The sequence below is a fragment of the Myiozetetes cayanensis genome, unplaced genomic scaffold, assembly GCF_022539395.1.
Source record: "Myiozetetes cayanensis isolate MyiCay16 unplaced genomic scaffold, myiCay2020 scf10, whole genome shotgun sequence".
Lineage (NCBI taxonomy): Eukaryota > Metazoa > Chordata > Aves > Passeriformes > Tyrannidae > Myiozetetes > Myiozetetes cayanensis.
In genome coordinates this window covers 168,484-295,518 of record NW_026086605.1, presented here as the reverse complement: position 1 = coordinate 295,518, position 127,035 = coordinate 168,484, and the positions used below count along the sequence as shown (strand labels likewise).

The following is a 127,035-nucleotide window of genomic DNA, read 5'->3' as shown; positions in this document are numbered from 1 at the left end:
GTGCTGTGGCAGGTGGCAGTAATGTGGGGATTACCAAGCACGGATGGGTTAATACTGAGTCCATTAACTCTTGGTAGCCTGGGATGGGAGACCAACAAAAATACATCTTGCAATAATACTGGTGGGTAACTTTTTCATTCTTGATTAATGTAAGAGTTAATCTCCTGGTGAACTCCTACATTAAGTTTCTGGTGAGTTTTGCACCACAAAACAGGTAGGACTTGAATTCAGCTCTTTCCACAGCTAGAACAGTGTATTCAGTATAGAACAACTTCCTTCTGTATTCAGGATTATTTCAGGTCCAGATCCCAACAGGATTCAGTTGAGGTGTTACCTTTCACTCATACGTGAACCATAATTTTTAAAGATATAGGAGAAACTTTTCCTCTGGAGTAAAGTGTTCTATAACTGACAAATAAAAGATCAGCTGAAATACTGGACACTGGAATGTTGACTAGATGATTGCTAGTTAATATAATACTACTTGGTCTATGTTGTTATGTAATAAATATTCAGATCCATGCATATCTGTGCAGAGTGTGCTTTGAGAGAGGGAAAGAGGGAACAGTGCAGGCAGCACCATGTTTTCATGGGTTATCCTGCAAACCAGTGTGCTGAAAAGAGTCAACAGTAGGATTTTCTAAAATTACACAGAAAGAAGAGATATCCTTTACTGGAAGGAAATAACTTTCCAGCCTTACATGGCCCCATGTTTTTTATGGGGAGTATAAAATTTTATGAAGAGAAGTTTGGAAATCTCTCAGGTGGAGAACTTTTAACCTGTATCGCAGAGATGCATTGGAGAAGGCTGCAGAGAAAGCATAAGGTTTTGAAGCCTTCAAGTACATGACACCATTTAGCCAGTACTTAATACTGGAGCATGATCCCACAGCCCCATTTACCACCAATTCTAGCTGACTCTATTTGGCAGCATAAGGCCTTTGGGGTCAGGGTGCTCAGTTTTGCCCTTTCAGTCTCATGAGTAAGGAAGCATTTCAAACCTTGAGCTTCAGAAAGAATTTAAGAAACGCACAAGAGAGCCAACTTTTAAATGAACTGGAAAGATTTTATGAGGACAGAAGATCAACAACTGACCAGGACTCCAACTGTGAAAGAAAATGTGAGAAACAAGCACCTCTTCTAGTGTGAAATTGGTCTAATTCTTGGGGCCTTTAGAGTGGCAGTATCAAACAACTGGCCAATATTGTGTACACTTTCTGCCATCCACATAGCAACAAGTCCATTACCACACTCTGTGAAGCAGTCAAATTTGCCACAGGTTTGTTTAACCCCTCATTTCAAAGTGGAGATGGAAATTTTTTCCCCTCATTGAGAGCTGAATGTGTCCTTCTCAACGCACTTGGAAACCAGTCTTAGCATGCACCTCAGTGCTACTCACAGGTAACTCTGCAGAAAAGAACTCCTACAGTCAGGAGCTGCATGGAGTTGGGTTACAGATGCACCTGATCTTAAAGGGGGTTTAAAAGAAAGGTGGGGACAGACTTTTTCATAGTGCTGGTACAGCTGGTACAGCAAGGACTAATGGTTTTAAAATAAAAGATTCAAACCAGATGTAATGAATAAGTTTTTTACAGTGACAGTGGTCAAACATTGCACAGGTTGCCCAGAGAGATGGTGATGACTCGTCCCTGCAAACATTCAAGGTCAGGTTGGATGAGGCTTTGATCAACCTGGTCTCATGGGAAGTGTTCCTGCCTATTGCATGGGGGTTGGACTAGATGGCCTTTAAAGAGCCCCTTAACCCAAACCAGCCTATGGTTCTACAACTGTAGGGCAGTGGGTGTATTGGTGGGCAGGTAAATACAGCTGTATCTTGAAAGAGGCACCTACAACCCAGGTCCAAGCAAGCTGCTAAGTTGCTGATCATCAATATGGGGTGAAGGCTGGCACACTGCTTCAGATATTTAGACATCAGATAGATTTGCCTGGTTTCATTTAGAATATCTGATAATGTATTTTTAAAGTTTGAGGGATTTCTAGGTATGATTAATGAAACAAACTGGAACTCTGTCAAACCTAGACATGAACTATGCCTCACAGATCTATCATGCCTTTTCATCTTGCCCTGCTTTGCACTGTCACCTGAAGGAATAGGTGTCACTGGGTCTGGTTGCTGGCTCTGTCAGCACTTCCAGTCTGTTCTTGTGTTGTTAAGACTTCAAACAAATTCAACTGCATATACCTTGATAGCAAAAAATGCAGTATGTAGGATAACTCCTTGCCCTTGAGCAGGAACTCCTTCAACACCAGCTGCTTTTACTGTTTCAACATCATGCAAGAGGAGCACTTTGTGTGTGTGTGCGCTCTGGTGAGTGATTGTGTCTCTCTCTGGTGGGCAAGGCAGGTAACACTGCTCCTCAGTTAATGAGATAGAACTGTGTGGTTTGTTAAATCACTGCTCCGATGCCCTTACCAACACCAGTTCCTATCAGATCCCCCTTCACAAAGCAATATTGATCATCTTTCGGAAGGGAGGAATCTCCACAATGATATTGTTGAAGAAAGGAGGAACATTTTGTCAAGAAGAGGTATTTCAAGTAAAATAGCCCTCTAAGGAGCATTCACTTTCAAATCAGTAATGTACAAGTATAGCTAACTCACAAAACAGCAGCCAGTTATATATGCAGATTTCAATGAGGCTTTGAGGAGAAACAATGGGGCTGTTTTTAAGGGTGGTTGGCCTGTTGAAGTGCATTTCTCTGAATAGATACAATGCTGTAGTGCTGAATGGATTCAATAGTGCTGTCTCAAACATGGCCAGGAGTGTCTAGAAGTGGGTGGAGGTAGAAAGAGCTAGTGGGACTCTTCTCATGGTTGACTCAGGCTGCCTCCTCCAATCCTTTCTTTGCCCTGGCAGGGACCGCAGTTTCCTTCCCCTTTCCCTCTGTGACAAGCATCCTTCTCTGCACGAACATTCCCCATCTGGAAATAATGGAATGAAATTTAAAACAATGTGGGCCTAAAAAATTAAAGCATAACTTGTCTGAACAAGATGTTTGGGTTACAGAAGACTCTCCTAAGGGAAGTGAGTAATATCTTGGCCCCTTGGCTGTTTGAAACTGGGAAGGAAAAATACATGCACAGATAGAATATACTGTAGGAATCAATCTGGCCTTGGCCTCTGTAAGGAAAACAAGTGACCTTAATGATCTATTCTCTCTCTAGAGCACTCACACAGAAAGCTGTGCTTGTTCCAATTCAGCTGTGTGCCCAGCACACAACACAATGGACCTCACTCCTCGGGAAGCTCTAAGTGCCACTGCAACACAAATAAACAAGTTCTGCACAAGATGGTGAGGGCACCAGCAGCCTACAAAAAGCAGCTCTTGGGGGCCACATGAAGACTTGGAGTGGGGGGTTGTGTGGCAGGAGCATTTACATAAGGAAATTCACTTCTCTGATTGAAGGATACACTTCAATTCAGAATGCATGCCTCCTTTTGGCCATTATGAATTTCACACACACTCTCCTGTATATGTCAAAATAGAAACACAATGACTGCAAGCTTATGGGTGACACCACTGAACAATGACATAAAATACAAGATATGAGACAGAAATATATAAATAGTTGCAGGCCACGATCTGCTCTCACTGTTTATGTGCTGCTCTATTAATACTAACGGGAGTTAAGTGCAGAGAATAAAGTGACAGCTATCGCCCCTCAGCTCTGCCAGCACTTCTTAAGTACTGCTGTGGTCCAGCCAGCACCTCTTGGTGCTGCACACAGCTGCCTTGATCACTGTTCCAAAGGTACCACTGGACCCCAGGAACACCGCATTCCATCTGCTCTGACATCAAAGGTTCTTGTCTTCAGTCTCACTATGTCCCATTGTAACACGAAAGCAAGAACAACAACAACAATACTATAATCTTAGTGTTCTTATGTCTTTTTTAGGATAGTTTTTCTTTGGCATCATTTTGAAACTGGTGCTAAAAATTGGATTTGAGTGTCCTGGAAAATGTCTTTGAAATTTTTCAGCTGAGAAAGCCACAGGCAATATATATGGCATAGGACTACCATGGTAGTATGATGTCCCAGCCATCTCATTGTTTGGAGTTTTCTGGGGCAGTTGGATTTTTTTTTTTCCTTTTAGTGACATCCATTACCTCTCTGGGTTCTGAGAAGGGAATTCCAAACCCTGCAGGAACAGCCTGCAATAGTCTGCAATAGAGAGCATAGTCTGCTCTCTACACAGTAGAAGAAATTATAATGATCCATTGAGCTGGCTAGTTCTCAGGATGTGTCAGTCTCTCTTCACCAAACTTTTGAAAGCCAGGCAGCTAAAACACTCCCAGTGGCAGAGAGATGATATTCAGCTAACCTCTTCTTCTAACTACTTCTCTGTTTCTAGCCCACATTTTCCAAACAATTTTCCAATGTGTATTAAAATATATTTTTAAAATACAGCTCACCTAAACTTCACTCCAGCCTCCACTGTTGGCAGGAGAAAGTTTCTATTAACTTCAGATGCACTGAGTCAGGCCAAGAGGAAGAAGTTACCATGTGAACTACTTGAAGTTTTATTCCTCCTAAGGTTGAAACACATAAACATGTGTTCACACATGCATAAAAGAAGTATCCTTTGCTCTGTCTGCTCCACCTTAAAGATATCCCAAAGATATTTTGCACGCTGGGGTATCCTTGCTCCGCTGTAAGTAGCAATGCAAACACACAGCTGCAGTGTGGGGTGGAGGTTGCCCTGCTGGTGATGTGCCATGCTGCTCCCAGCTCAGCCCCACTCCATCACTGTCCTTGCCACCTTACAGAGCCCAGATTTTCATGCACAAGCAATCAGGCACACCTGTGGGCTTGGGACACAGTGCAGACACCACTCCTTAAGGGGATCCCAGGGACTTCAAAGGAGGTTGTTGTTGAGACAAGGCAGTTACTGCAAAATGAAAACTACAACCAGACCTGAAAGGTAGGCTTGCTTCTAATCCACAATTTAAGTGGAGTTATTTCTCCCTCTTGCCCCTGCTGTGATGCCCACTATGCAGGCTTACTTAGGCTTGGCTCTAGAAGCAGAACTTGAAGCTTACTGTGCCTTTTGAAAGGAAGTATCAGAGGGCTTGTTATATCTCTTTATTAATAGGTTTTCACTAATCCTCTATTCAATGATGTCCATTATGAGATTATACAGCTAAAATTAAGTTAGTACATGCAGTATGTCTACAATGAATTCGATAATTGTGTGTTTCTAAAGAAAAAAATTGTTCAATAATTATGTCTCAGATCAGTAACTGGCATCACAGTCTTTGTTGACTGAGAAATATTGCTGAAGTGTGGAAGCTTTTCTCTGCCTGTATGAGTTAAACCCCCAAATCGAGATGGTTCTGCTCTCTTAGAAGAAATGTTAAGAAGTGTTAGTAGCATGCATAGGGTGCAAACGTGCATTTTGAGGAGGAGTTAAAAGCCCGAGGCTGGCAGCAATGACAAGTATGGTGGCAGGAGCTATTCTCAGAGAAGAGATGTATTAGCAGTTACATTCAAAGTTTATTTCTATCAATGGGATTTGATAGATGGCAGCAAGCCAGGATGGCCAAGCAGCCTAAGGCACTGCCTTCAGGGTGCAGTCTCCCTTGGAGTCCAGTTCTGACAGGTTCTTTCTGGACAAGGGGATCAAATGGACCCTCGGGCAGTTTGCTGATGACACCAAGTCGTGTGGGAATGTTGATCTGTTGGAGGGAAGGAAGGCTCCATCTGGGCAGGCTGAAATGATGGGTGAAAGTCAACTGTGTGAGAGTCAACAAGGCCAAGTTGTGCCTTTGAGTCCCAACACCCCCTGCAGCGCTGCAGGCTGGGGACAGAGTGGCTGGAAAGTGGCCCAACAGAAAGGACCTGTGGGTGTTGATTGACAGCAACTGAACATGTGCCAGCATCTGCCCAGGTGGGCGAGGGAGCCAAGGGCATCATGGCCTGGATCAGGAATAGCGTGGCCAGCAGGAGCGGAGCAATGACCACCCCCTGTACTGGGCTCTGGGGAGGCCACACCTTGAATCCTATGCTCAGTTTTGGGGCTCTCACTACAGGAAGGGCATTGAGGGGCTGGAGTGTGTCCAGAGAAGGGCAGTGGAGCTGGAAAGGTTCTGTAGCATAAGTCTTACGAGGCACAGCTGAAAGAGCTGGAGGTTGAGCCTGGAGAAAAGCGGCCTCAGGGGAGCCCTTTATTCAGCACAGCTGTGTGAAACGAGGCTGTAGCCAGGGCGGGGTGGGTCTCTTTGCCCAGGTAACAGAGGGCAGGACCAGAGGCAACAGCTTCAAGTTGCACCTGGGAGGTTTAGACTGGATGTTGGGGAAGGAGTTGTCAAGCACTGGAACAGACTGCCCAGAGAAGTTGTGAGGTCACCAATTCTGGAGGGATTTAACTGCTGTATAGATGTGGCACTTAAGGACTTGGTGGACTTGGAAGAGCTGGGTGGATGTTTGGACTCGATGACCTTAACTGTCTTTCCCAATCTAAGTGATTCTATGTTTATATATAACCTCTCTGAAACAAGGTTTACTTGTTCAATACACATCTAGAATGGTACTGCCCAGAAGCTGCATGTATCATCAAGAAAACCAATCTGAATTACCTTTTCCTGGGAAGTTTCCTGGACCTGATATATTTTTTGGCAGAAGAGGAGGAGGAAAGGAGCTTGGTTAGCTAAATTTTTATGAGGAAACGCATTTATATGATGCTGAACTTACCTTAGTTTACTTTGTATCCAGGGCCAATTATCAGGCTTGAGGGGTACAAAAGTCTTCCATGCTTAAGATATGAGATGAAAATAGCATGCCTAGTGTATTCTTCCTACCTGATCATTATATAGGTAGCTAAAATCTGGCTACAAGTGCTCGTATGAGGAGCTTCCAGGAGAGGCAGAAGTTTAGCAGAAAAACACACAGCTAAGTACAAAAGGGAAGGTAATCTTTCCAAGAAAAGTCAGTACACCCTAGTTCAAATAGTTGCATACTGTGCTGAGCAAGTAAATTTTAAGAGCTTTACAGGACACTTGTTTCTAACTAAAACAGCTTTTTGTTTTTAAAATATCTCCCCTGTTTTCTCAAGTTTTCTGAAGTTATACCCCCTCCTCTCAGCTGGCTGGTCCTGCTCTGCCTACCTTTACTGCTTTCAAAACAATTCGCCTGTCTGGGGGCTGGCTTACTGAAACCCATGGTCATATCTGCAGCCCTTACTCAAGCAAAACTCGTACTGACCTAACCACACTTCACAGAAATAAGGTCTGCAGAGCCTGGCCTTCCCTCACAGCCAGAGCAATACAGCTGGTTAAAAGGGGATTCACTGAAGGAGCTGCTGCAAAGAAGCCAACAATGAGAACTTCCATCCCTCTGTCTTTATAGTGAGTGAAACTCTGCCCTCATCAAAGTCAGAGACATAATTGACTTTCACTTACTGAACCAGAAATTTCACATTGTAAATAGATTTGATATGATCTCTGCAGATGCCTGGAAGAGCTGCAAGACCATCACAAATGATTTCCCACTTCAAACATGATATATTGAGTTGACTCATGCCACTCACACTAGCTGTGTTCCTTTACAAATCCAATCTTTCCATCTAGTCTAGTCTCTGGCGTGTATATCAGACCTGAATGGGTCTGGATTATATTTTCTATTCCTCCTTTTATCCTGGCATTAACTCCATGAGGAAAGGATGACTTTGATAAATGCTTGCACTTTCAAAGCTGGGCATTCTGATGCAATATCATCTATAATTTTCTCAGTTAAATTCTCCCACATAACATTTTGCATTAATTTTCGATTTTGTGTTGGCAGTGGATGGGATGCAGGGCACCACAAGCTGGCTAAAGAGTCCCTTTCAGAGAGAAAGTCCCCTTGAAACGGAGGGTAAGGTGTTCCCTCCCAAACTCATGCAGCTCTTTGGCCAGCGAGCGAGCCCCCTGTAAAGCAGGGAAGAGCAGGCAAGGAAAGAGGGGAGTGGATCAGACAGGCAGCTGCCTGGCAGGGCAGGTCTGCATGTCCTGATTGATATTTCCTTTTCACTCAGCTCCTGGGTGATACCTGCTTTATGCAAAGATCAACACTTTTCTGTGGATGAATTTTACAATTCCTGCAATAAAATAAAAATAATTTTAAAACCCTATCACTCCAAATTATGTGAGATTTAAATAAAAACTAACCACTTAGTACTTTCAGGTCTATATTTTAGGGATATAGGAAATGGGAATCATTCTGTTCAGTAAGCAGCAGCTGCCTGGACTCTGTGTTTAACCCCATCAGTGTGCTGGTCTGGCAGTGCACTGAGACGGCACATCAAGGCAAGCCTATGAAATTACCGAATCTTAACTTTTATAGCCATAAAGTGTCAGAAAGTGATTTGTGGTTCTAGAATTGCTCTAAATATTCTTTATTGTTGTCCTACCACTCCACAATCTGGAGCAATTCAAAGCATTGCAAGTAGCTGGTGCTCCCAGTTTTCTTCCTTATGATTGTACCAACTCAATGAGATGTCATTGCATCGTATTTAATAGTAATAGTGAACACTAAATTCTTTGCCACGTGCAGTATCTGTAGTGACATTCATGCAATAGCCATTCTGAATTTGAAAAAAAAAAAAGGCAAATTCTTTCTTTCGCATATCCATGAAAAGACAGATGTATAAAATCCTTTTATTTTATATTGCTGGCTGTAAACAGGCCCAGCCTTCACAATCATACAGAGAGACAGAGAAGAGGAGGATAAACAGCAGTGATGGATGACTCTGTTTGTAGAAAACTAACCAGGGGGAGTACCAGGAAAACAACTAGGAAAAAATCCATTATGAAAATATTTTACATTCTGTCAGCTTTTGCCTTTGTCAGAGAAGAAGTAAAAAGGCAGGAGAGCATGATATTAAGATGCCACTACCTAATAATTTCTTGATAATTGCCCTTCAAGAGCAAATGACAATGAAATGAGTAAGGTAGAGCTTTCACCCACTCTATCCTGATTTAGGCAGTATGCTTTGGTACACACTTCCTTTGAGTAAACAGTACCTATAGTTATACAGGATCTATTCTCCCATTGATGTGCCAGGGATTTATGTAGGTGAGTCCCATTAATGTTAATGGAAGTTATGTGTGTAATTCCCCTTTTTCAGCAATGAGAGAATAGACCTTTATGTTTCTAAAGTAATTACAGCCTTAGCCCTGGCTAGGCTGTTCTCCCCACCCTCCCCCCTTTGATAACTTCCTCGCTTCCCTCCCCAGCATTGACTCTAGGAGAAAAAAAAGGGAAAAATTCCTCCATTCAGAAAGGAAAATTGGAGAAATAGCTGAAAGGTGAAACAAATGTAACTAGATCCACTCATTGTGTGAAGGAAATGCAAATACAGGAAGCCAATCCACATCCGCTACCTTTGCTGTGCTTTTGGGGACAGATGCAGATTAATTTTCCTTAAATCATGTATTCACTGTTTTCTGGTCATGTGGGTTACTTAGAAAGAACAAGGGTGGGTTTTTTGGCATTTCACTGTTAAGCAGTTTTAGAAAAACTACACGTTTTGATACTGCCAGACTTTTGCAGAAAAAGGTAAATTGAATGTAGATTTTGGAGAAGGAATTAACTGGTTCACAAAAACCACTGTTATCAGCTGAGTCTGAGCTGGGGGATGGTACATTCCATGTGAGAGTTTAAGCACTCTGGAGTTTTGTAACGCCTCCTTTAGGAAGTTTCTTAGCCCTGGTTTCAATGCCAGCACGCTTTGGAGGCTGTGCTGTACAGAGTTTGAACACGTTTATGTTCTCGTCCTCATTTTGTAACAGATTATCTCTGAAAGTCATGTGCCAGCTTTTATACTACATCTCTCCATTTCTGAAATGCAGATACCAGTGTTTTCCATTTAGAGGAGGACAATGGAGGTCTGCCTCGTTGATGCATCAGGGGTGTGCAGAGAATGCCAGTAATATTTATTTGCTTGATCATTCTGGGCATTTCTGACAATAAAATCATGAGGGTAATATTCTACGTCCTTCTTAAGAGATCAGGTTAGTTTTGCAGCTCTCCTGACTCTGTTTTGATCTCTGCCATTGCTCTCCAGAGCTGCCCCAAAGCCCCATCACGAGGGATGGGGCGCAGTGGGGGTCCCTGAGTAGGTGGCTCAGGGTGAAGGAGGACTCTCAAAGCTTTGAGCTTGCTGATTCTCTGCCTGCAGGTCACGGTGTGCCTTTCCTCCCCCCAGCACAGCAGTTGGCACCACACACACCACGGCCCCTCCCTCTCGGCCGCCTGGCTTTGCCCGGTGCTGACATTCACAAAAAAGAGGAACAAGAACGTTTTGTGCACCCTGAAAATGTTCTGCCCTCCACAAATCTGTTCTGCCTGTGCCTTCAGCCGGCCTCACTGCCACAGCTACATTTAGAGTGAGCAGCACTCTTTGGGAGCTGATTTAAGCAGGTGTGAGTGTGGTTGTGTTTTGCACCAATGTCTCTGAAAAGCTACAAGCACAAATTCAAAGGCAAAACCTACAACTTCAGAAATTCCAGGAGGCTATGTGGCAGGCAGCTCAAAGTTTCATGGATGCAAGAACAGGGGCAAAGAATCCCTCTGCATGCTCTGACTCCTTTTTTTCCCTTTCATTTAAATTGTTCACTTCATGGTTTTTTCCCCATTTGCTGCAAAATTCAAGGGGGACAGACGCTACCCAGCAGGATCAGGCCCCCATTTAGGAATCCTTCTATTTTACTAATCTCCTGCAAAAAGGAGTTGTATGCTCTTGTGGTTCTTTGCCACCTGGCAGGGATAACAGAAAATATCCAACAGTTTCTTATAGGCTCACCCAGAGTTTAATACCCCTCCTGCCACACCAGGGGAAGAAAGGAAGAGTGGGTGGAAACTTTTTTAAAGTATCAAATCAGTCAAAATGCTGATTTATTTTCTTAAAAGCTTGGTGGAGATTAACCCCTGTGACATTTACAACACACATACATTAACTGGATTGAAATACCACTGGAGCTGTAAATGTGAGGGGGAGTGGAGGGAAATGATTGGAATGGGAAGAAAAAAAAGTTCAACATATTCACTATACACTCCCCTCCCCAAAGAGGCTGGAGTGGTTTTCAGAGGCTACTTCTCTCCCTGTTATTTTTTTAAGTGCAGCAATACTATGTAGGAAGCACAGATTCACACACACCAGCAGCAGCTCATAAGCATGGCTTCATCTGAAAGCTCTTTTTCTGAGCAGTCCAGTGAAAAACAAGAACCATTTGATGCTCTAGAGCAGTTACTTTTCACTCCCCTTGAAAATAAATGCTATTTTTTATTTTTCTAATGGTCTGCTGTGGTTTTCAGGGAGAGCCCTTGCTCTGAGGTAAACTTTGTCCTCTGCTCTGACCTCATGCAGTGCCAGAGAAGGTTGCAGAGTTTGGGGGAGACACAGTGGGTTTTGCAGCAGGATTTCTTGGGTTAGCTTGTTTAGTCTCTTCTGCTGTCTCAGTTCATGCAACTTCAGGGCTGTTCTACAATAAGGATTGTGTGGATGACCCTGGAACAAGCCCTACTCACCTTACTCATGTGTATAATCAGCTCAGTTCAGGAGACAGAGCAGGATTCACCTGCAGATGACTCAGAGACTGAGGTCTAGGTCTACAGAACTGATTCTGCTTTTTTGAATGATTTTATTAAAACTCCTCAAATATGCTACCTTTTCCACCAGCAGATGCTCTGTGTTTGCAAAGCAGCTCCTCCAGCACATCTTAGGAGGTGCACATGAAAACACAACGCCACTAACCAAAAACCTGGCTCCTTGAGTCCCTTTGAGTTCTTTCCTGCCTTTCCTTTCATTGCCAAGAAGTAAATTGAAACAGAAATAAACCCACGAAACATCCAAAATTGTTACAATACACCTGCTGCTTTAAAGAAGACAAATATATTTTGAGAAAAGAAATGTTACAGGCCTTTTTACTCTGCATTGATGTTTTGACATTTCCCTACATTTAATTTTTCAGCTTCCAAGGGAAACATTTTTCCAGCTTGGTCATCTACTTTTCCATCCATATCTTAAGTTGCTTTTGTGGTGCCACCTTGTTTCTGAGATATACCTTAGCAAAACATTGTTAAGCAGCAGAAAATCCAGTGTCAGAGACAGTTTACTTTTATCATGATGAGAGCAGTGAATCAGCCACTGAAATATTGAGATAACTGCACAAGATTAAATTCTGCTAGCTATCCTTACTTAATTTGACATTAAAAATACACTAATTTTTTTTTTATATGAGTCTGGAAAATGCTGATTTGCAATCCTTGGATCACCAGAAGTACTTCAGGAGATCAACGGGAGAATGTAGAACTTTTTGCTGTTCTCTCCAGAAGGATATTCCAAATTTCTTAGATGCTTTGTATTTGGAGGGTTGGGTTGTTTGTTTTGCAGTAATTGTGCAAGAATGGTGTCTTTGTCTTACCTTCCATCTCTAACCATGGGTCCCTGTTCTTTGAGCAGAAAATCTCTGCTGATTAAGGGATCTAACATTTCATATGCCTCTTTTTTTTTTTTCTTGCATTGCAAATGCTCATTAAAAAGTACATCTGAGTAGTTCTTTGGTGAAAGAATTGCTACTGTAGCTTCCTTTCTGTGTACACTGATGTGCTATGGAAGCTTTTATTACTGGATTTTTGCATTCAACACCTTGAAACATTTCCATGAAAAGAATCTCCTAAGTGTTTTGCCCTTGCCTAGAGCAGTGTCTAATGAAAAATATTCACTATGAGCAAATGCAGAGGTGAAAATCTACCAAATATATTCTATCTAAAAACTTGCATTGAGCAAGATTATAATAATACACACACACTGTATATGTCTCTAGTTTATCAGGCTGTGGGAGGCAAACTCCTTTGACCTATGAAGTTGATCTGTGAACTGTGTCAAAAAATTCAAAACCTCACAGTTGAGGTTTGTGCATTCTATTAGCATAATTTACCACCCAAGCTGTAAATGTACACTTTGCACAGTGGCATGCTGAACAGATAGCATTTTACAACTTCCTAAGGGGAAGTGTTTATATCTAACATTTCTTGTGTACATTTGATTATAAGTTTGCCCTAATAGCTGCCTTTTTTTCTCTTTTCCTGTCCTTCCCGTAATTCCCCCCCACACACACACACATATACCCTGCCCTGGTTGCTCTGGAAGTGCCTAATAAAAAATATCTTCTCTACTTCAAGTCCTGGATGTTTATTTATTCCACATAATGGACCAGAGAATCTGTAGGGAAACTTAACTTCTGCCTGGATTTACCCACCTCCTCCCAAGAATGACAGAAGGGATGTGAGACCCTTGGCTTGCATTTGGGTTTCTTCAGCTCCCCAAAACAGAGTTTGTGCATTGGCAATAACAAAATGGAAGAAGGATCCAAACCTGAAGGTGAAATATAAGCAGATCTTGGCGCTTTTTTTGTTTTGTTTTGTTTTGTAGTTTTTGCATGTGTGTATAAAGGGTGTTCGTAGGGCTTACTTCACGGTTACTAAAGCTTTGTATGACCAGTTCAGAATCAGTAAGATGATGTGTGCCATCCCCCCCTCTGCCATAACCCCTCTGGCTACACCCTCCCTCCCTTCTTTTTTTTTTTTTTTTTTTTTAATTCCTGAAATTAAAATGTGTTGGAATGCTCAGTGCTGCTTTTCACTCTCTTTTCAATGGGCCCTTTAGTTTTTCACACCAAGGTGTCCTTTGGGGTGCCAGGTCAGGCTACCAAAACAGCTTCTAGGAGGGGATTAGGACCAATTAACATCTTTGTACACAAAAGCCACTGGCAGCTGAACAGGCGGCCTGGTGGCCTGCTCGGGAGCTGCATTTTAAATAGGGGCCTTCTGTACTTGAGCTCAAGTGGGAAGAGGCGGAGAAAGTTTTTATTTATAATTGAAAATGCTGCTCCTGGATAAAGTCTAATGAAAGGCAGAGTGGTGTTCAAAAGTATCTAACAAATACCAGTTGAATATTGGCCTTTATTGTATGATTTCCATCAAGGATAGCATAACAATATAGTCATTTCTCCTACATATTGAGATGAAGTGATTTTTCTTGTAGAAGAAAACAGCTTCATCCACACATTTCATTGGCCCTTCTGGTTTTCATTTCATGTTCTAATTCAGCTTTCCATTGAAAACGCCTGGTAGGATGGCTACTCAGGAGTGATATGTGCCCATAAATCTCTTTTTGAAGGGAATTCTGCTCTTCATCTACCTGATCCACCACAGCTCAAGCACAAGCGGAAAAAAAAAAAAAAAGACAATTTAAGTACATGCATCAGGATTGGGGGGGAGGAAATCCTACAAGGGAATCACTGTGTTTCATATGAGTAAATTTGCATTTATAACCCTTGGGTTTGTGCAAAGAGGGAAAAAATAGCGAGCTTCAAGTCTGAAGTGCTGAATTCAGATGAGTCAGATCCTCAGCAAAGGTAATGGCCTTAACAGTTTGGCCCTGGGTGTTTTGCACCTGATTTAATATCTTCACTTCTGGTTTGTTTTGTTTTCAGTGCATATCACTTCTAAGTCATCACTCTTGCAGTCTGATCAGGCATTAAAGCAAAGGGAAAGGGAAAGAAATATATGGTGTGTGAATTACTATTGTACAAAACCCAGCAATTTACAAGGACTTGTAAGTGGGAGTTGTGTGAGTTCCCAGCGATGCTATAAGGCTTGTAATGAAACTGATTTCTGTATTTTGAGGATGAGCCATTTTCAAACACAATATTTCTAATCACTGCATAAACATTCCTTCTTCCCCTTTCATAATAGTAATTACAGGGCAGTTTTGTATATTTTTGTCACTTGGATAGAAAAGTAATTTCTAGAAGTTTTCTAACTATGTGTTTGATAGGGAAAAGAATCATGATAGGAAATAATAGCACAAATGTAATAAGTCCACCAGGCAAGCCAGTACTGACATCCTGATCCATATGATTTCAAATGAAGGAATTACAAGGTGGAAGGATGGTGCTCATAAATTTCCAAGAGGCTTGCAACCGACTGGCTGGAAGTAAATCAGAGGGAGATCAGAAGTTTGGTCAGCCTGTGCTGGCTTAGCCACACTGGTGCTAGATGTGGTCTGCTAGAAGAGCACTGGGTGCCATTTGCTACAGTGTTTATTCATCTATTTTTGGTAAGCAACAAAAATATGGATTTCTCTTTGGGTTGACATGAATAGAAAAACCCTAATCACGATCATTTTCAGCCTCCTGGTTTATACAAATGAAGGGATTCCACTTAGCGCGTTGTTCCGCAGCAAACATTAATACACTCGCTATGTGTGGCTTTGCTCCTTTCTACCCCCTCTTTAGTTTCAGATACTGTATTGTATTTCTTCCGACATGTTGATTCTACCTAATGTTAAATGGTAATTGGCAGTAGTATAGGTGGGGAGAGAAACATTGTTATATTTTGTTCATTTTTCACACTTCAGCAGTTATTCCTTTCTCTCCCTGGCTGTACGCTTATTAGTGTATGAAATGCAGGTGTGTGGGAAATGGCAAGCACACATTGACAGGTTATTTTGTTGGCCACTGCCTAATTAGTAGCATAGTGGATGCACCCTGCTAAGCTTTAGTGTGGTGCAGTAGAGCTGGTCTGTTCTAATTTCCTCACAGCTTTGATATTCAGCAAGAGATTGACGGTTAGCACAAAGAGCCAAAGCACGACGGAGGCCTGCAGAAACAATGGCCCTTCTTGCTTGTAGACACCACAGATGTGAGAGAAAGCTGACTAAAAACAATTGGCCGACACTGTCTAATTGTCTCCAATGTCAGCATCATTAATGTTTTCCCATGTAAAAAGTAAAAGGCCAAGGTTGTATCCTCCCTTTATTTTGAGTCACATGATTATGTAACTTACTGAGATTCAGATTAAGTGTTAATTGTATTTGTGCAATAAAGAAACTGAAGCTACCTTGAATTTAATGAATGTGTACTTAATTAATTTTGACAGCCTTTATCTTTATTACCTATTGAATAATCACAATCAGAATTAATAACATTTATAGGCAATTAAAATTACAGCCTATTTAATGATAATATATGTTTACATCTTTTACTGAGATACAAATTATGAATACTTATTAGCAAAGAAGTTGTTTCCCTGCCAGGAGGGTTTCTTGTCTGTGTTAACAGCAACAAACAACAATAATCAGTTCAATGTGTAATAGTGCCTTTCACATCAGACAATCTCCCAAAGCGCTGCACAAGGGCACATGAGAAAAGGCTTTGCAGAATTTAAAGGTAATCACCAAATGGCAAAAATTGTAGTGTGCCTGGAACAAATGCTTCAAAATTACACACGATAAGACAAGGCCAACAGTATCTGAACAGTTTCAGAGCTTTGTTTTCTTCCAGAAAAAATAATGAGAATAAAAAGAGTCCATTAAGGATGCAACATCAAACTCCTTGCTGACCCAGTAATACCAGACCAAAGATTCAGTAGCTACAAGCCAGAATATCTCCACTGCTACCAGCACGGCTAAAAGCCTTTTGGCACTGAGATCTTACACAGAAATCCTAATTCCCTGGTACTACAGAGGGAGAACAGACACAGCACTGATTCTATCAGTGCCCACAAGAGCAGCCAGCTTGATGTGAAATAGAGTAAATCATAGAAATAAAGCTGCTTTGGAATGGTGAATCCTCCCTGCCATGGTGCAAGAGTAGTAGGGTCATTGCAAATTAAAAGACAAAGGACAGGGGTTGTTCAAAGAAGGAAGAAGGTTCAGGCCGGAGGTTTGGCAGGTATAACTTAAAACACCAAATGCATAAGAGAGAACCAACTGGGGCACGTGCCCACAGAGCTACTGCAGAGTCTGCATGCACTCCTACTGTATCCATCTGCAAAAGACATTTTTCTCTTTGAATGTTTATTTTCTTAACATCTCTCCCTTCCAGAGGACAGCAAGTCTTTGTCCCACTATGCAGCCACTGTCCTCAAAGAGATGCTCAACTTCCACTAAACACTGGGACTTTGCATAACCCAGTTCAAGAAAGAACTGGGTCTGACACACGTGACCTATGAGAAATAACCAGCTATCTGACAGGGCCTGAAGACGTGGTAATGTGGTAATGCCCATGAAGCCAGGATTCAAAACATACATGTCCAGACTGGCATGCTCAGCATGAGCTTTGCCCTCCCAATCCTTCGTCTCTCAACCCCTCTCTAGGTTTTGCAGGGCAATGCATCTTTGTCTCTCACTCCTGGCCCCAGTTCATCAGGCACAGCCACTTGGAAAACATGTCACCAAAGTCACACTGAGTGCCTAAAATCTCACTGTAGGAGAGAGCAGGGAGGCTGGGTGATAGCTGGGGGAACAGGGCCATCTTTCTGCTCTGTATATTCAAAGGTGTCTCACCTACCCCATCACATGGCTCGTTGTTGCAATTTCCTAATTGGAGAGCTCTCCTAAAACTGATTCAAAAGGAAGAGCAGTAGGGGTATGCAGCTTCCTCCCTCCTACTTCTAACAAGAAAGACTTACTCCTCCCTACTGACCATATAGCAGTATAATCATGAAAAATTGTCTGTGATAAAAGCACAGTGTCAGACTCTCCAATTTGTTTGTGTTTGTTCCAGACACTGTGAAGCCAAGCTGTCTAATGACTCAGGATGGCCACCACAGGGGACAGAGGTATGGAAAAGCGGATAGTGGGATTCCAGGTGAATTTACTGCTGCTGTGTGGACTTAGACAACCTTGAAGACAAGGTGACCATCAACAAAATGGAGGGAAGGTGCTCCTTTTTTGGTGAGGAGAGGACAACTGGCATTTTTGGGTAAGCCTCCAAGGTAACATTAAGGACAGGTTGTTGCAGGGATTGCTCCCAGAAGGTAGTAGGTCTTGTGAAAACATGCAGTTTGGTTCTTCTAGTATCCTAACAGGATTTGCAGTCCCAAACATCCTCGCAGACTCCCATGTCTCAACCCCAATGCCCAATACATAGCCTTGGTTTACACTAACTGAAAAAACAAAGAAAGCCCAAACCCATCCTTCCCCCCACCAAAGCACACTAGTGAGCTGCAAAACAGCCTTTGTGCAATTTCAGGTATTTTGAAAGTTAAAAAGGATCCCCCAAAATGCCTTATTTCTGTCTGAAGCCCCAGTGTGCTCACAAAATACCAAGAGCCACCTCCAGGGCAGTGCAAACACAGCCATTCAAGAGGACCTAGCCCTGAGCAGCAAGCATATAAGCCAGGGTGAGTCTGTTGACCCTGGGTTCAGTGATTTCTTCCTGGACTTCTTTATTTATCAGCACAGATACAGCCTTTGTAGCACCTTCTGAATAGGCAACCATTAGAAACCAGTAAAAAGTGAATAAACTGGCTTAGAACAGCAGCACCCTGTATTCCAAATAATCTCACCCCTGTCTACCTTGTGAAAAGAATGGAAAATTTCTGAAAAAGGTAAAAAAGAAGAGTATGAGTAGTCTGAGACAAGGAAGCAGAGGGAAAAGGTAAAGAAGAAGATCTGGAAGTGGGAAAGAGTCACAATATTCTCAAATGGTTGTGTTCATCAGCTGAGGAACATCAGGCTAAAATGCAAACAAGCATGTAAAAGGGGAAATTAGTACTCCTTACAAGTGTGTTGGGAAGAGCCCTGAGGGAGAAAAGCTGTAAGGTAAGGTTGGTGCTATGAATAGGTTTTAGATGCTATATAACCTCTCCTTTAGCACCTAAGCAGCCTTACAGTCAGTGTAAGTGTGAGTAGTGTCTACTGGTCCTAAAAGGGAGCTTGATAAGTCTGTGAGAGGTTCTGTGTGAGATGATGCGTTGGCTGCTGTCCTGGGTGTTCTCTGTTCCCAGAGCAGAAAAAGCTCATGCCAAATGTGGCTGTGTGCAAAGAGCTTTGGTGTGTGAGAAAAAGGAGCCATCCTGACTTCAGAATCTGGATTGTAAGGGTAAACTAAGGATTGGAGAGGTAAAAACTGACTGCAGGAATTCAGTTCTCTGAAGAAATGTGTGCTGACATTCACACCGCTTAAATAAAGTAGTACATTTGAAGGGCTCTTACCAACCATTGAAAAAGGAGTCTTATGAGTGACTTCAAGGTAAGATTTCTGCCAACTCCCCTCTTGCACAGGGAGACAGCAAATAACTAGTTACTGCTGGGCATTGACAGAACAAATAAACAATACATCACTTTATAATAGCTATTGTGCATGAAATCATTATGTTATCTTATAAAATCAATCTCTATATATTGTTATGTTATTTGTTAAGCTGTGGAGTGCATAAACAGTAGTTTCACAACCCTTATTGCCTGCTACATTCTCATTTATTCAAATGCAAGATCCACCACTCTAAACCCATAATTCATCAACTTCATTACACTTAAGACATTGACTTCTCTTTTCCATGAGACATAAGGAAGTGAATCACTCATCCTTCATGCAGCTGTGTGCTCTTACAGCAGCTTCTCTCTCCTTAGAAAAGTGTACTTTGTTGTATTTAAGATAATTGAGAGCTTAAAGCCAGGTTCCTTCAATCTAGGGTTGAACCTAGATTGAACCTAGTTAACCTCTCTGCACTGCAAAGCAGATGCTAGTAGGCTGTGCTGCTCCTGGACCTACTCAGAAAATGCAGAAGAGGAGCAGGTGCTGCCTGTAGCAGCAAGGGATCAGGGAGTCCAGGGCATGTTCAGCTACTCATGGAATGACAGCCAAAGGTGAGACTTTGGGGACTATTCTACAGCTGCTTACGTTCAGGGATTTGGGTTTTTTTACCCATTCTAAAGGTGCTGACGTTCAGTCCGAGCCAAGCAGTTAATTTTCAGTTATTGGCTGTATGACTGCTTCTCTCTACACTTTCTCTGCGCTCCAGCAGTGTAATGTATTGTAGGGGGAGCATGCCTGGAAGCAAATATACAGTATCCAGAGGAGCTGAGACCATGCCCTTGCATCAGTCAGTAAGTGAATACAAGAGTCCCACTGAATAGATAAAGTTTTTGTATAGGCCAGTGATGAGAGATGGAACTTGTCATGGGCCAGAAGTATTTGCCCATGTGAGGAGGTGCCTTGCTGTCCAGCCAGGGAATATCTCCAGTCCTCCCTGATGCTGTCAACACACCTCCCTACACATGAAACAAGGATTTACCAGGACCTGCAGCACAAATGCACTGGTTCATGCACAACACTGGGCAATAGCTTACTGGGGAGAGCTGCACAACATTACTAGCCCAGGCACAACATTTGTTCTTGCTGCAAAGACACTTCAAATATGAAAGCAAAGGATGCAGACTTAAAAAAATCCTTTTCTCAGATACCACATATCTTGGAAGCCGTGCTTCCTCTAATTGTGGTTTACATTAATAAATATGAGGTGTCAGCTTGGTTTTCCCCAATTAATTTCTTGGCAAAGGATAAAATACAGGGCTTTGCAACTTCCAGGACATTTTCTCTTCCTTGAGATGTCCGAGTAAGGAATATGTTACTGACTGACTTGTTTGAAGTTCTGCTCGTATAAACTGCCCCTGTATTCCTCAAAGATGTTCAGTGGCTGCACAGCACATCCTGTTACACCATACCTGACAACAAAATGACAGGGGGTGGGGCACAGGGAAAAAAAATAATGCATAAATCACATTAAAAAAAAATCACAGGTTTTGTCTGAAGTGTACAGCTATAGGTGCAAGACATCTTGAAGAAATCTTGTAGGAGTGTCTTCACCATCTGCATTGGGAGGCTCTGATCTCTAGATGTTGCTACATGATACAGCAACTAGGACCTTCTCCACCTACTAAATTCTAACGTTCTCCTTAAAAACCATTAGGAGTTTTCCAATGTACAGATTACACCAAATTTTCCACCAAAAGTACAGACTTTAGGCTAAGTTACAAAATCCTCTGCAAGTACTGCCCTTACCTTTTTTAATGCCTATTTTGTCTTTTCTTAGTGTTCTGAGTTTTCATCTGAATGCATTTTGTTTAGCTTAATAAAAGGAAGTTTGAATAAATGGCCCTGTTTCATCCATTGCTGTGGTACCCATCAGGGAGACCAATAAATGAAACAAATCTTACTAGAAATAAGGAGGCTAAGAAAAAAAAAAAAAGTGGGTGAGTTTTGTAGTTTCATTCACTCAGATAATGGTAGCCTGCAGTAAAGGAGGCAAGAACAACAGTATCAACGTGTAATCCATTATGAACCAAGGTGTTAGCTTTGTCGCATGCTCTTGTTTTCGTTTTTTAAGACTTCCCAGTGGCTTTTAGTACTTTACATTTTCATTAAGGATTTTAAAAGCACAGATCTTTACTTACATTTAAAATACTTCCCCAGTGCTGGGATGAAGCACACACAGTCACTTGCTAATGGATTTCTGAATGCCATTTTCATTATAATATTTTTATAAGACCCCTCTCTTCCTCTAGTATTACATTTGCTTTTGTAAAATTGTTGAGGCTGCTCATCATGTACTTTAGGTCCTTTAAATATTGTTCCTGTTTATCATTATGGGAGAGATTGGTGTTTTATTTATAAAAGAATAAAGGCACAATCCAGTTTGTATTTGGCAGCTAAGTGAGTTTATGCAGGACCTCAGTTTATCCCCAGGATGGATTAGGCCAGCCTCCTTCAGCATGGATCAGTCATGCAGTTAAGTTTGAACTATATACACATAATATTGACTGAAGCATTAGTCAATGCAATCTTTATATTTGTGAGTGTCCAGGGATTCCATAATGCCATGAAAGTAAACTTGTCTGCATAAGGTAAGTGGTGGGTGTTTAGGGCAGCTGAAGTATTGACAGTTCCGCTGTGTGGTCTGTCCACGAGCAAAAGGAGGAGGAAGCACTGCAGTGTCCCTGCCCACACAGAGACAACTGCTAAGAGGTGGCTCCTGCTCAGAGCAGGTGCTGATGGCTGAACAGCTGCTAAGACACAGTTGTATCAGTTAAGGCATTTTTGGGTCACTTCGTGTCCCCAGGTGGGAAGGTCCCACACTCAGATGACTCTGCTAGTCTACAGACCTGAAGATGCCCTTTATCTAATCAATCAGCCCACTGACCTGACTTCATTCCAGCAAGATTCCCTGACCCCAAAAGCTCTTCCTGAGGCTGCTTTGCTCTAGCCTCTTTAGGCAGCTCTGCAGATCATGGAATGAGGGCTGAGAGCCCCAAACTCTCTGATCCACACAATGGCCAGGAGGTGTGAACAACTCCTCCACTACTGCTGGTGATACTTGACTTCTTGGTGGCTCCTCTAAGGTGTCCACTAACCCTCTCTTCACTTGAAAATATAGTGTTAGATTCTCTCCTGACCTAGATCAAAACCAAGTGGGAAGGCAATCAATCTGGTAGTAACACTAATATTTCAACAGCAGGCTCTCTATCACTGTCCTCTATTGCAGTCACCTTTCTTGATTTAATTTCATGGAAGGTAGAGCTGACTTTTGTTCCCTGGATATAGTTCTCCAAGTTTATGTCAATAGAGATGCACTTGTACCTTAAGTAAGGATAATCTAAAATGAATGTGGTTCCTGGTTGCCCAGAACACTGAGCAAACCTATGAAGAATGGATGCTGTAAATATCAGTAATGTTAAGATGCAGAGGGTTATTACAGAGCTTTTGCAATGTATTTTTACTAGGGTTTTTTCAGTCATTTCTGCCCCAGTATGTCAACAAGCTGACTTAGTGGCTCGGGATTTGCTCCAATGGGTAGAAGTCAAGGAAAGAAAAACATTTCTTGAGCTTGATGAGAGTTATATTCTGCCTTAATGCATCTTTTAGCTGACCTGTCAGAAATATTTCAGACCTATATATCCTGAAAATCTTCTTTCAGTTCATCTGTGATATTTGTGCTGATAGCTTTCCTCTCTTGGACCAATGTTAACAATGCTTTGTAGAATTCCTGCATAGCTAAAAGCAGATGCTACTCTTACGAGGGTGATGAGTCCCACATGTTGAATGTGCCAAAGCAAGGACAAAAGGGCCAGAGTCATGAGCTCAAGGTCTGCTGACAGGCAGAAGGAAATGGAAAAACAGTCACAGAGGCTGTCTAATGACAGCACTGGCAGAGCTTCCTTTCTACCAGTGTCTGCATTGTCTATTGAAGCTGATTATTTTGGGGGGGCGAATGAGAGTGGAGAGGTTTAACTGGTCTACTCTCCCCAGCAGGTTTTTTGGCAGGTAGCATGAGTTTGGCAGGGTTCACCTGGAGCTGGTCAGCTGCCACTGCAGTGCAAACTGACTGACTCCAACCCTGAGCAACTCCAGGTATGGAATTGCCGCCGTAGCCCCAAAGGGTGGGCAGTGGGCATTATGAGAAGAGAGAGACTGGAACCTGAAGGGACCTGGGAAACACCTGATCAGTGCAATGTTTTCCATTGGCTGAGCAGGTGAAAGAAATGAAGAGGGCAGAAAGGCAGGGGGAGACAAAGTACACACCAGAAGGCTGATTCTTCCTATGTTAAATATTGTCCACCTCACTGAACTCTCATTCCTATCGTGATTTGACCTAGTTTTTTTGGGTTTTGATATTCCCACATACACACATTCCCTCCTTCATACGTTTCTGTCCAACTTGTATAACTTGACTGTTTGCAGACAGCTTGAACTCAGTGTAGTTCCACTGAGGAAGCTGGCTTCCTCCCAGACATCAGTGAACTGGAAAGCAACAGGCATTTTGAAGATATTTTTCTCCTGTGCTCTTGATGGTATGATGATTTTCTGATGTTTGACAAAAGCCAGTTGGTTCTTAACCTGGAACTCAAGGCTGAGACATGTTTCAAAAGCATGACTGAGATAATAACTGTCCAGATCAGAGGCAAAGACAGTAGAACATTAGAAACAGCAGAGCTAGAAAATTTATATTTACATTTATATTTACTGAAAGTGTGGCTGGCTTTTAGTAGCTCTAGATATGCAGGAACATGTTCTGGTGAGACTCCATAAGACAGGAAATTGAAATTCAAACTGTTCATATTTAGATTGCCAGGTTAGACTGGATCAAGATTTATTTGTTAATACAAATAGCTTCTGGAAAGAGACAGAAAGGTGTCAGCAGTGACAAACTGTATAAGTGACTTGTAGGTGGAACAATTTACAGTGGTTTTTACCTGCAGTCCATTGTCTTTCACCAGAAAGAATAGGGATTAAGTCACCATCGGTGCATGCCAAGGACTTCATGAGATCTGGATGGGCCTGTGACTCGTTACTGACTCTGATGCTTACACCAGAGCCAGGACTGGAGGAGATCTCATAGACCTGCAGTGCCAGCTCTCCCCAGACAGGCAGCAATTCTCACCTCTGCAAGCTGCCTTCATTTTCAGACTCTTTCTGCCAATGGATTTGGTTAGAGGATCGCCCTTACTTCCATAAAATATAGCTGGTTCCTTTATAGAAGTGAAGTGGTTATTCATAAATGATAGGGCAGAACAAACTGTTCATGCAAGCTTGGTAAGCTGGACCTTATCCCACGCAGTACACAATTGCTTGTGATTTTACTAACCACACCAGAATGCCTTCTTTACCAGTTTTATTAAGCACATGCTAGTTAAACAGACACCACTCTTGAGGTACTGTAAGAAGCAAAAAGGGAAAAGCATTTTTTTGCCAAGTATTTGTTCCAAAGAAATCTGCTGTTCAGTACAGACTGTCTGTTCTTGGCCCTTCTGCTGCCTCCAGAGTGGCTCAGAGGTATGTGGATGTGTGTGGTGGAGGGAAAAGTGATTTCTTCAAATGCTGGTGTGGCCGTAGGTCGGTTCACTCAGTGGGAGGACCCAGGGCCAGGATGGAAGGGTTCCTGCGACAATTTTGCTACAAAGCTGTTCTATACCTATTTCAACAGCTCTCTCTTGGAGCTGGTGGTGTTGCATAAACTGTAGGGATTAATCTCCTGTCTCACATGAGCAGTGCCATAGGTATAGGTGACCTAATTTCAATAGCAGCAGAGAGCAAAATGAATCCATAACTTCCCCTCTCTGGAGGGGATGCAGCTGCTCAGACCTGTAGCTGCAATCCTGTCCTGAGATAGGAATGGGTGTTACAGCAGCCTGGTTAATAGAGGGGTTAGTGCCCCCTTCACAGCATTCCCTTTCTCTTCCTTCATCCTGCACCTGCAGCCATAATTCCTGCTCCAGCAAAGAACTGTCAAGATTAGAACCTTTGTTTAGGGCACTCATACCCAAATTATTTCTTTGAAAAGTGCAGTACCTAACATGCCATCTTCAAAAGGGTAGTTGTTTTGTGTTTGTCTTATAATATATCACCTAGAGGTATTTCCTAAGTAATAGCAAATTAAAACCTAGGGGGAGGAGGGACAGAAGGCAGGTGGGGATAGTCTAGAGCTTCTCCCCAACATGAGTGATCATCAAGGATGAATTTTTCAGAGCCGGAGGGGCTTGGTAGCCAGAGGAGGGGGCTAACAGCAGTTTGGACACCCCACCAGAGGTGATAGAGATGCTTTACCAGTTAGCTCCATCATCAGCTGTGGTGCCAGGGAGGAATCTGATGTTTGGAAATAATGAGATCCACTCCAGCTGGGCAATGGCTCCCAGTATTACAGACTCCATAGACCCTCTTTGACCTCCTGATCACCTGTTTTCCCAGTGATTATCCCCTCCACTTTCCATACTCTCCTCTGTAAGCAACTCTCGCTTCCATCCACTCCATTTCCTCCCTCCTACCACCACCTCAGTGCATGCCATCTCCCCTTGCCGTATTCCCTCTCATCCTCCCGAGGCAAAGCAGCAGTCAGTGTCTATCTCCAGGCTGACCCAGCTCAGGCAGAGGCCATGCTCTCCAGGATGCCCCTGACCCACCTTTCCCAGTGTTCTGCTTTGGCAAAACCAAACTGTGTGGCCAAGAAGTCTCCTGGCCACAACAGAGATCCTTGGCTGGGTTTTTTGTTGCTGCCACAAGGTGGTGAGGTGCTACAGCTTCCCAATCAAGCAGTAATAACTTGTTTTGGTGTGGTTTTCGTTTAGGACTGTGGATTTTTCCTTAAGGTACCAAAATCAATATCAGTGTAACTGTTGAAACTATTCCAAAATTTGGGTTTAGCCAGAAACATACCATTGAATTCTTTAGTCCATATCATTATATTTTTGGCAATTCTATACACAAAACTAAACCAGTGACATGTATGTGACACTGCTTTGAAGTTAGCATGAAACCTTTTACAGTTCTGATTCTCATGCATTTGTGTATAAATAAATAACAGGTCTGGATCTTCTAAGGGACTATCCAAAACTTAGTTGATTGTAGTTTTGGGGTTTTTTAAATTATACTGTGGTCCTTTAACTGAGGACAGCCTTCTGCAAAGACATAGTCACGTATACCACTCATTAGCCAAACCTTTTTCAGAGCCCGTAGCCTTTGGCATTACATATGAGATCATTCACTGAATGGTTTAAAAACTGGTTTTAGTCAATTTTAAGTGGCATTTAGCATCAGCACAGCCCATTGGTGTCAACACCTTGGGGTTGAGGCCTTAAATGAAAACAACCAAAGAAAGAAACACCGTCTCCTCAGTTTCTTTATTTGAAGTGTAAAATTTTTGAGATCAAAGCTAACCTATTTTGTGTGAACTCTTCTACAGTATTCCAGCTCAGGAATGCAGAAGCAGGATTATTATTTTATTTTTTGCAAGTATCTCAGCTGGATTTCTGCACGTTTTCTCTAAGTGGTTATCCTGCAGAACAGTCTGATCTCCCGCTCTGGCACCTTTAATGCTGTGTCGAGTGCTGCTGTACCCAGACTGATTCAGAGCTTAACATTCCCTTTGCCTGTGGAGGTGGGGGAGTGGCAGAAAAGGCATCCCCAGGGAGCCATGGTGTGAGTGGTGCAGTGAGCTGCAGAGGCAGCACTGCCTGTGACCACCAGCCATCCTGGTGGGCTGTGTGCCACTGAGTGCACAGTGACACGCACAGGGGGTGTTGGCTGAACGTGTAGTCCCCAGAGTGCACTCACTCTATCTTCCCAGAGATGAAATACAGGCTTGGAAATGCTGCTTGGGTCACACTTTGCATATGCATTTTCTCTAAGTGTTTTCATCTTATCAGGAGATGGTTGGTATAGCCAATGCAAATTACACATCCATCTTCCTGCAGCAGCAGCAGGAGAAAATAATAGAGGAAGGGATTGGGTGCTTGCTTCGGCTTCTAATGCAAAGTGTCAGTGGCTACCATAGCAATGTGAAGCAGATTTTAATATTTCTCATTGCTTAGCAGATAATCAACAATGGTAAACACTGATGTTTCACATATTAGGCAGCATGGGGAACTGATGAAAGTAGGGGATGGAGACACCTTAGACAATGGCACCTTAAAGCTCTGCTGTAAACATCGAGCTAGATGCTCCAAGTCACAAGCCTTACATAGGTAAGAGCTTTTCTGTCCCTGCAGAGCAGGGATGTGGCTCAGAGGCCAGAGTTGCAAGGCTGAATGAGAGAGTGAAGTCAAAAGTATCCAGCACAAATCAGATCACAAGCATCTCATTCAGGGTTCCTCAGCAGAATGTGTTTGTTTGGTGGGCAATAACACAAGATGGCTATGCTGAAGGCTGCAGTGGCACTGCCACATTGTTCACATGAATGGCTTGCAAAATTCCTTGCCTCCTTTCTACCTTTTATCCTTGGGAGTCGTGTTCTCAACAAACCTTTTCTTTTATAAATGTTCATTATTATCTAAATTGCTTTTTGTCTTTCAGTTATAACTGCCTCTTCTTGTAGGCGGTGTTCACAGGAACTTCTTCCAGGGAGAGAAAATTATGAGTAACCCTTTGTTTGCCTTTCCATCTTCCCTTGATTTTAATAGGACATGAAAGGCAAAAATCTGAGACATCTGTTGTTTCTTTCAGCCATTTCCACAGAGACATTAGATAGCATTTCAAGCACTCAACTGACAAAACAATTCACCTTGTGAGAACATTCTGATTTATTAGATTGTTGCATTGAACTAGTTTTGTACAATGTAGGAAATAATTTTTTTTCTCTGAGACTTCCTCCATTTTTGCATAAAAGCAGTATTTTCTCAGTTTTATGGTATGTTATTATATATGAGCAATGATATGATTGATATTTGGAATGTGAAGGAAGTTAGTTAAAAATAATGCAACTAAGCTGACAAATAATTGTCTGATCATACCCAGAAATGTGGCTAATGCAAGATTTGCCATGTACTTTAATTAACAAGCTTTAATGTAGAAACAGAATACAAATCAAAAGCACTGGCAGGGTGAGAATATCATATATATTACTTCTCATGAAAGAAATAGTGGTGATATATACCAGTTCTGGTGATAGAAATAGAATATATTCTCATCAAAGAAATAGAGTAAACTTCATTTTTTTTAAATAGGGTGAACTGAGAATAATTTTAAACTCAAGGTGGTTACTGAAAACCAATGTGGCAAGCAGGATTTTACCCCGGATGTTCACTCTTAGGAGTTCTTGCATGACCTTTTTGGATAGGGATGACACAGTGGAGTGTCCTGTTGGCCAAAAGGCTTTGCGGGGGCAGTCCATGGTGGGTATGCTGTTCTGTGAGGTCCTTCTCCATCTTCACTCTCTGTGATTCTTGGTTTCAGACTTGAGTGGGAACTTGCAACTTTCTAAAAGGCCACTTAACACTGAGAAACTACAGGCCAAACCCCAGCTCCAGCTGACCCCTGCAGTGAGCTCATTCAGGTGGCTGAAATTACAGAAATGAGTTGTCCTGCACAGGCTCCAAGAGCATGGAGTCCTCTTAAATTTTAACAAACATTTTGGGCCAAGTTAAGTACCAGTAAAACTCCACTGAGAACAGTTTTTTCTCTCTCCAAAAGAGCCCTTTATGAGCTTCTCAAATTTTCTGTTTCAAGATTCATTACACAATTTCTTTCTCTCTGTTTATTGCGTGGTCAGTAACAGTGCTTGTGTGAGCTGTAGAAGCTGGCCTGTGGTGCAGCAAATCAGCAAAATGAAGTGTTGCAAGGGTTGTATTTCTTTGCTACCTGATGATGTACAGTTGGGCAAGTGGCAGAAGGTTTGTCTGATATTTTTACAGAAATTAATTTAATTACCCCTCAGTCCCTTTACTTCTGCCTTGTTGAAGAAAAGCTGGTTAACCTGGTGAGAATCCTTATGGCAACTTCAAGCTTTGTCTCTGTCCCTAAATTCTTACAAAGAACCCAATTTTCTGTTGATGTGAATTGACAGAGTTCCACAGCACACAATAATGCCATGGTGATTTTCATCAGCAAAATACCTGGCATAATTATCTTAGTGTAGCCAGTGTGGTCAAGTGGTGTAACGTAATCCAACACCATCTAAAGAATGCATGTGACAGCTTTGTTTTGCAAGAAGGGAGTAGAAAGGCTTGTTGCAAGGAGAGTCCAAATGCCTTTTAATTCAGGGAACTAGCATCTGACCCTAATTACGTGGTAAAATGGAGGTAATGCAAGCACCAGAAAAGGGACAAGTCTGCAACGGGAACAAAAGCATCAACTGCTGTTGAGCTGTATGCAAAGTTCAACCGAGAGGGAGAGAGACAGACAGACAAAGTGGCTCCAGTTGCACATAAATACCAGATGGAAAGGGTGTTGAGGAAAACAGGGCAACAGGTTATTTTTCATAAGCTGCAAAATTGCTTAATATAAGTGAAATGACTTGCCCTTTCTGTAGAAATTAATTATAAAAGCAACTTCGTAGAGCAGCATAATAAAGATGTAGGCAAAATAACGAGTGGCGCTGAATTCAAAAGCTATGCATAATGAATGGTCTATTAACATGCTTATGATCAGCACCAAGTGACCCTGACTGTTGTGTAGTAACATATTTAAGTTTCGAACTAACTGATTTTATTATTTAGTTTGACATGATGTTAGCTGTTTATCAAAGAACAAGGACTGCAATAGCACTGCGAGCTCCAGGAACAATTTACCAAGGAATAACTTTTTGTATTCAGTGACACTTCATCAACATCCAGTGGGTTATTTCTTAAGATTTCTCCCAACATAAACATCCGCCCTCATCAAAATCTGATTATGTCCATGTTTCACAATGAAATTATGAGAACAGAGATACTTGATCCTACATGGCTAAGATTAACTTTTTTCACCCAATCTGATAGATCATCCCTTCCTCCTAGGGAAAAAGAGGGATTCTTTGCTATTGACATTTATCGTCACATAACGCACTGTAATTGTAGGGACCGTTGGGAATAAATGCTGTTACTGTATTTGCAGATGAGTAATATGCAGACCAGATGCCTGTTAATAGGTAGCTTATGAAATTAGCAGGGTGTTGAGAAGACCATGCGGAGTCACTTCTTTTGTAGTGGGGAAGGTCAGATTCTTTTTTAAGCAGATATATTCACATGCAGTATTATCAGCTCGTCTTTCCTCTGTACAACACCATAGCAGAGACAGCATCTGACCTCAGGTATCAGTGGAGGAAGAGTGTCTTTCACAAACTGGTTGATGTTGGAAGGAACACATGGGGGGTTATCTTGTCCAACTCCCCTGCTCAAGCAGGGCCACCTAGAGCCGATTGTCTGTGACCATGTCCAGATGACTTTTGAGTATCCTCAAGGACGGAGACTCCACAACCTCTCTAGGCAACCTGTGCCAGTGTTTGGTCACTGTCACAGTGAAAAAGTGTTTCCTGATGTTCAGAGGGAATCTCCTGTGTTCCATTTTGTGCCTCTTGCCTCTTTTCCTGTCACTGGCCACCACTGGAAGGAGCCTGACTCCATCATCTTTGCAACCTCCCGTCAGATATTTGTACACACTGATGAGTTCGCCCCCAAACCTTCTCTTTTCCTGACAACAGTGCCAGCTCTCCCAGTTTTCACTCAAGTGCAAGCTACTGCAGTTTCTTAATTGCCTCAAAGGCCCTTTCCTGAAGTCTCTCTTTTACAGGTAAAGAAAAATACTAAAACACTTAAGAATCAATAATTAATTGATACAAATAATTGTGCAAAAATTTCCATCTGAAATGAAGGAAATTGATTTGGGAATTGTAAGAGAGACTGCAAACTCTTGAGCTACAGAGCTATTACTGAAGAGCTACCGTAGAAATTAAGTTTTTAATGATTCAGGTCACAGATGTAACATCTACAGCAAAAAATGTATTAAAATGGCTTTACAGAAGTGTTGTAGTGGCTCAGTCAGCAGCTTATTGCTTCCCTCAAACTGGACAAAATAATTCCCAGATACTCTGAGTGAATCCAGTAATGCACTTTCTAAGAAGAAACAGGACACAATAATGTTTCTTGCAAGGACATTCCCATACAAACCTTCTTCTTCTCTGCTCTGAGAGCCCAGTTATCCAAATTGCTGCAGAATAAAGCAGAGAAGCACACAGAAGCCACTGAAACAACTGGTGAGACTCAGTCTCCCCAGTGATACTGGTGAAATGGAGTCCACCACCTCAGGAAAGGGGTCTGGAAAGTGACTCAATTTCTAGCTCTGGAGAAGTGTGATATTTGTCTCTGAGAGGCTGGGAAGCACAGGAGATCTCATATTTTTCTGCTAGGAACATAGTGAGTCACCAGTGAGCTATTTGTTACCTCTAAATATGTGTCCTTGCAGGTGTTGGCAGGTGTTCACATCTCAGTGGGTGAAATCCATCACCTGTCTGTGCTTGCAGATAGAGGAAGCACCTCTTTCTACCAAATTTCACGAGGTGAGCATCCATAAAGAACAATGAACTGCTATGAAGGGTGAGTAGGTATAATTTGCCTTATTATATTTTGTAGTTGCAAATTTCATATCCAGGATTGTTAATTATGGTATAATTAGAGCATATAAAAATGCCCTGCTAAATACTTATCTTCCTCTGATTTATCCCCCAGTCAATTTGTGCCTTTTTTCTGTGCAGATAGACGTGTTTGCCATCTTAGATGGAGATAACTGGCAAAGATCATGTCAGTGGCTCTAATCATATGGTTAAGTTTTTCAAATGAATCCATATTATCTGAGGGTTTTTTATTTCTAATCATACTTGTATTCCAGTTTGAATGTGTGCTGATTAGTTGGTTGTCATCTTACAGAGACAAGAAGTGCTTATGTTTACCCTGATATATTATTCAGCACTGATTAATTTGATGGAAAAATATACATTACCTCAGCAAGATAAGCTGCTTAGTCTTATTCATCGTGTTAATTAGATGCTCAAATAGCTATTGCCATATTTATTTTTTTATTTTATTAATAGTTGTTTATCTGTGCAGTGATTATGTAGTTTATTCTTCCTTGTCCTCTCACCCCCCACAAAATATGTCTGCTCTTAAAGTGGTAAACATATGGCAGTAGTCATGCCCTGAGGGTACCTTCAGCCTGTAGTCACAGTTGTTTCCACCAGGTAGCTCTTTCAACAGGAGGCTGATGAATCCTCCAGGAATATGCACATTTTAGTATGGATAACAACTACATCAAATTTCTGATTGTAGTACCTATTTGATAATGTACCAGAATCTTTACTTCTGTATGTACAGTTATGTGTGTTGTTATGTTAAATGGCTAATTTGTAGATTAAGTTCAAAATTTATTGACTCTAGATGATCTCAGGAAAAAATCATTCATAAACAGGATAATTGTTTCAAATTTTATGATTCAAAATTTCAAAATTCAAAAATTCTATGATTCCATAAATTCCTAGCTCTTCACTCTAGATTCTATGAATTTAAGAATTATGAGACTAATCACTAACACTTGCTTCAGTTTGTCAATCTGTGATATTTTCAACTTGCCAAGTCCACCATTTGAGTACTCATCAAAGTCCCATTCAAGAGGAGAATCATGAAGAAAAATTGCAGAAATGATATGCAATGTAGTTATTAGTAATATTCTGCACAGGTACAACAGCCTGAGTAACACAAAAATGTTGGGAACTCATTTTCCGCTTCACCCATTATTCAGAACAACGGGAGGTGTCCAACATCTCACTAAGATCTATCCCAAGGCAAGTCAAAGAAAGATAATCCTCTTGGTATTTTTTTCTCTTTCATTTTTTTTGCATAATTATCCTATTTTATACAATTGTTGGCTATGGCGTCACTGAGAACACCAGCCAGGTTCTCATCCATTGTAGCTATGAGCTGGCAGAACCTAAAGGTATGACGAATCAGTTTGAAAGTTGGTCTCCAAAAGGACATGGATTATCCATGACATGTCATGTCCAGTAGAAAGTGACTCCATCCTTGATTTTTTTCCCCAACACTGATACTGACTGTGTATCAAATCACAATGTGGACATTATATTACATAAAAATAGGTACTACAAACTAACTGTCATTTAAAATAACCCTGAACTGAATTAATGATCCAGAGAAACATTTCTGGGGATATTAAATCCTTAGAGTATAGAGGAATCCATTAGCAAATTTAGTAACAGAGTTATCCAGTAATAGAGTTCTCAGACATCTTCTTAGAAAAAGACAAGCAACAGTTGATTAATATCGTAATATTATTAGTATAATAATAAATAATAATGTTGTGGTACCCATCCTAATACTGCAACCAAAAGGGTCTGCAATGAGGAGATCCTTGTTTTAAATGCTGACTTTTCAAGGTACTGTATCTGGATGCAGGTCTAAGTGAATAAAAACAAGAAGAAAAATTAAGAAGCAGCAATATAGAAGTTATGGAAGTGAATTTTTTTGACACAGAGATAATACTTTAACTTGAATAAACAAATAAAATAGTGTAAGAATTGACTTACTGTCCCTGCAGATATCAAAGAGATTTTATGGCCTGTTCTGGCTGAACACCACAGACAGAACATTGTTGAAGGACGAAAATGTCCGGTGTCTTGACATGGTGCAGGGATAAGCAACCTACAGTGCCTCTTTTGCAAATCCTGCTATGACCCTGCATGAAAGAAATTGGTTTGGAAACGAGGGGGAATGATATCAGCAGGGGGAAGAGGGGCTTGGAATTAGACCTGTGGCTGAAGGGAAGCCAGCAGGCAGTCCAAGAAAGGACACTAAAAAGTAAAACACTGACAAAACTGCTCTGCCTTAAAGTGGGGGCCATTCAAAACTGAGGTCATCCCAGAACTCTAAGGACCTAAATAGGACCTCTGTGTTCCTTCAAATGGAGGTAAGTTACTGATGTGTGACTCTATTTGTAGCTTTTACTTTCAGCTTCTGGTTACAGACACAGATTCTGATTGACTCTCTTCCACTAGGCTGAAAAACCCTCAAGTACTGAGGATTTTCTCCTGTCAGATTACCATAACCAAATAATTTGTTCTCTTTTTGCTCAGTTAAAAAGATCAAGGGTTTAAGGTCTCTAATTGCAAAGAACTCTCCTCAAGCTCTAGGTCTTTTTTTTTTTTTCTCTTATGCTTTCTCCATAGATTTTTCTGTACCATTTTTTTGAGAACTGGACACAGTAAATTTATTTTGGTCTTGTCAATAATATAGAAGAAATTTTTTCCTTGCTGTCAGCATACTCCCATTCTTTTCCTGCAGTACCTTACTGGTAGTACTTACATAATTACTTTGCCTCCCACTTCCTCTGCAGAGCCTTCATTTTCCAAGGTCATTTCCCATTCTTTGCACATGACTAGGAGCATGAATTTATAACTTTGCATTTGGTGTAGTTAAAGGTGTTTTGTGCTGATTAGTTCAAAATAAGCTGACTAGCTTATGAACTTGCCTGCGAGGCCTCCTCTGTCTTACACGGGCATACCACACTTCTGAGACACCAGTATAGCTCACATGGATCTCCTGGCTTCTTTCCAGGATGGTGTACATGTCATTAACTACCTCTAGATGCTGTAAAGCATCCATATGGAATGTCTTCATGTTTTAAATGTTTACTACGTCAAAATGGGGAAACTAGGGGATGCAGTGTGGGAGAAAGGAGGCAACTGAGCAACACTTTGTAGAGAGGTCTTTTCCCTTTCATTCTCAGGTATTTCTAACTAATATTGCCAGGTCTGTGGCAATTCTGTGTGTTCTGACCTGCCTGCCATGGTGATCAATGGCTGTTTGCCAAAGAAGGAGGAGGGAGGCACACGAACTGTACCTTTGCCCATGCAAATCCGAAGATAGCTGCTGCTCAGCTGACTGTGACTAAAACTCAGCAAAAAGCAGAAGCACAACCAGCCTCTGCAGTGTCAGTCTTGGAATAAGCTGGGTAAGGTAATCAATTTAATACAGAGGTTATCATTGGATCCCCTCCTTTTTCAGAACAGAGATCATCAGAGAACAGCAGAGAGAAGTGTGGTTTTTTTGAAAAGAACATAGCAGGTTCCTGTCAAAGCCCTTCACCCTCATGTTGTTCCAAAGTTGCCATTAAGTGCTGGACACTGACATATAGTTGTTTCCCTTGGATCTTCACAAACAGTAACGCAACCTTCCAACGATTTAAAAAAAAAAAAACCTTTTAGCTTTCTTTGTACCAGGGCACTCAAACAGCACTTTTATATCCCCATCACTCCTCTGGGCTGTGCAGGGATCCTTATTGTAAAGTTGCTCTATGGAAGTCATGCAAAAGGGCTTATTAAAAATGCAGCACCACACCAGCAGCTGTGTGGGGAGTGGAGCAGGATGGCTTCGTCCTAAATCACGGGGGACTGGCTGTGGGAGACCCTGCCTGGGGTCTGGAAGGAAGGCAGTTGTGGCCTCTGCTGACCATGCCAGATGGGTTATGGGGACACGTGTCTCTGTGGGCTAGGGGGCCCTTTGGATTTTTCCTCCTATCTGCAGAGGGATCTGGACAGGCTGGATTGATGGGCCAAGACCAACAGCAGGAGGTTCACCAAGTGCCAGGTCCTACACTTTGGCCACAACAGCCCCGTGCGGTGCTGCTGGCTGGGCACAGAGTGGCTGGAGAGCTGCTCAGTGGAAAAGGACATGGGGGTGCTGGTTGACAGTAGCTGAACATGTGCCAGCATGTTCCCAGGTGGGCAAGAAGGCCAAGGGCATCTGGCCTGTATCAGGAATAGTGTGGTCAGCAGGACCAGGGCAGTGATTGTGCCTCTATTCCCAGCACTGGTGAGGCCGCATCTCGAGTGCTGTGCTCAGGTCTGCGCTCCTCACTGCAAGAAGGACATCGAGGTGCTGCAGTGAGTTCAGGGAAGGGCAGTGGAGCTGGGGAAGGGTCTGGAGCACAAGTCCTGTGAGGAGCAGCTGAGGGAGCTGGGGAGGCTCAGCATGGAGAAAAGGACGCTCTCTGCAATTCCCTGACAGGAGGGTTTAGCCACGTGGGGGTCAGGCTCTGCTCCCAGGGAACAAGGGACAGGATGGGAGGAAACCACCTCAGGCTGTGCCAGGCGAAGTTTAGTTTGCACATTAGGAGGAATTTCTCCACAGATTAGATAGTGGATATTAGATTGGTGATTAGACATTGGATTGGGCTACCCAGGGAGATGGTGGAGTCACCATAAATGGAGGTGTTTAAGCAAAGCCCGGACGTGGCATCAGTGCCATGGGCTGGGTGACGTGGTGGTGTTCGGTCACAGGCTGGACTCGATGGCCTCAGAAGTCTCGTCCACCCGAAAGGATTCCGCGACTCCGCTCACGGCCAGCGTGACGGTGCCGGTGCCGGCTCAGGGCGGGCGCTCGGAGCGCTCCGTGCCCGCCGCGCCCCGCCCGCCGGCGCTGCCCGCGGAGCCGCCGCGCCCGCACCGCGCCCGCACCGCACCCGCACATGCTCACTGGGGCGCCGCGGGAGGCTGGGCATGTGCAGAGCGGAGCGGGCCGGGCCGCCCGCCGCGCCCCGGGGCTGCGGCCGCGCTGCCAGGTGAGGCCGCGCTGCCAGGCGGGGAGGGGCGCAGCGCAGCGGGGCAGCCGCCGGCCCGCAGCGGCGGTGGCTGCAGCGGGGCAGGATGAACAGCTCCGACGAGGAGAAGCAGCTGGAGCGCCTCGCCATCCTGAAGGACCAAGGTAGGGAAGGGCGGCGCCGCCGCCTCCGGCGCTGGAGAGCGCGGCTCCCCCCGCGGGCCGGGCTGGGGCTCGGCCGGTGGGAGCGCGGCCGCCGCGGGGCGAGGGGAACGGGGTGGGCGCGGCCTGGGCGTTCCAGAGCCCCCCTTCCCCGGCCTCTTTCTCTGCTCATGCAGAGGGACATAGTAAAAGCGGTGAGAAAATAAATCGGGGCGGTGGAAGGTGTTGGCTCTTCCCCGTGTGAGCGCCTGCCGCGGTGGCCGCAGGTGAAGATGGGCTGGGCTCGATGACCTCGGAGGTCCTGTCTGGTCTCTCTGGGGCAGCGGTGGTGTGAGCGCGGGCGTCGCGGGTCGATGGCGAGAGGCCGAGGCGCTGCAGCACATGGTAGCCGTGCAGGGCGCTCCCCGTGCAGGGCGCTCCCCGTGCAGGGCGCTCCCCGTGCAGGGCGCTCCCCGTGCAGTGTCTCCGTGCCACCGGTGCACGGCAAACACCTGGGGCTGCTCCCCGCTGAGCCCGGATCCCCGCCTTGCCATCCCCCTGGGGAGCTGAGCCTCAGAGCGGGGAGGGCCAGGCTGTGCCTGACCTGGCGTCGTGTCCCACCTCCCGCCCAGCGCTGCGGGACCCGATACCAGCCCAGCCCGTGCAACACCTACCATCCCACCGCCCATCAGTGAGCACACTTCCCGCTCAGAGCTCAGTTTCTGTAGAGTGTTTGTAACTCCAGTGTAAATGAAAGGAAATGCCTGTCCTGGACTGGTTTGGTGCCGTGTGAGAGTCAATTCCGATTTTGGAAATTGATTTTTTTTGTAGAAAAGTCCAGTACCTTAGCATGGTGGATGTTCAGCTTCATGAGCGCATGGTTTGACGCAGAAACTAAACCACTGTAATCTTTAATCTTATGTAAGAAGAGGCGTGGAAAAGAGTGTGGATGTTTATAAAGCAGCCCATTTTTTAACTCTGTTGGTTGGTCTATATCCCTCAACCAGGTTGATCCAGCAAAGTTTCTGCCTTAGTTAATCGTGTAGGCAATGTTTGAAGATGCAGCTTTACCGGCCATTTAAATCCTTGACATCTGCTTGTGAGTGTGCATCAAGTGTTTGGTGCCTCCTGTCTCACAGCTTCGTGTGCAGTAGGTGTGAAGTAGCCACGCTGTAATTCTCTGCTGGTAATTCCCACAACTGAGTTCTCCCGGTCTCCCGTGAGCCTGGGAGGAGCTGTTTGGAAAAGACACATTGGACAAAGTTATGTAAAAGAGTGAAATTACGGCAATGTGATTAGTACTCATTTTTCCCTTCATTCTGACCATAAATGTGCTTGACCACCTTTATTGTATAGCAGAAGCCTTTCCTAACCAAATTTCATCTGAATATTTATGATCTGTTTATGACTTGCTCTCGTGCTTACATTTTGATTGTTGCACACTCAGCATTGGAAATCCATGATTACCAGCTGCACAGGTTAGATTCTGCCTTGGAAGGATTCAGTGGGTGTAAAATGACAATCTCATAGCTGTGTGTTTTGATAATTTGGGACCAAAAAATAAGGCTAAAAATCTGCATTTTTTTACTGACAGACTGCTTCCCTCCAGTACTGTTGCCTCCGGTGGAGTTGTCTGTGTCAAGAGGATACTTGTTAAAATGACTATAGTCAGTTGCAAAAACAATAAGTTTGGGTTATTCTTTAAAGAAAACCAAGCCTCTTGAAATTGATTAGAGTGGGGCTTTAGTTCTGCTGTATGAGTCTTCTGCTTGAGGATGTTGGGTATCCTTTAATCTCTAATGAAATTTTACGGGACTGTAGGAATTAGTTCAAGGGAAAGTTACTGTAACTTGAGGACTGTCTGTCTCAGATCCACTTGAGCTGTTGAAATAGAAACTGTACTTGGCAAACCCAGTCTTTTAAGGTGCTGTTCTTGGTGGTTGTTGTTGTTCATCCCTAAACGTAGGAGTTGTAGTAGTGTCCTCTCCATTCTTACTGATAACAAAACAAGATTATTTGGGATACTGCCAACTTGCCTCAAGTAAGTTTAGGGTGGTCTGTTAAACAGATGCAGCATGAAAAGAGGAGGTGAGAAAGTCTCTTCATTTTCCTCTATATTGATTCCAGATGAAGATAACAGTATTATTTTTGAAATAAATATGGTTGGTGGAATGATCTGCTCTCTCTGAATATTTGGGGTAATGAGTGCTTACTGTATTGCATTTAGAGTGGTGTATGGCTTCAGATTACTACAGCATTATGGTCTGTAGACAGATTTTTGAAAAATACAAATTGATTTGGAGGAGTTTCAGAGAACATTCATTCAGTAGCCCTTGTTTGGTTTCTCTTTCAGGATGTGTTTTTCTAGTCTTGAGAAACCTGCCTGACACCAGGTAAATGAACTGTCTGAGAAGTGGTGCAAAAGGCAGAGGGGAAAGCAAATAGCAGTGTGCGTGGCTGACTGCTGTCACATCTCAACTGCTTCTTATACGTTTCCTAAACCGGGTCAGTGGATTGAACCTGAGGCAGTGTTTTGTAGCCGCCTGCTCAGTTCTCAGTGGCAGCTGTGAAGATGTCTGGGGCTTGGGCAAATTCACTTGGCTGTTTGGCAGAGTTCTGAATGGCAGCAAGGACACCAAAGCTCTGTGTGCAAGATACGCTTATCTTTCACCATGCTGAATTTTCCAAGTCCTGTGCGTTAGGCTCAGATACCTGATACTGATCATTCTTCAGCTTCCTCCATTTCCAAGTTTAAGATGATCACCACAATGAAACACGATCTCTATGTTGATATTTAGGACTTAAAAGTGTTGTTTGAGTTTTAATTCTCAAATAGTTTTCTGAGATGGCTTGGTTTAATAAAGCAGAGCCACTATAAATGTTACTATTGCCTGGCTCTAAGTGATATTTCCAGTGATGCACACTTCTATTTAACTGACCCTTATTATTCCTGTGGGTAAGACTTAAAACAAAACCAAATCAACTGGGCAAAATCTTGTGTTATTAGTGGTTATTTGTAGAACCTGAGGAGTTGTAGCAAACTTGACTAACAGCTGAATCATAACAGTAGTTGATTACCTGCCTGAAAGATTGCCTTGTTTGCCTTTGGTTTTATTGGCACTGTAGGTACTTTGCCCTTAAAGACAGAGTTACCTGCCAGTGTAGTTGCTTTTCTGTTCACTTGAAAACAGGAGTCAGCAACCAAAATACCTGGAGCTATAAACTAGGTAAAATTACACTTCAGCACTATCACAGTCACATTTCTGGTCATTTTGCTACATGACAGTGGTTAACAACTGTTGATAACTACATATATACTAAACAAGTTTATATTGCCTGGATTTTCTTTTTAAGTCTGAAAGGTCTAGTCTTGCTCTGTGTTTACTGATTGGATTTGAAGTGTGCTGATTTCCAGTCTCTAGTCCCAAGCATTGTGACTCTGTATGTGGGGTTTTTTGAGTGGTTTTTTTTTTGGTTTTAATTAAGATCTGTTTGATCTTAAAACTTTTTTTAGAATGTCAGAATCTTTGAATAAGGGAATATCATATATCTTCTGAGGAACAGAGCAGACTGACAATCTGACAGCAATATTTCATAGTAGTACTATTTAGGAATATACTATTGACAAGCTCTTAATGTGACTTGGTAAATTTATTCTTCTTTGTGGCAGGTGGGTAATTTTTATGGCCAGAGGAATTTCTTAGGACACCTTGTTGGCTGCTGTGTTCCTCTCTGTAGTCATCTGCTCTGCAGATTTTTTTTCCCCTGGGTACCTGTCTGTATATGTTCATACACGGCAGCCTTTGTTCCCCAGCAGAACCCTTGCCTGAGTGTTTTCTTTGTATATTACTGTTGAATGTTTTTCCCGCTTCAGTTTCTTGTCTTGAACCATGTCTGTTTTTCAGAAACTTGATGTGAACTTAGGCAGTTGGGTTTTATCAGGCAATGGTGTGTTTAGTTTTCCTGTCCAGTTTCCAGGAAGCTGTAAGACTGCAGGTTGCAAATTTGGGGTCTCATTAAATTTGTTTGTACACATTTTCCTGCATTTGAGTAAAACCAAAGCATATGGGAACACCGATGCAGGGTCTGACTGACAGTAGTTGTACTTAACGTTATCTTTGTGTGTTTACACAGGTGATTTTTATTTGTTTATTTTTAAGAGCTGTTTGGTAGTCGAGCCTTGTAGCTTTCAGCTAGTGATATGTGAGCAAAAGCTTGGTTTGTCCACGTAAGCTTTAGGCCTAATAATAGGTTTATATACCTGAGTCAAGGTCCGGAGTCACTGTAAAGTAAGGACTAATAACACCATCACGTAGATTCACCTGTACAGACAGAGGAGTTACAAATACTGCCCAGGCATCAATTTGAAGTAGTTTGCACATGACTGGTGCTGTATCACGTTCTGTTGAAATAGAAATCACCTGGACAAAAGGGCTCTTTGAACCTAAAATGGGGAACAAGAGAAAAATTCATCCCTTTTGGCTTTTGTTTATCGTCTTGACAGCACTTCACAGGTCTTGTGCGTACTCTGCTTCTAGGGAGACCTGTATGAGAGAGTTTGTACAACACACTTGGCCTGATTCTTCCTGCTCCAGGTCCGCTGGGAGGAGGAATGTGGTGGCAGCAATTCCATTAAAGCTTCTGGTTCTGGCAGGGGTAATGATGTCTCTAATGATACATCCAAAAAGCCAGGTGTTAGTTTATTTCTACCAGCAAAAAATGACCTAATTAGAATAGCTTGTTTCATCTGGAGCAGAGGACTTCTTGCACTGTAAGCTCTTTGTCCTGCCTCTGCCAGTAAACACATGCCTGGTCCATAGTCTAGAAGTAGTGGAATGACACTTGCTTCCTTTGACAGCTCTACTTACTTTTTGATTAAATAAGTAGGTTTGAAATGCTGAAGTGGCATTATTTGTTGATTTGGCATGGAAGGGCTCTCAGTCTACTCAAAGGCCACCCAGATTTGCAACATGAATGCTAAGATATATGCATGTAGCATTTTTAAAGTTTTTGTTGTGTTTATTTTTTGTTTATTTTTTTTTCTTTAATTTCTGTTTTTTAATATACAGCTTTGGAAATGGGGTTGATTAAGTTTTCAATAAAGATTTGGAAGAGTCTCACCACCTCACTCTGAAAATGGAGAAGTCTTTTCTGTTGTTAACTATGAATTATAGTCATTATATACTTTTACCCTTATGACCTTGTTTTACTAATAAGTGCTTTTTAGCCCTAGTAAGTATCTAATACATAACACATCTAATTTAGATAGTGCTTGTCTTTTGGTAGCAAATCCAGGTTCATAGACACAGGTTCACAAATAAAAATCAAAAGACGAAGTTTTAATTAAAGCTTCTGCATACAAAGTTGCCTTCTTAATTTAGTGCAGATAAAGTGCGTTGATATTGTTCACCAGACAGTCTCCTCTGACCAGCTGAGCTGTGGAGTGAGAAGTTGGTGAATAAGTGTGGTTGTTGTTGTTGTGAAGGAACATGCTGTGTTCTCTCATGCTGGCTATTTTGGGTTTTATTGTTTTACAGTAAGAAAGAGCAGGGTTGGCTGGGAATATGTTTTGGGTGGGTTAAGTGCTGTAGCCCAAAATATTTGGTATTTTTTTCCTTTTCCTAGCTCTCCTCTCTCCTTAGTCTTGAAGTTGTAGTGTTGCCCTCATACTGCATAAAGATAGCCTGAAGCAGAAAAAAAGCGATTTGTGTCCTGATAAATTGTATATAATATAAATAATATAATATAAATAGTGCTGTATGTCAGGAGTAATTCTACTAAGGATAAAGTTCATGTCAGACAGCGACAGTATCCCAAGAGATCTCTGATATGTATTTGTTACAGTTATTCAGGATTCACTGGGGGCTAATGAGTACAACATGGGCATTTTACTACCAGTATATGCTACAATATTGATTCTTTAAGAAAAAAATATATAAAATTGGAATTTTAGTAGCATCTTTAGAGAAGTATCTTCACTTGTTTGTTTCATTCACCACAAGTGTGAAGAGATGTCTTTATTCCAGGATAAATTATATAGAATATAATCTGAATGAGTCAGGATGACATGTAAGAAGTTTTCAATCGCTCAGGCGAAGAAGTTGTCATGTATATTGTGTGAGTGCCTTCATAGATTAAGGAGGAAGAATAATCCTGTCTCTTGGAGAAAGTTTAGGGAAGTCCTTGTACAACAGGATTTATTGCTTGTCAATCTATAAATGAGTGGTAATGATACCTCCTAATCTAACAAAGAGGGTTTTTAAGGCTAAATAGTCTGTATGAGATTTAGAACATGTGAGCTGTTGCCTTGTACTCCTCCAGTTACTAACTGTTCTAGGTAGTTCTAGAACAAAGAGATGATTGTTTCCTTTATGCACTCTAGTGCTTCAGTGAAGGTTATATATACTCTTGACTTTTTTTTTAGATGGCCTCAAAACTTCATTGTACATTAAACACTTGAAAAACTTCATATCAGAACTTCCAAATAACCCCTCCACAATGTTAAAAAAATAAAATCCACCAACTTTCAACTTCTGCCTTTGCAGAGAATCTGATCCGCAGCAGATGGGTTCTGTATGGTTATCATCCAGGATGAACAATCTGATTTTAAGATATCAGATCCTTACTATGCATTAGCTATATTCAAGGAAGAACTAAAGTTTTGCAGTGACAGTGGGCACGGTAAAAAGGCACTGGAGAAAGTGTGTGAGTGCAGCATGAAATGGCTGGTGAGTTTCTGTTTGCATTCCATGACAGACCTGCCGTGGATCATAGTGAGAGAGGGAAGGGCTGCCCTGAACACAGTTTAATTCCCAGTCTCACCCAGGTGAGCCCTTACTGGGGATTTTTGGACTGTTATGTAAGTATTGTTTCTGGTAGCTTGTTTTTGTATCCATGAGCCTTAGGGGCTCATGATTCAGAGTCCTCTGTTCAGGGAGTATGTGAAGAGAGCGGTCAAAGGTGGAGCATCTGCCTGTTGTGTTTTTTCTTCTGCTTCTTGAGTATGGGAGGCAGATTTGGGTAGATAAGTGGGGGCAAGTAAAGGGATGGGTAGGAGACCTTGGTTTTACTGGTGCAGGGATGCAGGGCACGATTTTAAGAAACCTGATTTTGTTTGTTCCACTCTTTAGATTTACCTTTTTACTTGCATGAGCAGGAGTGAGGATTTTTTCCATCTCTTTGATTTAACAGTTTTCTTGTGAGTTTGCATGTGGACTTCACTTTAAGTTTTTTTATTTAACTTTTTTTTCTTGGAGAGTCCTGGATATATTTCTGCATTGGTTGGTCACAGCAGAGCTGAGATTCTGGCTAAGAGATTTTCACCATTCCTTTATTTCCCTTTCTAGCTAATACAGTCAGCAGGACCGTGCCATGACCCCATTGCTTGTCAGGGCACACAAGGAGCAGAATCCTGTTTTGAGTTGCTAGCCAGAAGCTAATTCTGCTGCGTGTATCCCAGACTTCATCTCTAAAATGATGTGATCTTGAAGAAGAGAGAAATTCGGATAATTTGAGGTTTTTACCTCTGAGGTACTTGTGTGCTGCTGTATGCTGAAGGCAAGCACAATAGTGATGCTGTGGATCTCACTTTCAGGAGTGAGTTGAATTAATTTTATTTCAGCAGATTTTGAAATGCTGGGGAGGGGGAAGAAGGCTGTCACAGCAGTGTAAAGTGTGACTTTGTAAGAGCTTCTTGTTTGAAGAAGTTTAACTGTCTAAAGCTAGAAAGGGCTAGTAGGTTTTCAGGTGGCTGAGTATGTGTTCATGTCTTCAGATGTAGGGTAAGACATGTCAAGAGGAAACTAACATCTCTGATGCTAGCAAGTGAAAGCTATCTATTCAAACCCTTTTTCCAGTTTAAGTTAGCTTGAAATAAAACCTGTATGCTAGGATAGCTTCTACTAGGTACAGGGCAAAATTTGAGGCAATGCTGAGGGACTGCAATAAGATCCATAGTGATGTCAACAGTCCCTTCATTCCACTTTTGCAGTATGTCTTGAAGACTGACCAGTGTTCTTTTGTAGCAAGATTTGTTTCTCTAAGTTTGGAAGCGTATTCAGCTTTTTCTAGTGACAATAAAATTTCTGTGGTCTCAAAGGCCAAGCAGCCCACGTGAGACACACTGAAAGAAGAATGGAATTGGGAAGTTGAGGCAGTGATGGCACATCCCTGAGGCAGTAAAATGGAAGGTTTAGGAGGGGCACACAAAAATATGCAGTAAACAGGAAGTTTAATTGGTAGTTGATAGATTGTTTCTGCACATTATTTACTGGTTTGAAACAATGGCCTTCAGAATCCTGGAGGTTGATCCCTTTCCTGCTGATCCCTGCAGCTGAGTGTGATCTTGGGCAAATCATACAATCTTTTCTTGTCTCCACTGCTGAGTTTAAAGATTAAAACTATCTTTCATAGGACTCTTGTTGGAAGAAAACATTAATAAATAAATACAGGAAGGTGCTCAGCTACTGTGGGAGTACTTATGTATTGCATTAATCATGCTTTCTGGCATTGATCTGTAACCTGAGCCTATGTGGGATTAAAATGGTATATTCACCTTGTAATTTTTGAACTCAATCAATGAGATTGTTTAACTCTACATTGATCAAAAATTGATTGTTTTGGGAGCTACCATATTTTTCAGACACTTTCTACTTGCTTCACTTCTAGAAGGATATCCAATTCATAAGCCATTAATAGGCTGTTAATGAAGTTTATGACCCATGTTTTTTACGAAGTCTGTGTAAGCACACAGAAGATTTCTCAATTTAATGAAATGGAGGGCTAATTTGGGAAGAGGTGCTGCTATATTAACTCTTTTTTTTTTTTTTTTTCTTCTATAGCTGTTGGTGAATATGAAGAGCTTAGAGCTGAAAATAAGAAAACAAAAGAAGAGGTTTGTATATATAACATTTATTCATTTAATACTAAAATGCTAAATACCAGAGTACCTTGTTGACTATGTCAGGTTGTTGTCTACTTTTTTGAGTTCACTGATACGTACTAGTAATAAGAATTCCTTGTACCTGTATGTTTTAAGGAGCAATAAGTGCAACTATTCTGGCTGTCCCACTCCAGAAAAGTTTGTTTAAATATATTTTAAGTGATTGCTGCCCTACCCACTTTACCTGTGATTACGGTGAGTGCAGACCAACACGTGTTTAGATAAAATTGTTTCTCTTGGATATAAATCTTGTTTTATTATGACTTGCACAAGGGACTTACTGAAAAGGAAAATAGAACAACTTCCCTTACCCACCCCTTCTGAAGATTCAGAATGTAGGAATATGATTTCTAAAGGTATTTAAAATCTTCCCTTTCCCATTCCTCCTTCAAATCTCACCCAGTTTTTAATAGGAGAATGGGATGTCTTAATTTGCAGAATGGTACTGCAGCATAAAATGGATTCTCAGGATATCACTCATCTTTCTATGACATCTATGTGCCTGCCCAACTTGAAAAGAAGCTTTGAATGTGTGGCCTGAACTTATTACTTTAGTGCAAGCTTCATTTTTTTATGTTCAGAGATACTGGAGTAAGAAATAATGCCTGCTTCCTAGATTGCTCATTGTGTTGAACTGTCTTTCTAATACTAAAGTTAAGCACATTTGGTAAGGTATCTCTTTGGTAAGGGATCTCATTTGATGTACCTGCTTCCTGAGAGGAAGCCATTGGGAACAGAGGACTCTGAGAGAGGTGTGATGGCAGTGCTGCATGGCATAAATCCATGGCAGTGTGCGAAAGGTTTTTTTGCAGGTAACCTTCTGAAAGGAACTGTGGTCACTGAGAGCCTCTTACCAGTTCTAAGTAGGGAGGAATGCAGAGGAGTGCTACAGTGTATTTTAAACAAAATTCTCCTTTCTCCAGTGTTAGTGAGCTGAAGATACAAGAAACCTTTAGTTTTCAAATCCCTGTTAGCTGCCAAGGCATGTAGGTTTAATTTTGCTTTTTTGAAGTCATTTTGGAAGGGTCATTTTTAGTCCAGTTATAAATGGTGCAATTCGAGGCTGTATTGAGAAGACCTTGTCCTTAACTACTTTCTCATTTCTAAAAAAAAACTTGAAACTTCCCTTCAGTTATGATAGAGCAGCAATTCTGTGTATTTCCACTGAGGTCAGCACGCTGTGCTTCACTCCCTCCTGTCCACTGACCTCCTTGTCGTCTTCATTTGGCTTCTTGCTGCATTCCTGTTACGCTGTTCTACACCAGTCTCAGATAGCCTGGGAAATCTGTCCTCTATTTTCACTATTCAGAAGAAGTGCTTAGAAGAAAAGAATAAATCTGAGGTAGACCAAGATTCCATCTAGCCCAGAATCCTTTCTCTGGCAGCAGTGAACAGGGAGGCATGTGAGAGCATGTTTAATACCTCGGCAGATTTCTCTTCTAATTTCCAAACCATTTGTAGCCTGGAGGCTTCCTCATCTGCCTGTGATTTCAGTGTTCTGCCCTCCATTGCTCTCTTCCTTTAGTTTGTCCCGTGCTGGTTGTTGGCTTTCATCATACATGAGCAGTGCCACGCCAGCACTGTCCTGCCGCATGGAATAGGCTCCCCAGCCTTGCCCTGAACCTGAGCCATGCTGACTTTGGTGTTCCTTCAGCAAAGTTTTGTTTACCTTGTGGAGTGGGGAATGAGGAGACTTTCCTTCAGCTGCATTTTAGATTTTTTTTTTTTTTCAAGGGAAATTTCAATGAAATGTTTTGTGTCCAAGATTGAGATGGAACGAGATGTTCTGGGGTTGTTTTTTCCATTCTGCTCGTCTTTCTTCCTTGCTTCTCTCTCTCACGTGACTTCTTTCCTACAGCTACATATCTCTCACCACTCCTGTGTGTTTTGTCTGGAGGCTGGTATGAAGTTTTCAGAATACTTGCATAACAACTGAAAATCCTCCAACCCTGATCATGTGTTTAACTGATTTGCTCAACTGGGGATGTAATCCCCATGTGCCCGGGCCAGAAGGCTTTTCAGTTGTTGGGCAGGTGTTCTCGATCCAAGAATCTTCATCTCTCAAATTGCATGCTTGTGTAAGCACTCCTGGTTAATTGTTTAGGTACTCGGACTCAAGTAGTTAAATGTGAGGCCCTAAGTGCATTTCTTCCCCACCCAAAAAGAATCTACCGGTAACAGAGTTTATGGTTATGTTTGCTTACAGTAACAATGCTGGGAGAAGCTATTTCTTGTGTTATTGCAGGCAGGGTAATCCTGAAAGCTCATTAACATCTCTAACTTTGTATCTTCGTTTATGCTTTGCACCATGGAACCTGCTGCTGGAAGAAGTGTAGCCCAGACTATCTCTGCCTGTGGGTCTGGGAAGTTGTGGGTGACTCCTGTTTCAGTTTCTATCACTGTCTTTCAGTGTGAATGTAAGCAACTGGCTCCCTTTGTATCAGGACAAAGAGAAGAGAAATTAATGTTTGTAGAAGGTGACTTGCAAACTATTTGTGGAAAGTACCACACAGGAGTTAGATAGCTGTCTGTGTGTATGTGCTTTTGACAAAGTTGGTGGGAGATTTTTCTAAGTCACTGCTACACTTGTATGGCTTTGAGAGATGAGCTGTGCCTGCAGAAATTATCCTGGTTTCTGTTAGTCACGTGGAACTTGGTGGATAATGGGCAGCTAACTTAAGATAAAATTTTAATTTTTGAAAATCTGTGCTCTTTGTTTTGTATTTTTTCTTAAGATTAGAAAGTAAGTTGACTTTTATGTAGGTTACTTTGTTCAAAGCACTGCTACTTTAAAAGGATGCTAATAAGCATGAAAATTCAGGAGCAGAATGTAAGATCTTTGATCCATGGTGTCTCTTCCTGATTGCCTTGAGAAACTGCCAATGTGAAGACCACTGGTTGGGTCTCTGACAACATTGCCACAGACATCTTTTTCATTAACATTTTTAAATACTTCCAGAAACTGAAGCAAAAATTATATTGGCAGATTATGTCTCTTAGGTCATCTTTTTTATTGAAGTTGCCATTTACTGAATACGCATACCAGTCCCCCAAAAATAGATAACTAATGTTTAGTTGCACACAGATATGGGTAACTTAATATGCAGTTCTGACATACTCAGAGTCAGATCATGAATAAATATTTGACTACTTGCTAATCAGACAGAAATGACTCTGAATGCTGGTTTTGACAGTGTTTTGTCAGGCTGCCAATAGGGGGGAAAAAAAGCAAGACAGCTATCCAAAACAGTAGGTGTAATACTGTATCTCTGATACAACGTTCCTGATGTTTGCTCTTTTAAAGCACACGTATAGAGTGGATTATATGTTTTGTCACCAAATGGGAATGGGAAAGGGATTCTGCCTTGATGACATGCTCATTGTTTCTGTAAGTAGAGTATAGCAAATGTCATTGGATACTTTTGAGCACTGTATCAAACTCGTAATTTTAGAACAAGCATTAAATCTGCATAAATTTCACAATCTGTGTAAATGGGAAAGAATTGTGTCTTGTGTTGCTTAGCAATGGCTTAATTGCCTATATGATTACTACGTGAACTTCTTGCATCTTAAGATCTGGACTGAACAATCTCCTTCTTGTTTTTACCCTTTGAAGGCCTTTTACTGAAGTCAGTAGGAGCTTATGTGCAAAATAGTTGGCAAAAAAGAAGCCTGTTAGTAAAGAATAGACAAGAAACCCAGGCCTCCCTGGAATTAGTGACAAAGATTCATAAGGCTGGTGGGAGTGGGTGTGTGGAGACGATGTGTCCACAGGCTTCCAGCTGGTTGGGTGCATCAGCTTCCCATCCTCACGCTCCCGTGTCAGGCTGCCATGATGAGGTGGTGCTGTCCTGGTGCTGTGCTCGCCCCCAGTACAGACCGAGGTAATGTACTGCCACCTGTCTATATAAACAGGATCTGCTTTGAACACTGACCTTTGACACGTACAAATTTAGTTGTAATTAGTCAGCATGTCAGTTCTCTGTGCTAGAAAATAAGGTACTGCCTCGTAGCTTTGGTACCTTGAAGGCAAAAATCTGAAATGGAGCCAGTTCGACAAATCCTTTGAACTTGTGCCTGCGAAGCTGAACAATTGTATGGAGTTATTCACAGAATGAATGGCTATTGGATTTGTTTTTAAAAATACAGATGCAATGTCTCTTAATTGCTAAAAGATTGTCATTGAAACCTGAAGTTAGTTCAGGACTGGAATATTTTTGGTTTCCTTTGGGTTTTTTTAAGTGGGATAATGGTAATATAAGTATTAGATTAAAAATAAACTAAATAATATTGAACAAATGCTTATTTTCCTTTGCAGAGAAGTTGGAACTCTTAACAAAATGAAGTTTAAAACAGAAAATTGACAGAAAAATCCAGGAGTTACAGGATTTTTTATTTTTATTAGAGAGTACTCTTGAGTATGGAGCTATCCCTTAATACTGACAAGGGGAAACTTAGTTAATACATGAAAGCTGTTTCTCTTCAGCAGTTGCATGTGCTTGAATGTGAAAAGTGGACAGTAGATTTTATAGTAATGTTATGCTCTTTGCCTTTTATTATTTAGGATTACTCATACTTTTATCGATTGACAATTGTACTGTATATGCTTCAGTTTTCTCTTTTGATAAATGAGGTGATTGTGAACTTTGAAGGTTTCTGTGCAGGTTTTTGAGAAGAGCTCACACCTCTAAATTTTGGTATTTTTAAACTTGTCTGTTTTAAAGGTAAGATCAATTTATTTTAGAGAGTGATATGGTTTTTTATTATGAAACTTAATTTACAGGCTTTTTTTTTTGCGTAACCTTCTAGTTTGAAAGAGTACAAGTAGATAAAGCCAATCTTAACTTCTTCTAATTATTAGGAGATAAGCTTTGGGGTTTTGTGGGTTTTTTTTTTTGAAGGACCTGTAATAGCTCTGCTTGCATGGCTCTGATTGCAAGACTGAAGGCAAAGTGCTTTCCATTGATCATTTCAGCGAGGGCAGCAATCTCGCACTCTCCTTTTCTTCCTCCTCTTTCATTCCGAGGCACAGTAGCAGCAAAAGGAAAATATTGAGAAAGCTGCAACTGGGAGCAGGAATTGCTCTACAGAGACCCAAACCTGGAGACCCTGATTGTGCAGAGAAATGTCACAGTTACAAGGAGAACAGTCAGCTTGCCGTGGTCCAAATGGAGCTCTCTCTGCAAATAGCACTTGAGGTGAAGTGGAATAGGTCATTTAACTTCCCCTTTCACTGCACAGGGAAAGCTCTTGCTGGAGGATTTTAAAAGGAGTTTTTCCTGTCATTGGGATAGGGAGTGTACTAAGTCCTCCACATCAAGGTTTCTGTCAGTAGGAAAGTCTTACTGACTGCCATAGGCAACAGATCAGATCCTTAAAATGCTAATCTTCCTGGTTTCTAAACTGAGCTTTAATTAAAGGTATTTGCTCACTTAATGTGCAGTGGGCTGAAAGCTTGTAGCATGCAGAAAAATCCGTGGGTGAAGTATGCCAGTGTGTCCAGTGTTTCTTCTGTAAAATATGAAGAGGCAGCATCTCACGCCAACCCCCCTCTTGCAGCAGAATTGTGCTCTGCAGGAACAATCAGAAATACTTTCCGCATCTTGCACTGCCTTCTGTTCTTAGACTTCACTTCTGCCAGTAAGGTAACACAAATTTTTGCTGAGGAAACTGAGAGGGAGGGCAGTGAGCAGCAGGACTCATGCACAGATTTCCCTTCCCCACCTCTCCCGTGGGGATTCTCTGAGCAGCGTCTTTGTTAACAGGGCCTCATGAAACGGTGAGTCCTTGTCCAGCACCGCTTGCTCAGCCCATCCTGCTCCTTCTGCAGCTCTGCCTTGTCTCTCAGACCTTCCAGTAGCTGGTGACTGACCTGTCCCCCTACTCAGCCTCTGTCCTTTGCCTCATCACCCCAGTGCCATGAGAAGAGTTTGGTTGCCGAGTGCAGCCCCTTTTACTCCCACAGGTAGCCATCAGCTCTGTGGAGGCTGCTTCTGCGGTGACACAGTGGCATCCTTGCCTTGCCCAAGAGCAGATCCTTTTTTGGGCCTCAGCCAAAGTCGTCCAGAGCCAATAGAAGGGTTCTGTTGAATTTGACTGCCTTTGAATTGGGCTCTCTCCCCTCTTGTTACTTAACAGCAAGCTCCTTTTCCTGTAAACTCAAAGTGGCTCCTCATGTGGAAAAACTGAAAATCGAGCAAAATCATTTCCGGCTTTTTTTTCTTCCCGGTTCTGTTTCAGTAACCAGTATCCTTGTAATTGGAGTTGCACTGGAAGGAGCTCAGTCACACAGATCTCTTCCATAAGTTAACTCCTGGCGTTGCGTTGATTTATTGCTGTGAGCATGCACAGCTGCATGGGAGGAAGGATGTCTGGTATGCCGTGTGTGTAAGACACGTTGTGTGCCAGTCATACTTCTCCTTGGGTCATGTGTTTTTCACACTGTGGTTAATCGCTGACTGTCCCTCTTGTGAAGGTTACTCATTTCTTTGAGTTCTTTAATTTACTTATTGAAGGGTTTTTCTTAGAGAAGTCTATTTAACGTCTGTTTTATTCTTTCTCCTTGAAAACTTTCCATCGTAAAATCACTGATTGCAGCCCTGTGCAGTGTTAACATTAACCCTAAAATTAATAAAATTGAGGTGGTGGGAAATCCTTAAAGCATAAAAATTAGTGTCTTCCCCTCTACAAGGCTGAAACTTTGCTCATAATGTTATGAAAATAAGCTTTGAGGTTTTCCTTGCACATGGTAGGTAGAGAAATGTAGGCCTCTTTTCTGAGTCTATCTGTATTAAAGAAACTAGACTTAAAGCATATTTTTGACATGCAAGATATTGCTTTAACTGTTGGTGTAATGTGGATGACTGTTTTTATCAGTTTTGGATAATGTGTCTCTCCTAAAATATCTTCAGAGTAGCTCTGATTTGGAACCTAAAATAAAGTACAACTTGCCAGTTTGGTTAGGAATTTTTTATGCATAATTTCCATTGATCTTACATGACTGAGAGGAAAGAGGAATGATGCTTAGATAGGCTTCTGTACCTTATTGTGCAGGCAATTGATCTTTGTTGATTTTGTGTGTTGTGACTGACTGCTAATTAAATAACTGGGATCAGTGTTTTATTTCAATTTTCTCTTCTCCTACAGTGTGACAAAATCAAGCAAGAACGAGATGAGGCTGTCAAAAAACTGGAGGAGTTTCAGAAAAGTAAGCTGATGATGTTAGTGGGATTTTCTCAATGTAGACAGTTGTGAACATGCTTTCTCTACAGTAGTGTTAATGCTGAGATTCGGGTCCACTTTGCTGTTTCTCCTTCAAGGCTGTGTTTTAAGGAGCTATTCCAGTGAGACTTTGGCCGTTCTCAGACTAACTGCTGTTACAGCATTTGTACTGGAACACAGGTAGTCATCTCAAGGTGCATAGTGGTGAAAATACAGGGGTACAGGTATGGCTCTATTACACCTCCATCCTCCATGTGACTTTTGGAATGATACATGCTTGGAGTGAATGGAATTTGATCCTGTTGCTAAAATTTATAATAATAATAATGGCAATTTTTTTCATGAAGGAGTAAAAGTACATTAAGCACAGACACACTAGTAAAGGTTTTTAGGAGGAACTGCTCTCTCCTGATAGTTTTTAGAGCAAGGCGTATCTTGTCTAGGCTGTGAGAACATCAGTATTCAGTTTTACTTTTATGGTAATGGTTCTGTTGAAACCGTATGGTGTCTGGAGGCAACAAAGCACATCTAATGGGAGTGGAAGTATCCTAGTGGAATAGCTCCTTAGAAGAGACAATTACAATAGGATTGTGGTCTGTTAGGTCTGGTTTGTGCCAGTACGGTGAACTGCACGATGAAGCATCAGAAATGTGGATGAAGTTCATGCAGAAGAAGGAAATCACATGGTCTGTACTTTTGTGTGATTGTGTTAATAGAGGAATTTGCTCACTTCTATTTTATAATAGTTCATATGTTACAATTATGGAAGATAATCTAAAATCAACAGGAATTATCTACTGCCTTAAATGATCTTAGATAATTGTTCTGTGAAGCAAGAATGTTCTCTAAGAAGTATAATTTCTCTGGAAAAATCTGCTGTCTGTTTTGTTTTTGTTACAATATGAGGAATACTGGAGTGTGGCAGAAAATGTCAAGCAGTTAAGACTTCAAATTTGAAGTAATATTTGATGATGTAAGATTTTATAGGTTTCTTTTATCTTCCTTTCACATTTTTAAAGGACATACCTTGTAAACATAGTGATAAAATGCCAGGAATATTAGGATTTTAAAGCAATAATAGAGCCCATTATTTAAACGACAATATAAAAGGCAATTATATTGATGAAGAGCTACATTGGCTTTGTGTCTGTGAATAAACTTGGCCTGTACTCAGCTTCTATTTGTTCTCCTGGCATAAACACATATTGTGTGTGATTCCAGTTTAATGGGGCCCCGTTTGTATGCCAAGCAGCTGCATTTTAGGCCCTATTGCGTGATTTCATAGCTCTCTGAAAATTGGTTCTATTGAGCACAAGAGATAGAAGGTGGTGGTGGGGGGGAAAGCTTCAACACACAATCATTTCTTTTCAATTGGAGCCAGCAAGGTTGATGACAACATGACCATTGTGTTATAATGATAAGACCACTAAGGATCTGTACCTCTCATCAAGGCTTTCACACAACAGCAGATACAATTTAATTCACTGCTCTGTCAGCAGTGCTGATACCATTATGCCGTCTGTCTCCACAGTTATAATCACTGTCCTCCGAGAAATGCAGTTGAAATGATCTTGAGCAGTCAAAGAAACTCTCAATTAAGGCTGCCACTTCCAATGTGTCAGATTGTGTCTTATGCACTTGGTACAATTTTCACTTCCAATCCTGTTTATTTACAATGTCTACCAGTAATTACGCTTAACATGTCATTTAGTGAGGGTGCCCCTGCCAAGGAGATTGTTGGGTGCTGCAGTACCATTGAGTGGGAGTTTCCCGCAGTCAATGCCATCAGCGGCTTTTAGTCCCTGATGGGATGCAGTAGTAATGTTGATAATGCAAGTATCGTGCTCATCAAGTCATAATTAGATGCCACTCAAATGTGCCACTTGTAATAACAGTGTTGATTCATGTTTTCTCGGTGACTGCAACTACTAATTAGTTAAGTGGTTTTTGGTTGGCCTGCATTTGCTGTGGATTATTATTACCTCTGAAAAAAACTGTCAAGGTTAGAGATGTTTCAGGCCACTTAGTGCTGCTTTATGAATATTAATATTGACATAATAAGAACTTTAGACAGACTTAGGAAATAATATATTTTTTGTATTTAATTTGGAAAGACTTTTTCCCCTGAGTTAATCATAATTGCAGGTTAATTAAGTTTAAATGAACCAAGAGTAATCCCTAGTTCTGCCATGTGAGCCCAGTCCTTGTTTCCTAACTTCAGCCTTGCTTGAGGCCATTAGATTCCTGTCTGTGAAATGGGAGCAAGTCTGTATCTTCACTGTTCCCTCATCCAGCCCAAAGCATCTCATTGCTCCAAGTTATCAGAGGTAGGTAGAAAAAGATCAGAATAGATATGGACATGTACTATCTGAAACTTTTCCTCTCTCAAATTAAATGTAGCAGCTGGTATGACACACTTGGAGCAGATATATTCTCCAAAGTCAGGAAAAATGGAAATAAAAAGAAAGAAGTGTGGTTGCTCTGCTGTTAGAAGACTTCAGGTGAATAAAGTTTTTGGACCAAGATTTCTTATACTCTGCCCTGCTTTTTTTTTTTTTTTTTGTATCTGCTCATATTTTGTAGAACCTGTTGCTTTCATGCATTTACTTAGCAAATCAATATGTTGCTAGTTTCCTGTAATAATGAAACTTTAATAATGAAAACTTTAGCTGATACTAGTATAAAGCTATATAAATAGCACTTCTTAATGGCCTGCTTTTTCTATCCCGAAGTCCTGTTTTGTTGTCATTAAGATGATTTCTGTCTTATCAAAGAGGACTTAAATATCCCTTTTCAGTATTTCTGCAAAACTCTTGGAAAAGAGCAAGGGGGATTTTCTCCCCAGTGGTATAAAATCACTGTGTTTTAAAGCTTATCTTGATGAAAATTAAAGGAAGTACTACTAAAGTAATCTGTATTCACACTGTATTCTTCCAGCCTTGTTCCTGCTCCAAAGTATTGCTCAACTGCAAATATTCCTTTCTGTGCATTGAAATCCTGGCACTGGGCTGAGAAGGAATCTGTGCCATTCAATGACTTCAAGAATTAGGGTCCAGGCTGTTGGCTGGGATGGATGGGGGTGCCAGGAGCCAAGGGGTAATTGCATCAATTAGAAAGGTGCTAGCCTGGGAAATGGAAAACTATTCCTGGGTTTTCTGCTTTGCTCTCCTGTGCAACTTTAGCTTGTCCCTTAGGAAAAGGCTTTCAACACTAGCCAAGTACCTTCATACTGCTGGAAGTGGAATTGCAAGCTAAGCACGTTTGTATTTCTAAATTTCCTCTAACTCATGTTGGTATCCTGTGTAAGAAAATAAGATTTATTCCATAACCTTTTGGTCACTCTAAGAATATTGCCTGGTTTTGACAGACTGATATGTACCCACTGCTGTAATGGGGATTCCATCAGTGCAGATGTATCTCTTGCTTCTGCAGCTGTGACGTCAAATGTGATAGCAGAGCTGTGTATTTCAGACGTAGTCAGACAGCTGGGTCTTGGCGCTGGCCTCAGGGACAATTGTGTGTGTGGGTGTGGTGGAATCTGTGTTGTGGACAGTGAAGGTAGGTGGTGAATTTTAGGGTGCTTATTTTAGGGCATGCTCAAGCACAGAGAGACTTCAAATAAGAAACAGTTCAGACATAACAGCCATACAGTAACTTGGGTTGTTCAGCTGTGGTTGTAAAAAAAACGGGCAGTGCAGGCAGTGTTGAGTTTCCATCAGGACTGCATCCATCCGGCTGCTGCAGGTAGCTTTGAACCTGATGGAGCAGAATGAGATGAAGAAGCTGTGCTGTGGCAATGATCTGACTTCACTGGAGCACATGCAGTGAGATGCTGTGAATACAGAGGCTTCAGTCACTTAACTCCTTTCTCCACTGGCTACTAAACCTGCTTTGTGTACCGTGTGTTTGGCGAGTGTGATGATGTGACACCATACAAACATGAACACCGGAAAGTAAAAAGAACCTTTGTAACACACCTGAGTTAACCTGGCAGTTTAAAAATACTGAGGTTCCAATCTTCTGAAAATGGTATTGATACCAAATTTTTGAGAGAATTCTGATGGCAATCCTAAGGGACAGTCCTAAAGGTCTCACTCTGATTCCTCAAATGTTAGTGGAAAAATGATGATGAATGAGAAGGGTCAGGGAGGCTCCTGCTGGCCTTCTGCTTCCAGAAGTTTATACTCAGTTGCCCCTCTAATGCTACAAACACGGCTTGAGAGAGTTACTTAAAGACACTAAGCAAATATTCAGTGCTCAGAACTGTTCCTATCTTTGGAGATTATCTAGAAATGTACTTCCCTGTATTTGAAATGCTTACATAGAAGGTTAGCAGAAAATGATGTACTGTTTCTGATCATGGGAAGCATTTGTCAAACATAGGAAAATACTGACTAATTTTTGAACTCTTCCCTTAGTTTCTCACATGGTTATTGAGGAAGTAAACTGTATTCAGAACCATCTTGAAATTGAAAAGACGTGCCGTGAAAGTGCTGAGGCTTTGGCTTCTAAGGTGAGATCATGGTTATGTTGTTATACCTGATCTATTTTTATTTATTTTAAACTTGAGATTGTGTGCATGTCCCTTATAAGTTTTTTTTTTAATCTTGTGGATCTGTGAAATAGTTTTGAAGTGGCAAAAAACTAAAAGCTGCATGCGAGATGCAAAATACAATTCCTGCCTTTAAAGAAAAAAAATACCTGTTCTAATTTAGTTTCTGTTTTCATGGACTAGCATCCTGATACCTAGTTTTCATATGCTTTTAGGTTAAATGGAAAATAAGTTTTAGAACTCTCCTGTGTGAAATATAAAACAATAATGAGCATTTCAATGTCTAAATCAAATGGAAAAAGTCAACCACTGCATTACATTTCAGGTGATTGTTTATGAAAGCAAAGCGAGGGCAGGGGAAAGGTGACCTCCACTGCTCTGTTGATTGCGTCTAGTCTGATGAATTTAGCAAGTGTGTAATTTTCTATATTCCATCTCATCAGAAGTGCATTATTATTAAAGAATGTTTTTATCTCTCTTATATATTTTTGGTTGTGTAAAATGCATCTGAGCCACTTCATCAGAAAATGGATTACAGCAATTTTGAACCAAATTTCATTAGCAATGCTGACTGCTTTTTTTTGTTTCCCCCCCCCCCGCCCCTCCCCATTCCTGCCCAAAGTACACCCTTAGATATGGTAAAAATCACACCAGCAAGAAATCACTTTAATTTAGATGCATTAGCAATGTACTTTCTGGAGGTATTTACTTAATTGTTTGCATAATGACACTATATTAGAATTCATAAGATAGACAATCAGCATATAAGTAAGAAAATGAACGCATTTATGCAACTTTCATTCTTCTCTGCACTTTTCCTGTAATGCATGTACAAGGGCAGTTCAAAGACTTGCTTTACCCCATGGGGCTCTTTTTTCAAAGCTGATGTGTTTATTGCAGTGAGCTGAGTAAACCATCTGAGGTCCCTCACACCACTCTTCCCACTTGCTCAGTTTCATTCTTTGGGAATGAGATGAAGAAGTTCTTGAGTAAATCTCCTGTAGTTGAGGGGCTGAGGAAAAGGAGGATCAAAGATAATTGCTTAGATAAAAATTCGGGGCCAAAAAAGCTGTTCAGTGTATGTTTTCTTTAAAGGTGTGTTTTGGACTTCTGAGGTCCGTGTTGACTTGGACACATAGTATGTATTAATAGAAAATTGAGTCTCCTTCTTAGACCTGAACACAGGGAATGCTTGGCTGGTGGGTGAGCAGTGACCCCAACACACTCCTGAATGCCCCCATGTTAAACTTGCAGGGAGCTGCTGCTGTGGGGTGTCTGGATGCAGGAGGGTGAAAGAAATGAGAGTGAAACATTTGCAGCAATCCTTGTTCAGTGGTCCCTGGCACAGAATCTCTTCTGTATCATCTACCAGCCAGTCATGTGCTTAAGCACCCAACCCAGAGTTGGTTTAACTTTTGGTCTGACCCAAAAAGAATTGCCTTATGACTCTCATCTTAAGCTTGTTGACTCTCCAGTAATGACTGGAAAGAATTTTGAGGTAATTCTGTTGCGACTGGAAGTAAATTAGTTACAATGTTTGTAGTTTATAAGCAAAATAGGCTATAGGAGAAGGTAAGAATTTTTATTTAACCAATTGATGCAGCTGGGAAAACTAGGTAAGCTTTTAGGATCTCAAAATTCTTCAGAAATCTTCTTCAGCTCGTTCACTCTCTTGATGCTGGTACGTGCTTAAGGGTGAGAAGGTGAATCAGCTATCACAAAGCATGTGTAGCATTAAATAAGCTTGATAGGTGATTTGATTGGTTTGAACCTACACAGAGTATTTATTAAATGGAAGTACCAGAGAGGAAAGAAGGGCATGAATAAAGCATCATGTTCAACTCAAGCCTATCTGAGGGCAAAAGGTGGACAAGCATCCCATCTTTAGACCATTTTAATTTTGAATGGAATTCAAAATTCATCTAATGTTATTTTGTCGTCTTTGTTTGATAAACCTTTTAATGATAGAGGAAAAAAACCCAAAACCGTTGACTTTTTTTTTTACTTGCACAGCTTAAACACAGGCTAACTTCTTACTGTTTGTCCTTCTTAACTTTCAGCTGAACAAAGAAAATAAGACCTTGAAAAGAATTAGTATGATTTATATGGCAAAACTGGGCCCAGAAATTATCACTGAAGAGATTAACATTGATGAGGACGAATCATCCACAGATACGGAAACCAACTCTGGATCATGCGGTTCTGTGCATTGTCAGCAGCAAATAAAAGGTGAGCATTGTTGCTGATCCTACACCACCGTACAAGGCAGAGGTTGTCTGAAGAACAGCAGGTTGGATTGTACCAGAGATGGGCTGGTTCCGAATGACACTTCTGAAAGTGGTCAGAATCAAAGGATTTCCAGGACTGACTGTAGGAACGTGGTGGGCTGGTAGTGATGCTGTGTAACGTACCTGGGGGATGTGCAGCCTGCAGAGTAAGTTACAGTGCAGTAGGAAAATGACATCGACAGCTAACAGAGTTCAGTGTTACTGAGTCAGTAGAAGAAGTATTTCCTAAGACACTTAGGAAATTTAGCAGAAGGACAGGGTCACTTTCCTATTGCTTCCACTGCTATGTCACTATTTCAAAGCTTGTAATACAGGACTCTTTGTTGCTGTATCCATTATGCACTTTTGCATGCATAAACTTCATTCATATTCCAGAGCTATTGCCAAACAAGCAGCTTAAAAAGGGACTGTTGTACTGGGTAAAACAGGAAAGCTTGAGAACATGGAAATATATTAATAACAACAATCTGTCCTTTGTTTCAGAAATACCTAGTTCTTTTTTGAAAGCCAGCTTGTATTTCTGGAATCCAAAATTAGCCTTCCTTTCTAGTCCCTTTGATGAAATCGTGGTGATTCTGTTGTGTCATAGTAAAAAAGGGGAGTGCCCACTTTCTGGATTTAGTGACAAGAGAGATTAGGTGTTTCACTTCAAAAAAAAAAAAAAAAAAAAGCTTTCATATTTTTTCTTATTACAAGTTACAGGAGCAACTGATGTTTAAGTACAGCTTTTCTGAACTTTCAACCTGACCTTCTTAATTGTTTTCTATTTAAGTGCAGTGGCCACAGTAAAGTGGTACAAAGTATCACTGAGAAAAAAAGACCGAGTATTGTAAAAATGCTTTTAAAACAGTCCCACCCAAGAAATGAGGTATCACAGTCTCCTTCTCTAATAAGCTGGTTTCCATCCTACAGATGTAGGAAAGCGACAGCGAATGGTGTGATCCACACCATGCAACTCCATCTGAACTGAAAATAAGACTCTGGGGTCCCTCCTGTCCTTACTGGAGAAAGATGTCAAGAATACATTTAAAGAAAGCAAAGACTGGCTGCAGATCAGAGGAGGACACTGTTAGGAGGGTAGCAGTCAAATTAGAGAAATATTTTAGAAAGGCTCTGATGTATCTGCTTTTTGTCTTAATGAAGAATTCACTGAAGAATGAAAAGTGGCGTGTTGGGGATTTTGGAAGTCCTTCTCACCATTCAGTAAAGTATTGGATGTTTCTTGGAGTGATTCTTTCCCTCCCACTGCTTTTCTGTAAGGATACACAAATAAGGTAGTAAAGTCTGAGGCTCTTTGTAGGATATGGATGTGCTTTCTTCTCTAGATGATGAGGTTGATATATGTGTTGTAAAACCAGATTTAATACAGGTACCATAAATTTCAGTGAGACTTTTTTCCTCATTAATTTTGCTGGAAAACACAAATCCATAAGCCAGACTATTTAGTTCCAGAATCTTCTGGGAAAACAGGTCTTGTTATTTACTCTAGAAAGTGTATGCCTTTAATGTAGAGGACAGTAAGTCTGAGGCTCCTGAGTTGTGACGGGGGGATGCTGGTATAGAATCGATGTTGTCAAGATGTAAGACCAAACAGAATGACATCTGGGATGTCATCATCATCTGCAATTGATTAGCCACAATTTTCTCAACTTGTGCCTGGTATTCAGTGATCAGCAGTGCTGTGAAATACTGGAAACAGGTGGGCAGTGAGAGCACTTACTGAAAGCTAATATATATCAATAAATTTTTTTTTTCCTGGTGTTTTCATGTTAACCTAAACCTTGATATATTATGTATGCAAACTGATCTCCTGTTAAGAAGTGATTATAATAAAATGTTTTATTCCATTGTGAATTTAATTTATTTCTTATTTTAATAATTAAGGAATAAAAAATCTGAGGGGAAAATTACAAGCATTAGCTCTTCCATCAGTAAAGGTTTATTCTGACTCTGCTCACATAATGTTACAAAGACTATAAATTGGCAGCTGTTCAGGACAATTTCTTCAGTGAAAACCTCCCAAGTATTAACTGCCTGTTGTTTTGTTTATTTCCCTGGTGACAAGAACTCATGATCCAAAAAGAATTAAAGTGCATTAATTTGTTTTAAAGGACGCCTCTTAAAAATTGCTTTCTTCTGCCTCCATAGCAGAGTCTCTGTGATGTGACAGTCTCCTGAGTAGGACTGGGGACACTCTGTGGTGGCAGGATTGGCCCCATTATAGCAAGAAGTGAATCATTCAGGATGCATATAAGGACTGCAATACTGAACAAGGCAGCTTACCTCAACAGAGTAAATCTGAAACTGTGGCCCTGTTATAGATCTGTTACTTGACACTTGTGCAAAAAAATTATTGAGGATGTACCTTGATTATAATTGATGCTTGATATGCAGTTTAGGTGTTTCATACTCAACTGTACTCACATGGCTGTGACATTTCCTTTGTTATTGTTTTTCAAATAAAATATATTTTTCATTTGCTTCCTCAAACTGCAGAACTGCGAGATCAAATCGTGTCTGTTCATGAGGAAAAGAAGACCTTAGCCATTGAACTGGAAAACCTGAGGTGCAAACTTGTAGAAGTAATTGAAGAAGTATGTATTGTGCCATGGAAGGCGAGACCATGTTAGCGTGTAGTCGGTACTTTTTGTATCTAATTTTGCTAAAAATGGTCAGTTGTGAAGTTAATTGAGTACTGTCTAATCACACGTCCTGCCAGCCTTTCCCTGTGATGGATCACTCGGGGCATGTGCCTACAAAGAGCCTTCTACGTCAGAGCCCAGTCTGCCTCTGCTGCTGGCACATGACTTTTCATCATCTGTTTGATCTATTCAAATGCCCATATTATAACTGTCACCACCCCTTCCTGACAGCTCATCACAGCCTGCAGGGTTTTTTTGGATTTCCTTAAATCTGTAGGTGTGCAAGGAATACTTTTATAGGACACGAAGCTTAATCACTGGTGCTACTTCATTGAGCAAATCCTTAAGTTTAGCCATTGGCAGTGCCCTGTCATGGTAATTAGACCAGCAAATTGGCTTTTTGAGTTCATTCCTTGTTGAAAACTGGCTAAGCCATGTACTGATGCAAATCAGGACTTAGTGGCTCTTCCTGTCTATGCAAGACTTGTATTCATAAAGACACAGCTGACAGGTCTTGGACAATAAACAGAGCACAGGAAAAAAAGCCAAAACAGCAGTCTGACTATATTGAAATGCAAAAAGTCAAGGGCAAGCTAGTAACTTCAACCAGGTGCCTGGTCCTGAAAGGTTCCAAAGATACTTGCAGCTGTGACTGGAACGTGCCATGGGAGGACTGGTTCATAACCCTTTTATGACATCTGCTATGACATCTCTAAGGTGGAGGAAAAATGCTTTCCATCCCACTGGGAACCCTAGCATCAAGCCAAACCTAAGAAACACAATTGCTGAAAGCAAAATACTGCTTGCATTATATATGTGCTATGTGCCTTATACCACTGGTTAAAATGCCCTTATTTTCTATGTGTTCTTTCTACTTTTCTAGGTGAATAAACTGAAAGAAGAAAAGGCTGTTTTGACAACTGAAGTTGATAAGCAACAAAAACTGTTGGAGAAATGTAACAGAGGTGTGTGGTCTCAGCAGGTTCTCTAACAGTTTGCTGCATCCTTTGCAGAAGCTTCAGAGCTTTAATGTTGTGGTATGAAGAGCAGGTTACAGAACAGTGACTGTGGTCCAGATCTGACACTCACCCTTGTTGCTGCAGGCGCTGCATAAACACATGGGCTGTTCTAGCCTCTCCATACTCCAGGAAAATGTGACAATTTAAATAGCAGGTGTTACATGAGAATAGGAAAATTTTTTTCTGTGTGGCACAAGATGCAAACTAAGACAGGAGGGCAGTCCTTCACAGGAGTGGAGTTTGAACCTCAATGTCCTGTTTTACTAAAACATTATATCAGTTTTCCTTTTAGTTGGGACACAGCTAGTCATTTTGAATATCTAAAGGCTTGGGAGCGACTTGGTTTATGTTCAGAGGATGATGAGAAAAAGGTGCTAGAGTGCTAGAATGTGGGAAATAAGATTTCCAAGTTATGGAAGAAAATTGGGAACTTTCCTTTCCTGGAAAGAGAAGAGAGGTAACCCAGGGTAGTGGAAGTCTAGAAAGAGATATGGCTCAGAAAAGAAAAGCTTTTGCTTAATGAAGACGAGTGCTTCTACATGAGCAATGGTTGACCCCAAAGAAATATAGGGAGGAGGGGAATGTTTTTGTGCCTTGGATTACTGTGCTCTTTTCTCTTGTTTGTTATTTAGCCTTGTGAAATTAAAAATTATTTGGCTAAAAGTGTTATTGGCTGTTTCACATTTTCCTGAAATGGAGGACAATGAGTCTGGCCAAGATCTATTAGGGCATATCCTGTAAGCTTCCACCAAGTGTCCATCTCTTCCATGTGTCCACATTGCTTAAGCTTTTGACAGGCAATATTTGAAGACTCTTCTAACAACAGACTTCGGATACATTGATGAAACACGTCAGCTTGAAGATTTTGATGGGTTGGTGTGGCAGATTAAAAATTTCTGAAATGTTTTCTTTTTTCTAAGCATGATCTGGGGAACAACCCGTAGTTTCAAATTTGCCTGTTTTCCAGGAAGGAAGAAGAAAGGTCTAGGTCCTAATGCACTGGCAACATAAAGCTAGACGTTTTTGTATGCTTGACCAGAGTAGCTCATTCAGTACCTACTGTATCTTGTGTCTGTGGGGCACTGTGTTGGAGCTGTGTACTCAGTGCATTTCAGGCAGAGTCAGTGAAGGTATCTTAAGCTTTTCTAAGTATTTGGGTTGTTTATTGTGTATGGTGCTTATCTCCAAAAAAACCTGTTTACAACTGTGTTAGAAATCCAGTGTCATCCCCTTGCAAACTAGTCTTCAGCCAATAAGAGCTAGAGATTACCAAGATATGGCAAGTGATCACTGAGACATGTTAACAATAAACAGTTGAGTGCTTTCAGATGATTCTTGCTGTCCTGGACTGCAGCCTGTTCAGAATGGTTTGGGAAGCATGTCCATGATTAGCTTTAGGCACCCAGAGAGTCTCGCTTTTGTGAGCACAGTTTAAATACAGCAACACAAAATTGCACTGCTTTCTTCTTGAGGCTCCTTTAAATCTCTGTTTTAAAGGGGCACATCAAGCCTCACTCAAACCAGGTAAACAAATACAGATGCCTCAAAGGTAATGCAACCTTTGATAGATTCAGCAAAGCTCTCTTGAGGCTTTGATTGCTTAGACCCAAAGAGGCAAAATATGTTCTGTGCTACCTTATGTCTGTTACTGGAGGTTTTAAGTCTGAGTAGAGGAGTAATGCTCCATTCAGAAGATCAGTAATTGTGCATATATATGAGGTTTAGAGCAAGTAGGACAAATATGCAAAGCAGGCTCTATACAGAAAGGTAAAACTGGGTTACACTGTCAGTCAAGGATTTATGATACTAGGGAATAACAGCTTATCAATCAAACACTTATCAAACACTAGTTCTTCTTTTGACCCATTCCACTTTTATTTCTGATCTTGTTTTATTATAAACAGTGTCTGTGATGGCAGTAGAGGAATATGAAGAGCTCCATATAAACTTTGAACTGGAAAAGAACCTGCGGAAGAAAGCAGAGTCGTTTGCACAAGAGGTGAGGAGTTGAGAAAAAGGGATCTTGTAAAATTAAGACATTGCAGCTGGGCAAGAACTTACCACCTTGGATGACTTGATTCCAATTCACCTATTGCACTCTTATGCAATCCCACATCCTACGTAGCTAACATCTTTACTTAATCTGTAAAACGAGTTTACTGTTTCAAGAGCATTTATAGAGCATTTCAGAATTATTCATGCAGTCTTACCTGTGTCACTTTATAAGGCGAGGCTTGTAACAGGCTTAGCACTAACATTTTGGTGTGGTGCTTGGATCTGGGAGGAGTTAGCTGCCTTTCTGGTGATACAATTTGAACCACTGTGTTGTTCCTGAAAAGTATGTAAACTCATAAAAAAGTGCTGCAGAAATACAATATTAATTGAGTTTTGTGCAAGTTTGGCTGCTGTTTAACATGTACCTTTCAAATAACCTATTGCAGGGAGCATTCAAGCTGAAAAAAAAAAATCGTTTCCGTGTTCTAGAAAAGGTATAAACTCCCAAAGAGGAAAATGAGTTACTCGGTAGCGTTATGAAATGACTGGTGGCTGTTTTGTTGGCTTGTGACTGGCAATGTTTGCCTTAGAAAATGTTAACAAACACTTTCATTCTGTTGAAAGTGAAGCCCTCTAAAATCATGAGTTTGGTTTAGGTTGGATTGTGGTTTTTTCTTGTTTTGTTTGTACTCTGGATTTTAAAAGCTCTGCACTTGGGTTTTACTTTCAAGGTTTTCTATCCCAAGCTGTGCATCAATATTTTCTTTAATAAAAACTGGGCTTCCTAAGTAATCGTTTTTCAGGGAGCTCAAGTTTAAAGAAAGCCATTGTATATCAAAATTGCTTGAGTCATCAGTAATGAAGTATTGTAAAGGGAAACGTGATATCTGATATGAAGTGGATTTGAGATTTTGAAACCATGGCTGCCAGCAAGCAGGTATTTAGCCTTCAGGAAGTTAGCTTTGAGTAGAGAGCTCTTTTGCTTTTTATCTTTGCTGCTGCTCTTTCTCAAAAAAAAAAAAAAAAGGGCAGCTAAAAAGTGTCTTTAATAACTCCTGTACAGCTCACTGCATTCAGTCATTTTAAGCAAGGGCATATATGCATTTTGAATCTGTATAGAAAACAGGGAACAGACTTAGTGTGTTCTGTTAATCTTCTGGGTTTTGCTGGGTATTTTGAGTGTTTTGGATAACAGAATAATATTGCAACATTTTAAACAGAACAAATTTTGGAGAATTTGAGATAGAACGTAAGTAAATTTGACGATCTGGAAGCCTGGGGTGAGGAAATCGACCCAGATGTTGCTTGCACTTGCTCTCTGTCCCTGACTGTGCTGTGTAAAAAGGTTGGAGAACTTTGCAGCATTTAAGAAAACATATTTCTAGGCATGTACATTTAGCTTGCATTATTTATTACAGTATCAGTCCTACATCTGCTGTTGTTTTACTTTGTCTTCTTAATTCTGTGCTTCTGATCGTTAACTGACAAGAGAAGATTGTACATATAGGTCTTACATCTCTCAGAAATGAGTATAAATATGTAGTTAAGCTGGTTTTCAGATAAAAGTATGATCTGATACTTGAGGGCAGAATGTTGCTTCTGTTTAGATTCATAACTGTAATGTTCAGGTACCTACTCATTTTGAACAATTATATTGAAAGTACTTTTTGTAATTGAGTAACAAACTAACAGGCAAGAAGTTAAGTACAAGTCCAAAGAAATACCGATTATTTGCAAACAAGTACTTCTTGGATTTTGTGATTATTTAGTTGTCTCTTTTGAGAATATGGGCCCCTCTTGTTGCAGACTATCACTGTAGCTGCTCACTTGAAGCTTTTCATTCCATGAAGTTCTCCCATTCAAAATGGAGTCACTACAACAGTGAACTTCAGGCCTGCATTAGTCTTCCCTTTTTGTGCCTGCTTGTCTTCCTTCGGTATCCCGCTGTTCAGAAGGATTTTTAGAAAGTTTTTTGAAATACAGAAGCATATGACAAGAAAGGCATTGCTCATGTGTGTTTGGAGTACTAGTATTTCAAATGACTTTAAAATTCTGTTATCATTGGCATGGTTTCACACTAATGGTGTCCCTTGAGTGACCTGAGACATTAGAGAGACAGGCTCTGGCCCACATCTGCATCCACAGCAGCAAAGCTTTATGCTTGAGTGAGGTTGTGTGAGTGTTCTCTCACATGGATCATGTCACGGGGTCACAGCTGTGTTTTGAGAGCTAAGTTTTCTAGGATGTACTTACAGTAGCTGTTGTTTGCATTACGCTAAGGAAGTTCAAGGATTTTCTGCTTGCTTTCATTAGCCACCTGTTTTCTCTGTCCATATAAAATGTTTCTTTTAAAAAAAAATTTTCTGCTGAATTTTTGCCTCTATTTGGCAAAAGCCACAATGGTTGGTTGTGATAAGCTGTGTGGTGTTGAGAGAAGGAACAGCTTTTGAGTAAAGGGCAAGAGTGTATGTCCAGTGCTTTGTGCTCAGCTTGTTTGGAGCACTTCAAGAAAGGAAATAGGTTCCAAGTAATGCAGTTGTCACCACAGCACCGTGGCAGAGACTGTAGAATGGCACATCTCAGTGTTTTGTGTCAGCGTTTGTGGTATCTCAAACAGCCCAAACATCTTTTAGCTTGAAATACAGAACTACTAATTCTTTGTTGGTGGGCGTGTTGTCTTTTCAAGGGGCTGAGGTATCCGAAGTTTGCCTTCAATGGGGTGGTTGGCCCACGTATTCTCATTCACCCCTTTCTCCATAGTATGGCTTCATCTTCCAGTTTTGCCTTCCTGGGGTTGCATTGCAGCTGCGATGGGAGGGGACCAGGGAAGGGACTGCTTTTTGAAGGGGTGCCCTTTGCCTCCTGCCCTTTTGACAGTGAGAAAGATTTGCCACAGGTGAGCTCTTGGGAGTGCAGGTGTGAGAGATAATGGGTGGGTGAGCATGTGTGCAGAAGCGAACACAGATGGGGGAGAGGAAAGATTTGGAGCAAGAGATTGGGAGTGAGCAAATATAGGAGTGAGCGAACACTTGAAAATCAGAGCTTTTGATTAAAATAAAAAAACCCAATACAGCTTTAATTATAGTCATGCTGCTGGCACCACCATAATATATATTTAATTAATCAAAAATGATCCAACTTCAAACATTAGAATTCATGTTCTTTAGGGGTTTTAAAGAAACTGAGTAAATATTGTCAGCCGTGGTGTGGAGAGGGGGAAGGAAAAGCAAAGAGGATTTGAAGTGAGTCACAATCCATTGTGAAAGGTACAGGAATCTGCATAAAGGAACTAAATAAATAGAGTGTGTAAGGGGCGGAGGCATGGAAAAATCTGTACCTGCCTGAATAAAACAGGGTTGTTAACACAGGAATCTTGGCAAGCTTAACCAGAATTCTAGTGTCAGGTTTTGAGACACAGTAAGATCTCTCAGCTGTTTGTGGAGTAGTTTATAAGAAAACAAAGGAAGGCAGAGAGTGTCTTGAAGGCCATTGCAGTAATGTAGAGGCTAGCCCTGAAAAGCACTCTTCCACAAAGATGAGCAAAATAGAATATATACAGCCAAAGCAAGCCAAAAGCAGGGGAACATGGTGTGAGAAGTAAACTGAAAGTCTTAGCGATGTAAAAATCTCAGGAGTTTTACAAAATAATCTTGCGTAAGTGGTTTATTAAACATACATCCTGCCTTGCAAAAATATTTTGTAAAGAGATGTTGTGGTTTAACCCCAGCTGGAAACTCAGCCCCACTCAGCCCCTTGCTCACTCCCTCTGACAGGAGGAGAGAATCAAAAGATAAAAATGAAAAGAATCATGGGTTGAGATAAAGACAGTTTCATAAGTAAAGCAAAAGCTGCACACAAAAGCAAAGCAAAACAAGAAATCCCTTCACTGCAGCCCACGGGCAGACAGGAGTTCAGCCTTCTCCAGGAAAGCAGGACTCCATCGCATAGAACTTGGGAAGACAAATTCCATCACTCTGAATGTCTCCCACTTCCTTCTTCTTCCCCAAGCTTTACGTGCAGAGAATGATCCCAGATGGTCTGGAATATCCCTGTGGTCAGTTGGGGTCCCCAGGTATGTCCCCTCCTAGCAGTTTGTGCACCCCCAGCTCACTTGCTGGTGGGGTTGGGTGAGGAGCAGAAAAGGTCATTCCTTACTCTGGGACCGAATCATCCCATATAGAAAGATAAAAGGTGGCTATCATTTTATAAGACTTGGGGGAAATTAGTGCCATCCTTAACAGATGTCTGCACTACTCATGAGGTTGCACGCAGTGGATTCAGTTATCTTGATGTGGGCTCCCAAAGAGTGCTTCCTTAGTTGCATTTGTGACTTTGGGGTTAATTTGTGAGGACTTTTGCATTCATGTGCTACATCTGTGAGTGGATACTGCAAAACCTGCACTCACGGAGCAATTCTGCTTACAATACCACACTCTGTGCATTAGCAAGGGTAGTTCAGCAGCAACTGGTATCTGAAGATAATTAATTTGCTGTCCAGCTGACTGAATTGGAAATAATAATTAAACAGACATGATAAGTAGTTAGTGCTTGAATTCTCCTGAGCTTGAATGTTAGCACTTTTGAAGTATGATATAATGCTAATATTTTCATCAGGCTTCTTCTGAAGAACAGGCTTGTGAAATGGTAACAGATGTATGCTCTAGGAAACTATCTCTTTGGTCTCTTTTTCTTCCCCCGCCCCCCACCCCCCATCTTTTTGTTCAGGCAGTCAATCTATGGGGAAAAAAAGTGAAGAGGTTTCTTCCTTTTTCATGTGGAGTGTGATCTACTTCTGAACATAGTAGCTGGTATATAAATGCTGCAAGACTGTGAGCATCATAGAATGTATCACTATGATTTTACCGTGAGAAAAAAAGCACCTGTAGGAAATGAAGAAATAAGTAACAACAAAGATTATTTTTTTCTCTTTATTTTGGGCCTTGAGTGGTTGTGCCTCATAAGAAAAGAATGAGTGCTGTAATTTGAAAATCCTTTTGTACAGAACAAGCTGGTAAAATAAATAATACTCTGTTTTTAAGGAAGTCACACTGTTGATAGGAATTCAGTTTTCTCGCACTCAGAATACATGCACCAAGCTCCTCTGTGGTGAGAAGCAAATGATGGACAAGAAATAGACTTAACTATGCCAGTTCTCCCATTCTGAGTAAATTAGACCTTCTGAGCTACAAAAAGTACTAATGCTACATCTTTTAACTCTTTAGAAATAGTCCCTTCAGACATTGTCTGGCAATTAGCCAAATAACTAAAAACAGCTGTATTGTAGCTTTATTAGTCTAAAATATTATTACTCATCTAGATGAGTTGGCTGCCCATATTAGGCATATGTCCTTTCTCATGCTCATGTTGCTCAGTTTTCCTTGGCAGTTTGAAAATCCAACTAGGACTAGTCTTTGGCTCCTCTAAAGGAGTATATTTTTATTTTTTTCCCTGATTAGTCATTGAATTAAAAGCCACACCTGGAGTTATATTTTAATCCAAGTACCTCCTGAATTTAGAGCCACTTAGTGCTCTGTCAGGCCATAATCAAGACAAGATCACTCTGTCCTCATCACATAAGATCCTTCAAATAGCCTGTTCTTTGGATTAGGGTTAGGGTACCTTGATCCTGCCTCCCCTGGGGCATGTTTCAGGTCTGAACATAAGACTGCAAGGCTTCAGGGTACACATGATACAAAAGGCATCAGCTTCTGTAAACTGTGACAAACGTAGATGAGTGGGTTACCACTCCATGAGGATGACTTACTGGTTTTTCACTGGGCTGTGGGAGGGGATGGGGCAGTGCTGCTCAGGATTGAAATAAGGGTCAGCTGCTCAGTTAAGTGATCTCTTTTCTGTTGGAGACTTCCCAAATTTTACTCTGCCTTGCTATTTGCCTTTTGCTATTCTGTTCATACTGTATAGTGTTTATCACTGATTTTTATTTTAGTTTATGCAACCAATGATTACCCCAGTATAACAGTGCTGCTGCATTGGGACCTTCTTATCCCTTCAAGCTGTAGGTAAGACAAAAATGGCAAATAGCCAAATGATGTACAGATGAAAGTGGAGCCACACATGGATATTAAAGCATTTCTTTTGGCCTCATTTTGCTCCTGGGAGCAGAGTTAGTCGGAAAGCATCCAGTTTTACCCCGAACGTTATTTGAATGAGGGTCAGTGTTTCCAGGGACTTGACACTAACGGAGTTGCTTTCTAACTTTTTTAATGAGGGAGAATTCCTTTTTCAGCTCTAGTGTAAACAAAAAACAGCTGCAGCAAATGCTCTGTGGGGTAATGCCTTGAGCAAGGTCTGAGAATGAGGTATGGTCCCACTGAGGTCAAGGGAAAAACTTCTAGTATTTTCACCCCCTTCTCTTTTTTCACCTCCCCAGTTCTTGTGCAAAGTCTGCTAATGAAAAGTGGCCAAGTCCCAGGTTTCCTGCAATTTGAGGCTTCTCTTCGTAAACTGGGGCCGGAGGGGAATACATAACTGGTTTGCACAGCACTTGGAGACTTTGAAAGTTAGAATGATAGGTGTAAGCAAACTACTTTTCTTTGTGATCTGCCTTTAGCTGCAGTTGTGGTTTCAGTGGATTCCTCCACTATTGACTTGTGTTTCCAGCATTGATTGGGATGCTCTGCAGATAATTGTCTAGCAGGTGGCGAAGTCGGAACTAATCCATCAATTGGTTAAATTCCACCTCGTTCAAGTAATCTTGTTAGTAGCTGTTTTGCCCTTTCAGCAGTCACTTTAATTAATATTCAGGGTTGTGCAGACAGTCAGATTTCTGCCCTGCTGAAGCAGGAATTGATTTTTTAAATTTTAAATTAGAAATAATTTTTAAGGGTCTTTTTTATCCTATTTCAAACACAGAGCAGCCTCTGAAAACTTGCAATCAGTTCATCACCAGCTTTCTTTCTGCTTTGTCTGATGCAACTGTCCTGTCTAGTTTTCTCCCTTCCATTTAGAATGTGCTGGCACTTAAAGAACATGTGTGTAAGTAACTTCTGAAATGGATGTGACTCCCCATGTGGTCTGATTGCAATCTTACTTATAAGCAACAATTTTTTTTGTGGTGCTGAAGACACTTCCATATATATATATATATATATAAATTGTAAGCAGGAACGTATTTGCAGTATCATGAAAGCAGTTTAAAAAGCTGATCGAAAATGCAGGACTTCATGTGAAAGCTTCGGAATGAAAAAATTTTCACCCAAGCCTTCAAAAGGATTTTTTTTGTTTTGTTGCAGAAGAACGTGAAACAAAGTGAATATGAATTTTCTACATTTGGTGAAGTATCTGCTCAAGTTGAAGAAATCAAGTTGCTCTACTTGATTTCTTCTTGTTTTGGCAGCTTTCTGCTCCCTCAGGCTGGAATAACTCTGTTAGATTTAGTGGCAGAAACTTGGTGAATAAAAATCTGCAATTGATCACCTCAGACTATTTTTTAGATTCCAAAAGAATAAATCCAAGTTTTCACTTTGCTTTGAAGGTTCACAGTGGGTAAACTGAGATGTTTGCTTTTAAGGGTGGCTTTTAGAGAGATGCTGTTTCTGTCAGGGTTAAATAACTTCTGAGTGACTTGACAGGAACACAGGAGGCTTTGACACAGTACTGAGTTCTTTAACAGTGATTTGGACCTTTCTTAACTATGATGCTTCAAAGATGCTGTCTCTTTTAAGAATATAAAATGTTAAAGGAATGATTGGCAATGCAAAGGCAAACCTTTATGGATTGTTGTGGGTAACTTTGATTCTGGAATTCTCTTGCCTTTGAATTGTTTTTGCCACTGCCCTACTAGTGTAAGGTAACATAAACATAACAGTTTGACTGGCAGAATTTAGGGACAGGGAGCTGCTGTCCAGTGCACATTTGCAGCACACCACAGGAGCCTGTGTATCATCATCAGTTTGTTTTTGTTTGTTTTATAACAAAATGCAGTACTAGAGCCTACGTTCATCATTTCCTCTCCATCGAATGCTTCCACTCCTTTATTGCTGCCCCCATGGCACAGCTCTGCCCAGTGAAGTGTTCTTTGCAGGTTTATTAGGATTAGGGCCGCATCAATTGACTTTTGCTGGCACGCAGGGTCAAGCAGGCTGCGCTGGGACTCCAAAGTTCAGCACGGTCAGTGGGTCTCTGCACATCTACAGAGAGAGCTGCTTGCTCAGAAGGCTCAGTTGGAGTGGGTGTGCAGAGCACTGGGTGGAATGCTTGCCACATCTGCACCAGCTCGTACTTCTCAGATATACAGTAGTATCAAAAGAAGTAAATCACACAGCATTGTAGTAGAACCAGATGGGAAGAAACCACGTTTTGTCTGTAATTTTGGTTTGTGAATGAATAGGATGGGAATTTGAAAGGATGTCATGGAGCTTTTGTATTTCAAATACCTTATTCTTAAAATACCTTTGTGCTTTTGCTGTGCTCCACGATACAACAGCGTTTTTACAGTCTGAGGGAGTATCTGCATTCCCAGGCTGTTCTCTGCTCTCCTGCCATAAGTGGCTCTGCTGACCTGTGCACACTCATCCGAGACCTCAGCATGACCCAGTCCCTGTTTCTGCTGTAAGAACAGGCATGGCTGAGTTTTTCGAGTGGAAGCTCGTGTTGCCTGGGGGAAAACCTCTACCTGAAAGAGATGTCAAGGTGCAGAATAAATTCACTAGGAATTTTTTTGTCAGGAAGCGATCTATTTTTACCAAGTTCCTAAACAGTCTGGAAGGAGCAGATCTCTTACAGAAACTGCATGTGCTGCCAGCTCTGCGTCTCTTAGGTGAAGCCTAGAGAAGTGTGTGGTATTTTTATCAGTGTTAAGTCTTTAGAGTATTTGCTTTTCACCCCCCCCAATGTTCATTTGCCATATCAAAAGTATAACTTGGGAAGAGCAAAGAACACAAGGATCAGAACTAACAGGCTGAAATTTCCCTAAAATGCCTTTTCCTGGGGCAAGTGCATACAGTGGTTACACAGACCTGGAGTGAAATTAATTTCCCGAAGATTCTCCATCATTCACGTATCCAGGTAACCCTCAAATAAGAGGGCTTTATGCCAAGGCTTGCATACGTGTTTGAGGAAGGTAACCTATGAATTCATAGACATTTATCCTCTCCCTAGAGTTCTTTCAGTCTTTCCAGAGCTCCCCAAATGGAGGTCAGATTGTTCCCATTTCCAGGAAACAGAATTCAGAGATGTGTTTAAATTCTGAATGCTGCCAACATGTGGGTAATTGGGGTGTAGCAGTGGATGGTTCTTGGCAAACACCTGGTTCCTTTCAGCCTGAGCTTAGCTCCTGTGAATTTTACTCTCAAACTTCCTTTCCCCCTCCTTCACACCTTCCTCCTCACTATTCCTGCCACACTAACACCATGTTAACCTCTTCATTTTCTTTCCAATTGCTATTTTCCCCAGGACAGCGTTAGACTGTGCTGAACTGTTGTTTTTGTTGGGTGTGGGTTTTGTTTTGGCAGATGTTCATTGAACAAAACAAGATGAAAAGGCAGAGTCAGTTGCTTCTGCAAAATTCTGCTCCTGATCAACAACTTTTGAAGGCTTTGGATGACAATGCTAAGCTAACCCATGCATTAGAAGAAGAGAGGCTTCAACACCAGCAAAAGGTAAAACAGACTTTCTTTCCTCTTATGTGGAAGTCTTTGAAAGCCTCCAGAAATTAAGGAGTGTCGTGTTTTTATTATATTCGGAGTTATTTGAGATCTTATCCACTGTAAGAGTTCAGAGTTTATAAGCTAAGTTTCTGAGAAGATTGTGATTCCCTTTTTCTGGGTCTCTGTTAAGACATGAGTACAAAACTTCAGGGCTTTTCAGCCTGAAGCCTCTGGTTTAGGTAAGGATTTTATTCTGAATGTCAGCAAAGTGCAGTTACAAGCACTAAGTCAAGTTCCATTGAGTAAACAGCTGACAGGAGAATATTTTGGACATTGAGTAATGTAAAGGGTATCTTGGGAGGATAAGCTTAGAATGCCAGGAGGTGAGAGGTGGGCAGTTCACATTAGTAGTCTGGGTCTTGCTAAAGAAAGGGATGGGGAAAAGCCAAGCCTACTGGAGCAGGGAAAGGTGAGTGGAATGCTGCAGTGTGGATCTAAATAGGATCTAAAGTGCTGGGACATAAACAAATATGTTCTTTTAAACTGGACTAGATAAATCTCTTAACTGGAAGAAATCACCATTGCTTCCCCTGAAAATGAGCTTTCCTTTAGCCCTGAGGCCTGCTCTTACAAATCTGATAATGCGTCTAGAGCAAAATGTACGTATTTAGGGAGCTGGGAAGTTATTGCTACTCTGCATCTGAATGCTGCCTCTGAATCAGGTATTCCATAATTCACCCACTGGCATCTGCATGAGTTGAGACAAGGGAGTTTAAATAACCAGCCTGTCAGTGGAAGCAGTCAGTAAGAGAACAAAAATGTCAGTGTTCTCATGCTTCAAATGAGGAAATGTTCTGAAATTAAATTCTAATTATGTGATAAAAACTCTATAAAAAGAAAAGGGAGCGACTTACATCTTAAGTACTTTAGAGCTGAAGACATATTCTAAAGAAGAGATAAAGCAAGCTGGGATCATAATAGGAAATTCTGACATCTCTTAGAAAAATCTCTGCAGCTCTCATTCAAAAATTTTCATCTTTCTAGGACTTCACTAGGTTTTCACTCTTATACTATAACACTATGTTTTTAGGATAACTGTACCTAGTGGGTTATTTGTCAAGAGGAGGTACAGAAAATGGATTTTACTGAGATGAATGCTCTTGTTTGCCAACTGCAGATCAAAGAATTGGAAGAGCAGCTAGAAAATCAAGCACTGCATAAGGAGATTAGTCGTCTTAAACAGCAACTAGAACTTTTGGAAGAAGATAAAAAGGAACTAGAGCTTAAATGTCAGCACTCAGAAGAAAAAGCTAGAGACCTAAAGCATTCAGGTAAAATTGTGTAATAACTTTGATTTTAGAGGTGAAGTGTGTGTAGGGGGGGTGATTGGTGCACATCTAATGGAATTATACATGTTATGTTTGAGACCCCAGAAGCTTTTGTTCAGCTGTGATCCAGGCCTGTGTTCCACTAGACAAAGTACAGCAACTGCCCTTAAATGCAGAACAAGCGTGTCTAAAATGTGTGTGAAAAAATAACCTTGTAAAACTTCTGTAAGGTATAAAAATACTGTTGTTACATTACCCTGAGTGTATTATTTTTTTACCTTCTAAAATTTAAAATTAAGTGTAAAATATTGTAATTTTAATTTGAATCCATCCTTACAAGAGCAAAGAACCTGTGCAGGGCTAAGAGTTGGGCTCAATGATCCCTGGGGATCCCTTCCAACTCAGCATATTCTGTGATTTTGTGAACCATATCCACTTTGAATTCCTGTTGTATCAGAACAGTTGCTGAGAATTTTTGTAACTAGAAGAAATTCAAGACTTTTTTTTTTTCCTCTATTTCTGCCCCTCCCCAGTTAATTACATTTGATGACATTTCAAGTGCAGAAAAGTGATTTCCATGTATTAGATCTGACATGTAAACAGAAGAGAAAAGATACTTTCTGTCACCACCCAGATTTGACCATTTTTGTGGGGAAAACCCACACCACCAGCAAGTCTGGAGGCTGAAACTGTCAACTTCTTCCATCTCTTGTTAGTTCATTCTCAAGTGCAGCCTCAAATAGACCATCACAGGAATGGGATGAAGTTTTCCCTGCTCTGTTGTTTTATTTGAAGAATTCTGTATGAGGAGGAGTTTTAGTTGCAGAAGGAACTCAGGCTGGAGGTAACTGGTTTAATGGGAATCTCATGTGTCTAGGACATTGTTCTTGGTAGAAGGTGTTGCTGAAAATAGGACTTCTAGCAGTCATGTGGCTTAGTCTCATTGTTTGTTCTTTAGTCAATAAGTAGCTTTTTTTTCTTCAACTGTCAGAGTTGGTTTTGAGACTCACTGTGGTTTGTTTTATTGGTCTTGTGCAGTTGATGAACTTCAAAAACGAGTACAGCAGTCTGAAAATCCTGCACCACCTCCTCCTCCACCGCCCCCCCCTCCTCTCCCTCCACCCCCTCCTCCCAACCCTATACGGTAAGTGCTGACAAGGGCCCAGCATTAATGCTTTGCACGAGCAGAATTCATTACATGAGCTTGCATCCAAGCAGGAGGAGTGTCTTTAAAGAAAAAAAGGCTTTCTCCACCTGTCTTGGGCTCTTTACCAGCAGGACACAGACTGTGCTCCACCTCCCAACAGACTAACACCCTGACCAGTTTTGAACAGTGTCTGCCTTGCCAAGCTTAACAAATTGTCTAGACTGTGACCTTGGAGGAGGAGGGATACCTGTCTCCTCTAAATTTAGGTGATTTTTTTTCTATTCACCTGATAGCTGTGTAATTACAGACTTGTGAAATGCTTTCTACTGCAAAGAAAACTCCTTTGATCCAAAGGATATGTTGGATTACTGTGTGGCCCTTCATGTCGGATACTGATGATGACAATGCAGGCTCCATTGAGTTCCCATAATTACATTCATAAGTTAAAAGGAAGAAAAAAAAAACCCAAACAGAAAATCATCATTCCATCATCAAGCGGTTTGGGTGAAATTACCAAAATGAGGCCTGATTTTCACAAATGACTATAAAAGAGGTTGACCAGTCTGTGATGTATGAGGCATTAGACCCAAATGAATTAATTAAGTAAGCCCTAATGGGTACTTAGTTAATTTTAGAAACTCAGCTAATCTTCATGTTGTCTGCTTGGTTTTAAAAATAAATGGACTTTGATGACACTTTCCAGCCTTCTGTAATAGAAATGACATACAGGAGTCTTGTTAACTACTGCATTAAATATATGAATAGAGATGATTCATAGGGAGAATTCATCCCTTTATGCATGTTGCATTGTTTTTAGAAACTAAACATTTTCTGAACAGTTGTGTTTGGTCTTTTGCTTCTTTTATGTCCGTTAACTCATTCAGCTCACTTGCTTGTTTCTGACTAATGTATAGCATGAATGTGTAGAGGTATCGTAAGGATTTTTTTGTTTAAAATTTTGCCCCTTACTATTTGGAATAGATAAAACTATTTGCCTTAAGCCCTGTAGTAGCTAAGTCAAAGTATTTCCTCATGCACTGTGATGTTTATGTGCATAGGAATTACTTCAGAGATAGGCACTGGATGCTGCTTTTTTCTGGTTTTGACCCGTTATGCCAGGCACGTCACTACTCTGTGAGGAGAAGTGCTCAACAGGGACTGATGGGCCCCACTGGCTCATCAGATGTGCACAGAAGCTTATACTTGAGCTTGAAGATGAATCATTTACTTGCCTGGACTTCTACGTTTTGACTGTAGTGAGGGGATAATTATTTGACACTGTAAGAAGATTACAAACTTGGAGATGGTGAGGAGATACTGATCACCATATTTAAGTGTCCTCTGGAGAACAATACTTCAATATCTACAGCTCTTCTCTCCATTTATTATTCCGGAGCAGCTTCAATTTGTCATGTGTCACAATGAGACTGTCTTTTAATATTCAGATCTAGAGTGTTTTGATTTGTGCCTAATGTCTGTGAAAAAAGAAATAAATTTCTCTAGTGCATTTTGATGGGAGGCATTGTGGGGGGTAATTCAGTGCGTACAAGAACAGTTAAATGAGTCTTTTATAAGTAGCTGTATAATCAGGTATAAGCAAGCTGTTGGTGTGTCGTGTTCCTGCTCATTCTGACAGTGTGCAACACAGGACAGAATGACAATCTGCAGTTTCATTTCCCCCAAAGGTCTCTCATGTCGATGATTCGCAAGAGATCTCACTCCAACACCAACATGAGCAAGAAGGAGAAACCTCCTCAGCAGGAGTCAGGTATGGCTCATCCCCTCTCATGTGGATCATCCCCTGGGTACTGCAGGTAGCGCTGGTGGGAATGAGCTGTGGATATAGATAGCCGTTCACGTGCTTTTAATTGCCAACATTTACTACAGCTGTCCGTGTCCCAGCATATTCCTCTATCTTGAGTCCAGAGGTTTGCAACCCAGGTGTGTGTGCACCGAGATGGGAAGTGGTATCTTTGGAATTCGTGTGAGGGGTGGCTGAGGACTCTGGACTTGTCTAGTTTGGAGAAAAGGAGGCTGCAGGGTGACTTTATTGCTCTCTGCAGCTTCCTGAAGATGGGAAAGGGAGAACGAGGTGCTGAGCTCTTCTCCCTGGGATCCAGTGACAGAAGACATGAGAGTGGTTCGAAACTGCATCAGGGAGCATTCAGAGTAGACATTAGGAAGAATTTATTTATGCTGAGGGTGGTCAAACACTGGAACAGGCTTCCTGAAGAGGTAGTTGATGCCCCAAGTCTGTTGGTGTTTAAGAGGCTCTTAAGAACATGCTTTAACTTTTGGTCAGCCCTGAAGTGGTCAGGCAGTCAGACTAGATGATCATTGTAGGTTCCTTCCAACTGAAATATTCAGTTTTATTCTGCTGCAAACTTCTTCAAGATCCCAAGTAGATTTGTGTAGCCCTTATAGCCATCTATACCTGCACAACTGAACTGATGATCAGCATTCAATTTACGTTTTCCAAGTGGATTTTGCAGATCAAAACCTTAAGGGAAGACCTAGTCTTTGCTGTAACTGAAAAAAAGTTCTAATCTTCCTGCTTCTGACTCTGATGTTCATTGGATGTTCCACTGAACTGATTTCATTCATACCTGATGTGGTAGAAAAAAATCTGTTTTCCCTTGGAAAAGAGAGGGTGGTCATGTTTCTTGTAGGTTCCCAGAAGGACCTGAGAAGATAAGCACTGAGCTGGGTAGAATGATGTGCTGGGCGAGATGGGTGGGGAGAACAGGCCGGTTCCGTTCAGGCCCCACGCTGTTACACTGATAGTGTGCAGATGGTTGAGTTGCAGCCTGGCAGTTTGGTGCTGCCTGAAGTAGTTGCACTGTGGTAGCACTGAGGGGTTCAACCTGTGCCTCCAACCTGGAGACACTGCAGCACGTCACTGCAGCTACGGTGTGTGCAGGGCTTTGTGCGGCTTCCGTGGAGGAGGCAGAACAAACCCAACAAGCATTAAGCAGAGAGCACGTTCTGTACAGCATAACACAGGGAAATTTCCAAACTTCCGGATGGCTTCTTGTTTGCAGTTTCTCCTGTCCAGAGCCTCTCCTAAGAGCTTGTTCGTTAAATGCTTTGGTTTTCATCCCTCAATTCATATCTTGAGAAATTACCACTCAGAGTTGACTGTAATGCTAATCCTTTAATAATACTGAAAACCTAAAACAAAACAGAGCCTTGCACTAAGGTGGCTCTGCATGCACAGTGTAACAGCTGAAATTGCATTTTATTGTTGTTAATGGAAGCTGGAAACTTGGTAGGCTGAGAACAGGAGTTAAGTAGAGATTTACAAGTGATCATGAGTGGCTGAAGAGTCAGAGGTAGTTAGACAGGCATTGCCAGTTAAATAACCAAGGGTTTTCTCGCTGTTTCTCTCTTCCTTCTGAAACAGCAGGAGTTTGTTTGTAGTGAATTGCTTAACTCATTTGCTGACACTTAAACAATGAAGGAAACCTGGCTGAAATTATGGGTATAGGATATAACTGCTAAAGAAAAATCTGCTGTTAGCAGACTGATGGTATGTAAGTAAGGCTGGATTTTGGGATGGAACCAACAGGCAAGAAGTGGGGAAAAGAATTACCCCTCCCATTTGTCAGGTGAGGAACTGAGGAATGGAGTGACTTGGGCAGGTCCTGAGGAGTTTTTGAGAGCTGGTTACCAATCTGAGAGAAATAAGGTTGTTGGTCAGGAAAAAAAGAAAAGAGAAGTGACCTTGTACCAAAATCTCTGATGAAGAGTCAATCTTATCTTTCAGTAAAAGTCCAATTATGTTGTCTTCATTTATCAGGGTTCCTTACCTTTTTGTTGAAACTATCCCAAACAGTGGTTGCATTGCAGTAAATACTAGGACATGCACTATATGTTCTCTAAACTCCATTTCATTATTTATTAGCAAATTTTAACAGTTCTGACCCTTCTTCAATCACATATAAACTGCTTTTTTCTCTCTTTATAGTTGAGCAGTTCTTAAAAATATAAAAAGGAGAAAGTTTTTTCTTGATCTAGTTATTATATCCAAGTTGAGGCTTGTTTTGACCCCTGTTAAGGACTTAGAATGAGTGGTTTCTATCCCATACCACCAATTAAGCTTTTATATTTGAAACAGCCTGTTTGTGAAATTAAAGCCTGACATTAAATCAGCTTAGAATACAGAAACTGCATTTCTATGAATCATCAGTAGTACCCTGACAAGTGAGAGAGCGAAAGCCTTTTTAAAATTCCTGTTATATAAGGTACAACCTTGCAGCTTTGAATAGCATCAACCCTATTTCTCCATGTGTTTGCTTTAAGTACTCTTTTCCCCACACTTCTTTGTATGGCATGTCAAGTGTCTTTTATTATATTATCTAGAACGCTGATAAGTTAACAAATATTGCTTAGGTTCATCACATAGCATCCCGTGTCATCTGTGCAGTCCTAATACCAGACCTCTTGAGAAAACAGCTATTTCTTTTCATGATGTTTCAGTTTTGCCCTTTACCTTGATGCAGTGTTATTTAAATGTTAGGGTTGGGTTCAGTCTGAGGTGTTGGTGTGTTGTTCCAGCCAGGTTCTCAAACCACATGAAATAGGAGGGAACTAACAACACTGCATATGTAAATGTTGTTTTGTCATTAAAACTGATTTATGATTATGGTAACTGGCTGCCCATGGCAAGCAAGCTGTTTAGGAGGCTGTGTAACACATTTTTCTTTGTACCAGTTCTCTGTAGTTCATACCTGGAACGTGATAGTCTTTGATTTTCGGAACAGGTGAAGAAGTTACAGATCTGAAGAGACAAGCTGTTGAAGAAATGATGGACAGAATTAAAAAGGGAGTTCACCTGAGACCAGTCAACCAGTCAAGCAGGCCTAAAACAAAGGTTTGGAATAAATAGCAGAGCAATAGCATTAGCTAAGTACAGTAATTTACACTGAAAAGAAATCAGACTTTAACATTCTGAATGTCATTTACTTTGCTTGATTTTGGATAAAATTAATTAAAGCAGCATTATATCTGAAGAACAGAAAAGGAAATGAAGGCGACAGTAAGTAAATAGAAGGCCAGTTTCTTTGACACAGAAAAGAAACTTGTAAACAAACAGCTATTGAGAAATAAAAAGCACAGAGAGAGTAACTGAATTGGGTAGAAGAGCTGATGAAGAAGTACACTATATTTAGCACTATTTCTTTCTTTTATGTGATGCTTACACCTAATACCTGAATGTAGCTACTATAAAACATTGCTTACCTTCTGCACAAAAGTATAATCTTTGTGTATAGTGTGTGGTTCCCAGTGTTAAGAGCTGAGGCTCTTCCCTTCATCTGTATAAGAGAACAGATTGATTGTTGTCCATGTGCCCACAAAAAGAGGGAGCAGGAGAATGTGACACAGCTGTAGCCTGTTGCACAGACCCTTGTGTGAAGTCTGTCATCAAGTGCAGAGACTGTCATGGTACCTTTCATGTGTTCTTTAACATGCATGTGTTGTGCTTGTTTACAGCCAGAAACACCAAAGCCCTCTGAAAGTGCAATGAAAGAATTAAAGGGGATTCTGGTAAGAGAACTTCCAGTTTACATTTCATTTTCTTTTCTGGGTTGAGAGCATAGAGCCGTTTTGGAGAAAATCCCCCAATTCCACCTTTGACTTTTGGTTCAACTTAAGGGTTGGTTTTGGTCTTGCTGTTGGTTTTGCTAACAGAACGTGTTTTAGAGAAAACTAACCTGTGAACTCTGCTCTGGGTTTGAATTCTTCTGCCACTAGAGGGGATGTTATGGTTTGCATCTGCCACGGATCCTTTGGCAACTTTCCAAGTACTCACAGCGGGGATGCTTAGGGATGGAGAGACAGTTGAATATCTGTATCTAGTCCAGAGTAAAGCCCCTAGACTGCACATACAGTAGATGTAGAGTTCTCCTCATCAGCTGCTGCTCTCTCCAGAGGCCCCAGATTTCTTATGTAGACAAAGCCTAAATAAAGCAAGAACTCTAGTCTGTGTGCTTTTATATTTAGAAAAATTTGATTCTTAATAGCTGTCCACGTACCCATTTATCACTAAACAAAAACATTAGGTGTGTATTGGGTCCTGCTGAGAGCGGTGTGCTAAGTTTGGTCCTGTTGTGTCCTTTACTCATATGCTGAATTGTTTTACCTGGTTGCTTCTTTTGCACAAGTGCTAAAATTGTATGAAAGAGTCAGAAGGAGCTTTAGTTCTTGCTCCCTGACTTCTGTACCCCTGAAGCTTTTCAAGTTGATTTTCAGCTTTGGCACATAAGGTGAAATTCTGGCAGTATTGAAGCAAAATGCTTCACTTGCACTCTACAGAAAGTGAGGACAATCATTCTTTTTATTCATGGTAGCACCTAAACAGCCCTTGTAAAAACAACCTCAGCATTGTGTTGGGTAATGCAAGACAGTACAAGTGTAGGCTCAGCCTGTGCTGTGATCTAAATCACAGGTGGGGCACCAATGACATGTTAGACTTGCTGTTCTCCAGTCACATGGAAGCAGGGGATTAAGAGAAGAAATGATCTTGAGAGCCACCAGACCTTAATGCTGAGCTCTAATTAGAGGGACACATAATTAAATGCAGAGGTAAATAGGAAAGGAATAAAATGCAACACGGAGACTATGTTTTAAATGGAATTCCATAATACAGGAGTAGTTGGATATAGTGTGTCATTTGGACCAGTGAGGGTTGGACAGAACGATCCTGCTGAAGATCCTTTCATTTTCTAATAGCTGTTTTATTTCTTCAGCACTGTGTCACTGACTTCAGAGGAGCCTTGATTATGTACTTCAGAAGGAGCAGAGAGAAACCTGCAGTCACTGCACTTCTGTATCTGGCTCGTTGCTTTTGAGCTTTCAGGGTATTTTCAGTGTATGGCAAATTGTATAAAATCCAGCTCCAGTCTATTCTTGAGACCAGTGATTATGCACAGTCAGACAACAAACATGGGAGTGGAATGTGATGGAGTAAACATTTGTTGTTGCTATGCTAATTATGCATTTTGTGTAGACCTCCATGTAATTGTTACAAACAAAACACATTTATATTTCGTAAATTGCAGAGTTTAAGGGACTCTGTTTTTCTACGTGTACAGTTGTACAGATCTGGAGTGTACTGCTAATGAATAACCTGCTTAGTTAAATTTCAAATAGTTAAGAAAGAATATATTTTAACTTCTAGGCAGGAGTGAAGAATTAAGAGGTACTTTACAGGGTTTCTGAAAGCAGAACAACTTCTGCAACTTGCAGTGCTATTTTATTTCATCCTTGGCTATTTCTGCTCAGAAGTTATGTGCTTGTCTACAAAAGATGTCAAGAGTATGTTATTTATGTGCTGGAAAAATGCTATACAAGTCTGACATGTTTTGGGAGGCTGAATAAACAGGATTCCTGGGTATTCCTAAAGATGTCAAGACTCAGAGGGAAAATGAGATAGTATGTGTGCACCACATTTTCAGTTGCATTATATAAACATTTTGGGTGACATCTTTTTTCAGTCAAGTTCTGATCCAATGACTGACTCTTGTAATTTGGGAAATGCATGCAGTATGCACTGTATGCATCTTTAAATTCCTGTGGCAAGTTTGTGATGTTTCAGGCTTTGCTTAAAGCTTCTTAAAGCCTCTTTCCCCCCACCTTAAGAAAGTGCTCTGAGACTTGCAGCTTCACTGATACTACATGCTAACCTTGGCATAAGGCAGGAATTGTGTGTATTTCTGTTTTGTACGCATAAAAAACTGTTTCAACTTGTGATCTAACTCTTTGAAAAAGAGTAATCTCGAAGTATGTAGACATAGGGTCAGGTTTATGGCAGATCAGCTAGATTATATGATATAAAATGCTGCAGTTGTAGCTAATAACTGACTTCTGCAGATACATGTATGCACCAACATGCAGCACTGTGGGACCACGCTAAAATATAAAACCTACTGGAGCAGTGAAATACAGATCTTTGGCTTTTTGCTATCAGTGGGTAATGCTGGGCATGATAATGGTCCTGCAGTTTAAGATCCCTAAATGTTAAGATGGAGGAAGTTGGCAGTTCCCTGCAACATCGGAATTCGTTCATTAGTGATCCAAAGTATCTTTCTTAAGCCTGATATCAAACACTTGTGTGTAATAAGTGTGGGTTGACCCTACATGGGGAAATCCAAGTGAGTGCAGGAGTGGTGAGCTGATCTCCAGGTGCTCCCTGTCATACTAATGGGAGAGCCTGGCACACTGTTCTGGAACTGCAGTCGCTTTGATGCAGTTTAAAAGATTCTGAAGGTGTGCGTATGAGATGCTTGGTAAGACATTAATATGTCCTCAGAGAGTTTCTCATGCCTATATCTTGCTGCAGGAAACACTGAATAAATCCACTAGTTCCCGAAGCTTGAAGTCCCTTGAGACGGACAGCGGTGAAACGGAGCTGGAGCGAGTTCTGCGGCGCCGGAAAGTCACCACTGACCAGGACAGTGGCAGTAAGTGGCTGGGCTCCTTTGTAGTTCTCTTCCTTTCCCTGCATTAAGTGACTCTTGAAGCTTTACTTTCTGTTCCAGACCATCGCCATTTCAGTCATTATGGAGAACTCTGCCTACTTCCACAGTGACTCACTTCCTGTTGCACCTGTTCCTTTTCATGCCCGTTTTCTCCAAGAGATGCCTCTGTCAGGATTTTCTGCACACACAGACACGTTCACTCAGGTTCCTGTTTCCAGCCCACAGCTCAGATGTTGTTGCTGGAGTTAATAGTCTGAGCCTCCTGTGAAAATACTCTGGAAAGTAATGGTAACCAGAGAAATGAGGGTTTGGGGCTGATGATTTGAATTTCCCTGCTCTGTGGAGCAAGTTTTGTGCTGTGCTTTACTGTCATCTGTAAAAAACTTAATGTTCTACTTGGTTACAAACAGTCTGTGCAAGTCTAAGTCCGTGCCGTAGCTGATGCAGATGTGTCTGGTTTGAATGTCGCTGTGTAGTTTTATCTTAGACTTTATAGACAGTTCACTGGCTTCTCATCAATACTGAGAACAGGCTTTTCTGTCATCAGGCTGGCTCTCGCTCCTGCTCCAGCTGGAAGAGCACTGGCAAGTTGTGACTGGGTAGTGCTGTGTGGACAGCAGGACTTGCCACCCCAGAGGGTGAGGGGATTGACTGCATGTCTGTGTCAATACAGCAAACACTGCTTGTGGTACAAGAAAGGGTTAATCTTGGTGGGGCGAGCAGAGGCTGCAGATACCATGTTTTGATACTCTCCATGCACTGTTCATTAAAATGCCATTTTGATTTCTGCCCTTGGCTTGAGTTCTGCTGTACTCATGCTGTTTCTACACCAGTCAATTTGGGTAACAGAAGCATTGAACTTTCTTTGGGTTTTAGGTCCCACTGGAGTCTTGGCCACATCAGAATCAAAATCTCTGCCTGTGCTGGGTTCGGGAGCCAGTGCTGCACAGACAGCGCTGAGCAAGAAGGACACGGAGACAGAATTCACTTCCACAGTGCCCGACTCAGGTCCTGTCTCTAACCAGGCTGCAACAGACTCCAAGCCTCCTTTGCAGTAAGTAGAATATGGATTTCTACATATATTTTAGTACTTGATGTGTTTAGATGGTGCATTTTGAAAGTAATCGAATACCAGTTTTGGTTAATAAGATAAATCTACAGTCTGAGCTGTTTTCACTGACTTCTCAAATAATTTGCCGTCTCTATTATAGGAAATGTTATTTCTACTTCCATGAAAGTTCTTTTCCTTTTAAAATCTGTGAACAGTCTTCAAAAAGAGTTCATCTTTTCTGCCACAAAAAAAAAAAGAATTCAAGAGTTTTTGAGGAATAGCAAGATTGAGGGTTTTTTGCATATCTTGGAGAGAAGAGGAATGATAGTTATATTGTTAACTCTTGATTAAAAGTAGTTCTAACAAATATTTTAAAAAATACAATCACATGAGTCATACTGGTCTGTATGCAGGTGTGCAGGGCGGTTTCTGTTGGACAAAAATAAGTCCTGACTATTCCTCTTAAAAGTTTGCTGGTAAATCTTGAAATCTCAAGATTTAAAAAAAAAAAAAAATGCAGCTAGTGCTGCATTTGCTTACGTGGGCAGCAGAATTTTTAGTTACAGCAGACTGAAGACTGAAATAGATAAAACAAATCAGATCGGCAGCATATTGTAGTCATGGCTAATTAAACCTCTGATTTCCTGCTCTGTCAGTTAAAATACCACCAGGACCAATTCTAGCAAGTCTCTGTTGCTTGGTTCAAATGGTAAAGTCATGGCAAATGAACTGGATATTCAGTTTGCATCTGTTTTATGAACTGACACTTCACTCTTCCACAGGTACTTTCATCATTTATTTTTGAGTGGATAAAGAGCCCAATTTCCTTTTGTGCTCTACAGTTGTATTTAATTTGCACTGAGAGTTAAAAGCAGAATGCCTTTTCCAATCATATGTATTTTCTCCTTTTATTTCATTTAAGTATCCTTAGAAGAAAGATGATCTTCATTTTAATTTAATCAGGAAGATGAAGATTTGTTCAGCAGTTAATTTGACATGAATAATGCCCTTGCATTTTTCTTGAACTGCTACCCTGATGGAAAGAAGAGGTTGTTCCTGAAAAGTACTGTTTGTAGTTTGTGGATTTCTACAATTTTGAACAGATCAGAAAATACAAGCTTCTCCCATCACCTTTTGTGTACCTTTATTCCACCAAACTAAGTGGAAATTGCATTTACAAGAAAGGAAATGAAATAATTGCAGGCCCCAAGGTCTCGCAGAATGCGTGGTGAATTGACAGTGAAAAGGATCCTGTGTTGACAGTCACAGTTGTTATAAAAGCATATGTGAAGCTCAATTTATTTCTCAGCTTGCCTATTCGGTGACATTCTGAAAGACACATTTCACTTTAATTTATCTGTTTAAAGCATTAAAACAAATGTGGTGGGCCAGACTCCTTGATGCTGCAGGGCTTCTTTGCACCGAGTCACTGGTGTAAACCCGCTTAATTGGAAAACCTCATTGTTAAGGATGATTTTCCGGCGAGGGAGAAGGTGCTGGGGCTCTCCCACTCTCCTGCAGCTGGGCTGGCAGGGAGGAGCAGGAATAACCTAGAGGCTTCATACCATGTTGCAGTGCAATTACTTTTCTTTACTCTCCTGGTTGCTGTTTGCAGCAGGGGCTGGTGGCAGCAGCCTCCAGACTCTGAGGTGTGAAAGCAGTGTTTGGAACCAGGGCTCATTGGAAGCAGGCATCAGAGGGAAGTTCCTTTGGCTAACAAGTCTGACAGCTCAGCTCTGTAATTAGCCCGTTTGCTGGGCTCCCCTGGGGACATCTGTACTAGCAGCTGAGTTTGGATCAGCAGAGCACTTGTGAAGCAAATCTGCCTATTGTCCCTGTTTGCTGTGCTTTGATTTGTATCCTGGAGTGTTCTTAGTGCAAAAACTGGATTCCTGGATTCATTGGATGAGTGAAACTAAACCAGGAGATGTGATCCAGCCTTTAATGGGTGGCCCAGGGGCCATGTGAGAGCTGCTTCAGTGAAAGTACCCCCCCAAAACGTGTGTTCTGAGGACACTGGTCTGGAGCACGGGCTGTTTCCCTCTACACATCTGCTGCCATTGCACCACATCCCTTAAGTAGCCTGTGTTAAATAAACAGTACACTGCCTGGACCAGATACCCTAAATTACAAGGGCATACGAAAAATTTTTTGTGGCTCTTCTTCTCCTTGTTCATACCTGAGGTTAAAGGATGCAGCTCTCATCATTTGCAATTCCTTGAAATCTGATGAATGTATGACTTGTTTCAGGTGTTTGCAGCAGCCAAGTAAACCTTTCACAGCACAGTAGAGGACTGCACATCTCATAATTACCAGGTGTCTCTTGCAGTGCAGGGTTTATTCTTTTTCTTCACCTAGATTTTAATGTGCAACTTCCTATAGAAAACTGTAGGAATAGTTGTGCACAAAATACTTGTGTTTGCTACACTAGCCATTTATTAAGGCTTGTGATCTGAGGGAGGAGGTGATTCTTGCAGACATTTACACATGAACAGCTCTATATTCATCATATTTTATTCATGCTGAGTAGCAGTTGAGCACACCCCATCTCATGGAGGAAGAAGATCATACTCTTGGAAAAGACCTAGTCTTGAAAATGTGTCTGTGATCAGTATGTAAGCAGCAGTCAGCTCATTAAGTAAAATCCTGGATCCTTCCCACCTAAATATGCACAGGGTAAAGAATTTCAGTGTTTGGTTGAAGTTGGGCTCCACACATGGTTCAGTGTAAACAAAGCACTGGCCTCCAGCTGAATTGGCTGGTCCATTCTGTCAGTGGCCGAGAGAGGGATTGGGAGGAAGGGCTGCAACATTGATAAATAGAGGTTAATTCTGAAATTTTCCTGTAATCGAACTAACAGATCATAGCTTAGAGAAAGTGGAGAAGAGAAGACTGAGGGCAGACCTCATTGCAGTTATAACTTCCTGGGCAGGGGCAGAGGAGGGTCAGGCACTGAGCTCTGCTCTGGGGGGGTCCTGGGACAGTAGCCAGGGAATGGAGTTGTGTCAGGGCAGGGTAAGGTTGGGTATTAGAAAAAGTGTTCCCCCAGAGGGTGGTTGGCACTGAACAGGCTCCCAGGGCAGTGGGCACAGCCCCAAGGCTGCCAGAGCTGCAGGAGGGTTTGGCTGATCCTCTGGAGCACAGGGGGTGACTCTTGGGGATGGGCCTGTGCAGGGCTGAGGGTTGGACTGGATGATCCTTGTGGGTCCCTTCCACCTCAGCTTATCCTGTGATTCTGTAACTTAACTCAGGAGAAAGATTTGAGTTTAGAACCTCTAGGTGAGGTGTTATTTCAGTGCAGGAGATTGTTAGAAGGGTGTGAAACAATTAAGCAGATGATTTGGAATGCATAAAATTTTGCTGAGGTGGTGCTTAGGGGGGAGACATCAGTGATGTGTGTCCTGTAGAGAAACTGAGACCTTCCCTGAGTGGGAAGGTAACTTCCTCTGCAAATCTCTTCCCAGTGTTTAACCCAGCATGAGTGTAATTTTGTGACAACTGCTTAGAAGAGAAGAGGTGATAATTTAGTTCCCTTGGGAGCAGAGTTCCCGTGACCCCCTGCAGTGTGTAGGCACAGAAGGGAAAGGTGTGTCTGCCTCTGCCCCTGCGTTTTTTAGGTGTTTTTAGGTGGGGCATTTTTTAGCACTTCGTAAACATTGTGTTTCTGGGCAGCAGAGTTCTTTGCTAACAGAGTGGACTACAGAGAGGGTTAGTCTTAATCTGATGATTTTATACAATTAAAGGATTTGTCCTCCTTCTCCTGGCTGTAATCTTAGTACCCCCAAATCATCTACCAGCTCTGCAGGGAACAGCTCAGTCTCAGCCTGACAGAACTGCAAAGGTTTTCAGTGCAGCTTGAACATGGGCAATTTAGTTTGACCAACGAAAGAACAAAACAATGGGATGTTCTGGAAGTGGGAGGATGTTCTCAGTTTTACCTGTTTTAAAAGCTACTGTCACACATTTTTCTTAGAGTGTACTCTGTCTTCCTTCTCAGTGCAGGTAGAAGCTCTCCAAGATTCTTCATTTAAATGAATTTGCCAATCTTTTTGAGCATTTTCAAAAAAAAAAAAATGCCTAGAAATGGGAACAGTCTCCATACTAAAGGAAGTCTGCAGTGCTGTTCTGCTGGCTGCTGTGTTGACCACCTTTCTACTACATTTAGCAGGGGCATTCTGAAATGGAGGAGGTTTCTTGCACTTTTTTCATAGATATCCAGTGTTACAGATAGCACTGGTATTGTCAGAGAAGGGAACAATGGACTAATTCACTAGTGTCACTGTTTGTATTCCCTATAATTTCCTTTGGACAAATATTGGTAGTAGTGGGATGGAATTTTTTGTTTGTTGAAGACTTCCAAAACTTAGAATTGAAGACTTCAAAAAATTGGTGTATTTTTTACTATTGCTCAGAATTTTAGCCTTTAGTGCTCTCTTTTTTATTCCCCTGTCTTATTAAGAATTCTGAAACGTTTAATAAACACATCTGCATATTTGCTTTTATTCTGAATAAAAGTTCTGGACTGAGATAAAATGACCTCAGCTCTCGTGGTCTGGCACAGTAGCACTCAGCTGAGCTGAGCTGCTCTCCTGTGCTGTTACACAGGGTAAGGAAATTGGATGGGACTTTCTACAAAATTTTTTCCATGACTTTGACATAAATTCTGGTTTCTAATGGAAACATTTTACAATTGTTTCATTAATAGAGCACCAATCAAGGTTAAATGATGCCAAGATTCTAATTAATGAGCAGAGGAAACAAAATCCAAGTCTCAATTAACTATGTGATCCTTAGTTTGTCCTTTTGTACTCCTACTGTAAATTATATACAAAGGGCTCAGCAGTGCTGGTTCACTGACAGTCCATTAAGCATAACCCTTTAGTTTTACACCCTCTGTAGGTTCTGTAACCATATAAATATAAGAGTACCAAAGCAATATATTCTGTCACAGGCAGTCCTCAGTACTGCATGGGACTTTGCATATCCCATACAATTAACCTAAAATGTATTTATCATCTAAATCTGAATTTCCCAATACAGATTTTATGTGTTTAGTCATAAAAATGTTTATTTAGTCATAAAAAATATATGCAGACTTATGAACAACTGTGTGTAAATGAGTACAATAGAACTAGATTTTCAGTTTCTAGCTGAAATGTATAGTTGGGCAAATAACAAGAATACTGATAACAGCATTAACAATTTTAATGAGGGAAGAGCTTTGCATAGAACTAAATGCAAATACCTTGGCTAGACAAATTTGTAATTGGTCAGAACTGTGATAAACTCTACATGCTCTTCCCAGCTTTATTTGTAGCAGTAAAAACTGTTTTTTGAAAGGGAGCACCGAAATTATGTTCATTCTTACACTGAAACATTCTGCTCTTGACAAAGTGTTGAAAGTGAGCTATGTATAATAAGCTCACTCATGAATGAATGAATAACCTGATAAATAAGGTTAATAATTTTTAACAGTGCCTCCTCAGCTGTAACAGCAACACTCTCAGGCTGGTGCTGCACCAGTGTAAAGGATTTGAAGAAGGGAGTACTCGTACAAGGAAGTCGGATAGTAATTCTTATTTTTATGCTTGAAACATTGATTTAATCACCAGTTTTCTCCATTAAACTACTTTGTATCAACATCTTTCATTTTTCTGTCCTTTGAAGGTGGTAAATATGATTGCCATTTTATCCATTTTTTGTTATAAATGAAACAGACTTCAGAGCGTTTGGCTGTGCATCAGTTGTTGGAATGCTGCCATACACTAATGCAGACTCCCCACTGTGAGCCCAGTGAAGAATTATACTTTGATTCACCAGATTGTATTAAATAGTCCAGCTGTTGGGATTTGAAAGATAGTTACCTCCAAAGTGAAATAAAAATGAACTTGGCATTTATGGCTTGACCATTTTTATAGTGTTGGGCAATCAGCTTTTCAAAAGTAGCACTTTTTAAAATAACCCTTTTCTGGTTACACTGCTTTAAAAAGTTTAATTTGCAGTAACATTCAAAATACCCCATCTTGTATTTTTCTGAACGATTGGCAACTTCTACATAAAATAAGCATTATTTCCTTTATGAAGTCACTAGCTTCTGATGATAATCAAATGAGTCTGAAACTGTATGTATTAGTGCCAATTTCTGCATTAATTAACTTATACCAAAGTTCTGATGTTAGAGACAATTCTTGTAATTAAAGCTTGAACGTGGAAGTTCATTTGCTGTATCCAGTGCTGCAGTAGCAGGCTGAGTAAATTCTTTCTGAAATGGAAAGTGCAGCAGCTGTTGTTTCTATGATTATTTATTTGGTTTTAACCTGTTCATTTACTCTCTCCCTCTCAGGTGGGAGCCAGTCCATTCCCTACCCCATGCTCTATTGTTGAGTGGGGTGACCCCTTTTCTTCTTTGTCATTTTCTCTAGGACAAAGACCGTCACAATAAAGGGCAGTTCATAGCAGATGGATCCAGTAGCTGAATTTCTTTCTCTGGCCTCCAGTTGATGCTACTTTTTCCTTTCTAGGGTGTTATCGTACCAGAAAAAGGGGGAAAAATAGAGACTCTTGACTAGCCAATGCAGTTGTGTGCAGCAGCTCCACAGCCAGGCTTCCCAGGGGAGTGGAGCTGCACATCCAGCAGTGTGTGCACGACCTTCCAGCACTAAGGATTTCAGCCCCTGCCCAGTGTGGTGCCTGTGGCTGTGTCAGTGTGGACACCTGCAGTGGGTCCCGTCCAGTGTGCAAGGCCCTGCCTAAAGACGGGCCGGGTACCTGCCCTGAGCCTGCCTGGTTCCGTGACCTCAGGCACGTTGGCTGGCAGGCTCTGCACGGCTCACTGGAGGGGGTCCAACCTGTCTGCCCACCCAGCAGGGTTAGGATGGTGTTGAGAAACACCCAATCTGCCACTTGTTCGGGTCGAGTGTTCCCAGTGTTTGCCACGTTCTCTGCTGGTGCATTCCAGCTAATCGAAGGATTTGCCTGCATGTTTTCAACACCGGTGTGTCCCTTTTGAATACAGACAAGTGCTTTTAAAAGTGTTTACAGCATGATGCCAGCCTGGACAAATAACCCAGGTGTCTCTGCCCTTTCCTTCCTCCCTGCTTGGAGGGCTCTTTATCCCCACGAGTCCCTGCCCCGCAGGCAGTCAGGGAGTAACCCCATCTCTGCAGCACAGAGTGTAAGTCTAACGCCTTCAGTAGTTCAGCAAGCCCAGTAGATGAATTTCCAGAAATCACTTGCTCCCAGTGAGACCAGTGGCAGGCACAGGGAACACCTGGTTACGCTATGCTGCTCCTTCCCATTCCTGCAGTGGAGTGCAGCACAGAGACAGCCCTGGACAGGTGGCACTGGGATCGAGGTGTGGAGGAACCATGTGCTCCTTCCAGGCTGCAGGACTGTCAGCACACACACTGCAGGAGCTGGTGGCATTTTCTCCAAGTGCAGTTGCTCTGTTGGACACGGGGGAACCTAAAACCACCTCTGAGATGAGCAGAGAGAAAATAAATTCTTATGGCTGTCTTTAAACCAGTACTTTCATAGTCTAGGGATTTTTCCACTGCCTTGTGAGTTCATTTTTCATCTTCCATGCCCAGCTTAACAAATGGGGGGGTAATGTGACTGTTGCATTTTTTACACTACTGTCTGTACATAACAGCTGCTAAATTTGTAAATCTATTTCCTAGCTTGGTTGACCTATCCTGGTCATACATGCTATTAATAGAAATGCTTTTCTGTGTATTTATAGTCTTCCTTCTGAATATGTGAACTGTCATCTGTATTAATGTATTTATTCTTTTTCCTTTAGATCAACTAGTCATACAGAATTGACAAGAAAAGCTTCTAGCAGGGAAAAAGACACCAAATCCGTTGTAGTTTTAGATCCTGTGTCCACCAGTGGGGATCAGATGTCCGAAAACACCTTGAACCGGAGCAAAATAAAAGAAGAAAAAAGCAAGCCAACACATAAAGAAAATAATATTGAGAAAATAAAAGAAACAGATAGTTCTAACTGTTAATTGTTATTCTGAAAGGCTGTAACTTTCGGAAATCATTATCTGGACATGTTAATTGCTTAGGTGTGTTACTAGGGGCTACAGCCTGTGCTCCAGACAGTTTTCAGTAATACAGATTGAAATGGGCTTTTTGTATGCAGTTTTGTTACATGCACTGAAGTGTTAAATAACTGTGTGTCACTCAAAATCCCTTTCCCATTTTAATTTTGCAGGGAAGGTTATTAATTTCTTAGATACTGTCAGTTACCTTTAAACTCTATTTGAAAAGGCTTTTTAAATTCTTCTTTTATTGAGAAGATGCCTTGTTAGAGGTTGCCAGAAGCCCCTTGCATCCCTTTTGAACTGGACAGCTTTGGGTTAGACCCTGTGAAGGTGATTGCACCCTCATCAGCTTCAGTATGGTAGGTGTTACTATTAAAAAAACCCAAACCAATGTGTTTAGACACGTTGCTTTAGAAGTATTTGATATCTACTTTAACCAAGATCCCGCTGGTCCCCTCACTGCTGTCCCCACACACATTCTTTTGAGGAAGTGAAAAGCACAAGCACAACCCTCCCGTTTCAGGTTGCCCAGGGGACAGCTCGCCCAGAGACCGAAAAGCAGAGGCAGTGCAGCATCTCGTTGTGGTACCAAGACTTCTGGCAACAATAGCCAGAGTCAGAGGTTTGTGGGCTGAGACTGGTGCTCTCATTTGGATGAAAAGCTTTGCAAATGAGGACTTATTGCTGCTTTTTGTTTCAATGTTATATGGCAGATTTCGGAACTGCTGCAATGGGAGTCTGCATTTACTGCAAGAAAATAACTTGCCCTAGGCCGTGGCTGGCACGAGCTACTTTTGGGATTCAGTTATTGTAGGACTGCAAGTTATTCGGAATCAACATATTGAGAACTCTGAGTTGAAAGCTCACAGTGCTAACAAGTTAGCCCCTGCTTTGAACCTGGCACACACTGATGGCAATAATGTCTTTATTAGGTGACACTTGAGATGTCTGTATTTGATAACAGAAATCCCAGTTTCTCTCAGCCTTTATTTGCAATGAAGACAGTGAGATAGGGACATAATTGATTTGCTCCACTGCCAATTTACATTCCACTCTAGTCTCTTTTTAAATTCAACATGGTATCTCATTCTTTTATAATGAATCAACAAATGTAATCAGGGATTTACCTAAAGATTGGAATTGGGTGGTCACGTACTTGAATGCACTTGGATTCTTTTTTATTTAATTATTTGAAACAGTGATAGTATTGAAGGATGAATGTTCTGAGTTTGTTGGTTTGGCTCTGCATGCAGCTGTCTGGTACTTTTCCTGAAAATAAAATTATAGTTATGAGTGTGGTGGTTTCACATCTATTTCAGTGGGTTTTGCATGTTTGCTAAAAAAATCTTGGACTCGATCTAATTACTGAACTACATACAATTCATAAACTTGGGGAAATTTGTCTCTCATTGATGTTTTCATTTCTTGGGGGCCGTTGGTTCTGGTTGTTAATTTTTCACTTAGTTATCTGTTACACTGAATTTAAAATGCAACATTTCATCTATGTATTTTTCCTCAAATTATTGCTGCTGTGTCATATGTTCAAATTTTCACAGTATACAAAAAACCAGAAGTTTTTTCAAGAAATTTTTCTTTTACTTAAACTGTTTTGTTACCTAGGGCATAAATTATTTAACTTTTCATTGTTGCTTATTAAAAAGACTCCTGACAAGTTTCCCAGACCTTGTGGAATTGACTTATTACTCCCTGCTTCCTAGTGATGCCGGTTACAGCTTTGTGCCCTACGTGTGGGGGTTGCAGCGATGCACTTGTACTGACAGCTACAACTGGAGCAAAATCTCCCGGGCAGGCTGGATTCAGAGCAGCATTGAGGGGGATGGAGCAGCGAACAGGCAAGGCCTTTGTTTTTTGTAAAATGTGGTGATGGTTTTTTTATTGTTTGTCAACAGCTTGGTCTTTGTACAGAGAGAGATTTCCACTTCCCCAAAACAAACATTTAGCTTTGGACTTAACACAGCACAGTTTGTTTTGTCAATTTGTAAACACAGCACAGAATTTTGTGGTGTTTTCAAACTATAGTCACTGCTCAGTTAACTTGGTTTCAGCTGAAGGCAATGGCCCCTGGGAGAAAAAGAGGCCAGTGTTTGAAAGCTTTCAGAAATATTTGGCTAAAGTGCTTGAAAATAAATGGATTAAAGAAAAGTTAATATATGAATTTCATACTAGGATGAAAATAAATGGATTAAGGAATAATTATATAAGTATATGAGTTTCTGACTAGACTATTTTTTCTTAGAAATTTATCCTAAAGCTAATGTTGACAGCCTGGGTCAGTGTGCTGTTCTCTGGGAGCTGAGCAGGGAGGCTGTGAACCTGCAAGAGCTGTGGAGGCAGCTAATTCTGCTCTGGGGGAGGAAGTTCATCAGAAAGTTGATTTTCTGGCTGTGAGTCTTCAGCAAAAGCAACAAATTCAAGTTTTGTTTCACCTGAAATAGAAGAGAAAAAAGAAACCCGTGTTTGGTGCAATCTGGTTTCTTGATACATTCTCTGCTGCACACATATTTTTAAGATACCATATGATACTTACAGGAGTTTAAATAGTTTTCCAAGTCTGGTCCTTAGAAAGAAAGGAGCACCACTCCCGCACTTTGATTACAGGATCAGGGCATGGTGCTAAGCAGCCTGAGCTGGGATATTGCATTCCATTCTCCATGGATCATCTCACTTTGCCTCTCTATTTTTTTGAACATCCATCCTCCTCTGCACTGGTGCTCTTGGTAAGTTCCCCCAGCTGACTCTGCCCTTCTCTGCCCCAGCCTTTAACAATCTTAGGTGAGCCCACGTCCCGGTGCTGATCCCGTGACTGCAGTTCACGGTTACTGCCGCTAACTGCTGTTTTCCCCAGTTCTATTGTCCTGCTTCCCCAGCCTCAGCACCCAACTCGCTTTTCGGCCACATACACGATGCCCGCCATCCCCCTGTGCTGCTGTCGGGAAGGGAGGGCTGGTCTGTGATCCAGCAGGTCGCTCACCATCCGGGTGAAGGTGGTGGCTGGCACATCATCGTTGAGCTCTGCACGCCCCACGGGACTGGGGGAGAGGGACCGACAGCGGGACAGCCACAGTGGGCACGGCCCCGCCGCTCCTGGGGGCTCCTGGCGGGTCAGGGTTCCCTGGCAAGGATGAGCCACTCGGGGCCGTCCCGGCTCTCCCGTGCGTTCCCCAGCCCAGTGAGGAGTTGGATGTGCGGCTCCGACGCGCTCACTGCTGCCCTGCTGGGGATTTATTTACCGGGTTTTGGGAATTGTTGCTATTTTATTTCATGACATATAGGTCTAAATATTTGTCAGACTCGAGCTCCTTTGCTTAGACAATACCACTTGAGTAGGGAATATATTAATATTGCTGAGGCAGTTAAAATTCATAGTTCTGTCATTATCTGGCTTGTTTTTGAAAAGTGCATTCTGTGAAAATACTTTCTTAGCAAAAAAAATCCTATGTTTCTATTTTTCACAATGATTATGAGAAGGGGAGAGATTTCAAAATCCTTAAAATATTTTCAATAAAAAAACTTTCAGCTAAAAACTTTGATCTGTAGCGTGCATGTCAAGTGCTGCTACCCTTTGTCTAGAACACTGAAAATTATTAGAACCAAGCGGGTAAAATGACTTAGTTCTCCTGCATGTTTTTTTCTTGGGCTTAATAAAATTCTTGCAAAGCTTTTCCTTCCCTTTCCTTCCTTTCTTCCTCTCCTTGTCTCTCTGCCTCCCCTTCAGACTGCATTTCTTTATTCTAGCTTGATTGATACCTGAGCAAGTAAGAAGTGGCTCTAATGAACTGTTAAGCATTTAACAGTGCCATGGTATAGTGTAAAAAGAAGATGCAGACCCTGAAATGCAGGCAGGCAGATGCATACAAGTGGCTAAGGCTGAATGTGAATCGTCCACTTCGGGTTTTCTTGGATTTTACTTAGGGCTTACCCATGCAATTGTAGCTTTCCAAACACATTTTGCTGGTAACGAAACATACAAAGGAGGGTTGTGAAACGAAGTTTTGTTAGCAATATATGTTTAGGGGCTCAAGGGAGGTGGGGTATTTGGCCTAAAATTCCATTTTGGCAGCTTTTCTACATGTTATATGCATGGGTTTTGTTTTGTTCCTTTTGCACTGTGGGCTTCAAGACTCCGACCAATTAATTCTGGAAAAAAAGCTTAATGTAGGCTATTCCTCAAGAAGGGGTCTATTTTAACATTCAGTAAACAGATAATCCATTAGGACAACAATATACATTGTGGCAAGTGCTATCCTAGGTTTTTTTTGTCAGCCCTTATTTATAGTCTTTTGATTTCGCTTCCCTCCTGTGGTGCAGTTTCAATCATTCTCCCTCCAATCTTTGTTCCCGTATTCATTGCGGGCTGAAAACAAAGTAAGAAAGAAGCTCATACGTAGATTTCCATTCTTGGCCAGTTCTTCCTCTATAGCCAGAAGGCGGTTGTATTTGGTCACCCTTTCTCCACGGGAAAGACCTCCCAACTTGATAAACCTGGCACCCAGTCCAACGGCCTGAAATGAGAAAGTGTGCATTTTAAAACCCATAGTTTGGGAAGTGAAGTCATTTTTTAATTATTAAACATGGTATCCTACTTCTAATTTAACACCCTTATCTTTCTCCAGAGAAAACACCCACCATAAGCAGAAATAAAATCTCTTAATGAAAGATTTGCCAGGTGCAAACAATAATTTTCACTGGCATATGAAATGAAATTTTATTTGCAAATGTAGCTTTAGTACAAAAAGACTAAATGTAATAGTGTTAAGAATTTTTGCTAAAAATATTATTACTACACAGGAATGTTTTAAGTAACTCACAATTTTTTACAACCTAATGCAACCAAATAGATCATACACACTCTTGAATATACTCCCCGCTTTGGCAAATTTCCTGCACATTCTCTTTAAACTCAAAGAATAACTCTCTGTGGGGAAAAAAACCAAGTCTCTAGAAAAAGCCCATTTTGTAAAACCTTTTTTCTTTCTGAAGCACAAAAAGGCCTTCTCCTTAAAAAATTGTACATGTTAAAAGCAGTATTTTGGCAATTCTGCAATTGAACAGCTTTCAATACCTACCAGATCCACAAGGCTGTCATCAGAAGATTCTCCATCTGGGCTTCCTAATATGGTAATATGTCTCTGACCTGTATATAACAGGAGTGAAAACCTTCATTAGTCTATATTTTATATACTCAACACAGAAAATGTTTGGAGTTCTCATTCATTTTTTACTCTTGGGCTGTCTTAAGCTTAAATACAGACAGGAGTAAAACAGTGAAACCCATTTCATAAAAATGTAAGCTATATTAGTTTGCTGCATTAACATTATGCTTTATTTTCAGCATGGATAAGGGAATATCCTCTCTGAGTTTCTGTCTCTCACTGATCTGTCTGATCAGGCTAGAAGGCTGTTCTATTTATTTTAAATGTACTCCTTTATATAGTAATGATTTTTCTTCACTATAAAAAAGAGTTTACAATCCTGACTGAATGAAATCTTTTAGTTGCTATTTTCTCTCTTTGATACAGTGATTCTTGGTGGTTTTAAGGAATTGGGAAAGAACTTAGATGTATTAGATGGATTAAATTTGTTCATCTATTCCTTGGATATAAAAATGAGTGAAGAAAAAGTGATACAAAGAAAAATCTTACATAGGAAACTGCACAAGTTCTTAGTACTGTTACCATGAAGGCTCAATAATTTGTAGTCAATAATCTGCATAAACCACAATTTTAAACATTTTGGACTTTTTTTTTATTTTCTAAATTAAAAATACTAGTAATAGTCAAAATTCAGATTAATTGACCACATCTTTTTTATTTTTTAAAGTCCTGATCTCTAAGTGTGTAACTCTTATCTGCAGTGTCAAAGGGCACCCACATCCAAAACACCCACAAGGTATTAACTGACTATAGCTGAAGCCTTGAATGCAATTTTAAGCCCCTGGACAGACATCTGTGAATCAAAATATGAATTTCAGGTTCTTCTGACAAATGCTTTCTAAATTAGAAGTGGCTATAATTAAATAGAGATGTAATCTTTACAGGTGTAGTTTGTAGGGTTTGAAAGTCAGCCTTTCCCCCCCTCTACTCACCATCCAGAATTCCAGTAAGTTCTATGAGGTCCGAGACCTTGGTTTGGTTAATATATTTTAGGACAACACCACTGCACATTGGTGTGTTTATGTTTTGGTCAATTTTAAGTTTGGAAATACATGTGGCAGCATCTTCAGCAATCAGGTAACATTTGGAACCAAGGGCACAACATATGTTACTCCATTGTTCTCTGTCCTGCATAAAACAAATCAAGTAAATAACTAGAGTTTAAAAAACTAAACTGAATGAAAACTCTGAGGAGGTGAAAATAATTTTTAAAAAGTGAAATAAATTTGGGGTTAATCCTAAAGATACCCTTCATATAAAAATATTATATTTTATACTATATTTTAAATCTGTCTACCTAAGAAAAACATACCACTGGGATTTTCCTTGATTGTAAGATTTTGTTTGAAAACATAAATGTTAACCTGGAATTAATCAACACTATTTGCATAAAATATATTTTAAAATATTTCAAATTAAATTAACTGTGGGGGATTGCTATTTTGATTTTGTTCCTGAAATTTATTTAATTTTAATGGAATATGAAATAATTGCCTATTGTTTTAGTCAGATGTGTTAATATTTCAAGTATCATAGTTATTTGAATATAAAATAATGCAAAAGGAGACAGTCATAGACTCAATGACTTGTATCAGGACAGGGTGATCAGAGCTGTAAGACTGACCCATAGGGAACAGCACAATAAAACGTTCTCTTTCCAGCAAAGCTCCATTTTTTAAGGTCTTTGTTTCTTGATTTTAATGCACTGTCCACATGGTGCATGGTACAGGACAAATAAAGGACAAAGATATTTTAAAAATGAGAAAGAAGAAAATTATTATTTGGTTGCTTCATGTCCACAGATTGCAAAGTTGAAAATATTATTTTTCTACTTCATAATTCTGCCAGTAGTAATTCTTGGTCTCTGTATCAGACAGACTTTTGTACTCATCTAGTTGCAATCTATATCAGGGTCCATTCCTGCACAGATTTCAAGCCTGTTTGTAAATGAAGTCTTGGACACCTGAACAGATGTTTAAACTTAAGCACTAAAGTGGTCTTGTGTCTGCCAATGAATTATTGAACTGGTACAAGAGCTAATCCTCCAGGACCTGCGTATCTGTGGCAAACATGTGGCACAGGGAAACTTTGTAGATTTGCTAGGAGCAAAAGCAGAGGAGCAGAGGCATTTTCCTTAATGGTTCTCTGATTCCAAGTGTACTGCACTGTCTGTAATTCTCCTGCAGATTCTCATACTGCAAGTATGTTTCTTCATGAGGTTTCTCAAGGAAGTTTGCAGCCCCAGCAGGAGTGGGAAATAATCTGGTGTTTTGGAACATGGTACTTCAGAGAGTCAGACTGAAACAACACAGGGAGGTGAGGCTAACTCGAGGAAGGTAAGAGTAAATGCAGATATTTGGAGAATGAACTTTTAACATTCTAGTTAAGGACAGAATCAGATAGATTTTGCAGTTCATCCATTTTAGAGTGGCACTGGGCATAATTACATCAAAAGTACAGAAGAATGTAGAGTTATTGTCAATAAATGACATGCAAATGAATTGTTAGATGCATTTTTTTAGTGATATTTTTGTGCTTAAAGACTCAAGAAAACAAAAGCTTTGTATTCTGCATATATTGAAAAAATGAGAAAAGATCAGTGATGTGCCACTGAACAGTATTACCAGTTTTTCACGGACTGCACTGTGGTATCTTACCTCTTTTCTTAAGGGATCTATTAATGCAATAATAAAAGGAAATTTATCAATCAGTTCCCCATACATAGCAACCATTTCATCAGGGCTTTTGAAAGTTCCAGTGAGGATTTCATATTTTCCTTTGTCCTAGAAAGTAAAGTAAAAGGCATAAAAGATAAGGAAGGTAAGAGCTTAAAAACCAGAGTATTAATGCAAGCAAACACATATTGTGATACTACCATATTTATTAAGATATGTGTGTTTTTCAGTCAGGAGGCATTTACTCCTCTACTTCAATCCGTGCCTAAGTTAGCAGGTTTGAAGTTTGAAGAAAACAACAGATGTAGTGTAATATAATGGGAAAATGAGCATCTAGTGGTGTTAAGGAATTACAGAACTATACTTGTGTAAATAATTTCTTGTTCTTCATCTTTGAAATTAAGGTGGGTAGAATATAATTATTTCATTTATACCTTGTGGTGAAATTAAAAAAACCAAACAACCAACTAAACAAACAAACAAACAAACCAGGATTTGCTGCTTTATACTTAAAATCCCAAATTGTCTGAGACGTAATGTGAAATGAAGCTGGTTTGTTAAACAGAGCATGCAGGAGGTGTTTACCCATTAAAGCACTTTGCTATATTTGATACAAACTGATCTGAAAAATCATTTTGTTAAATAGAGAAAAGGAATAAACCTGGCTGATGCAGGCAGGCTTATACCATTTGAATGATTCAAGTGAAGCCATGCAAGTAACAGAAATCCCTGTAGGAGGACACTGTACCAGGGGTCTGCCTTGGCCCAGTGAGCCTTATTCTCACAAGGTGTGCCACCAGTATGTTGGTACTGGGAAGGGGAATACACATGTTCTCACTGCTCCTGCTGTGTCAGGCTGCATGTCCCATCCCCTTGCACTCCCAATCCAGTGACATATCTGCCACACTTGTAGGACTGATTCAACCATAATTTATAAATGTCGAGGTAATTCTTTTCGTTTGCTTGATTGCTACCTTAAAAATGGAGCTAGAAGCTTCTAGATGAGTTTGCAATGCAAAATAAATAATGTTAACAAACAGCTACGTTCCTTTTGAAACCCAAGAAAATAGATATTGAGAAATAACTTACATAATCCATTAATTCATGAGCAGCACAATTTATTGCTAAGTACACATCTGTTCCTAGCTGAAGACCTATGTTGCTGCAAGCTGTTTGCATTACGAGTAGCAGCTGTTCTACATCATCATATCCTGTTGTTAGGCAACCTAAGTGTGATATTCTTTTTAAGAACTGTGGCTGAAAACAAAACAAAAAGAATCACTTCATTTACAAACATATATATAATATATATACTCACTATCATTTCACTCTGCATTTAATCTTCAAATTGTAAATCTGTTCTCAAAAATTGCATTGGCAGCCTTAAGGACAATTCTCTAGGAAAGAGGGATAATCAATTGCTAATGATTAGAGAGCTAACAGTCCTTGGAAATGTGTCTCATCCTGTAGTTCTTCATCCTGTATGGCCAGTACTGGTTTACAAGAAAATTTTAAAGGCACTCTTAACAACTACTGAATTTTCACGAATGCTCTGGTGCTGCGGACCACCCCTTTGCCAAAAAACATATTTTCCTCTTTTAAACAGTTTTTTAGCCATTTATCCTCAACTGCAACTTTGATATTGACTCTATGGAGTGTTCAAGAAACCCTAGAATCTTCTAAGAATTCTAGAAGGAACAAACTTCAGAGAGGGGAAATACCTCTAGCCTGGCTACTACGTGCAGTTATCTGCTTCAGGGACAGTATTGCTGGAAATGTGCCACCAGCAGAGTTGTATTGAGCAAATATTTCACGTGTTCTTCTGTTGTCAGGTTTTTTTGTAGGTTTTGGAAACACTGAATTTTAACTTTAAAGTCTGTGAATTTTGGATTATAAAGAATGACATTAAGTTGCCTAGAAAGCAGCAGGATATAATCCTGGGTTAGACCGGAGAGATCAATTGGAAGGCATCAGTTTTGACAAGAGCTAGAGAACTAACAACAGACAGAACAGGTGCTTAGCTACAGAGGATATATGAATGTTTCTTCACATAAAAAAAGGTCAAATTGTTAGGAGACTATTTTGTAGCAACATGGAAGACAATCTGACTTGTTGCTTTTGGAGCACTAAGCTGCAGGAACAGACAGGAAGAAATGCTGCAGTCTTCCTGCAGTTATCGTCAGATAGAGGTTGAGTCTGCAGTTTCATGTGATTTTCTATCCAGTATTTACTTCTATAACCTAAATAAGTTCTTCTTCACTGCCTATTTTGTCATTTTTCCTTTTTTTTCTCCCCATAAAAGTTAAAACTAACACGGCGCTTTTATCAATTTAAAATTCAGTTTAATTACTACCTCCTTTAGTATTCCTTTGTTGAAATAAATGGATTTTTTTTTCAGAGAATCTAAAGCATTTTTTCCTTGTGTATATCTTATGGAATCATTCTAACTAAGGGCAGCAGCTTAATGAAGAAGAATTTTGTGTTGTGTAAGTAAGAACATCCTTTCTTTCGTATACTCCACAACAGTGACAATTCTCACTTGATAATATTTTAATCAGCTCAGATTGGAGAGAAAACCTGCATGGCATTTCCATCCCATGATTTGGAAAACTCATCTGTAAGCCACAGGTTTTGAAGTGATAAAAAAAGATCATTTGAGTCATATCAAATAATGTCCTCTGTTCTACTGTGAGTGTTGCCCTTTAGCTACTGATTTGTATCTGCCATCATCTGTAACCTCAGACTGGAACTGGGAATTGGATGCAGCACAATTAAGAGGGGAGTTATTCTCCCAGGGTTAGGAAACAGCACAATATGCAGGTCTTACAGGTAGTAGTGTTATGGCCTTCATAATCAAAAGGGCATGTTTCTCTGCTGGTGCTACAGGCTTGCAAAATGCTCATTTGGATAATTTACCAGGATTTCTATATAAGAAAAATCATCAGATCCCAGAAAAATTTCCCTTATTTCCCCTATTGTTCCACAGGAAGGGAAGGTATAGTCAGAAGGATCTAAATTATTATGTAAGATATGAGCATTTGGAATATTTAGGTCTTGCCATAACCTTTCCAAAATGGTGATGTAGATTAATGCCTCATTTCTTAAGAATAGTTTGGTTCCCTGCTGTTGTTAATACCTTGTTGAAGGCTTAAAATGAAAATCTCTTTTCTTACCAGACCTTTCTTCCCTGGATTTTGTGCTCTTCCTTTTTTACTCTCTGCTGGTTGAGGATCAGGCTGTTGAGGGTGAAAGAAGAAAGAAATCAATACCATGGAAAAATACAAAGATGGTAGAAAGACCTCAGGGAAAAAAAAAAAGGGAAAAAAAAGATTGACTGAATTTTGGTCTAAAGAGATTACAAATATTTAAGCTAGGAAATAACCTCTATTTTGTCTTAAATACTATCAGCAACTATCCAGTTTTATTTTGTGCTGGTGACGCATTTAAAATTTTTATTTCTATGTGAGCATCAGTCCAACCATCATTTGTTTTTCAAAACATTCTCACCCAGCCCATCAAAAATAGAGAATCTCAGAAATAAGAATCTAGACTCTGTACTTGGGAGAAACCCAACAACCTCACTTTCCAAAAAGCTTATGCACACACCAAGACTGACATACTGCTACAGTAATAGTACCTTGAATAAAACGTGTTGTGTGTGAGAGGCACAGCAAGATCAGAACTACATATATTGTATATTCACTTTGGTATCATTCCCTCCCAGTATATTTCTGCAGGTAAACAGAAGGTCATCTTATGCTTAGAACAATGTTTTATTCTGTATTTTCTAATGTAGTATCACCAAAGGGCCAATGTTTTATTCATCTGTCAGAGAAACACATCTTCTGTTCTCTGTCATGAACTATGAAGGCTAAGTGTTCCGTGTTTATGTTTAAAAGGACAGTAGTAGCAAATCCAATGAAGTGTATCACTTTATTAGTACACATTTTTATTGTACCATTTTGCCTGGAGACTCCAACAGTCTTGTAATTTCCTTCTGAATATGCAGAACTCTTTCTATGCCCTGAAATTAAACCCCAATAAAGTTAAGCAAAAATAAAGTTACATTATTTCATTTTAGATGCTTAAATCGCAAAACATTTATTCTAAATACAAATCTTAATATACAGTCTTAAAAAAAAAAACAAACCACAATATTACAGACTCCTTAATACAATCTCTCCACCCACAAAATGCAGCCAAGTGACCAATCATAAAGGGTTAGTAGCAGTGGAAAGGACAGGAATATTTGATCATGCTGCTGAATGGGATGGCAAGAAAAGCAGTCTCTCTCCCTGAAGGAGCCCTTCCCAAATCTAACAAGTAAACAGCATGCAGGTCTGCATAACATCTGAGAAGTGAGAAGATGATAATCCCTGTTCACAATTGTGACTCTAAGACTTCCTAACTGGAAACTCCGAGAAGATTGAATGCATTTACTTCAGAATATTTCCAGGAAGCACGAAAAAAAATCTCTTTCTTAATTTTAAACAATGAGGAGCACTCCAATTAAATTAATCCACTGTTTTTAATGCAAGACTCATTATCCTTTTCAGCTGAGTTAGTAAAATTCAATAAAACTAGAAAAACTTGGTAAATCCCAATTGAGATTTCCTCAAACTGTGTCAGTAAAGGAATACTGGAGGGGGCAGAAGTCAGTCACAGCTGACAACACATCAACACAGGAGGAACAGGCTGTTTTGCACTGCAGCAAACAGCTTGTTACTCTCCCATGAGCGCTAGGAGGCATTCTGGCTTTGAACGGCACAGAATTAGCAACCTTATTAACAGCTCTCGGTGCCAATTCAAAAAAGTTTAAGGAAAAGCAAAAAGAAAATCAAGCTCAACTATTTGTTCAGGTCACCAGCATACACAGTAGAAATCACAGCCCTAATGTAGGCATCTTGTGCCAATATATTCTTTAAGACAACACATGGCTAAACAAAAAGAGAGGGTTGATCCCATCTGTCTCACTTATCCTTCTTGCTCTTTGTACTCCCTTCTATCTTCACAATTTCATTTTAAAGCAACTTATTTCCACATATTTTATGCTTTCCTGTGAATTTGCTGAGTTTTATTGTTTTGTATGCACATCAACCAATACTATTTATAACCTACTAATGTAAAATCACATCCTAAGCTCTTGTTCTGTAACACAATTCCCTAACATCTTCTTCCATGCACTGATTTTTACCTCTATACTAACATACATTTTTAACTTGAAATATTTCTGGTTTTTGCTTTAAATCTTCATTTTTTTGCTTAATTTAATATTATTTGCATTAGAATTCTTCAAATTTGACAAATTTAGCATTTGTTAAAACTTCAGTCTTGCGAGCAAACAAAAAATAAAAAAATATGGTTTGTAAGGACTATATTGAAAAGACCTATATACTTATGTGCATACGTAGTTAGTATGGTATCTGTAGAATACATAAATAAAGAAACAAAAATGAACAGTACCTGTTTGAGTGACAACTGAACTGGTGGTATAAGCATAACTTCTTTCACAAATTTCAGCTTCGAAGGGGAAATTTTTTCACAGTTCAGCAGAGTAACCATTGGAAGTGGCAGAGTAATTTCTTCAGGTGGCTCCTGTAATTGGGAGTACCAGGTGAAAATAAAAATGTAAAAATCAGAATAATGTCTTATATATTTGAATTATGGCATGAGGTTCAAAGACTGCTACAGGCAATGGTGTTAAGGGTGTATTCTATGACATAAATTTAATGAGACTGTCACGAGGCACTGCTGGCTTCAGAATTCTACAATAACTATGGTAACTGGGATAAAAGAAACAAAATGGCAAAAGCCACATGTACCTGATCATGTTTCAGCAGTGCAATATGTGAGTACAGCGGGATATGGCTGATGGTGGCACCAGCCTTTGCTACGGCAAGGGAGGCTCCCCCGATGGCCAAGCTGCCGCAAAGCACCGGTTCAGCAGGTTCTGCAGGTGGGATGGGTCTCTCCGCCACTGACAACTTCTTTCCTACGAGACAGGGAGCAGCAGCTAAGTATTTTCTTGTTTTTAAACACATGCTTCTGTATCACAGTTATATGAGTAAATACGATATTGTCATTTCAGTGTGTACTCAATGCATTAAAAAATGATAACTTATTTTTTTAAAACTTCAGCTTGTCAGTTGTTTTACACGAGTGACCTTACAAGTAAGCAAAGTATCTGTCCTCACTCTGATTTCAAATGCATTTCAAATCTGTTTCTTTTGGAGATCTTTCAGGCACTGAAATCTGTATTTTTATTTATCTATGTTTACATCCAATAACATTATATAATTTTTCAAAAGCATGTTTTCAGTCTTCTTTATTGTGCTCCTTCAATTCTCAGCTTTTGCATAACAACTTGGAAGACTGCATTATAACCTGATTGGGAGTAGGCATGCTTGATTTCTTGTAATAATGACTGAAAAAAAATTAGGCCTATTTTAGCTGGAATTTCCAAAGAGAAAACAGATCTTTTAAATATTACACATCCATAGTCTTATTATATTTTCATAAGAATTTATTTCCCTTTCAGATACAGTAAATTTTTCAAAAATGCTTAAAACAAAGCAGTTCTCACCATCATATTTATTGCCTACAGTTCTTACATGAACATGTACAATGAGCACCTATGTGAAACTGCAATAAGTGCTCTGATTCCCAAGTAAACCTATTTCCTTTGGATCCTAATGGGAGTGTCATACAAATTCCAATTGCAATAAAATATAAATAGTATAGCATACAACTGACATTTTAGGAGAAAATGTTCTTAATAGGTCCTTAATTGGATATGCAGATTAGATTATACATCTTTGTATACTACACACAGATTCTATACCTTTTACATTGAGGATGTACACACAGACATCAGTAATCCAGTGCTGAGCAACTCTGACACAGGGCAGAGTTTTTCAGAGACCCTTCACCCTACGCTACTTGTAACTGGCATAAACTACAACATAGATGTTTCTTCTGAAAGCATCTGCTGGAAGTCACCATCTGTTAGTGGTCTCCTGTAACAACAAGTAGCTTAATGATCACTGGCTCCAAATAGTCAGGCACTGAGTCTAATAATAATTTGACAGTCAATGTCATAATTAGTGAAAACAAGTAATATATGTATCAGCAGAAGCTTGACTGAAAGTATAATATACACCAGGGTGATATGTGGGTGAACCTGACAACCACAGAAGTTACATTTCAGATCAAAGATGAACTTTCTGTGAACACAACTAACATATGAATTGGGAGGTTTTACTGATAGTATATGATAGTTGCAACCAAAGTGATAAGAAATAGTAATATGCCAACATTTTCTGCCCTTACAGTAAATGATAACAAATGATTTTTTCCCCGGAGTTTAATGCATATATGGAGATAACATGGTGCTTTCTTCCTTTAGGTTGTGTGGGGGTTTTTTTAGGCCATGAATTTTTACCTTTTTTTTCTAGTTTCACACCATTTTTTCCTTTAGTAGGATTGCTTTCTTATTTCTTTTCACTCTATACTGCCCATCATTCCCATCTCATCCCCTTCCTTCTTTCTCTTGTGCTTTTCACTGTATTTCCTCCTTTTCTCAGAGGAAGGAAACTTTCCTTCCTCCCTCTTTCAATTGTGTTGAACTTTTATCTTAATTCTATTTCCATTTTCCTGCTCAGTTCTGTGATTCCCTTTTCTTTCCTTATCATTTTCATTTTTATTCTTCATTTGCATCCTCCTCCATTCCTATTCCTCCCTTTGAAGAGTAATAACCTCCTGTCTAAGCCAACTGTAAAACAAAGGCAGAAACGCTGTTCAACCAATGCATGTGAATGATGAGAAGACTGTATTTTCCCCTCCCTCATTTTGCTGCAGAAACTGCTGTGATCAAAAAGATCAGGAGAGAGTAACCAAACCCTTTGAACGTGAGACAGTGTGTCATGTGTTCTGAAGTATCCCACATCCACAGAATACATCAGAAAGTATTTTAGGATGTTTATCAATATCTGTATTGCAGAAAACATTAAAATCAAATAAATGAAAACCTGCTTTTGCTGCTTTTTTTTTCCCAGATGGTGATGCTGGGGATGGAGTGGGTGGAGTAATGGCAGGAGTGTCTTCTGCTTCTTCTTCTTCTTCTACTTGCTTTTGAATTTCCTTTTTTTCTTCTACCTTGTTTGTAAAGTATTCACTGAGGAAAGAGATATAAAAGTTACTGGCTTAAGATACTGTTATACATGTGACAAGTAGACACACACAATACGAGCTAAAGAAATGCTAGGAGGTGGATTAAGTGCCTCTATTTGAGCTTCTGCCATTGGTTCACAACGTGAAGCTGAAGAAGTCAATACATTTATTATATCATTATTTTTTGGTAGTCATCTGCAGCACTGGTTAAACAAAAAGAACTACAAGCAAGTATCACAAACCTTAACACATGCTTTTTAAATCACACTGGGTTGAAAGTCAGCTCTGAGCAGACAAACTCAGCATGAAAGATGTATTTGCTTTTCAGGGGTAGGAACAGATCCTGGCATAACTTCATGACATACAAGAGCCTGGCTGAGGTTGCTAATCCAAGAGGTCCGTTGTACACTGGTTATCCAAATGGCTGCAAACTAAGAGATGGCTGAATTTCAATTACATGCATGAACTGGAAACTTTATCCATGGGTCACAGACAGTCAATTCAGGAAAACTGAGTATGTAAGATACGTAGTGCAAACAATGCATTAAAATCTTAATTACACTCACTTTCCAATTGAGTCCTTATTCCCTTTATCAAGGTTTTCCCAAAGCCACTCCATGTGGAGTCAATTAGGTCTGTTCAATACAGTCTGTGTTCAGTGTGGCAGCCCAACCTCTACCCCTTCAGCAAAGTGTCATTTCCCTCCGGGATGCAGCTGAAAGGAACATTTCCAACTCCAGAAGAGGACGTGAGACCATATTACTGCTTCCAGGGTGAAGAAAGCCATACTGTTGCCAGGTGGCTTCTTCTAAGTGTACTTTAAAAACACATTCAGATATATCTGTGATACTTTTACCTTATATTTTGTTTCTTATAAAAGCCAGACATATTTCTTTGAATTGATAAATATGGCCGTTGTTTTTTACTTTGGGATGCTCCCAAGAAGAAATATTTGTATGAAAAAATAAACATGAATGTTTACTAAAGAATCTATATTTCCAAACAAACTAATTACCTTGAGTAAGAAGCCTTCTGGAGTAGCTTGCTCAGACAGAAGGCTCCACCAGGACTTGAAAGCTATACACATATACAAGTTTTTGTGGATTAGCTCAATGCAGAAGACTCACACCCAGGCCATTTGCACCACTCACCTTCTGCAGTGCCATAAACAGAAGAAGTGGAGTTGCAGTTTGAAAAAACCTCCCTACTAAGTTAAACTGGCACTGAACGAATTTCTTACATGTTGCCTTTGACTCACGAACGTGTTCAGGCATTTTTTTCTTAGAGACCCTTATTTTTGTATCCCATGGATAAAACCTTGTAAAAACCAGCATGATTTTCATATCAAAATTATGAAACAAGCAGACAATAAAATAGTGCAATGGATCTGACACATACGTTACCACCTAAAAATATAAAAAATAATAGTAGAAAACACTAAATATTCTATATGCTCTCCATATTACAAATAATATAAATTACACATATAAATTATATTATATATAAAAATTAGATACATAAATCATATTATACAAAACTATAAATTGTATTTTATAAAAATTATTTTTATATTTCAATTGCATTAATTTGTGTAATATGCAAGACCTACCCAAGCATCTTATCAACTTGACACTGGTCAGTAGGCTCCAAGTCCCTCAGCATGGTGTTGAGTGACTCATTGACCCATTCCACAGCAGTATTAACAGAGTCATTTCTTTCTTTTTCATCAGCTTCAATTGTTTCAGGTAAAGCATTTTCAGGTATTCGAGAATGGCAAGACATTACAGTGGAACAAATCCTCTGCATAAATAATAATTAAAAAAACCCCAATGTATAAAGGTTTTAAACACTATTTAATTTCTAACTTGGAAATGTCATTTGACAGACTAAGAAGTATATGTCCTTACCAACTCTACAAGTACATATCTCCAAATCTACTGTTTGCTCCACTTATTTTTTTTCATCCTGCACCTTCTTTTTAGCCTCTTAAACTTTGGTAATCACAGACTATTCAAGTTTTCTGACCTAAATTATAACTATGTGGACAAAAACCTTCTGACAGATCTCTTTATAATATATTATGCTACCAGAATAGAATGGAGTTATTTTAAGGACCATAGTCACTAGGACATCTTTTATTGCAGCTGTTTGTAGCCTGTTGTACCATGATTCATTGGCATTCACACTTAATGCTATCCCTCAGTTAGTTTTGTCTTACTTGGATAATTTAAGCTCATCTTTCTGTACTGATGAAGAATAAATTATATTAAAAGAATTCACTTAAGGAAGACATCATTTACAAATTTCACAGAGTTGCCTGCATTAATATATACACTGTGAATACCTGTGAAGCTACATTTAATTCCAGGAAGAAGAGAACCTTAGTTTAACTGAGAGAAAGTAGAAATAATTACTCCAAAAGAGCTAGAGCTGCAAAGACAGTAACTTGAATATTTCAGGTTGGGGGAAAGATGCACCATCAATTTTGCATTGCAGGTGCTGGAGGGATATGTTTGACTAAACTATCACCCACATCAACCTATTAGATCGGTGTAAAAAAAGTGCCTCACTTATACTGTGCTTTTCACCTGTGCTGTATTTTTCTGAAAGACTGTCACACAAAGAGAAATACAAGGATATGAAAATTAAAGAAAAAGTAAAGGAAAAATGAACTTACAAGGCTAGTATGGGGTGTAAGGAAAAGCCACATGAAGACAGACAAAATCTTAATATACAAATGTGCACTCACATCCCACTTATAAAATATTGTCTAATTCATGGAAAATAAAGTTTTCATACTTGCTGCCATTGTCTAACCTTTCTAACCTTCATTTTTTTTCTAAAGTTACAATACTCAACTCTTGAGTCATGGGGATTTATATTTCCTCATAAAAATGGAAAATAAAATGTTCCTTGGGATGTGAGAATAGTACCTCTTCCTGATATTGTCCTATTAAAATAAATAAAACAGGAAGAAACAGCTCATACCTGCTCATAGTTTTTAACTGTACAGTATATTTCCACTTCTAATGTTGGCTGACCAACTCCATCAAGAACTTTTCTTCCAACTAATTTGCATATTATTGGAGCTTTTGAATATTTAGAAAGGTAGTTAGCCTTAAATGAAAGAGAAAGAACTTCATTAAAAGGTCATAAAACTTCATCAATTGCCAGGCAAAGATGTTTTTATTCCATGAAATATATTTCAATCAAATCCACCACTGAACAAATCCATTATGGGTCCCTTCCAACCCACCATATTCTATGATTCTATGATTTATATGTTACAGCAAGTTTTGAGCCCTGTGAGGAAGGTGAAAACTGAGACTTGTGGTAGGCAGTTCACTTTCTTGTTCCAGCATGGTCTTCAACAGGCCTGATGAACTGTCATAATCCAATATATTTGCATCTCTGTCCAGAGTTAATACAATGTTGCTCTAGAAAATGGATTAAGTCGTTACCTGAGGTTTATTATATACTTCCTTACTAGTTTCATGATTTAGTCTGGTATTGGAGAGTCACCAAACCATGACTTACCAAATGGGAAAAAGAGGAAACTCTTATAGCTACACAGAAGAGGAACATGTCAACAACCATGCAGAGCAACAGAAGGTGTTACCAGTTCTAGTCCCTTCCACTGACGATGGTAAAACACTGGGAGATGGGAAATAGTACAAGATGGAACGAAATTTCAATTCCACCGACACTTTCCCACTAAATAACATACTAGAAATCATTTTTTTCAAGAGTTGCTCGCTACTGCAGCTTTGACAATTCTTGTATTGCCACTAATTGAGGTTTCGTTTAGGGCTACTGTCAACAATATTTGGCCGACACTGAGGGCCCATTTGCCTTTCATGAACAGCTGCAGTGTGAATAGCGCCCAGTCTCTTGTCACCGCTGGCCCCGGACAGACACCACTTTGCTGAGCAGCGGTTTTATTAGCGATGTCCGTCTGTGCGCTCCCACTTTGTTTTCGTATCGACACAAGCAACCAGCAGAGGAAAAAAGCCCAGCTGCTGCTCGGCCCAGCGTCAAAGTGCCAGTGACCACAAGCACCGGAACACCGCACTCAGGGGGAACCACTTAATCATCACAGAGACGCCGAGCTCCTCGGGGCGCTGCCCTCCCGAAGGGCAGGGCTCGGGCACTGCGGGCAGCCCCCCCTCGCCCTGACGCGGGGCCGGGACACCCCCCGGCCTCCTGCAGGCGCTCCCCTCCCCGCGGTACCAGCTCCCCGTAGAGGTCCCCGGGGCGCAGCGGGAACAGGGCGTTCAGCGCCTCCTCCATGCGCTCCGGCACTCGCTGCGCTCGGTAGTACCCGGCCGCCTCCCGCCGCCGCTCCCGCCGCCCGCCCGCCTCCATGGCGGGGCCGCCGCCGCTGCCGGGCAACGCGCCGGGCAGCGCCGCCGCCGCCTTCCCTCCCTCCCCCGCTCCCTCAGGGCGCCGTGCCCGACCCCGCGCCCCGAGCGCTCTGCTCCCCCGCAAGCCGCCCAGGAACAGCCCGCCCCGACCCGGCGGGGCCGGCCTTTGGTTCGCCTCGGTCCGCTTTGGTTCCTCGACACCGTGCGGTGGGGAGGGCGATGGACCACCGGAGGGATGGACCACTTGGTGGGTAAGGAATTGGCTGGATGGTCACACTGGAAGGGTTGTGGTCAACAGCTCAATGCCCAAGTGGAGACCAAAGATGAGCGGCATCCTCAGGGGTCAGTGCAGGGACTGGTGCTGTTTAACATCTTTGTTGGTGACAGGTACAGTGGTACTGAGGCTCCCTCAGCAAGTTTGCTCGTGACACCAAGCTGTGTGGAGCAATCAACACACTGGTGGGAAGGACAACATCCAGAAAGACCTGGACAGACTTCAGAGATGGACCAACCTAATGAAGTTCCACAAGGCCAAGTGCAAGGCCCTGCATCTGGGTTGGGGCAGTCCCAAGCACAAGTACAGGCTGGGCGGGAATGGATTGAGAGCAGCCCTGAGGAGAAGAACTTGAGGGTGTTGCTGGATGAGTTCAAGACGAGCTGGCAATGGAACACTACATCCAGGTCTGGGGGCCCCACCATGAGAAGGATGTGGGCCTTCTTGAAAGGGGTTCAGAAGAGGGCAGTGAAGACACTCGGAGGGCTGGAGTGCCTCTTCTATGGAGACAGGCTGAGAGAGCTGGACTTTTTCAGCCTGGAGAAAAGAAGACTCCAGGGAAACCTTAGAGTCCCTTCCAATACCTAAAGGGTGCTCCTACAAGAATGACAGAGAGGTACAAGTGCATCTAGTGATTGGACAAAGGCTTTGAACTGAAAGAGGGTAGATTTAGATTAGATATGAGGAAGAAATTCTTTATTGTGAGGGTGGTGAGGCACTGGCATGGGTTACCCAGAAAAGCTGTGGATGCCCCATTCCTGGAAGAAAAGAAACTTGCCAGCTTTGCCTTTAGCAAAGCAATGAGCTGAAGCAGATTGATACTCAGGTTATTTAATAACCCTGACCTCCTGTTTTTTAATAAACTGATTGAAATACTATTAGGGATTCCCCCAAGTATTTATCATTTTTGGTTCATGATCAAGTGAATGCTACATGAATTATCTGCATGGCCATGTAATTTCCATTAACAGTAATTGTAAGAATGTAGAAAGAGGATGGCTTATCCTGTGATCCTCCCTATTACGAAGTAGTTAACTGATTGTTAGGATACTGCAAGCCACTTCATACCATCAGTGAACTCTCTGCAACCCCATTATCTTCATTAGGCTTGTGTGGGTGTAATTAATTGGTGTTTAGTTACCAGTGGTGTTGAATGAAAAGAATTTAGTTGTATTTCTCTTAGTTTTATTGGCCCCATGGTGCTAACAGGCTAAAGTGTAATTAAAAACTCTCTAATCAAAGTATATGTAGCAAGAGCCAAGGAACAAACACAGTAAGGAAAAGCCTGTGATTGGTGTAACTCTGACCTTTGAAAAATGAAGATGCTTCACTTATATTAACATCTACTTTAAAAATGTACAAAAATGTATAAGATTGCAATCATAAAATTCCTAGGGGTGTTCAGTAACACTGTATTTTGATGTCTTCTCAACAGATTTTCCCCCAGGTCTTTTAGATTGCATAGTATTTTGGATGCACAGATAAATGGGTCTCATGTTTCTTCTGAGAGCAACTGTACATAATTTTTTTTCACCTCTTACCTTTTCTATAACTCGTATGCCAAAAATTAAACTAGGATCAGCTTTTTCTCATTTATGATACTGTATTGTGTGCATTCCTTTTGTCACATGTATCTCCTTTGAGTGTATGAATATGTCGTGCTAATCTGGTGTGCTCTACACCCAAGTACAACATGGCATACCTAAGCGTCACGTGAAGGATTTGCTTTTTGCTGTTCTGAAATGGTGCTTTAAAGATATAAACTTGACCCTTAAATCATGGTCTCACTGCCATTTCTGTTCTTGTAGGATTTCACAGAAGAAAAACCCACTGACAGGGTCTTCTTTGAAGTCAACTCTGAGGACATAAAAACTGCAAATTTCCAATAAAATCAGGATTGTCTTTTTAGCTTGGTGATACAAGTACTCTTGTACAGGTACAGTACTGCTTTTGAGGCATTTTAATTTCTTAAATAAAAAAGAAATTTTAATTTTTTTTCTTTTTATACCTAAAATGCTTCTGTAGTATTTCTTTTAATTTTTAATATTTTATGTTCTGTAAAGAATAGACTCCAGTAACAAAGCTAAATACATGTGTAAGAGTAAACAACAGATTCTGTCCTTGGACGTGGTTGAACACATTTAGACTGGACTTTGAGTCTAAATAAAAAACTTAGAAGAACTTAAGTAATATATCTACTGCATATTTGGAAATTTCTAATAATTATTCAAGTCTTCTCCTGCCCCCCCTATTTTAATTTCCGGAGTACTCATATGAGAGTTCATTTGCCTTGAGTAATCATCCTCTGCTCCAGTGGTTCCTTCAGGCTGAGTGGGTTTTAGTACTGATTTCTTTCTAAAGTTTGAGGATTCTTCCTGTGGGTCTGTTCAGCTTCTGCTGTGTGAGGGTGAGCCTGGTCTTCTCCAGAGGAGCCTGCTGAAGTGCAGTGTGAGCTCAGAGGCTTAGATTTATCACTCTAAAGGTGACTTGGAACACACGCTATTTAAAGACAAGTTTTTGAGCTTGCAGAATTGCCCTCAAATTTCTGTGATACAAATGGGTTTTGTGGTGTTTACATTTTTTTAATGTAGTGCACATGAATGCTAGGCTTCTTCTTGGATATCAGGAATTTGCTACGTGATTTCATGCATTTTGAAGTAACTGTTATGTGCTTTAAGGCATTATTAAAACCTACCTAGTTCAAGGACTGTGACATGATGGATTACAGGGATTTTTCTGTGTACATTGTCAATATCATACTCTGAAATGTTAACACACAAATATATCCAGAGTCTGAATGTTATCAGTCTCTGTGAAATACATATTAAATATTTTCTACAACATGAAAGTGTGCGCTTATACATCAGTTACTGCATATGAGGTACTGACTTAATTTCAAAGAGGATGTAGCAACATGGCCATAATACGTTTGCCATTTATACAAACCAGCAAACAAACTTGCAGATGAACAGAGTTAGAAAAGTGAGAACATGTACTTCAGTTTTCAAGTTCTGAGGCTAGATAATTACAAGTAAAGCAAAACTTACTTTTACATAAATTAGCTTTTCATGGTTAGAGTGGCTTTCTTGATGCTCTAGTTTGAACCTGTAGTTCAAACAGCAGACAGAAAATGCATTAGAATGGAATTACTGTTTTCTACCTGTCTGTTGAAAGAAGATAACTTTCTGAAAAGAAGTACTTCATACCTTTGATATTTCAAAGGTTCTGAGCATTCAAGCACCTTTTTCTCTTTGTTTTGTAAAAAAATCCATCCATTACTCACACTATAAAGAATTTTGCAGAAGGGTTTTTTTAATGCAAATTTTTTTAGCTTCACCCCTCAGGTTTTGCATCTTCTTCTTTCCTTTTATACTGGACTAGAAACCTAAATTTGCTCAAGTATTTGAGAGCAATACTTCCAGTTCCAAATACAGAAGCTTTTGGGGTGTTTGGAAGCAATCTGTAAGTTATGTTACTGGTTAGCAGGGCAAAGGCTTACATGATGAGAAATGAATCCTGACTAGTGCAGATGGACTGCTGACCTGGACAGTACTTGGAAAATAAAGTTTGAAATCTGAGTGAGCTACAAGTATGTAATAGTTGAAGTGAATGTCCCAAGGAGTGAGAAATAGTGTTAACTGAGTTCTCAAGTCCTGTAACCTGTGGGCAGATTTTAACAGAAGCCTTTATATTTCTCTCCAGGAAAAGTGAAGCTGATAGCAGGGGGGTTTAAGGAGTCCAAGTAAAAAGGTAATTTTTGCTTTACTTTACTATAGAAAATCAGGGCATTCCTGCATCCTGTGGGTTGTTTTTTTTCTTGTGTTTGTTTTTTTGTGTGTGTGTTTTTGTTTGGTTTTTTGTTTGTTTGGTTTTGGGTTTTGTTTGGTTTTTTGTTTTGTTTGTTTTCCTCAAACACATTTTTTGGGAACAAACTGAGTATGGAAGAAAAGGAAGAGTGGCATTTTTTTCCCCATGGTATATCTCCTGATTTTTACAACTTTAATCACTTGGGGCATGTCTTGAACTTTTAACCTTCTTTCCCCAGCACTGATGCAGTGAATAATGGACTCTCCTGCTTGACACATAAATAGATTGCAGTTCAAAGTGGATGTCACAAACACTATTGCACCATCTGGAGCAGAAGCTTGACTATCATTTTGTGATAAGCCCATATGATCATATGAATTTATAACTGACTTCATTTTTTTCCATTTCACTAATTTAGGTTTCTTTAATTAAAAAATCTTTTTTTTTCCAAAAAGCCTCCTGTTGTGGTATTTTTTGCACAACACTTGAAGAATTTTCAGATCTTGTATGAAAGTAATATGACATTTATTACCATTTTGATTCTTTTTCTCTTATAAACAAGATTTAAATAGTTCCTCTGAGGCTTGGGAAATGCTGTGTGAACTCTGGAGACAAAATTCTGTTTTCCCCTATTTCCATTGTTATCTTTAATTATTTCATTCAGTTCAAGACTCAGTTCATTAAAAAGAAAAAGGAAAAGGAGGTATTGCTCTTATATCTTCTTAAAAAATATTGACTTTTTGAAGGTAGGTGTGATTGTAAGCTGAAAATCTTTTCAGAGTCTTACTTCTGAAGAATATAGTTCCATGTAAGACACTCAGCCATATGTTTGAATAACATCCAGCTGATGCAATGAAATATATTGTGTTGGAAAAGAATCTATTGTCTGATATTATTGCTTGGGAGTGTATTCATCCATGAAATACAGTTTTTATAAATTTTGTGTACTGACAGAATTGTATTAAAAGCTAATTGTGAGACTGGTCTCAAAGCAGCAGATTTTGAGTGAGCTTGAGCACCTTTGACTTCCACTGGAAGTCAATGAGACTTGTAAATCCATAGCTATTTTGACAGAGTGGCTTGAAATTAAAGAGTTCTATGACCATGAGGTCAGTCTGGTGAGTTTGTAGTTTTTTTGGAAAGATGTGACTGTTGGAGAAATAAGCGGGCATGGTACATTTGCACAGAGGGGGTTAGTTCAGACTTCAAATGAGTTTCGGATTTATTTTCTAAAATTAAGCAGTTGGCTGATACAAACATAAGAGACAGTGAATGCTTCTAATACAAAACCTCCCTTCATTATCTTCTTCAAATATTGATAAATGCGCTTCAAGATTCAGATACATATGGGCAAATGTAGAAATATTCTATTTCTGAATGTGACTTGGGCTTGAAAAATAGTTTTGGTTCTACAGAAAAATTGAAAACTATACAAAATAAATAAGATAATTAACATGATGACTAGTAGAAGAAAATGCTGTTTAATGTTAACACAGTATTTCAGATAGAGCACAAGCGTACAGCTCTCAAATGAATTTTCACAAAATTGTTCTTCTTGAAGCTATACAATGATGAAAATTAAAGAGTCACAATAGTTTAGGCTGGAAGAGTGCCCCCGAGATCATCTAGTCCATCTCACCTGCTCAAGCAGAGTTCATTCAAGCAGGTTGCTCAGGACCATTCAGGTTTTGAATATCTACCCAGAGGGGGGACTCCATAACCTGTCTGGGCCACCTGCTCCAGTGTTTGACCACACTCACAGCAAAAATTATATTTTTATCTTACACTGAATGTGCTATTTTTAAATTTGTGCCCATTGCTTCTTATTTTGCCAGTGGGAACTACTGAGAGCAGTCTGGCTTCCTCCTCTTCGTTCCCTCCCGTCAGGTGTTTATACACACTGATGATTGCTCCCTGAGCCCTCTCTCTTCTGGGCTGAAGAGTGCCAACTGTCTCAGCTTCTCCCATTATGAAAGACACTCCAGTCCTTTAATCATCTTTGTGCCCTGCACAGGACTCACTCCAGTAAGTCCATCTCTTTCTTGCATTAATTGCACTGATGGAATTGCATAACTGTGTTTGGTTGTGGTGGATTGATATGGTGTATTTCATTATATTAGAGAAGTTATGGGTCAATGGAGCATAACTGGAATTGTGTTTTAAGAATAGACTTCAGCGTCAGATTCTCAATTTCTGTTAGGATTTGTATATTTATTAGAAAACATACATGTTGTCTACTGAAAATATTGCCTACTTGCTGTATGTTGTGCTGATAGGAGTGTACCTTTATACAGAACTGCTGCTTTCTAATCTCCATTGCTTACATATAGGCAATGGAAACAACATAAAGAAAGGAACTGATAAAAAGAATTTTTTGACAGAAAATCCTCTAGAGCAGGAAGAAGATAATGTTTTGTGAAATGTACCTAAAGCAGTGAGAAGGACAGTAGGTAAAACTCATCAACCAGGCTTAAACCAGCAAGCAATCACTATACCTATTGTGTCCAGTTATCCATCATAAAAATCACCATTTTCTTCAGTGAAGAAGGAGGATGTCTTTTTTGTCAACTGCTGATGTTTAGTGATTAAGCCAAAAGTAGTACCAAATGCACATAATTGTATTTGTTGGAGTGTAAAGTAAAGGTAAAAAGACCTTTATGTTTTCTGACTGTGCCAGTATATTGATTCTCAGTTACCTGCTTCATGCATGGGGAGGGAAGCAGTCCATCCTACACAAACTAGAACATTCTGGCAGTGCAAGCTGTGCATAAGTAATTAACACAATGAAATTATTTTGAGAAGTGCTTACTATTGCTCTATTTTAAAGTTTAAATGGTATCCTAGCACTTACAAGCTTAAATCAACAAAAGACTATTGAATCCTCTACTCTTCACCTCCTGTGTATATCAAGCACATGATATATGAGTGGAAAGAATTTAGGCTTTAATTTGAGATGGATTACTGCCTGCTGGCAGCAAAATATCTTCATAAACAGCATAACTCTCAATTTTGTGTTTTAATTCTACCCATATTTTGTGTGCATTGACTATAAGAAGCAAGAAAAAGAGAACAAGAACATTTTACATTCCCTGGCTCCTTGTCAGAAGATAGCAGAGCTTTTCTTTTGTGCTTCCTACTTACAAATGGTCATTTTTTCAGGACTGCCATGAAGGGTTTGTGAAGCTACTGCACTAGTTTGCCCTGTAAAGGGAGTTCATTCAAAGGCCATGTTGTTTCAGGACAAGCATCAGTAGCAATTACCACTTCCAGCTTTTCTCTAGAAAGTCTGAGTTTGTGTCAATGGCTCCAGAATCAGACTGCCAGCCTACACTTCAGACACAAAGAGAGATGAGTTACTCTCAGTTTCCTGTGTCACAGTTCCTGATGTTAAAGTTTTAGGTAGAACTTCAAGTCTATTTTTGACAAATAAGTTGTGGCATTATTTGAAAAAATTGTGCCTCTTGCAATTATCGAGTTTTGTGAAAAGAGAAAGAGGAAATTATATTTCATATGTCTGCTGAATCCTTCTACTTCACTGCTGTAAAACATATCCAGCAAAAGCTTTAAAGTAATTCAGAGTAAGTTAAAAATGGACTTTAGAAATCTCTGCCTAGTTTAATTGGATACCTATGCTATAATTCATTCAGATTATCAGGGAGCAAGCCCTACTGAATGTAGCTCTATATAACAAAGTTTCGCCATGAAATTTGTTCTAAAATAGTGTTCAGTTTCTGAAATATCCAGTGCATGAAAAAGTCATGCATCTGGCACTGTACTTCATGTAGTTAAAGTAGTGCAAGTCTGGCTGAATTATACTGCAGGGCTGGAGCCTGTGTCTCTCCAGATATAAGTCACCAATTTGGTTGCCTGTCATCCAGTGATGCTAAAAAACCAAATATCATATAGTTTCCTATGCTGGAGTTCCTTACTAGAGAATAAGGAAATTCCCTACAAATAGCCCATAGTGATCCAGTGCTGATCCAGCTCTCCATCCTTTTCACAGAACTCTAAGAAGCTTTCAAAAGCTATTTATTCTTTATGGAGTTAACAGTAAAAAGAATTGATGGCTATGACTATATCATAGTGTACTATTGGTGACAGTGCACATGTAGTATAGAAAAAATGTGATTTGAAAAGGATAAAGGATGAAGCTTTGTGCAGTTTTTACAACTGTACTCTGAGTAAATTTTTGAATGTGTGTGGATTTTTTCTTGCTTATTTATACTGTCAGTCAAGTAGAAGATCTTTATGCCATTCAAAATCTCTAGAGCCTGCATACTTTAGTGATAAAAAGCATTATGTCTGTGGGTGCAGTCTTGAATTGCTCACCAGTGCGTAAAGTCATGTGTTTGTTAGCAGTGGCAGCATGTGTTTCAGGTGAGGAAGTGAATTAAATAGTAGCCCGAACTATTTCTGGTATTTTAATTGTATTGCTATTTGGAGTGTGATAATTACATGACCTTCTCTTGATGTAGCACTTTTCTATCAGCTGTCCCTTTGTAAAGCTACAGAGCAGAGCTACACTGAACATGGTCTTGTTTGGATATTTGGCAAGTCACTGTTGCTAGCAAGTGACTAAATCAAAAGGGAATTAAACTCACAGCACTATTTAATAACTCCACTCACTTTTTCAAGCCACTCAAGGCTTTCCCTGAGCATCTCCTGTATGCAGACAGTATTTTAAGATTAAAAAGGAATTGCATTAGTTTGCTTTCTAAGAAATGGAATGGGAGGTGGGGAAAATGGAAACTAGGTAGTTACATAACATTGTCTTCCAAAGCTGAAGTAAATGCCATACAAATCAGAAGTAAATGAGAGAAACGCTTACTCATGTGACTCAGGGTGCGTATTTTTAGATTGTTTATCTTCTTAAAAAGGTCATAAAAATACAAAATATGCTCAAAGTGTTGCTTATAAAGCAAGATCATCCAGGGGAGCTGGCCACTGCAAACTTGCTAAATATACTCACAGATACATCCACATACAGGAGCTGCTTCTTTTTTGCTTACTTGTTCTTGAACTTCACTAAGAGCTTTCAATTGCTCTGACATTTTCAGGAAAGCAAGTAATAGTTGTTGCTGAGCGGTATTCTGCAGGCAATTATCTTATCTGATTGTTGGAGCAATCCCCACTAGAAAGGAACCAATACGATCAAGGTAAATCATTACAGAAAGGCAAGAGAAACAGAAGGAGGAACCAATAGAGGAAAAAGGGGCTCATCTCCTTAATGGGTGCCTGTGCTGCAGGGTTCAGAACAGCAGACAAAGAAGTTACCCTGTAAGACAAAGCTGTGGAGTTGCCTCCTGTAGCTGTTGACAGGTCTAAATCCTCTCTTCCAGAGCCTTTTGTGGCTATAGTGCGAGGCACCTGCAGAAAATGTGCCAAAACTAGGCAGGGAGCACTAGCTTTTCAATAAGCTGCCACCTCTCTCTCCCTTCACCCACCCCTCAAGTTCCCAGGAGGAGAGGAGAAGCCATACTGAAGAACTAGACTGGAAAATAGTCATGTGATGGGAAAAGAGGTCACATATAGACACTTTACAGTTACCAACTTTCTGAGCCTGGTATGATTGAGCTTTTTAGGCAATTCCTAGAGACAAGTTTTTCTCTTTTTGCTGACAGTGCTTTTAAGCTAAAGAGCTCTTAAAAACAGAATCATGGGGACAGGCAAGTCACCTTGTCAGCCAACACATGTTTTTAATATTTGTCTCTTCCTATTTCTGCTCTGGAAAGGAAGACATGAATTTTGTTTTTCTTAATTCACTGATAAACAATTATTTCAATACTGCCAAAATTAGCTGCTCACTTGCTCTCACAGCTTAGTAAAAAGATCAAGTCAGGCTTCCTAAATGGATTTCTCAACGTAGTATTGTACTTGTTTTTTAAAAAGAGAATGAAAGCACTCGTTAGTGTATACAAACACACACACACACGAGAGGAAGAACTTACATCTTACAATCTGTAGATCCCAAATAATTTACAAAGGAGAGGGTTTTACCCACCCTGTGAGCAGACAATCCTTGTAGGTGTGAGCATATTCCTGTGTATCACGTATGTGTGGAACAGTCTTTTTGTTTTCTGTGTTATAGAATGACAGATTTGTGAGGCACCTGTATGAGGTCTTCTGGTTTTCCCTGTCAGGTGATGTATGGAATCTCCCTTTGTACTGAGTTCAGGGTTGAGGAGGAAGGTTGACTTATTTAACAAACTGAACAAGCAGGAATAAGGTGGTGTCATGGTTTAACCCCAGCCAGCAACTCAACACCATACAGCTGCTCACTCTCCCTCCTGACCCTGTTGGGATGGGGAATAGGGAAAAACGTTAAACCTGTGGATTGAGATAAGAACAGTTTAATAATTGAAATTAGGTAGAATATAATAATATTATTAATATTAATACTAATAGTAATAATAAAAAGGGAGGTAACAAAGAGAAAGAGCAATAAAAACCAAGAGAAACAAGAGGTACAGAATATAGTTGCTCACTACTCACTGACCTATAGCCAGCTCATCCCTGAGCAATGATCAGGGACTCCTGGTCAACTCCCCCCAGTTCACATACTGCACATGATAGTCTGTGGCCTGAAATATCCCTTTGGTCAGTTGGGGTCAGCTGTCCCAGGTGTGCTTTCTCCCAACTTCTTGTGCACCTGCTCACTGGCAGAGCAAGGGAAACTGAACAGTCCTTGACTTAGGGTAAGCACTAGTTGGCAAAAACTAAAACATCAGTGTGTTACCAGCATTATTCTCACACTAAATCCAAACCACTGTGCCAGCTACTAGGAAGAAAATGAGTCCTATCCTACCTGAAATTAGGACAGATGCATAGCAAGATTTTGGCTTTTTGTTTCCCATGTGGCTTGGAAACAGTAAGGGACTGGAACCTCTGGGTAGGCCAATGTGTGAGAAAATGTCAATACTGTTATTTCATTTTTTAAAACATTATGCTGAGAAAAGGAATAACCTTCCGTTGGCTCAAAGCAAGACTGAGGAGTTGGGGTTTGAACCAGCATCTTCAGTACCTTAATCCCAAATCCTTGCATGGACTGTGTTAATCTCTTACTATATTTGTACGTTATTTTAGAAGGCGTACATGATATTACATGCAGCTAGCGCATAATGAAAAAATCCTTGGTGGAACAAAAGTGTTGCTGATAACATATGGCTGTTATAGACTGAGGGAGAAAATTCCAAAATCTGAGGTAATATAGTCTTTATCTGGCCTAAGGAAACAGCTCTAGTAAAATAATTTGTTGCTTCCCTTGGAGGAGGAAGGAGCTAATGGGTTCCAAGAAAATAAAAGTAGCCTGGATTGGGGCATGTTCGTACAGAGTAGACATAATATATTGGAGGACTGTACACCTTTCCAAGTCCTGTCCAGTTCTTTACTAGACAGTATGTAATAATTTAATTTTCTTGTGTCTCTTATCTGCAAAATCTATGTCAGGATTTTGGTCAGGTATTGATAA

The 127,035-nt window shown here is 40.5% G+C and overlaps 2 protein-coding genes across 5 annotated transcripts; one reads left to right on the top strand and one right to left on the bottom strand.

The window, feature by feature from the left end:
• Positions 1-36,644: 36,644 nt before the first annotated feature.
• On the top strand, positions 36,645-97,299 carry SHTN1 (shootin 1). 4 transcript variants are annotated; one of them, XM_050339062.1, is made up of 17 exons: positions 36,645-36,805; positions 45,622-45,674; positions 52,869-52,929; positions 57,362-57,456; positions 59,556-59,724; positions 62,280-62,377; positions 63,309-63,390; positions 65,349-65,443; positions 74,913-75,059; positions 76,225-76,378; positions 77,414-77,519; positions 79,208-79,290; positions 82,286-82,395; positions 83,016-83,069; positions 85,864-85,984; positions 86,550-86,640; positions 86,879-87,015. In XM_050339062.1, exons 1-16 carry the CDS (start codon positions 36,748-36,750, stop codon positions 86,603-86,605), a joined length of 1,542 nt encoding a protein of 513 aa, XP_050195019.1. In that variant the 5' UTR covers positions 36,645-36,747; the 3' UTR covers positions 86,606-86,640; positions 86,879-87,015. The 4 variants fall into 4 exon arrangements, with proteins under 4 accessions (XP_050195019.1, XP_050194995.1, XP_050195013.1 ...); XM_050339038.1 differs by lacking the exon at positions 86,550-86,640 and adding an exon at positions 94,855-97,299 and having other exon boundaries at positions 36,646-36,805; positions 86,879-87,056; XM_050339056.1 differs by lacking the exons at positions 52,869-52,929; positions 86,550-86,640 and adding an exon at positions 94,855-97,299 and having other exon boundaries at positions 36,750-36,805; positions 86,879-87,056.
• A 160-nt stretch (positions 97,300-97,459) lies between these two features.
• On the bottom strand, positions 97,460-115,487 carry ENO4 (enolase 4). Its single transcript, XM_050339075.1, has 14 exons — positions 115,353-115,487; positions 114,111-114,239; positions 112,732-112,922; positions 110,981-111,126; positions 108,776-108,945; positions 108,417-108,548; positions 106,912-106,977; positions 106,127-106,189; positions 104,043-104,210; positions 102,936-103,061; positions 101,211-101,406; positions 100,192-100,259; positions 99,510-99,627; positions 97,460-97,551 (listed from the first exon to the last, which is right to left on the bottom strand). The coding sequence occupies exons 1-14, from the start codon at positions 115,485-115,487 to the stop codon at positions 97,460-97,462; spliced, it is 1,800 nt and encodes a 599-aa protein (XP_050195032.1).
• Between the last annotated feature and the right edge of the window lie 11,548 nt (positions 115,488-127,035).

Excerpts from the sequence above, each read along its gene's own strand:
- ENO4 (XM_050339075.1), bottom strand. The coding sequence starts at position 115,487 with ATGGAGGCGGGCGGGCGGCGGGAGCGGCGGCGGGAGGCGGCCGGGTAC. Across the intron at positions 111,127-112,731 it reads CAAGTTGATAAGATGCTTGG|TGAATACTTTACAAACAAGG; the intron begins GTAGGTCTTGCA and ends CTCTTTCCTCAG. Across the intron at positions 103,062-104,042 it reads CTCATGAATTAATGGATTAT|GACAAAGGAAAATATGAAAT; the intron begins GTAAGTTATTTC and ends TTTACTTTCTAG.
- SHTN1 (XM_050339038.1), top strand. The coding sequence starts at position 36,748 with ATGAACAGCTCCGACGAGGAGAAGCAGCTGGAGCGCCTCGCCATCCTG. Across the intron at positions 45,675-52,868 it reads ATAAGAAAACAAAAGAAGAG|TGTGACAAAATCAAGCAAGA; the intron begins GTTTGTATATAT and ends CTTCTCCTACAG. Across the intron at positions 76,379-77,413 it reads TAGAGACCTAAAGCATTCAG|TTGATGAACTTCAAAAACGA; the intron begins GTAAAATTGTGT and ends GGTCTTGTGCAG.